We start from the raw sequence: 144,179 nt of genomic DNA on the forward strand, positions 1-144,179 counted from the left end.
TTGCTAAATACTTGTCTTGCAAAACACAATATGCGGTTTATGCATTAGTATGTAGTTGCAATCTTACATACATTGGCAGCACGAAATTGCCTGTCCATAAGAGAATCCTGCAACACACCAGGGCCATTGTAAACAAAGATCCCTGCTATCCGGTGGCGAACCATTTTGAAGATCAGCACCAAAGCAGCCTCAAATATTTCAAATATTATGTGTTAGATACAGTGCCTTTCAACAAAAGAGGTGGTAACAGGGAGAAAAAGTTACGACGTTTAGAGACCAGATATATATTAGAATTGGACACTAAACATCCTAAGGGTCTCAACACCTGTGAGGATTTGCACACATACCTATAATTGATTAGGGCATCTATTGTTTACATCTATGCTATCCATTGCACATACCTGTCCGGTTGATTTTTATCCAATATTTAGGCACGTATTTATTTATTTATCTATGTAACTGCGTATTTGATTGTTGGGCATTGATCGGCACGTTCACTATGTTGGTTCAATGGTTTATGAAATTGTTATATTTGGGTCTACAGATGTCTTACAGATGCCGGAATACAACTGCAACAAGAACTGAATCACCGACATCTGAGATATTAAAATAGTAATATCTCATAACTTGTATATATTCCACTTTTTGATATCATATGAAGTTATAGGATGATTTCAGGTATTTTATTGGAATTTTAGGTAGGAATGATTTTATATACATTTTATATGGTATATATCATTTAGTGGGAACCAATCTATAGATCTTTCCGTTACGATTACTGAGTTGCTCTTTCCTATAATCTCCTTTGACCGTGTGGCAACCAGCACATAAGTTAATTATTAGAATTAGATCTTGTCTATATTTATACTATAGTTTTCTAACCAATAGCTGCCAGCACTGACTATGAATATAATAAATAAGATTCATCTTTGCACTTTTTTTTGCACATTAGATTGTCACATAGGGGTCTCGATTGTTTATAACAATGGGGGCATTTTTTAATTTTTGCACTTAGTCACTTTATTATAGTATCAGCAGGAAATAGTTGGTGGAGCAGGGGTATTGTTTTTCTACATGATGCGTAATAGGAGATACGTATATAACTATCCCCTAACAGGAAGGCTAATGACACTTCAAAACAAAAGAAGTAAACACTGTGTGTATTTTACAGAAACATAGGTGCTGTTTAGGAGGATATCTGTTATTCACTGTCTGCCCCACCATGCAATCATTGATTTTACATGCATTTATGCTGCTATATACAGAGTTTTTAAAGAATTTATGATGCTATCTATAGAATTGTTTAAAAAAAATTCTAAAAGACTTAAATGTATGGTCTTGAAGTTTAAAAGCATTTACCCTGTTATTGAGAGCTATGTATATAGTATGTCCTCTATTTCCATGCTGAGATATGTATCACCTTGCACTTTAAAAAGGAGACACTGCCGCCCATGCGCTGTTGAGTGAACAAGGCCGCGTGTCTCCGGCCGAAACGCGTCATGGCGACAGGACTTTTAATCGACTTGGGTCTGCACTTGCCTTCTTCGCGCAATAGGAGGATTGAGGCAAGCGTGCTGTAATATATATATAAGGAGCCGAAACGTCATGCGGCATACTCTGCTTTGAATAAAAGTTTGAGCACCTAACTGGTCCGTGTCCTGGAAATCTTTGACATTTACCTGACGTTGATGTGGTAATTCGGAATATATATATATATATATATATATATATATATATATATATATATATATATATATATATATATATATATATATAATATATATATATATATATATATATATATATACTAGCAGCCCGCCCCGGCGTTGCCCGGGGGGCAGAAGGGGGCTGGGGGCAGCATTTTATGCTTTTGTTTAGTCCCGGCTGGGCCCCCGCCCACACGCCCGCTCGCCCCGACATTGCTTATACCAGCCCCCACCCGCCCGGCCGCCCTGACATTGCCTATACCGGCCCCCGCCCGACCGCCCACCCCGACATTGCCTATACTACCCCCCGCCCGCCTGCCCGCCCGCCTGCCTCCTGCCCGCCCGCCTGCCTCCCGCCTCTGCCTTACCTCAGCCGCGCTCACCGCCACTCCCGGGCCCCCGCCCGCCCAGACATTGCCCGGACCGCCTCCCGCCTCGCCTTACCTGAGCCGCCGCGCCACTCCTCGTCGCCGCTCGTCACCGCTCCTCCCCGCCTGTCGTCATCACGCAGTTGTAGGTCGCGGTCAGCGCTACGTCGCGGCCGGCTCTAGTTTTGGGGACTACTTTGTTTTTAAAGTTTTAATTTTTTAATTTACGTTTTTTTTATTTTATGCAGCCTATGTCTATCTACAGACCCTGAGGATTACAACAATGTATTGGGTGTGTGGATTGGCGCTGTGGTTCCCGAGTTTACCTTGCCAAAAGGTTTCTGTTCTCTCTTTATAATAGTAGTATAGATATAAAATATACATTCGTTTTCATTTCCGTGTAAACAGCGTTTCTCTCAACACAAGCTGCGATGCTCAAAGTCTCTGTCCTTGCTTGTACTAAATAAAGATAATGACTGGGTTCACTGACAAAACCTCTTGGAAAATGACTTGGCAATTAGGTAATAACTGCTGATGTGCAGCTGGTTCATGATTGCCTGTCGACAGGGCCTTCTTAAAATTGAAAAGAAGACACTGGAGATAAAAAATCTGTGTATTTTCTGAACTCATAAGCTGATGTCTGGAGTGGTTGAATTTGCAAAATGTTTTAAAAGCGTATATTTGAATGGAAAATCATGCGATGCTGGGGAAGCTTACCACTAATATAATTACCCTTATGGCAGGGGCACTGCAGCTGTGGCTGTAATGTATTACCCATATAGAGGCATTCCACATTGTCAAAGCCTTTTCTACATGACTTCTGGCAACCGTGTCTGAACTGAGGTGATCGCTGCTGGTAATCTTGCATATGGTGGCCACTACTGTAATCTTGTCTGATGTGGTCACCATTACAACACCAATGATATTAGTAGCTATGGGTGCTTTTCATCAAGCTTAAGATGCTCTTATTACAGAAAAGGTTGGAGACTTCTGTTTTAGCCTTTAACCTTGAACAATGGAGTTTGAGGAAGAATTCGACATTACTAGACACACTGTAAATACATTGTGGGAGGTGGTAACACACAGCACCTTCCCCCAAATAAGTATTGAAAGCCTTTGATTCTAAGAAATTCGAATGGCAGGAAAGAAAGTATCTTCAGCTAGGAACAGAACCAGTTATGGCCCACATGAGGCATGGAGAACGCTCATTAATCACACCACCGAAGTATCAGTAACCACCCTAACCTAATGGTTCACGTGCCCACTTCCTGGCCTAGTCTTGATGGAAGGATTGCTTCCAAAGTGTAAAGTGTCTAAACGAGGTGTATCATTTTCAACAGGAGAACTAGGAAATAACGTCCGACTTAGCAAAAATTCTGCTATCATTCATTGCACATATTAGGGTGACACTCCAGGTTATATTGGAGCAATATCGAAGTTTGATGTATTAAAATTCAAACCAGGTGTTAGCTAATTCCGGCCGAACTTGTGTTAACAAGCTGCCCAATTGCCGTATCTTCCACATAAAAACTGTGCAGCCCCCATCCAGTCTTTCATGGTCACTGGATGGTTTCATCACTGTTAATCCTTGAAGGGTACCCCCATAAGACACACGTAGAACCATTCATCCCCCTGGCCAGTAGCAAAGTGTATTTTTACAGACTTTCTCAAAAGTGATAATTAGCTTGCTACTGATCAGATGCTGAAAACCGCGTCCACTTATATAGCACAGGTACCATTGATGAAGATTGTAAATGTAAATGTAAATGTAGCCGTACTTGTAAAGCGCACTGATACTCCTGAGTGTCCTGGCGCTGTACTCATACCGCAAGGGAACCCTTCCTGATTTTTCCCAGTGAAATATCCACGCCTAGGCATCCCCAGCGCTGTTGGGGGCTGTTGTGGAAACTAAGCAAGCTATTGCCCAGAGTTGCAGCGTGGGACCCATGATTAGAATAGGCACCGAGGCGAGAAATCAGATCCGAGGAATTATGAGCCCAAGATCCGCCAAGACTAGCCGAGGCGGGAATTGAACCCTGGTCCCGGGCCAGACCTGTGACCAGAGTTCAATGGGGTGAATGTATGACATTGTTCTGCATTCTGTCCATCAACTGTTGTTTTGCATTTTGTCACCCCGAGTGGGATGGGTATGCTCAGACGTGAGTCCCATGCTCTCAACACCACTGGAGTCAAGCTATCCTGGCTGAAGACGGCTGATAGCCAGAAACCGGTCCTAGGATGCTTGATTCCGGTCCAGGAAAGACATGGCTTGGCAGTTCGGGCTGGACTGTTCCCATGAGGCACAGGGTCAAGGCTGATTTGCATATGGCCATGTCTGAACTGGGGTGGTGTGGAGTGCAAAAAAACGATGGATTTAGGCCCAGATCTCTGTACTGGGGTGAATGTATGACATTGTTCTGCATTCTGTCCATCAACTGTTGTTTTGCATTTTGTCACCCCGAGTGGGATGGGTATGCTCAGACGTGAGTCCCATGCTCGCCACACCACTGGAGTCAAGCTTGTCAGGCTCCGTTGCAATACTCCTCGGGGCTGTGCTGAAAGACCTATACCCACACCCTCGCAACAATCCTGCTGCCTGACTTGATAACCACAGACTAGCAGAACGGTCCCGTGAGTGCGGGAAAGGAAGGGGACAGCGGGGAGGGAGATCTGAAACGACAGAAACAATGTGTTTAGGATAACACCCTCTTCCCTATCTTTCACTGGATTCTTGCATACAACAAGATATATACCACAATACGCCTGTATGTCTACACTCCTACCTGAAAAGGAAAATAGGATGTCTTTATAAACAGGAGAGAGAGGCTAGGGTACTATCCAAGACGGCAACCAACTAAAAAAAAGAACAATGAATGATATAAGGTGATGCTATCTTCCTCATAGGGTGCATACACATTAGTACAATCTCTCACCTACCACTTTAGTTCAGTGTTCTGCCTTGAGCTGCACATTTCCCTTTGATTAGATACCCCCCTGTAGTTTCTCTCCTGCATTGAAGAAAAGATAACAAACAAAATGTTGTCGACAGACAAATGATATGAAAAACACTGTAGGTTTCTTCACCCTCATTTCATGTCATCTCATACTTTTATGCTTTAAATGTTCACGTGCAATGAAGAGTCTTTGAAACCCCTTCTTGATCCACAGATGTTTATACACAGATAGCAGTTTGAGCCCAAACTGATTTTCTCAGGAGAGCGCGTTAATAAACACAAAGTATTTCACAAACGCTTGTTCAGCTCCTGAGATAGTCACTCAATCTAATATTTACACAAAGATCTTTTCCCCGCAAGAGAATGCAGCCGCACTTCTCCGCCAACAGGGAAAACAGACGTAGGTTCCTTGAGATACTTAATGGACTCGAAAGAGACGTATACACACAGCCGAGTGTATCACCAGAACGACACCGCTTAACACAGCCTGTCACCAATCCGGGTAACTCCAGGCATATCTCCTCACAGAATGCTGATACTCACGATTGTGCCGCTTCACCGTATTCTACAAACCTCTACGCCAGCTCGGTAAGAATTATCGGCACCAACAGCAGCCGCCTCGTTGTTTTAGTTCCGGGGATTACGTGGCTAGCGTCCTTGCGTTGCGTAAGCGCTTGGCCCTCTGGGAAATGTAGTTCTGGTTTGGTGAAGTGCCGAATATTACGCATTTTGCGGACAGCAGCACGCTCGTAACCACAATCCTGACAGTACATCCCCCCTCACAAGGGACGCCGTCCCTTAGCCGGCCTGTCAGGATGCAGTCTATGGAAGCGGGACACAAGTCGGGGAGCGTGCACCGAACCAGCCGGTTCCCAGGAGTTCTCCTCCGGGCCATAACCCTTCCATGAGAGCAAGTATTGGAGCCTCCCTCTCACCCTCCTGGAGTCCAGTACTCGCAGGACCTCGTATTCTTGATCATTCTGCACTCAAACAGGCAAGGGAGCCCGACAAACAGGGACACGAGAGGGCTTCAGAAGAGACACATGAAACACAGGGTGAATCTTGAAATGAGCAGGCAACCTTAACTTCACAGCCACAGGGTTCACCCGTTTAACCACCCGATAAGGACCAATGAACATGGGATTAAACACACTATGTCTCCTGAATCTGATATGTTTTGTGGACAACCACACTAGGTCCCCCTTTTTATACACAGGACTCGGCCTTCAATGTTTATCCGCCTGCACTTTGCACCTCACCTTGGCCTGAACAAAATTCCTACGCGTCGCCAGAAGTATCTTGCGAATGCGCATCAATCTTGCTTTGACGTCTGGCAGCCGAACAGTATCACTTGGGAGCACCAAGGGATTAACCCTAGGATGATGACCATAGGAACTGAAAAAAGGGGAATGACCCGTAGAGGAGTGTTGAGTGCTATTGTACGCTAGCTCCGCCACCCACAGCCAATCCACTCAGGTATCTGAATCTACCTGAACATAGCAACGGAGATATTGTTTCAGCGATTGATTAAGTCTCTCCGTTTGGCCATCGGACTGAGGGTGAAAACTGGTGGATAGAGACGAGGATATGTGTAATGCCGAACACCAGACTCTCCAGAAACCGGCAGTAAATTGGGCCCCTCTGTCCGATACTATCACCTTAGGGAGTCCATGCAACCTCACCACGTGTATCAATAGAAGGTGTGCTAATCGACCCGCAGTTGGCACCTGCTCGCAAGCAATAAAATGTCCCTTCTTTGTAAGATAATCCACAACGATCAAGATGGCCGTTTTGCCCTGATCCTTGGGTAGTCCAACGATAAAATCCACGGAGAAGCTTTCCCATGGTGTCTCAGGAGTGGGTAAGGGTTGTAAGTACCCCTGGGGTTGTTGTCGGTCCGGTTTCATTCTGGCACACTGTACGCACTGTTTTCCCCAATGACTTAAATCCATGCGAATGGAAGGCCACCAGAATTGCCTTAACGCCTTCTCCAGTGTCTTCACATGTCCCATATGGCCTGCACTAGGCGTCTCGTGACACCATTTAAACACAGTTCTTCGCAATGCTTTGGTAGGTACAAGCACTTGTGTTCCCTTCATGGCTACTCCCTGTTTCATTTTCCACTCTGGATGGTGGCGAAGCCAAGTTCTCCAGACGCAGGACTGTACCCCCGAACGCACTGCTTGCAAAAAGTCTCCTGATTGGGCAACACACACCACCTTAGCGGGATCTATGATGGATCTGTTTGGGGTTATGGCATGCATCACAGGACTTTCTTGTCGGGTCAGAGCATCTGCCTTTTTGTTGTTAATTCCGGGCCTGTACGTGACAACAAGTCTGTACTCCTCAAAAAACAGCATCCAGCGTAACTGTCTGGGGGTGAGATGACGTGCTGCTTTTATGAATTGCAGGTTACGATGGTCGGTATAGACCGTAACCTGATGAACCGCTCCCAACAACCAATGTCTCCACTCCAAAAAGGCGTCTATTATTGCCAGTAACTCTTTCTCTGCGATGGTGTAGTTTACTTCTGCAGGACTGAGTTTCCTCGACATAAAAGCGATAGGGTGTAGAATTCCAGTGGTTTCGTGTCTCTGAGACAGAACAGCCCCTAACGCTACTTCAGACGCATCTGCTTCTACTACAAAAGGCAATTCCGGATTGGCATGAGTCAAAACAGGTGCTCTGGTGAAGGCATCTTTCAATCCATCAAACGCACGTTGAGTATCTGCATCCCAAAGAAACGGTACATTCTTTCTAGTGAGGCGTGTTAAGGGGGTCACCAAGGCAGAAAATCCACTGATAAAGCGTCTATAAAAATTGGCAAACCCCAATAGACACTGAATGTCTTTGACTTTACTTGGACGAGGCCATTCCTTTATGGCTCTAACTTTCCTTTCTGCCATAACCTGACCTGAGGGAGTAAGCATTACCCCCAGAAACTCAACGGTTGTCAAATGAAATTCACATTTTGTGATTTTGCAATAAAGATGATGACACATGAAGGCCTCTAACACCCTGCTCACGTGTATTCGATGTTCATCCGTTGTGTTGGAGTACACCAGGATGTCGTCGATGTAGACGACTACAAAGCGATCCAGAAACTCCCTCAGTACCGCATTCAAAAAGAATTGGAATGCGGCCGGGGCATTACAAAGCCCGAAGGGCATCACTAGGTATTCAAAGAGCCCATACCGCGTCTTAAAGGCCGTCTTCCATTCGTCGCCCCTTCTTATGCGGACCAGATGGTATGCACCTCGCAGGTCGAGCTTCGTGTAGATTGTAGCTGCTCTGACTTGTTCCAGCAAGACCGGGATCAAGGGCAAAGGGTACTGATTCTTTATGGTGATGGAATTTAGAGCACGATAGTCGATGCAGGCCCTCTTCTCTCCGTTCGCCTTAGGGATAAAAAATAAAGGCGACGACGCCGGTGATCTCGAAGGTCGGATGTACCCGATAGCCAGGTATTTGTCCAAATAAGCCCTTAGGTACTCATTCTCAGGTACGGTAAGAGCGTAGAGCCTGCCGTTTGGTACTACTGATCCTGGAACGAGATCGATACGACAATCGAATGTTTTATGAGGCGGAAGTGCCTCGGCTTGATCCTCACTGAACACCTTTGAAAAAGCCGTATAACAGGAAGGTAACGCCACTTCTTTTTCTGCGGCAGTGGCGATGTTATGTAACAACGCCAAGGCCCGAGATGGACACTCCGTATTCACTAAGCAATGTTCTTTGCAATAATCCGAAACGAAACTTATCGTCTTAGAAGTCCAATGAATGTATGGTTCGTGTTTTTGGAGCCAGGGAAGCCCCAAAATGATGCCATATTGTGGAGCTTGTATCACATTAAACGAGATCATCTCCTGGTGGCTACCGTTGTAGATGCAATTGTATTCAGGGGTATGGTATTTGATGGGTCCTGCTATCAGTTCACTACCGTCTCCAGCATATACCAGTTCAGGTTGTTTCTTGGAAATAAGCTGTATGCCCAGTCTTTCAGCTTCTGCATAGTCTATAAAACAACCTGTGGCCCCAGAGTCCACCATAGCTTTGACTTCTTTTTCTCCAGACTCCACGAACAAAGACATGGAAAAAAACACATGATTCCTTTCCTGATCACAACCAGGCGTAATGGAAGGGATGATGGTCAAGCTTGAGGGTTCCCCTTCTTCCACTCTCAAGCACTGGAGTTTTCCGTCTTCTTGTCTGATGCTCCGGCAGCGGCTTGACCTTTCCTATATTTTCCGGTTTTTGGCTTCGTGGGACACTCACGTAGATAGCGCCCTTTTCTCCCACAATATAAACAAAGGCCATTCTTTCTGCGATGTTCCTTTTCGCTAAAGGATAAAGAAGCCCGAACTGCTCCTATCTCCATAGCGTCCTGTGCCGAGGTCGTTTTTTCGCCACCCCCTCCTCCTCGATCACGAACCACCACTATTGGCTCTTTCTTTCTTAGTTCGCCTTTCCGCTCTCTTATCCGATGATCCAGGCGTAGAGCGATTTCTATAAGAGCAGAACAGGTACAGGGTTGCGGGTCGATGTGTGCCAGCACATCCTTCATTTCGTCATTGAGGCCTTGATAGAATAAAGCAGATTGATTGACCTCGGGCCAATCTGTTTCCGCAACCAGGCGACGGAAACTATTCAAATAAGTTACTAGATCTGTGTTACCCTGCTTAAGGACCAACAACTCCCTGTCTGCTGAAAACGTTTCAGCTCTGCGGTCGAATGTTTTTTCGAACTCTACCCTGAATTCGTCCCAATCGTAGAGTAAGGGGTCATCTCTTCTAACCACCGGGACAGCCCACTGCGCTGCTTCCCCCCCAAGGTAGGAAATTAGAAAAGCCACCGGGCCTGATTGGTTGAAAACATTTTAGGTTTACACATGAAGTGTAAGAGCACTTGTGTCATGAAAACCTGGACTTTTTTATTATCCCCATAAAACCATTCAGGGGGAGCTAACGGTATTTGTGTGGGCATTTCTATGACTAAAGAAGGGGTAGGTGCAGCGCCAGCCCCTGCATCAAACGGATTTCCCTGCAACCTATCCATGCGGGCCCGTAATTGCGCATTTTCATTTCTAGAAGCCGCCACTTCTCTACTGGAGGCTGCCAGCTCTGTCTGCACAAAGGCTAGGGCTGCCAGAACGTCATCAAGCGTGGCCATTCTCCTTCAACACAGCCAAGAGGAGGACCGTTTTCTTGGGCCGATAATTCTGTCAGGCTCCGTCGCAATACTCCTCGGGGCTGTGCTGAAAAACCTATACCCACACCCTCGCAACATTCCTGCTGCCTGACTTGATAACCACAGACTAGCAGACCGGTCCCGTGAGCGCGGGAAAGGAAGGGGACAGCGGGGAGGGAGATCTCAAACGACAGAAACAATGTGTTTAGGATAACACCCTCTTCCCTATCTTTCACTGGATTCTTGCATACAACGAGATATATACCACAATACACCTGTATGTCTGCACTCCTACCTGAAAAGGAAAATAGGATGTCTTTATAAACAGGAGAGAGAGGCTAGGGTACTATCCAAGACGGCAACCAACTAAAAAAAAGAACAATGAATGATATAAGGTGATGCTATCTTCCTCATAGGGTGCATACACATTAGTACAATCTCTCACGTACCACTTTAGTTCAGTGTTCTGCCTTGAGCTGCACATTTCCCTTTGATTAGATACCCCCCTGTAGTTTCTCTCCTGCACTGAAGAAAAGATAACAAACAAAATGTTGTCGACAGACAAATGATATGAAAAACACTGTAGGTTTCTTCACCCTCGTTTCATGTCATCTCATACTTTTATGCTTTAAATGTTCACGTGCAATGAAGAGTCTTTGAAATCCCTTCTTGATCCACAGATGTTTATAGACAGATAGCAGTTTGAGCCCATACTGCTTTTCTCAGGAGAGCGCGTTAATAAACATAAAGTATTTCACGAACGCTTGTTCAGCTCCTGAGATAGTCATTCAATCTAATATTTACACAAAGATCTTTTCCCCGCAAGAGAATGCAGCCGCACTTCTCCGCCAACAGGGAAAACAGACGTAGGTTCCTTGAGATACTTAATGTACTCGAAAGAGACGTATACATACAGCCGAGTGTATCACCAGAACGACACCGCTTAACACAGCCTGTCACCAATCCGGGTAACTCCAGGCATATCTCCTCACAGAATGCTGATACTCACGATTGGATTGTGCCGCTTCACCGTATTCTACAAACCTCTACGCCAGCTCGGTAAGAATTATCGGCACCGACAGCAGCCGCCTCGTTGCTTTAGTTCCGGGGATTACGTGGCTAGCGTTGTAGCGTTGCGTAACCGCTTGGCCCTCTGGGAAATGTAGTTCTGGTTTGGTGAAGTGCCGAATGTTACGCATTTCGCGGACAGCGGCATGCTCGTAACCACAATCCTGACAAAGCTATCCTGGCTGAAGACGGCTGATAGCCAGAAACCGGTCCTAGGATGCTTGATTCCGGTCCAGGAAAGACATGGCTTGGCAGTTCGGGCTGGACTGTTCCCATGAGGCACAGGGTCAAGGCTGATTTGCATATGGCCATGTCTGAACTGGGGTGGTGTGGAGTGCAAAAAAACGATGGATTTAGGCCCAGATCTCTGTACTGGGGTGAATGTATGACATTGTTCTGCATTCTGTCCATCAACTGTTGTTTTGCACCTGGGCCAGACCTCTGCATCAGGGTCTGCCGCTCTAACCATTGAGTCACACTTCTCCACATAAGACATGGTCTCTCAGCGCAATTTTATGGACTTAGAAGATGAGCAAAGACAACTGACCTCTGAAATCTCGACAGCTACACTTTTAGCTTCAGCCACACTGCGGCACGGTGTAAAGCAGATGAAGACGTGCCTCTAGTGTCTACTTTGTAATATTAAATAGATTGGCACATTCAGCATTGTGCCTCAGAATTTGCATCACTCGTTATAACAGGATGTGACTGCCCTGGATCATGTCTACTACTTCGCTTAGTGTGAAGGTATTGAACCTCAGTGTGCAGTGGCAAAAAATATAGCAGGGTCTTTACCACTGGTGAACACAGCGGATAGATCCTTCAGGCCCAATTTCAATTCCCAATATTATTGTGCATCACAATTTATGGCAACTTCTCAAATGTATCACTTTTACCACGTTTTATTTTAACAATTACTTCATGTTTGAATGTACAATTTCACTGATATTGAGGATACAGAGAAATGCCAGTAGTCGTTTCCCATGTTCATAAACACATTTTCCTCAGCTCTGAGAGTAAAACGGATTCTAGTGTTTGTTGTACTGCCTTTGCCTCAACTCCAGAGCTCTGATATGCTACAGCTTTTCCTGGTTCAGCTTGCACTCCCAGATGGAAATGTAAGCCTAACGCACAGCACAACCTGGCATGAAAACATCTGAAACAAATTTCACCTGAAGTTTCCACTTAGCATTCTATTCGGTATTCCTTTTGGCCGCCGGATTAAGATGTGCTGTAGGAAATAGCAAAGTTGGTTACTCTATGATCCCAGGTGGGGCCTATGCAGTTTATGTATAAATGGCTGCATCAATACAGACGCTAGGCAAACTGTTAAACATACTGAAGAAAGGACAAGAGATGAGAAGATGATGTTGAGGTAGACGTTCTGCACTTTAATTTATAGTCAATGCGCACTGACTAAATTTACACTATGAAGTACTTAGCACAGACAGCTGCCACGAGGAGTAGGACTTTACAAGACATTTAAAGGTGTTGGTCAAAGAAAGCAATACAGACATGAACTGCTCATCAGAGCACCGCGTTATTGCAATATATTCTGTTGCTCTGCATGCAAGACAACCGCATGTGTGCAAGGCGGACATCTTCTGGGTAATGCTGCCAGACCCCAGCATGTTGCTTAGAGGTTGGAGGGGCTTCCCTCCTTTCGAGAATGACTACCAGCTCCTCGCCAGGCTGGCAGTAATCGATTATAGAGTGTCAGGGATAGGAGGAGTGGCTTTCTGGCCTTTTCTGGTGAAAGATTGGATTTGTCTCCCTCAGTCGGGTCCATTGCTTCATCTGTGTGGGACTTGGAGGGAGAATGAGCATTTGCACAGCTGTTATGCTGTGAGGTCAGCGTGATACCCTTAGAACTGCCATAAAAAATGAAAACTGTGCAGCAGGGTTGGAGTGAGTGTGGCCTATACACATTATGGTGAAACTCCCATGTATGTATGGCATGCAAAATGGAGTCAGAAGAGGTGTCTGATTGGACCCTTTGTGCATTAAGGGTAGCCTACAATTCCACAGCCTTCCTCTTTTGAAATGCACCAGTCTTCTGTAACTGGAGAATGGAAGGAAAACGTGTTGTGTGCAAAAACATTCTTCTTTGACATCCTTACACTTCTCTGCCCCAGGTGATCCGCCCAGGCAAATGCTTGTAGCTGGTACTGGGAGCCTTCAGTGCATTCTTTGGTGGCATTTGTTTTTTCCTCGACAGAGAGCATCCAACTATAACTCCGGATTCTGCAGATCAAAGTTTATGACTTAAATATCCTTATGGGAATCTGTTGAACATCCCTAAATCTAGACACATGCAAAAACAGAACTCTGTGATGAAATCCATATTCTATTGTCAGCCAGGTACAGAAACCCAGTGAATTTGTTCGAGGACACATGTGTTCAGCAATCAAGAACACCCCAGCTCCAGGGTTGGGGGTCTAGATTGCCAAGTCAAGCCCAGAGTAGAAGAATCTACAACATTTCTAAGAACAGTTGTTCACACTGCCCTTGAGGGAGGAACCCTAGGTCTTTAGATTAAAACTTTGGATGAAGGAAAAATGATGCCTTGATACTATTGGATCTATCGGCTGCATTTTACGCAGTCTCCCCCCCATCCTTTTACAGCGGCTTGCGAATGGGTGGGTGGGTCTGGCACTTGAATGGATTTGCTCTTTTCAGGAAACAGATTAATTAGGTGACATCCACACAGCCTGTTCTGCCACCAAGGATTTTAACCTTGGAGTGCCTCAGTGCTCATATAATGAGCCCTACTTTAGTTAATATCTATATGTTCCCTTAGTCCCCCCTTGGTGGAGTCATTTGGTGTGAAGATAGTCTCTTATGCAGATGACACACAGCTGTTCCTATCTTGTGAGACCGGAGCCTCGGCTGGCCAGGAGTCCTTTAAAAGCTGTCTTAGGTGAGTACTCAACTGGATGTGTTCTAGCAACCTCCAATGTAACCATGATAAGACCGATGTTGCTGTTTGTATTTTCCTCTTTTCTGTGGTGGGAGGACTGTTGGCCAGCTTCTTTTCCAAACCTGACATAGTGGCTAGGAATCTCAGAGTCAAGTTGGACCAGTGGCTTCCATTCCAGTCTTAAGTGGCCACTGCAGTTGGCTCATATGGTTGGGATACCCGACACCCCCTCTCAACATAATCCCCAAGAATGGGAAGACGGAAACGGTTCTGAACTTTTGGAAGGCGGGAGGGAGTTACCCTCCTGGCCGTATTTATTAAAAATATGAAACAAAATTAAAAACATTAAAATAACAGTTTCATATCATGTACAATTTCATTTACACATTACGATGTTCTTGGCTAACCTTAACACATCTCTAATACAAAGGTTTTCCTAGCCGATACTAAAACATCCTGTAAATGCATTTCTCAATAATTGAAATTGTACATCCTAACATTACGGGCCAACGGCAAGGTCGTAACCGGTGTCAGATCCCTAATACCAGACCTCCCCCCTCACTTGTGAGGGGCGGGCGCACAGAGGACTGTACCTCTGTGCCAACTTCCAATTTCCCTTGTCTTAACGGGGGCCCGTGTTTACTCGACGCCATCTTAGTGGTCGTCCGAGGACTCGTGTGAGGTGTCTAGAAGGTAGCGTAGACCCCCCTCCCACCCCACACTGCTTCCCACATCTGCCGTCGCAGATGTCCTGGCCCCGGGAAATTCCCAGGAGGGGCCCGTAGCCCCTCCTCCCCAGGGAGGGGCCTTGACCGCCTTTCCTTTCGGCGTCCCCATCCTTAGAAGGGGACCGCCTCCCCGTTTGAGGGGCCAATGGCCGCCTCCCCCCGGGCGCTCCCATCCATAATGGGTGACGCCCCACCTCTAGGGATCTTCCAATTACTGCTCACCGATCATGACCTTACCGCCCGACCAAAAATAAATACGACATTTTTTAAACTAAGAGAGAGATAAACAGACAATTATACTGAGAAATTCAAAGTATAACTCCTACTACGCATTACATATAGCTCTGCTGCAATTACTTTGTCGAAACACATGCTGAAAGATCAACCACTTTATTACATATCGAAATTATCAACTTTTATTCACAACAACCTGTAAAAGAAACAGTATCATGTCACTCGACTTTTTTCAGAACAAATCGCTGTCATCAGGGGCTGGTGGGTGGGTCAAAATTGGCTCTTCGTTCCGTCTCGAGCTCACGTGCAACGGGGAGGTGCAGCTTCAGAGCACAGGAACAAGAGGATGCTTCCTTGGCTTGTTGCTCCTTTTATCCTTCTTCGGGCGGGCGTGGACCCTCCTCCAATCCGCCTCCGGGGCGTGGCCATCGGTGTAGGTGTCTAGGACAGTCCCCTCTTGGGCGGGAAAAAGGCGCGCCCCGGCTACGCCGCTTCGGGCATACCAGCCGAGACTCGCCTCCCGCCCAAAATGGCTTCCCGGGGGGATCGGGGTACTCCACCATACGTTCGGGGGGACCGAGTGGTCGCCCCTTTCCATATGGTTGGGATACCCGACACCCCCTCTCAACATAATCCCCAAGAATGGGAAGACGGAAACGGTTCTGAACTTTTGGAAGGCGGGAGGGAGTTACCCTCCCGGCCGTATTTATTAAAAATATGAAACAAAATTAAAAACATTAAAATAACAGTTTCATATCATGTACAATTTCATTTACACATTACGATGTTCTTGGCTAACCTTAACACATCTCTAATACAAAGGTTTTCCTAGCCGATACTAAAACATCCTGTAAATGCATTTCTCAATAATTGAAATTGTACATCCTAACATTACGGGCCAACGGCAAGGTCGTAACCGGTGTCAGATCCCTAATACCAGACCTCCCCCCTCACTTGTGAGGGGCGGGCGCACAGAGGACTGTACCTCTGTGCCAACTTCCAATTTCCCTTGTCTTAACGGGGGCCCGTGTTAACTCGACGCCATCTTAGTGGTCGTCCGAGGACTCGTGTGAGGTGTCTAGAAGGTAGCGTAGACCCCCCTCCCACCCCACACTGCTTACCACATCTGCCGTCGCAGATGTCCTGGCCCCGGGAAATTCCCAGGAGGGGCCCGTAGCCCCTCCTCCCCAGGGAGGGGCCTTGACCGCCTTCCCTTTCGGCGTCCCCATCCTTAGAAGGGGACCGCCTCCCCGTTTGAGGGGCCAATGGCCGCCTCCCCCCGGGCGCTCCCATCCATAATGGGTGACGCCCCACCTCTAGGGATCTTCCAATTACTGCTCACCGATCATGACCTTACCGCCACAGGCCGGATAGTTGACCGGCTATCCGGACCCCCCACAAAACTCCTACTTAAAGGTCATGGCTGCACAAATCCCTTAACCAAGCTACGAAGTCTCCTATGAGTAAAGCATTCCCCTCCCGGGACAAATGGACCCCATCCTCTAGATACATATGGTCCCCCCTGATACATCCATGAGGAATAGAATGCAATGTACCTGTACGGAACAACCTACCAAGTTTGTTATTCACTTTCTTCACCGAATGATTTAAAGCTGACACAGAAATAGCCCCCCGCCACACCTTCCGCGGAATCATGTGGGACCATGCAATCGTGCACCCCGGAACCCTTCTCGCCAACCAACTTACTGTGGATAGTATTAATTCGAGAAGTACTCGTCGACCAGTGGTCACCAAATCATTGCCCCCAAGATTCACTATGATTACAGATGGCGGTGACCTTGTCCGCCCTAACAAACCCTCAATAAAAGTTTGAAACTGGTCAATACAGAGCCCGCCCCTTCCGCAGAAGGTCACCCTGTACCCGTATTCTCCAGCCATGTGAATCATGTCACCTGCTTTGAATACGTCTGCGGCGCGCCTCACGTATGAGTGGCCGACGACCCACACCACTCTTGCCTCAGCCGGTGATCTTTGACCGCTGGTCCCCAGGTGTCGGGTCAACTGCACAGTTCGCCCCGCAAATCCTGCTCGCGAAACTGAAAACCAAACAGAAAACAAGAAGCGTGAGTGCATGACATTAGCTTCACAACATGTGCAACCGCACATACCTCTTATAACAATTCGAGGACCAACGCCCCAACTGTTTCACTTTATCCACACTCAAACCCCTGGCTGTAGCCTCTGTAGCAGCACCTATCCGGAATGAATGAGTCCCAAAATCGCTCGGGTTCAAGCCCGCTGCCGCGATTGCCATTGTTAACACCCGCTGAAACTGAAACCTGGTCAGTGGGGTGGCGTCGGTATGTCTCAGCAAGCTCCCCCCCCATGCCGCCGCCCTTTGCGCCAAGTACTCCTCTACGCATCTCACTGGGCACATGTGGGACCCTAGCATGTGCTGAACAACCACACTGTCTCCGATCGCTCCCTGATCGGTTTTGGACTTGGCTATAGTGACTACCATCTTGTCACCCTTAATCTGGATGTGTTCGTGACACAGACCTCCCCCCGTATCCTGCTTGTTCCTTGCTACCAGTTCGCTTATCCGCATAGCCCCATGAAATGCTAATGCAAAAGCGGCCCGGAACAGCACTGTCTCTGACTGAGATGAACAAGTCGCAGGGAGTACGGACATTAGCTGGGACAACCTTGCTAGCCCTATCGGGCGCCTCTCGTCCTCTCTACGACCCTCCAGGCGTTGCCACCCGCGCAGCGCCTTTTTTACCAGAAAGTACGCTGTGGGGTCCTGAATGCCATGAGCCTGTGCCATGAACGCAATGGCGGCTCGGTGTCTATTGGCTGTTGCCACTGATCGGCCTGCCTGATGCAATGATACTAGAAATTTCAGGACGTACTCTTCCTGCCCCCAATGTTCCCCCCTAGCTGGACCCAAAAATGCCCAATAGGAACGGAACGCCCCTTCATAAGCCTTCCTTGTCCTGGGGGCTAGACTCTCTCCCACGAGGTTTTGTAATCCGGGGCACCGAGAGACCAGAGAACTTCGGGAAATGGTGCCGCCACCAAGTCCGCATAGGGCAGATGGCCCCGGAAGGCCTGCATGTGGGAACGAGAGAGTGCGTCAGCCGCCTGGTTCAGTACCCCAGGCACATGTTTTGCTCTAAAGTGAACGTTCAATTGCATACATAGCAAGACAATTTCTTTCATCAATCTTAAGATCAATTTGCAGCGTGCTGCCTGATTATTGACACATTCTACCACGGTCATGTTATCCGACCAGAACACCACAGCACGATCACGGAACCCCTCTGGCCATGTCTTTAGGGCCACTAGAATAGGGAACAGTTCAAGAAACCCAATGTTACCCGTGAGCCCACTCTCGTGCCACCATGCCGGCCATTTTCGTGCCGACCAATGATTACAAAAAATGGCTCCAAAACCCACCCTCCCTGCCGAGTCGGTCCACAATCCCAGCTCCTCGGAGGAGACCGCTGGTTTGTTCCACAGGACACGACCGTTGAAATCCGCCAGAAATGCCAACCATATGCGCATGTCCTGGCGAACCTCTGCCGAGAGTCTTGTGCGGTGATGCCCTTCCTTAAGGCCCACCATGGCTTGAGCAATAGAGCGAGAAAAGGGGCGAGCCATTGGTATCACTCTAAGGGCAAAATTAAGCTGACCCACAGCCTGCTGCAACTGATGCAATGTTACTTTCGTCTCGCCAATACATGTCTCAAGCGAGGCCTTAAATTTTAACACCTTCTCCTTAGGCAAACGGAAGCACCCCTCTTCAGAATCAAGCTCAATTCCCAGAAACTCGAGTGAAGTAGACGGCCCCACAGTCTTGCCTGGTGCCAATGGCACACCAAATCTTCTCATGAGACCACAAAATTTACTCAAAGCCTGCGCACATTCCGTGTCCCCGGCTGCCCCCAGAAACAGAAAATCATCAAGGTAATGCATAACATGCGTAAAGCCTGTGGCTCTGGTGAACGCCCATTGCAAAAAACTACAGAATTTTTCAAAATACGCACAAGAGATGGAGCAGCCCATGGGCATACATTTATCCATGTAATAGCGTCCCTGAAACACAAAACCTAACAGACGCTGATCCTGCGGGTGTCCGGGAGCAACCGGAACGCTGACTCGATATCGGATTTTGCCATCAGCGCTCCGGGCCCCAGGCGATTCAACACGGCGACAGCCTCATCAAAGGAAGCATACCGCACCGAACAAACTCCCGGGTCAATCGCATCATTCACGGAAAGACCCTTAGGAGCGGACAAATTATGTATTAACCGAAACTCACCTGGGTCCTTCTTGGGGACTACACCCAACGGTGAACAAACAAAATTATGAATAGGCGGGTTCGCATAAGGACCCGCAACCCGACCTCGGGCCACCTCCTTTGCAATCTTTGCCTGTACTACAACCGTATTCTGTAGAACCGACAGTTGGTTTTTACACAGTGCTTCCCCCCGAAAATTCCCCGCCGGGATGCGGAAACCACTTGAGAAACCGTCTCTCAACACCCCAGCGGAGACATGATCAGGGTATTTGTTCAGCCAGGGGATCATTGCCATGATGTCGATAGGAGTAGGTAGCAGCGCCCCTCGGCCGTCATTAGACCTGTTTGGCGCCGCCTCTGCCCCCTGTATCGCCATTCTTGGCTCGGCATGAACTCTCGGGGTGTGAAGACTGTCCGCACCCTGCACACTCATGCCTGAACTTGCACGTCCCCTGTGGTCTAGTGCACTTACCCCTGTTGAAGCTCCAACAGACCCCTTTCTTGCCGGAGTTCCCATTACTCTTTGTGTGCTGATCACTACCGGTGCCCGCTCGAAAGGGCACCGACGGGAAATGGCGGGAAGGCTCTGCCCCATTCCCGCCAAGCGAAGATGGCTTTGCCGGGTTAGACCTAACCTGTTTCTGCCAGGAAATGGAGTCGAAACAATCCCACGTCAGGGATGAGTCATGCTCTTTGGCCTTACGAAATTTGTTATCATAACCCAACCATTGATCACCTTCGTATGATTCATAAAATTCCATTATCCGTGTCTGGTAACAAGCCAGTTCAGCCAACACCTCGGGCCTACGCTCCCCCATGATTGCAGTAAACATCCCAAAAGCCCTGGCCCAATTAGCGATTGTCTCATCAACTCTGAAACCCGCCATCTTTGCTCGCCATACATTTGGATGCAACAATTCCTTCTGATTTCTAACATGTTCTATTTCATAATGATCAGTCAATAGCGAAAATATGTTCACATATTTATCCGCCCATATCATTTCCTTTGTGGCCAACGGGATATGTTGGACCACCTTTTCCCTCCTTGAGGGGAACGACCCCTCCCCAGCCATTGGCAACGGCTTCTTACCCGAATCAGCTGAACTCGCTGCAGCCGCTGTTCCAACGCTCGAGGACGGTTGTTCCGCGGGAACCTGAGAGGGAACAAAAGGACAAGGTGCCTTCGCAGCATCTCGCGATTGCCGCAACTGTTTCATTATTAATTTGGCCTCTTCGGCCGTATCCCCCGGAGCAATGGCACCCTCATTATTCTTGCCACACCATGCCGCCAACTGGGCGGCCAACTCAGGTGGCATATCTCCCTCGTTCACAGGGGTAACTACGACAGGGATCGGATGTCCTGCGTCCGGAATCGGAACTGGGGCCTCTACCGGCCTGACCGGGCTCGCCGGAGGAGACTCGGGAACCGGTGCCTCATCCCCAGCCGCCCTGTTCCTGGCCCTTTTACCTCTCCCGGCAGGGACTATCCCCGGCAATGCTGGTCCGATGACTTTCTTAGGCCGGCCCGTACCGTTCATGGCCGCCATCTGCTTCTTCATGTTCGCCATGTCCTTTACCAGCATACGAAGCATTTGGTCGGTGCTAACCTTCTTTCCGACCCTTTTGCCCGGCATTTTCTCACAATAGTCGACCGAAAGGTCCTGGAACCAAAGCTTGAAGCGCTAAAAGAGAAAACAGAAAATTACAAATTTTCAAAATTGGCTCTTCGTTCCGTCTCGAGCTCACGTGCAACGGGGAGGTGCAGCTTCAGAGCACAGGAACAAGAGGATGCTTCCTTGGCTTGTTGCTCCTTTTATCCTTCTTCGGGCGGGCGTGGACCCTCCTCCAATCCGCCTCCGGGGCGTGGCCATCGGTGTAGGTGTCTAGGACAGTCCCCTCTTGGGCGGGAAAAAGGCACGCCCCGGCTACGCCGCTTCGGGCATACCAGCCGAGACTCGCCTCCCGCCCAAAATGGCTTCCCGGGGGGATCGGGGTACTCCACCATACGTTCGGGGGGACCGAGTGGTCGCCCCTTTCCATGTTGCATGCTGTTGCTGACTCTTAATCACTTGCTTTTCTTCTGGCACTTCACTTCCAGAAAACCGTGGTCTACACTTTGATCACCTCAAGACTAAAGTATGCCAACAGCCTGTACTTGAGTTTACAGAGGCTTTTTATGAAGCAGCTATAGGTGGTACAGAATGCAGCTGCTCGCCTGCTGTTAAAGATTCCTGGATATGCCCCCATTTTTCAACATTTCACAACTCTGCATTGCCTGCCTATCAAGAAAAGGATACTGTTTAAAACGTTAGTACTTGCACACCAAACCTTCCATGACTCTAAACCCCAGTACTTATCCAAACAGACTTAACTATTACTAACCTTCTCGGGCACTTTGTTCTGCAGATGCTTTGCTCACATTTATTCCTATAATCAAACTTACAAAGGGGGCACCTTCTTCTCTGTTTTGGCTGCACAAGCTTAGAAACATCATCTATTCACTCTTTGCAGGACCAACAATGAACAATGGTACATTCTCGGCTAGCCACCAAGGCCCAAATATTTTAAAATGTGCATATGAATATTTCTTCTGCTATATTTATCGGCTACAGTCAATATTAGCTGTCTGTAGGCAGAGCTATTATTTCTAATGTGTAACATATACTTAGAGTGGGCTTTAGGTCAGCCCCTTGCTCATGATTGTATGGCTTTGTTGTCTATCTCAGTTAGGTGCTCTTGATTTGATGAATTTCCTCATTTATGTATTTATTTATTTATTTAGTGTTTTATAGAGCGCGAACCAGACCCGTGAGGGTATCAGAGCGCTTTACAATAATATCGGGTGGGATAACAGGAGAAAAAAAGGAGGGGGAGTAGAGGGGACTCTTTTGTCTTTTGTTTGTGGAGTTTTATACAGCGCGAACTAGACCCGTAGGTATCAGAGTGCAATACATGAGCACCAGTTACGGTATACAAGGACACATTCATTTTTTTAGTGGGCACGGGGAGATTAAGTGATTTCCCCAGAATCACAGAATGCTGAGCTTCCCTGCCGAGACTTAAACCCAGTACCCCAGCTCCGAGGTCGACCGCACTAGCCGTTAGGCTACTCTCTCTCCCCACCCAGGAGTATTTTGGTCTCAGACTTCTAATTGGAGGGCTTGCATCCTTCCACTGCTGACACCAAATAAATATTTTCTTATGCATCTCGCCATGGCATTAAACTTTTAGCACCTGTGGGGGAAACACGTGGCCCTACGAATATTCTCTCGGCTACCCCCACTATCAGCTTGCTCACTTCCAGCCCTCCCTCGCTCCTCTGGTCCTTCTTGCTGTTCATTCATCATGCTAGTGCTCCCGCAGCACTGCACCTTCCTCTTCTTTCCCTCCTTGCCCTGAAAGTGTTCTCTCTCTTGTTATCCCAGCCTTGCTCCCTCCCTCCTGGTCATGCTGGTGCACCCACTGTCCAGCCCCTACTTCTTTCCCAGGTATTTACATTAGATTTACTAGGAAGTTGTGAGCCTGGTATTAGAACTTGGGTCTCCTGTTTTAAGGGCATTGACTTACCCAGTGTACCACTTGTTGCCATGGTGGTCAATCACCGTCTTATTGGTTCTGGTAAGAACCTTTGGGCTGCGATAGCTCTTGCTAAGGCATTAAGGGCCTCTGGACATGTGGCCGTTATTCATCCCCAGAAGAGGAAAACGCAAGTGCTGTGCTTCTCAGAGTTTGTTTTTAGGAATAGTGGCGGGTGTTACTTTACAGAAGCATACCAAAAAATACCACGTCATTCCAGCCTGCAATCACAATTGTCCTAACAGCTCCTAAATAATGACGAAGAGATAAAGATGTCTGAATGCTTTGGTGCAAAGATAGGCAGTGATGGTCCGCAGTACCGAGTAGGCCGACAAGGGCACAGCAGATTACCACAGTAGTACGTTATCTGTTTCGGTGGTAGTTGCCAAGCGGAATTCTGACGTAGTGCCAGGAGGAGCTGAAAGAACTATGTGGTCATTGGAGGGCTTATTAAAGAAACAGACTGCAAATTCTCAAGAACGGCACATGGAAGCAGACTGCTCCCCAAAAAATAACGTAGTAAATACATCTTAAAACAAGCATTTGCAATGCAATAGGTATGATCGAATATTAATGGCAGCCATATTGGAACAATAAAGAGATGCAGCTTATAACAGCAACCATCTTAAAACGATGTTAGTAAACTGTAACTAATCGAGGTTGAGCGAGGAATAAAAGAAGAGCTACAATAATTATGTAACGCCACATATGAAATCAAAATTATGAATTTAGTGTGCCAAAATAAATTATAAGTCAATCTAGCAAGTTCCTTAATGTGACCGTATGTGGACACTTATTAATATCGGCCATGTCAGGGTGGTGTATAACCATGTCTAAATCCATGTATTTGCGGCGGCCATATTGTAGTAAGATATCAATGGATATTAAACAAATGGAATCTATGTAAACACAGGAGAATTGTAGTCAAAGAAGCCAGGAGTAGATATGAATACATAACAATCAGACAGAACCTAGTTGGACACAGGGGATTTTAGTCAAAAAGGCCAGAAATAGATATGAATACATGACATATCAAACAGGACCTTAAGACTTAATTTATATGAGTCTTATAGTGACCAGATAATCCCGGAAGAAGGGGAACTTCATTACTACAGACCCTCTGGAGAATCTCCAGAGGTTGAGTTCTTCATGAGAAATCAACATAGGTGGTGTTAGAAATGTGGTAGATAAAAAATGGACCCTGGTGGCGTGACCATATTATGAAACATTCACTTGTCATTAGGGAAAAACGAAAGTAAAGAAATCTAAGGTATTCCAAAGAAGAAAGGAAGGTTTTAAAACATTTGAGTGTAATTGTAGACATGCGCATATTGCATTAGAATAGTATAACATGCTTTCATGTGTATTTCAGACAAACAACTTCTAAGTTGTGCACAATAAGTCTAGTTATCTTAATTTCATGAACATTTGCCCAGACATTCCACTGCTAAGGTAGATTTAAAAAATCAGCAGCCAGTAAGGCAATTTTAACAACAAGTGTACAAAAAAGGGGCATGTACAGCAATGTGCTAAAGCATGAGAGCAGGCATGTGGATGGAAATTGAACGCTTAATTCCAAAAAATGATGCTTTTCATCATCAAAATTGTGTCCAAATTCCAAGGTTCTCAATCTGCAGATCCACATAGCTTCATTTTTTCGCAGGGTTAATAATCTATTCCCCCCCCCCCCCCTGGGGTTGGCCGGGATATGATCTATACCCATGAACCAGATGGATTCATTGGGTGAGTGTTTTTCTTGCATATGATGCGTCATAGCATATTTGAGTTCCCCATTTTTATGTGCCCTGACATGTTCCTGTACTCTTATTTTGAGAGCCCTTTTTGTGCTGCCCACGTAGATTTGACCACATGGGCATCCCAGTATGTAAACCACATAGGTAGTATTACAATTAATGTAATAATTGATTTTGTACCTATGTGTGGTGTTGAAACAGAACTCCTTTGTTTTATCTTTTCCCAGGTTGCACATATTGCATCTCCTGCAAGTATAAAAACCTGTCAACTTGTTGTTAAGCCAATTCACTCTTTTTTCTCTGGTGATATAGCTGGGGCAGAGAATATTTCTCAAATTGGGTCCACGTTTGTAAGTGACCCTGGGTTTTGTTGGTACAATCCCTTGTAAACTGGGAATAGAGGTGAGTAAGTGCCAATGTTTGCGGAGGGTATTGTAAACTCTGGCACTCTTGTCTGTATAGGATGTTACAAGTGCAATGTCAGGGGACTTAGTATTTCTATTTTTGAGTGGGATTAAGGTGGATTCCCTTGGTACCTCATTGATTCTTTTCAGTGCTTTATTTAGAATCTGGGGAGGATAACCTCTATGTTGAAACCGACTTGTGGTGTCCCTGATATTTTGGGAGAAAGTTTCTGGGGTGCTACAATTGCGTCGCATCCTGATCATCTCCCCGTAGAGAATGTTATTGATAACATGGCGGGGGTGAGCACTAGTGAAATGCAATGTGCTGTTACAGCTAGTGGCCTTCCTATGGGTTTTGCTATTTACTTTGTTATTTTCCACAAAGAAGGTCACATCTAGGAAATTTATTTCCTTGGCATTATATTCCCTTGTGAACTGGACGTTATAAGGGTTGTTGTTCAAAAAATGAAAGTAAGTCATCAGGGCCGGGACAGATCCATTCCATAACATAATAACGTCATCTATGTATCTGCCCCAAAAGATCATGTGTTCTGACCATTCTGTAGCCCGGCGGCCCCAGGCATGCTCCCGCTCAAACCAGCCCATAAAGAGCCCGGTGTAAGCTGGAGCATACCTGGAGCCCATGGCCGTGCCCTGGATCTGTTGGTCATGGAGTCATACAAAAAGAAATTTTTTGAGAGAATGATGTTGGTCATTTCAATGAGAACCTCATTATGACCCAAGAATCCCGCTGCTCTCTGTCCAAGGTAGAATTCTAGTGCTCTAATACCAAATTCCTTCTTAATGCACGTATAGAGACTCGTGACATCCAGTGTCACAAAGATCAAGTTTTCTGCCCATGTCATATCTTCAAATTTAGCCAAAATGTCCTTAGTGTCCTTAATGTAGGACGGGAGATTTTGTACAAACGGTTGTATATATGTATGCACATATTCAGAGAGGCGTTCAGTGGGTGAGTTTACCCCTGAGATAATTGGGCGGCCTGGTGGAAAAGGGCCGCCCTTGTGGATTTTGGGTAGTATATATATACAAGGAAATGTGGGTTCTGAGACCATAAGGTACCTACATTCTTCTTCACTAATTAGTCCCTCTTCTCGCCAGTCTATGAGGCGCATGTTGATATGGGAACTAAGGGCAGCAATGGGGTTATTAGAAATCTTGGTGTAACAAGATGTATTAGAAAGTTGCCGTTCAATTTCCGAGAAGTAATCTACTTTTCTCATTAGGACAACATTGCCCCCTTTGTCTGCTTCCCGAATGACTATAGTACTGTCTGTTTTAAGTTTATTCAAATCTAAGCGCTCTTCACTAGAGAGGTTATGTCGACGTGCGTTTGGACGAATAGGGTGGTCCAACAATTGATATAAGCCTTGTGTAACCTTCTGTTTGAAAATATCTATGTTGGGATGGGTTCCCACTGGGAAAATTTGGATTTAGGTTTTAAGCCACTGTCAGTGATAAGATTTTCAACTATACCCAATTCCGCACACACCATATCACTGTCAATAGATGTTTCAAGTTCAACTGACATCATTGATTGGATAACTTTTATTTCAGTTGCTGTATAAACAGAAGTAGTATCAACATTACAATCAGTATTCATAGTAGATGGATTCCTTACAAAGTGTTTTTTTAGTTTTAAGGTTCGGGTTGAATTTAAACAAGTCAACAAAAATATCAGTGTCCACACCAATATGATTTGGGCAGAAACCCAATCCCTTGTTCAAAACAGATATTTCTACAGCAGATAGAGCCCTATCCGAAAGGTTAACAACAATACTTTTTTCATTTTCCACAATGTTATTTGCAGTCATATCCATTACTTCTTTGTCCTGTTCGACCTCGTCCGCCCCGCCACCGCCTCTGCACCTTGACCTCTGCCTCTGTTGTCGTTCCTGCCACCTCCTACCCCCCCTTCTGGTTTTTGTTCTTTTGGTCCGGCTCCCAGCCTTAGCCTTTCCATTTCCAATAAAAAATGATTGGTGGTAGGTCTCAATTCTCCTTCTGTGGCATCAGATATCACCTCTGTGGAGATTGTGCTAGCAATTGATGACAAGGAAGTTATACTGCTAGCGGAAGTTAACTCTGAAGTTTCTTCCCTGCGTCTTTTGCCCTCCCCTGCTACCTTCACATTATCGTATTTATGGGCAAAGGTGTAAATTCTTCCTTCTTTGTAGTCCTTGTCATCACGTTTAATCTTCTTGATCTTTTTATCCCTGAGATAGAGTTGATGACTTTCCAAAATGTTATCTAAGATCGTATAGTTTTTCTTAACAACTTCCTTGAGTGGTGAGTCTTCTATTTCCTTCTCTAATTCCTCAATCTCTTTTCTAAGTTTTTCCCCTTTCTTCTCTGCATTGATGATTAAGATCTTCATCATATTGTATGAAGCATTTCTAAGATTGCCCTCCCAATCTGTTAGTTGTTCAGGATCTAAGTCCTCGAACGTGGGGAATATAAGGATTCTCAATCCCCGAGGGATTTTCTCATTTTCAATGTACTTTTCTAAGGTGGTGCCGTCCCACCATCTTGACATTTCACTTTTTTTGAGGCGTTCTAGTCTTTGAAACTTTATTTTCCAACCCTCCGTATTGGGGTTGGGAGTAGTACCTGGTTTGGGGTTTGTAGCGAACAGGTCCTGTGCTAATTCTTGGCGCCTATCTTTGAACCCAGGCCTTCTGAAATCTTGTCAAAAATTATCCAAGATTTCAATCGTTTAATAAAGGTCAAGGTATGAGGCAGATCAGTGCAAACGAAGTGAACAAAAGTGCTAAAACATGGCAGATGGCGGAACCTTCATAGAAATGCACCTGATCAGAAATTCCCTCTATTGTAGTTTTCCCCTTCCAATTTGTGACATTCAGAGGGGGATTATGTGCACACCGATAAAACACCCGCCATCACAATGACAGTCCTACACAGAACTTAAACATGCTATGAAAAAAAGCACAGGTGCACCATAAACTGAAAGTGTGCAAAAACAATACAATAATTGTGAAGGCACAAATAGTGACGTCCAGAGGTCTGGTTTGTTTGATTGATTTATTAGTCAACAGTAGAAAAACGAACAGCCGACGCGTTTCGTCCCGGAAAGGACTTCTTCAGGGCTGTATTTACAAAAAGACACATAAACATACGATTAATATCATGGACTATTGTACAACTCAGCCGAGCAAAAATAGTCACAAGTTTAAAAAAGACATTACTGAAAATATACTCCAGAGAACAGTCTTAGTTGCTACATTTTTTACATTTTTAAGTTTATCTGAAAATGGCTATCCCCACAACAGTCAAGATAAAACCAGGTACTAGACAAAATAGTTGAAAAATTAACGCATCAGAACATAACATTGATCATGTACATAAAGAACATTCAAAATATACATCAAAGACAATCTGCTGGTATATACAGAGATTACACAACAAAGAGTCGACAACAATTCATTGCTGAAAGATGGGAAAAAGAATGACAAATGAAATCACACATGGTCGCCACCAAAATATAAGGTATGTATTATAAGACACCATCCAACCAGGAATAAGATGTAAATTTATTTTGCGGTGTTTGTAGTCATATATTGAAGACCTGAAAGTCGGGGTCGGTTTCGTAGTCTCTAATAAAAACTAGAGAAGAAAAAGGAGACGTGACAAGAAGCAAGGAAAGGGAAAAACATCAGAAAAATAAGTACATGATATGAAGCGCAAGATCAGTAGAGAAAAGAAAGGGGATGGTCTTGATGGTCATACGTAAAGGATTGCCTTATCTAAGGTACTATTACAAAAAATGAAAAAATAAGTTGAAACTCACGTATAAATGTAGAAGTAACTGGAGGTCTCTGAATTATTACAATCCTCCAGGATAGACATCCAGCTGGGCTAGGAATTAGACTGTAAGGGAAAAGGCATGCATATAAGAAATATGAACAGGTCTATATTATTGTCACCGGTCTGCAATGAACTGATATGAGATTCCTTGCAAAAAGCTCCACTCTAGAAATACAAATATCTATTTTTACTTCAATTGATTTAAACTACCTGGCCTGTCATAAAGAAGTTATACATATTGTTCATTCACGACTGCTTACCTAAATTAAGGTATCGATCATGCGGTAAAGTCAGTATTGATCCGGATTTAAACAAATGTTTAGCAAGGATGCACCAATCACGAGGTGTGCACCTGAGTCTAAGAGAGAGAAGATGAAGCACCGGTATAAGATAGCAAATTTGGGACTAGCTACAATGTAAAGAGTTAGATTTATATTAAACGCAAAAAATCACCTATAAGTATCCTGCAGGACCTTAAGATATTAATAGGGATGTGTAGCAAGATATCTCATTATTTCTCCACCAAATTTCTACACATAAGAAAACAAGAGAGAAAATCGAAAAATAAGATTATAATAATGGTTCCCGCAAACAGAAAAAGTAGATACATTGATTTAAAATGATTAAGCTAGTAAGGGGTGGGCGATGTTGAAGAAAAAGGGAGAGTGTTTTATCTCATTATTGCTCTACCAAATACCTACACATAAGAAAACAAGAGAGAAAATCGAAGAACAAGATTATAATAATGGTTCCCGCAACCAGAAATGGTAGATACATTTATTTAAAGTGATTAAGCTAGCAAGGGGTGGGCGATGTTGAAGAAAAAGGGAGAGGGTTTTGCTCACTATAGATGTAATAATGTTAAACTTACTGGCACATACCAAAGCAGTATTAGGCTTTGGAGATAGTAACAGAGTTGAAGGGGGAATATAGAGATAGAATTAGAATTAAACAACCAGCCACTTTAGCAGGGTCCATACACACAAGAAACCAAAGTAAACCTGGTTCAGGCTATCAAAGGGACAGGACAAGGTGTTAAAAGCGATCTTACCGTGAGAAACGTTATCACCAAAGTTCCGAGCCCAGACGTCGTATCCCCTCAGTCCGTATAGCGCCTGAGGAGGAATATCCATTACTACACTCATATTTATACCCCATATAATTGTTAAAGTGCGTTCACCTGGATGGTTCCGATTGTAAGCCTAGTCCGGAAAATCAGTGTGTGGCAGCGGCCATCTTAGAAAGATGTCGGTAGACTGTAAATGGATGGGATCGAACAAGAAATGCTTTCAGAATGGCGGTTAAATGCATATCGCCGCATATAGAATCTATACCAGGCGTATAATATGCCTTAATTTACTTAATAAACATATGTAAAGTATAAATGGTATAACAAACGGAAGACTGAATATTGATGGCAGTCATGTTGGAAAAGTAAGGAAGTGAGCAGTGTGACGGCGGCCATCTTAGAATGGTTTCTTGAAATGTAGCCAATACCAATAGAGCGGGGAATATAAAAAGGGATGGCGCTAAAAGTATAACGCTACACATAATGTCATTTCCAGGCTTATAATGTACATAGATATATTTTAAGTCAATATTTCAGATTCATTACAATAATATTCGAAGAGCATGAGGTATGATCGAATATTAATGGCAGCCATATTGGAACAATAAAGAGATGCAGCGTATAACAGCAACCATCTTAAAACGATGTTAGTAAACTGTAACTAATCGAGGAATAAAAGAAGAGCTACAATAATTATGTAACGCCACATATGAAATCAAAATTATGAATTTAGTGTGCCAAAATAAATTATAAGTCAATATATCAAGTTCCTTAATGTGACCGTATGTGGACACTTATTAATATCGGCCATGTCAGGGTGGTGTATAACCATGTCTAAATCCATGTATTTGCGGCGGCCATATTGTAGTAAGATATCAATGGATATTAAACAAATGGAATCTATGTAAACACAGGAGAATTTTAGTCAAAGAAGCCAGGAGTAGATATGAATACATAACAATCAGACAGAACCTAGTTGGACACAGGGGATTTTAGTCAAAAAGGCCAGAAATAGATATGAATACATGATATATCAAACAGGACCTAATTTGTGTGAGACGTAATTTATATGAGTCTTATAGTGACCAGATAATCCCGGAAGAAGGGGAACTTCATTACTACAGACCCTCTGGAGAATCTCCAGAGGTTGAGTTCTTCATGAGAAATCAACATAGGTGGTGTTAGAAATGTGGTAGATAAAAAATGGACCCTAGTGAGTTAACATATTACGAAACATTCACTTGTCATTAGGGAGAAACGAAAGTAAAGTAATCTAAGGTATTCCAAAGAAGAAAGGAAGGTTTTAAAACATTTGAGTGTAATTGTAGACATGCGCATATTGCATTAGATTTGTATAACATGCTTTCATGTGTATTTCAGACATACAACTTCTAAGTTGTGCACAATAAGTCTAGCTATCTTAATGTCATGAACATTTACCCAGACATTCCACTGCTAAGGTAGATTTACAAAATCAGCAGCCAGTAAGGTAGGATAAACTGCAAGGGAGCATACAGTACACCTGTGGGCAATTTTAACAACAAGTGTACAAAAAAGGGGCATGTACAGCAATGTGCTAAAGCATGAGAGCAGGCATGTGGACGGAAATTGAACGCTTTATTCCAAAAAATGATGCATTTCATCATCAAAATTGTGTCCAAATTCCAAGGTTCTCAATCTGCAGATCCACATAGCTTCATTTTTTCGCAGGATTAATAATCTATTCCCCCCCCTGGGGTTGGCCGGGATATGATCTATACCCATAAACCAGATGGTTTCATTGGGTGAGTGTTTTTCTTGCATATGATGCGTCATAGCATATTTGAGGTCCCCATTTTTATGTGCCCTGACATGTTCCTGTACTCTTATTTTGAGAGCCCTTTTTGTGCTGCCCACGTAGATTTGACCACATGGGCATCCCAGTATGTAAACCACATAGGTAGTATTACAATTAATGTAATGATTGATTTTGCACCTATGTGTGGTGTTGAAACAGAACTCCTTTGTTTTATCTTTTCCCAGGTTGCACATATTGCATCCCCTGCAGGTAAAAACCTGTCAACTTGTTAAGCCAATTCATTCTTTTTTCTCTGGTGATATAGCTGGGGCAGAGAATATTTCTCAAATTGGGTCCACGTTTGTAAGTGACCCTGGGTTTTGTTGGTACAATCCCTTGTAAACTGGGAATAGAGGTGAGTAAGTGCCAATGTTTGAGGAGGGTATTGTAAACTCTGGCACTCTCGTCTGTATAGGATGTTACAAGTGCAATGTCAAGGGACTTAGTATTTCTACTTTTGAGTGGGATTAAGGGGGATTCCCTTGGTACCTCATTGATTCTTGAGTGCTTTATTTAGTATCTGGGGAGGATAACCTCTATGTTGAAACCGACTTGTGGTGTCCCTGATGTTTTGGGAGAAAGTTTCTGGGGTGCTACAATTGCGTCGCATCCTGATCATCTCCCCGTAGGGAATGTTATTGATAACATGGCGGGGATGTGCACTAGTGAAATGCAATGTGCTGTTACAGCTAGTGGCCTTCCTATGGGTTTTGCTATTTACTTTGTTATTTTCCACAAAGAAGGTCACATCTAGGAAATGTATATCCTTGGCATTATATTCCATTGTGAACTGGACGTTATAAGGGTTGTTGTTCCAAAAATTAAAGTAAGTCATCAGGGCCAGGACAGATCCATTCCATAACATAATAACGTCATCTATGTATCTGCCCCAAAAGATCACGTGTTCTGACCATTCTGTAGCCCGGCGGCCCCAGGCATGCTCCCGCTCAAACCAGCCCATAAAGAGCCGGGCGTAAGCTGGAGCAAACCTGGAGCCCATGGCCGTGCCCTGGATCTGTTGGTACCGCATGGAGTCATACAAAAAGAAATTTTTTGAGAGAATGAAGTTGGTCATTTCAATGAGAACCTCATTATGACCCAAGAATCCCGCTGCTCTCTGTCCATGGCATTTAACCGCCATTCTGAAAGCATTTCTTGTTCGATCCCATCCATTTACAGTCTACCGACATCTTTCTAAGATGGCCGCTGCCACACACTGCTTTTCCGGACTAGGCTTACGATCGTAACCATCCAGGTGAACGCACTTTAACAATTATATGGGGTATAAATATGAGTGTAGTAATGGATATTCCTCATCAGGCGCTATACGGACTGAGGGGATACGACGTCTGGGCTCGGAACTTTGGTGATAACGTTTCTCACTGTAAGATCGCTTTTAACACCTTGTCCTGTCCCTTTGATAGCCTGAACCAGGTTTACTTTGGTTTCTTGTGTGTATGGACCCTGCTAAAGTGGCTGGTTGTTTAATTCTAATTCTATCTCTATATTCCCCCTTCAACTCTGTTACTATCTCCAAAGCCTAATACTGCTTTGGTATGTGCCAGTAAGTTTAACATTATTACATCTATAGTGAGCAAAACACTCTCCCTTTTTCTTCAACATCGCCCACCCCTTGCTAGCTTAATCACTTTAAATAAATGTATCTACCTTCTCTGGTTGCGGGAACCATTATTATAATCTTGTTCTTCGATTTTCTCTCTTGTTTTCTTATGTGTAGGTATTTGGTAGAGCAATAATGAGATAAAACACTCTCCCTTTTTCTTCAACATCGCCCACCCCTTACTAGCTTAATCATTTTAAATCAATGTATCTACTTTTTCTGTTTGCGGGAACCATTATTATAATCTTATTTTTCTATTTTCTCTCTTGTTTACTTATGTGTAGAAATTTGGTGGAGAAATAATGAGATATCTTGCTACACATCCCTATTAATATCTTAAGGTCCTGCAGGATACTTATAGGTGATTTTTTGCGTTTAATATAAATCTAACTCTTTACATTGTAGCTAGTCCCAAATTTGCTATCTTATACCGGTGCTTCATCTTCTCTCTCTTAGACTCAGGTGCACACCTCGTGATTGGTGCATCCTTGCTAAACATTTGTTTAAATCCGGATCAATCCGGATTAGCGCCAAGAAACCTCTGGTGTTAGTGCGCTTAAGAAGTTTCACCTAACATAACATAACAATACTGACTTTACCGCATGATCGATACCTTAATTTAGGTAAGCAGTCGTGAATGAACAATATGTATAACTTCTTTATGACAGGCCAGGTAGTTTAAATCAATTGAAGTAAAAATAGATATTTGTATTTCTAGAGTGGAGCTTTTTGCAAGGAATCTCATATCAGTTCATTGCAGACCGGTGACAATAATATAGACCAGTTCATATTTCTTATATGCATGCCTTTTCCCTTACAGTCTAATTCCTAGCCCAGCTGGATGTCTATCCTGGAGGATTGTAATAATTCAGAGACCTCCAGTTACTTTTACATTTATACGTGAGTTTCAACTTATTTTTTCATTTTTTGTAATAGTACGTTAGATAAGGCAATCCTTTACGTATGACCATCAAGACCATCCCCTTTCTTTTCTCTACTGATCTTGCGCTTCATATCATGTACTTATTTTTCTGATGTTTTACCCTTTCCTTGCTTCTTGTCACGTCTCCTTTTTCTTCTCTAGTTTTTATTAGAGACTGCGAAACCGACCCCGACTTTCTCGTCTTCAATATATGACTACAAACACCGCAAAATAAATTCACATCTTATTCCTGGTAGGTGGTGTCTTATAATACATACCTTATATTTTGGTGGCGACCATGTGTGACTTCATTTGTCATTCTTTTTCCCATCTTTCAGCAATGAATTGTTGTCGACTCTTTGTTGTTTAATCTCTGTATATACCAGCAGATTGTCTTTGATGTATATTTTGAATGTTCTTTATCTACATGACCAATGATATGTTCTGATGCGTTAATTTTTCAACTATTTTGTCTAGTACCTGGTTTTATCTTGACTGTTGTGGGGATAGCCATGTTCAGATAAACTTAAAAATGTAAAAAATGTAGCAACTAAGACTGTTCTCTGGAGTATATTTTCAGTAATGCCTTTTTTAAACTTGTGACTATTTTTGCTCGACTGAGTTGTACAATAGTCCATGATTTTAATCGTATGTTTATGTGTCTTTTTGTAAATACAGCCCTGAAGAAGTCCTTTCCGGGACGAAACGCGTCGGCTGTTCGTTTTTCTACTGTTGACTAATAAATCAATCAAACAAACCAGACCTCTGGACGTCACTATTTGTACCTTCACAATTATTGTATTGTTTTTGCACACTTTCAGTTTATGGTGCACCTGTGCTTTTTTACATTACACATTGTACTTATAGAAGCAAGGCTGGCAGTAAAAGAGGCGCAGTTACTGCCAGCCTTGCTTCACGCAAGCAAGGACTATAAACACCACTTGTACGTTTTCAAAACACATAAATAAAAAGCATTTTCATTTACAATGCCAATCGCTTAAACTCTCGCAAATGCGAGTTATTACTTGCATGTGGATGAGATGATGGTTTTTAACGGCCTTTTTAAGTTGGGTTTGTTGAACATAATGTTTTGAGACTTTATTATCCATGATGTTTTGAGCTCGTATATAGTAAAAATCACCTCTTTAATCTGAGGTTCTATAAGCTATTTGGAATATGATTTAGTAAAACTAATGTGAACTGCCATGAAGTATTTCACCAAATTCGTTCCTCTGCCCATCCAAACAATGAGTGTGCAGCTTTTTTCAGCAGTGAAATTTTGCCATCCTGAACTTCCGCTTTCAGGAAATTTGCAGTTTCCCATTTTACATTCCCTGAAACAATATTTTTTCCTCTGAGCAAGTTAATTTTCACTGCAGTGAAATTCCGCCAAGCTTTAAAACGTATGAATATCTTTTTCAGACGAGATTAGCTTTGGTTAAGGCTTTCTATGCAAAATGATAGTTTGCAGAATGTTTTTTGGCAAGTTCGCTCTTTGCACATGTTTTGTGCGCAAAATGCATTGCACAGCAGATGAATGCTGTGTTAATGTTAATGTTATGGGGAATTTGTATAGAGGACGGCTACTCCGAGGAGTGTCCCAGTGCTGGAGAGAACAAAAGGCCCCATGTGAGAAGAGAAATGAAAGAGGGCTGCTTTAAAAATCTGCATTTAGGGAGCGGCAGTTGCAATACGGTTTCGACTAATACAATTCAAAATTCTCCATAGGGCCTACTACACCCGCGAGCGTCTGTGGAAAGCAGGCCTGATTGCGTCCCCGGAGTGTCTGCGCTGTGGGGTGGAGGTGGGCACGCTGCTCCACACGGTATGGTCGTGCCCCAGGCTGGACAGGTGTGTGGGGCTGCCTGTCTGAGGTGCTGGGCTGGACCCTTCCTCGTACCCATCACCTGGGTCTGCTGCACATCCTGGAGGGGGTTGGTGGGAACATATACAAACGACACTTGCTCCTCCTGGGGCTGGTGGTAGCCAAAAGAGACCTGGCCCGAGCGTGGAAAGATGTGAGCCCCCCCCCCTGAGTGCATGGAGGGCTGGACTGGACTTCTGCATGGGTCTGGAGCGACCGATATTTGAAGCACGAGGATGCCCCCGCAAGCACTTTAAGGTATGGAAGAGGTGGGCAGACTATAGGGGTTTGACGCTGGACCCCCCCGGCGGAAACAGAAGAGGATCTTTAGCCCCACAATGTCCGGCGAGCCCGCACTTTGCACCTAGAATTGCCACATCAGGTACATACATTGGCACAGTTCGTACACACATGCATGGGGTTAGGGTGGGTTACAGGGAGGGTTCTGGGACTTGGGTGAGTTGGGGTTAAAGAGGTAGGGGCGGGTGTGAATGTTTCCTTGTATTATTGCTTTGTTTTGGCTCCTCGATTGGACTCTTGGTCCTATATTGCAATTTTATCAAAATGTCTGGTGGTATCATCCTGACTGTGGGGTGCCACACTGTTTACTATGCCCGACTCTATCAATAAAATTGTTGCGAAAAAAAAAATCTGCATTTATTGATCGAACAGCCAGGTCTTTAATTGGCGCCTAAAACTAAAAAGCTCCTGTTCCTGTCTAAGAGCAATGGGAAGGGAATTCCATATCCTGCCGACTATCACCTGAAAGAATCTGCCACATTTTCTGGTCTATACGATCTGTAGATTTGCCCTATATGGATCAGTTGTACAACTCAAAATTAACTTTGTCCATGGTAGCGATCATGCCACTCTTCAAGCAAAAACAGAGTGGATAATACAATCTTCCTGGACAAATCGAATTATGTACAACCAAAGCACAGTTCTGGCAAACCCAAGCCAAAGACGTTTCATTGGAATTCCGCTGCACTCAACAAGATAAACAACACAATAGAAACAACGCAACTTCTGCAAGTAACCTTTTCTACACATCCAATAACAAATTTTGAAATGGTCATCAAAAAGCTAACACAAAAAATGCAGGAAAAATCGATGCAACCAATAACAACAAAGGCCAAAGTTAGCAACCAATACAAAACTTCTGAATAAACTGATAAGAGAACAGTTCTTAGAATATTCTCCATCTAAACAGCTAGAAATTAACAAAATAAAAAATCAACGCAGGCGAGAAAAGGAAAAAAAACAAGAAAAAAACACAAGACCAAAACTGGGTAGACCTACAGATAGCAGCAAAGCAAAATAACCAACGAGCCTACTGGAACATCATCGCCAAAGAAACGGGCACGAAAAAAGCCCTACAAGCTATCCCAGTCCCCCCAAAAGAATGGGATCTTTACCTTGCCAACTTATACAAACTAAATACCAATTCAGAAACGATCCATAATCTCACTATGATTGCAGAAATAAAACCTCTAAATAGTGGAGTATCTAGCCCTCTCTCAATTGAGCTACACATAAGAAAGGCGAGATCAATATGAGACTCAGGACCAGATCAAATACCGATCAAGGTCCTCCAGTGCAACCCTAAAGAATGGAGCAAGATGTTATCTCCCCTTTTCAATTATATATTTACTACTGGAGAAATCCCCAAATCATGGAAGGGGAGTATAGTAATACCTATACATAAAAAGGGTACAAGGCTACATCCTGGTAACTATAGGCAAATAGCCCTCTTGGATGCAACAGGAAAAATCTTTACTGCAACAGTTTTAGATCACCTTAAAGACTGGGCCTTCTCATCCGGACAAATTCCACTATACCAGGCTGGATTTAGACCTAAGCATTCGGTCACGGATAACATCACGGTGTTACAAACCATTTTAGACTAATACGTGACTGCTAAATCTCAGGTCGTATAAGCTGCTTTTATTGACTTTTCCACCGCATTTGATAGAGTGGATAGAGGAACACTCTGGAGAAAACTCGGCAAAATGGGCATCCCGGACAAACTATTACACATACTCATATCATTGCACACAAAAACCTGGTGCCAGGTTCAAATGGGAAGGGAAAAGGGTCTCACTGGTTCTATCCCGACTCCAAATGGCCTAAGGCAAGGATGCCTTCTTGCTCCCTACTGTTTTCCCTGTATCTTATTGATTTGCCTCAACGTTTTCAGCAGATATGTAACTTTCCACCAAAAATTGCCTTGCACAAAATACATACGATGTTATATGCAGACGATATAATTTTATTAGATTTAACCCCATTTGGACTACAAAGGAGCCTCCAGACACTTCACAAATACTCGGAGGAAAATTATTTAATCCTGAACATCGTGAAAACAAAAATAGTCCTGTTCTCAGGAAGTAAACAGAGCATCAAATTCCATTGGTCCCTAGGAGAAAAAAGAGTGGAAGTCGTAAATGAATATACTTATTTAGGCCGGATCTTTACTAAAACTTTACAGAACAGGTCCCACACCCTGAATTTGACCCGGAAATCGGATACGTACGTGGGAGCACTTTTAAGACTGTACGCCGCTTCTGGACAAAGACACTTCTTCTCCATGCTTAAGGTATACAGCGTAAAGATTCCACCAGTACTATCATACGCTCTGGAATATATACCTATAAGCCAATGAAGTTTTTTAGATCTTAAAGAAGGTAAGATCCTACGGAAACTCACGAAGCTGTCCCAGGCGGTACCAGTACAAGCCCTTCGCCTAGAGTATTCGTATTCACTAACTAGTGCCTATGCCAGAGGAATTGCTAACATCATCAGGTGGGCATACAACCTCCTACATGCAGATGAACGAACGCTCCGATCCTTGCTTAAAATAGAAAACATTTGAACGATAATCTTCGAAGCAAGTATTTACAAGAAACATCTTAACTGCTTTTAAACTTTCAGAGACTAATACTAATTTGCTACTATCCTGGACACCTGCCCATCTGAAACTCTTCTTAAAACATTTTACTCCAAAACTCAGCTTTGACGTTCGACATTGTTTTAAATTGCCTCTTTAAAAAAATGGAGCTGAATCTATTGTTTTCAAGAAACCTCAACAGTATATTAAATTTAATCTTAACCATGGGGCTAGGAGATCGATTGTGCTGCTCAGATTAGAAATACTTCCTGTAAAAACAGTAACACATAGATGGCACTTAAAAGAAAGCACTATTTGTAATCTGTGTAACGGTGGAAAGCAGGACTCAGAGCATCTATTGTTCACCTGCCCAAATGCAACAGTTGTTAAGGCAAGAAAAAGGTTTCTACAACCAGTCTACGCAAAATGTAGAATCAGCACAGCTCATGAAATGTTCATCCTATGTAAAGCTCCGCCAAATGAATTTGTATGTTATAATCTTTTTAAATTTTTAAAACCATTTTTAACTTTATAATAGAATGAAAACTTTTTAACAAAGCGGTCTAAAATTGAATATGGTGTATTAAATATTTGTGGTCCTCAGTGGAGAACCAAATCAAATAAAATAAATAAATTTGAAAGGTACCACCAGCAGATGCTGTGTTGATGAGCTTAGCGTCCTAGCTGGCATGTAGGGTATGATCCTCTTCCGAATGTACTGGGCCCCACTATTATGGAGGGCCTGAAAGGCCAGTACAAGAGACTTAAAGTGAATCCTGTTTTTCACTGAAAGCCAGTGGAGAGTTCTAAGATGGCTCGTCATGTGCGTCCTAGGCCCTACCATCATAATAGCTCTGGCAGCCGTGTGTTGGACCACTTGCAGGTGGCTTAGTAGGTATTTTGGGATTCCTAAATAGAGACCATTTGCGTAGTCCAGCCTAGATAAAATAAGGGCTTAGACCACAATTTGTCTGTGAGACTGATGACATGCTGTCCAGTATGAGGCACAGCTTATCCAGTACCGTGTTGTTAATGAAAATAAGGAAAAATGGAATACAGTATTTTAAAAAATGCATTTTTCAGATGAAAGTGATGAAGTAAAAAACTTTGTGGTGTCTAGACATAGGTAATTTTTCAAAAGACCTTTGCAAAGGTTATAAAAATAAAACGTTACACCGTAAGATCAGACTAGCCAATAATTACAGTCTAGCAGGCAATTAATTCTGACACCCTCAATTATGACAATTACTCCCAAATTCATACTTTAAAACAGAAAAAAAGACTTTGATCGTATAAACACCAGATGACCTGGACAAATCAAACCTAACTGGTGCTTACCCTGCGCATCAACCACCTTGTAGATGTGCACTGATGCACTTACACTGTCTGCCTCAAAGCACCTAAGAAGCTGGTCCACATGTTTAGCACTATTCAAAGCAAGTTAAATGAATAAACCTTTGGTACAGTCTTGTAGTAGCTTCTCAAAATCAGGATGGGATCGACTGTCTGAGAACAGACCGGGGAATTTTGAGCTGTGGGTAGGAAAGAGTAGTGATGAAGCCACTGAAATGACATGATCCGAATGCATTTTCATTCAAGTGTGGATCATGTGACGGCCATCTAGTCAATCTAGTCTAGCATCTGTGATTGTGTAGATGTCAACAAAAAGACTTTTACCTAGACTAATAATGGTGTACGAGGGGTGAAATACAACGCCAGAAATCTACCAAATGATGACCAGTCACCTTTCAGTTACTAAGTGCTGTTTTCTGAAGAGAGACTTCTGCCCAGATGTTGTTAATCTACTCGTGATTTTTCTGCAGTTGGAAAAAGGCACCTTACATATTCAAATATAGGTCAAATGAGGTGCAACACATCGATTGCTTTCTTGTCAATAACATTTTCTTTCACTATTCAAGCAAAATCATGTTTACAGCAAATACAATTCTTGGACTATCTGCTGTGTTTAGAAAAATGTATCATATTTCAGAAGAATTGTACTCATTAGGCCTGACGAATGTTAAAGAGTCTTCCACTGAGCTATGCACAGAATTAAGAGACTTACTGGCAGATGCATCAAAGAAAATACCGGGAGCAAACTGCCAGATTCTCAGAATCTGGCCGTTTGCTCCCGGTATTTTTCCATTTGGGATGCATCAACCCAAATGCAGAAATCGCAATTTAAGGAATCTCAAAATAGCGATTCCTTAAATTGCTCTTGCATTTAAGGAATCCCAAAATGAGATTCCTTAAATGCAATGCATGAAACCCAAAAAAATAGCGATTTCGCTAATAGGGGGAGCAAATTACCATGAAGTTGAACTTCGTGGTAATTTGCAAAAACTTTGAAAAATGCACTTTTGTGCATTTTTCAAAGTTACATGTTGCGCACACACATGCCCTTAGGGCATGTGTGTGTGTAACATTTGTGCACAGGTCCATTTCAGGGGTGCAACAGGGTGTCCTTTGGACACCCTGGCACCCTTGAAATAGCGGAACATTAGCGATTCGGTAATAGCTAATCGCTAATAAGGAATGGCTTTCCCATTCATTCCTATGGGCCTTTAGTACCATAGGAATGAATGGGAAAGCCATTCCTTATTAGCGATTAGCTATTACCGAATCGCTAATAAGGAATCTGTAGGAATCGCTAATAACATTGCGATTCCTACATGCATCCCGTTTTGCGAGTCTTTAATAGCGATTCCTTAAAATTCGTTATTAAGGACTCGCAAAACATAACTTTGATGCATCTGCCAGATTGTCAGTACTGTTTTGCTTGACTGTTTTTTTACTTAAAGTCCGTAGCAGAACCAGTGTACGGGCTTACAGCTTCAGGGGTTCTTGAAGTCCCTGCATTGTAAACATAACGGGACTGCACAGAGTAAAAGAAGCGCACCTTTTATTGAAAGAAGTATATTACACGAAGTGATTATAGGTAGGATTCTTTCTTGCTGAGTGCATCAATATATTTAATTTAGATACGATTTTTTCTTGGTGGTAGAAAGGACAGAGTTAACAAAGTGATGCTTCTGTTCTTCCATTCAAGACAAAATCAATAATTGTTGGTAATTTCGATTTTGACAACGTTGAATAGCATCTGCAGAATGTTTGTAGTTTGTTTTCTTAAACATGCATATTTTCTGTAATGTTAGATCGTCTTTTTTCTGTGTATGTTAACATGTGAGATGATAATGCTAGAGAGCATGCTGCATACGTTTCTTGTTGCATCAAAACTTAATCAACCCAGCAACATGGTGTATTTTCCAGAGTCCGTGGCCCTTTTATTTAATTCTCAGAGAGATCGGAGCTGGGAATTGGAAATATGTGCTAGGGTTCACGCATTTCAGAAAGATGTAAGGGCGGGCTACATGTGCAATGGGGGATGAAATGGTACATGAGAGAGTGGCTAGTGTTGCGCACAACGGGTATGGACTCTACTGCACTGAAGGTGCCTTTCAGGGATGCTTTATGCTCCTGACTTGAGATGGGTAGAACGCCGCTCCTTGGGGCGTCATGGATGTGTGGGGCTGTTGTCTTGCCTACGTAGATAGTGATCCCATGTTCTGCAGGAGGACCAGAGTTGTGCTGTTATTGTGCTTTTACTATGCTTAAGCATTAGCTAAGAGCAGATGGCTGGATGGATGGAATGATGGATGGATGGATGGATTGTGACGAGTCAGTACTGTCTGTCCAGGAATTGCTCAGGGTTGTTGCTGACGCTATGTTGCCGTAAGCATGTAGCTCTACATACATATTGGCCAAGGACAAAGATATGAGACTAGTCTTGCATGTTGGCACCCACCAACTTTGGAGCAGTGAGCATAGTTCCACATTGCTGAAGGGCCTAAAGAGTGCCATCTTCAAGAGATGAGATGCTGCATTACTTGTAGCATGCCTATCAAGCCACGTAGGAGCAGCAGAGGAGAAACATAAGAACAAGCATTATACAGGCAGCCGTGGTCTACCTTCCCAAGAGTGGCCAACGAGTGACCATTAAATGTGCTCTGAGGAGTGCACTCACGAGTGGGGGATGAGGACGCCATAGGAAGAGGCATAATACAGTTAAGGGTTGGCACTTTCAGTCCTCTACGAAGTGCGTCAGCAAGTGATGTGGGACTGAGAGAGGAGTTTACACTTGTTGACTGACTTACGTGCAGGGTGGATGAAAGCTGGCCCTCTCCTTTGCACGGTCAGAAGGTGATGCCAGAGCCCTTGGGAAGAAGAAGTGAGACTCCATCAGTGTGGGCCCAGCTGTGATGTGTCGGTGACTGTAAAACCCTAGATATTTGTGAGACTCGATGTCTGGCACGTAGACATGGAATAGGAGAGGAATGAAGGGTTGTCACGAGTGGGACTCCAGTCAGGAGTGAGCCCACTGAGGCATGGGGGTGAGCGGGTATCTTGCATTGGGCGAGAATGATTGAGAGGGAGCTGGTGAACGTCCATTGAAGTGTGAGGGGCCAGCGATGAAGGGAGCAAGAGAGCAGGTGAGTCTGCAGTGTAAGCAGGCCGGGGGCGTTAATGTTTGTAGTGAGATCATTGGTTTGAGAAGAAGTGAGACTTTTGCAGCGTGAGACGTTGATGAGATGAGGACATGAGCTCTCACATTGATGTGAGAGGCTCATGGGAAGTGTGGCAGGCCTGAGTGGTGCCGGAGAGTCATGCACGTCCAAGGGAGTGAGGCCCTTCTGTATGTGTAAGAGGTTGGGAAGCAGTGTCTGAGGTCACTTCGGTGTGAACTCCACCAGTTCCATGATAGGGGGAGGCTTCTTGTCAGAGGTAAGGATTTCAGAGAGTGAGGCGCTCCTTGTCAGTATGCGTGAGGGATATACTGACGTCTCCTTGTGGCGTGTTTCTCAAGCCCCGGGATAGAGGATTCTGCTGCCCACTGCTGAGTATTTCTCAGAGTGAGTGAGTTCCTCCTGGCAGTGTGGAGCAAAGACTGAGGTCTCCTTGCAGCCGAACTCAGCAGTCCCAGAATGAGGAAAGGTTCCTGTCCCATGATGAGGTTTTCAGAGTATGAGTGAGTTTCCTGGCAGTATAAGTGAGGGATGTGGAGCAGACAAAGACTGAGGTCTCCTTGTGGCGGATCTCAGCAGCCCCAGCCCAATGATGAGAAGTTCAGAGAGTGAGCTCTCGGCAGTACAAGTCCGGTATGGAAAGCAGGGACTGACTGAGGGCGCCCCAGCGTGAGGAGCGGTTCTCATATGTGAGCAAGTCCTCAGTCTAACCCAGGGATGGCCACACTGCTGCGGATCTCCGCTCCCCCAAACTGAGCTCTGACAGCTCCTTCCTTATCGGCGCTCCTCATCTGCCCCTGATATCACACAAGCCCGGAGGATGGAATTACAGCCCGGGGGGAGCTCGGCCTCGCCTGCCGCGTCTTAATTAACAGGAGCCCGCTGAGGCCGTCCAGCGAGCGCTTCATTGCGGATCGCCAGGTGGGAGAGCGCCTGAACAAGGGCTGAGCATCAACCCTTCTCCGGGGGGAATAGAAACCAAACGCGAGAATAGAAACCAGTGATACGCGCGCACCACTGAGGAGCAGGGGGGACGAGGGAGCCTGTCGTCTGTGCCGCGTGCTGATGCGCGTCCTAGACACAGACTGGAATGGGCGGAGCAAAGGCCCACCTTTGCCCAATTAGGTGCCTTATTTTAGTTTTTTTTTTAAACTAAAGCCAATGGCTGTGGCGAAAGCCTGATCACAAGCACAAGTGTATGGTCAGCTTTCAAAACCCCCTTAAAACGCTAGGCGAGAGACCTAAAAATGAGAAGATGTGCTGTGCCTGAGGCCTGGGGCACTCAGGCAATGACTTGAGGAACTTTGAGTCCAGCAACTACAAATTTTCTTAAGGAAACCTTTCACACTGGTGTGCTCCCCTACCATTTCAAGATGAGTTAGCTGGGTGTTACAAGAAATGGGGCTTGACACCTCCATTTTTGGAGCTCATTTGGCAAGGGGCGCCGTGGTGTGCCCAAAGCTTGTACTTTGGGTGACCGCCTGGAAGACATTATGAGAGTGACAGATTGGTCTTCAGAGTCCACTTTAAGAGCCTCTAACTCAAACTAGTGACACCATTAAGGGCATTATCAGGCTTGAAAATGCAAATTATTCAAATTATAAAATGTTCGACCTATTGTAAAGGAAAGTTTTTTGTTTCTATACAGTCAATGGAGGCCAGGATTGTCCATCCATACAGCAATGGAGAAATGACTGCTGCCATCTGATGGTTAGAGTACGAAGACTTGTATGGTTCACGTATTCTAGTGTGATGCAATGTATTAAGGAATGTCTGATGTCATGTAAAGTAATTACCCAACATCGTGATTTTAGGATAAGAGTTCCTTATTTGCACAATGACATATTATATATCCTATATACATATATATAATTATTTCCTTGGCTGTAGGAACCAATCAGAGTAAAGAAGAGGGTAAATCTCGAATTGAATGGCTACTTCATTTGCAGAAAGAGAAAGTACTGCCTCTTCTAGAAGATAATGTACATGGACTAGGTCTACTATGTCTGTTGAATGAAATAAAAGGAGGATAAGGCATAATCCTCGCCTCAGTGGCCTTAATAGAATTGAACTTTCTTATACGATAGCTAGGAAATGTTTTATTCTAGGATAGGGAGTCACATTTATAGTCAAATGAGACTGGGATATAAAAACATTGCAACAGGAAGACATTGATAGGCACTGCTACAGGGATACTTAGGCACTGGACAATGAATGTATTCACTGACAAATAGACAGGAGATAACATTACTCTAATCAAGCTTTGGCTTACAGTAAACTACAAAACAATACAGATTTATGCTGGTTTAGCAATTCACTACACAGTAAGGCCACACCATGGAAAAGGTACACTATCAAGTAACTTACAACGCACAATGGGAGAAAAGGACAGTGAAAACACAAATGCTGAAAGACACCACACTGTAGTCCATCAGTCATCTTAGACCTGCACCTGTTTCTCCCAATCACAGCTCTAAGAAGCCATAGCAATTCAGAAATCTGCTCTAACCGGCCTACACGAAACTACTCCATGTCTGTAGCTGACCTGAGTCAGAATATGAATTCCCAATCTTATAGGGTTGGCACAGTATCATTAGTAAAATCCTCAGTTCTTTAGTGCATGAATCACTGTGTAAACGTCTTCAGTATTTGGTATGGGGCATTAGTAGAGCTAAATGAATGAATGAATGAATGAACAGAGCTCGTAAAGCGCACAGCTACTCCAATCAAAAGTGTCCCGGCGCTAGAGGTTCACGCATCACTGCACAAGAGGCCGACTTAGCTCTTAAAGAGCCAAGTTTTCAGCTGCTTCTTAAAGGATGTCAGATCAGTATTTGCTCTCAGTGCTGCCGGTAGTTGGTTCCATGCTTGTGCACCCAGATAAACAAAAGATTTGCCACCCCTGTGTGCCAGACGTATCTTAGGGATGCAGGCGAAGTCGGAGGAGGATGATCTAAGCAGTCTGATGGGTGCATAGTGACAAGCACGCTTTCTGAGATATACGTCACCCTTGCCATGGAGGGCTCTGAAGAATATTACCATGGCCTTGAATTTTATCCAATCCTTCAGTGTAGGGCCATACTAGACTTGGGTTTCAGCCTACAGATCGCCCTGGTAGCTGAGTTTTGCACCACCTGGATGCCCTGGAGGAAGTAACCCGGTAGGCCTAAGTGAAGGACATTGGCATAGTCTAATCTAGACATAACCAAAGCCTGAACCACTATCTTTCTGGAGTCAGGCGGAAGGAGCGGGAGGAATTTTTTAAGCATGCAGAGTATGCCAAAACAAGTTCCAACCAGGGCCTGAACTTGGGATCTCATAGAGAGGGCGTTATCAACGTAGATCCCCAGGTTTTTAACTGTGGTTTGGGCAAGGCTTGGGGGGGGGGGGGGGGGGGGTGATTTCTCCGGCCACCATAGACTTCAACACAAAAGGCAGGCTAAAGAATCAATCTCAGATTTGTCAGGGTTGCATTTAAGCTGGTTTACCTTCAACCATTTAAAACCTTTGTGATACAAGAGCTATTCACGTCCCCGTCAAAGTCTGCACCTTTGTCGCAAGAAGAGATCAGCTGATTATAGTCAGCATACGAAATTATCTTGGAGCTGTTTGCCTCTACCAGGGGAGCTAGGGGGAAATATATAGATTAAAAAGAGTCGGGCTCAGGATAGAGCCCTGTGGAACTCCAACCTCCATGTTGGGCATGGGGGCTGCAAAAGGGCGGTCCATATTTCCTGATTGCTATCTATCAGGAAGGATGTTATCCAGGCTAGTGCCATACCCCTATGCCAATGTTCCTCAGTCTATCGAAAAGCATCACATGTGGCACTGTGTCAAACGCAGCCGACAGGTCAAGTAGTATAAGATTCGCTATGCCCCCTGATCCAGCTTTTCTATAAGGTGCTCCATCACCTCGAACAGAGACCAATTAGGGTACATGTAAGTTTGATGTAACAATGCCTTGACCAGGAATTTGGCTAACACAAGGAAAGAAATATGACAACAGAAGAAAAAAATGGCACATAATTTGGGAACATGATTAATCAATCAAGTTTATTGTATGAATCACACAGATTACAATAAAATCATAATTTCATCGTCAGCATAAAAACGGTGTATAAAAGATGGTTATAATATGTTAAGTGAGGGGCATGGCCAAGACGGCAGCGAGGTAGGAAGCCCCTCCTAGAGCTTCTTCTCGCCGTCTGCCGGAATCAGCTTCCTCAAGCGTCTAGGGGAGTCCTGATAGCCGTTCACCATCCTGGGGAACTCCCCTGTGCCTTCTGCGCCACGATACCCGTGGCGGGTGGCCGCGGACTCCAGGCAACAGAGGCCGAGGAGAAGTGCGGCCTGGCCTGCGTGGATCACGTTGCGGCTGCGGCCTTGATTAAGGGGCGGCCTCTACAAGGGACTGTCGAGGCCGGCTCCCTCCGGCACCACGCGACACGGAGGACACACGGGTTGTGCACATTTGCCCCTGGGGCTGCTCGCCGCCTGCCCCGGGACCCTCGAAGAACGGCTGCCTGAGGTGCTGCAGCTTCATTGGCGTGGGGGACCTGAGGCCAACTGGGAGCCCGTGGAGCCAGACAGCTGAATGACCGATGGATTCTTACACTTCCGGAACTGGCTCCCTGATAAGTGGCGGACGGCGGGGGGAGCAGGATCCCTTCCCTTGGTCACACCACGAGCCCCGCTATGACGACCTCCTGGACAGCCCGGGACAGCGGACATTACTTCTGGAAATTATCCTTTTTCCTTGTTCCCCTTCCCCGTGTTGCAGTTGAGACTTTTACTGGGACTGTGTTTCTTTGGGGGTTTATTTTGGTTATGGGTTCCCTCGTCCACCTCTTTCTGTTTGCACTCCTTCAGCTTCTGCGGCATTTGATTATCTTACCGACACTCACTCATCCCCATAGGCCACAACGTATATCGCACTTCAGCCCACTCACCGTCCCCTGATGCCATGCAACTCACTTAAAATCCCTACGCTTAACGTGAGGGGCTTGAACAACCCAATTAAGCGCAGAGCAATCCACAACTATCTTGAGCAATCCAAGGCAGACATATGCCTCTTACAAGAGAAACACCTTCTCCCTAAAGATCACTACAGGTTGAAATCCCAGGGTCCTCCAGAGGGAGGCTGAGATTAAGGATCGTCTGCTCGCATATCAATTCTCCTTGGGTCAGGTAACGTTCGTAGTGGGATCCATATACGCGCCTAACGATGGGCAGATCAAATTCCTCCTCCAAGCCCTTCGAGAAGCCGCCGCAACTGCGGACCGCCACTTATTATTAGGTGGAGACCTCAACATTGTTTTTGACAATGACCTGGACCGCTCCTGCCAAAGAACACACCAAGCAGGGGTACTTACATCCACGGGACTGGCCCATCCCCAAGGATTTAGGACTACTCCATCTCTGGCGCCAACTTCACCCACGCACCCGTAGTTACACCTTCTATTCTGGGGCACACAAAACGTATGCACGGCTAGATTACTTTCTCTGTACTTAGGGCCCATGCACTAAGCGCCGACATTCTGACAGCTTCCCTCTCGGACCACTCCCCTGTCCTGGCCTCTTTTCTCCTGCCGGCTTCGGAGCGACCCCTTATACACTGGCGCTTGCGTGACACACTGCTACACCGCACAACTGTAATCGAACAAGTCCAGAAAGCTATCACAGATTTTGTCGCCCTTTACGCTAACCCAGATACTTCTTTGGCGACACAATGGGGGGCCTTGAAAGGGGTCACACGGGGGTATTCACAGGCATATCTGCAGCCCATAACAAAGAGAGGAGCTGGAAGCGGGCAGAACTCACTCACAGAGTTTCAGAGTTAGAATAGATGCACCAACGCACTTGTGCTTCCGTTGCCTGGCGTCAACTATGCGTAGAATGTAAGCACCTTGCAGCCTTGCACCAAGATAGGGACAAGTACGCAGCCCTCAGGCTTCGCCATTCCTACTATAGGGGGAGACAGATGCGGCCGTTTATTGGCCAATAAATTGCGGGAGGCTAGGCTGACGGCTTTGTTTAATACTTTTGAACAAGCAAGAGCCATACCCGGGGAAATGCTAGAAGCAGCAATAGTTGTTATCCCAAAGCCGGGGAAAGACAAGACGGTCTGTAGTGCGTATAGGCCTATTTCTCTTTTAAACATAGACATCAAGATATACACCAGCATCATAGCGGCTCGTTTAGCTCCATACATGGCACAGCTGGTTGAGCCGGACCAGGCGGGCTTTATTCTGCAGAGGCAGACCAGCGACAACACTAAAGGCATTCTGCTTTTGATTGAGTTGGCGTCCCGCTCCCAGGAAGAATACATGCCCCTGGACATCGATGCGGAGAAGGCCTTCGATAGGATGCACTTGCCTTACCTAGAGATGGTCCCGCTGGCTGCTGGCTTTGGTGAGAAGCTGCGGACCCGGATTTTAAATTGCTATATTGATCCCCCATGGCGACGGTCCGTGTTAACAGTCACACATCCTCCCGGTTCCCTATTGGGAGGGGCACTAGGCAGGGGTGCCATTTGTCACCCCTCCTGTTTGCACTTTATACGGAACCCTTGGCGCTTAGACTCCGACAGCATCCTCTCATAACTGGGATTAAATTTGGGGAGATGCCAAACTGTAAGCCTCTATGCAGACGATATCCTCCTCTCTCTCTCTCTCTCTCCAATCCAATCACGGCTATGCTTGCCCTGTTATTTGAACTGTACGGTTTTGCTTAAGGGTCGGGCTTTAAGATCAATATGGACAAATCTATAGCCCCCAATATCTCCCTCTCCCCGCACACTGTTAAACACCTGCAAAACGAACACCCGGGGTTATGGGCATCGACCGCGGTTCCCTACCTGGGAATCCAACAGGCTCCCACTATACTGGCTACCTCTGATATTAACTACTCCAACCTTCGCACCCATATTCGTAAGGTACTCAATAGGTGGAAACATTGCACGATATCCTGGCTAGGACGGATCTTAGCTGTCAAGATGACCATCCTCCCCCAAATCCTGTACCTTTTTCAGACCCTTCCCCTTCGGCCCCCACGGGGTTGGATCCAACAGACACAGGCGGATCTGTCGCGCTTTATTTGGCACGGGCGTAAGCTGAGATTTCGACATCAAGTTGCGGCTCTTCTGCCGGAAAAGGGGGGGTGGTAGTCCCTGACATCCATCTCTATTTTCACGCTGCCCAACTCACTGGCAGAGTGGCACCGCCTGGAATCCGGAAAACACTGGATGTTCCAGGAACAGGCGGTAGCGGGCAGGCCATTACAAGGGGTGCCCTTTCTTTATAAAGACCATAGACCTCCAAACCTATATGTCTCATACATCTCGAGTACTATAATGGAGTCCTGGGACCATCCGAATGTCTCCAAACAGCTGACCACCTTCCCGTCACCCCTCACACCGCTATTTGATAACCCCAAGTTTCATCCTGGCACGGTTGCTTCTGCTTTTAAGACGTGACGCTCTTCTCCCTGTAGGTCGCTGGGCCACCTCTTCGACATGGACGGTATAATCCCATTCTCGCAGCTCAGAGAGGACTACGGCCTCCCGGAATTGGAGCGTTTGCCATATTTACAAGTCCGGCACTGGGTACTGGGCACTGCATCCAACTGTTAGACCGCAAGCACAGCCTCTCCTCACACCGTACGAAAAGTGGCTAGTAACGCGCACCTCCGACAAGAAAATTATCTCTGACATCTACAAAATGCTGCTGACCACTACTACACAAACACACACATACAATGCAGGCCGCTCCAGATGGGAACGGGACCTGGGGAGAACGCTAAGCCATAAAGAATGGGAGGGCATTTACCATAGGGCAAGACACTCAGCAAACCATATGGGCCTCACAGAGTCCTTGACCAAGGTTGCCACTTATTGGTACTACACACCTGAGCGTGAACACCACTTTGACCTGCGCCGGAGTGACGGGTGTTGGAGGGAATGTGGGGAGGTGGATACCCTAGAACACATCCTCTGGAGCTGTCCTGTTATACAACCGTACTGGACCCAAGTCGTCGACGACATAGACTTACACCTTGAGGCACAGCTCCCACGCTTCTCCTCATACATTCTCTTGGACCTGCCCAATTCACTGACATATCCACTTAAATCGCGGAAGGGCAGATTGATCGCTATTGCTCTAGGAGTGGAGACACAAAACATCCTGATCCTCTGGCGCTCTACCCGGCTCCCGACATACACCGGTTGGCTCCAGCGATTATGGTCAGTGCTGGGCAATGGAGAAACTTACTCTAACGTTGGCAGACAGAGGGTCTGAATTCCCTGAGTTGTGGCGACCTTTCCTCACTCTGCTAGTGTCAGAGTTCCGGGAGCTAACATGCCCTCGGTATCTACGACTCCTTCGCCTTCTAGATACACAAATTCCAGACGCCGCTCCTAAATGGACACGTAAACTTAGACGATAAGCACTAGCCTACATCCCCCTTTTTTTCCTTTTATTGTTCAAGGTGGACGAGGGAGGGAGGGGGACTGGACCGGGAAGGGGTGGGGGGTCTTCGTAAATGTTCTCGTTCTTTATTAAGTTTGAGGGCCCGCTCCATGCTTATTACCTTTGGTAACAATACTTATTGTGACCCTGTGGTCTCACATGCACGGATTTAACGGAGCCAAGAGCCTTATTTTTTCTGTCTGTTTTAAAAGATTTAAACCTAAAATATGGTAAGTGCAAGACCCTAACATTTTATAGACTTGGTCTAAAAAACTTGCTAATCTTGTGATAGAGGTATTATCTTTAATAATAAAACAGTATCTGACAGCCTCTGGGGTAGATCTTATTTTAGGCATCATTAAAAATCGGTCACCAATAAAATTGTCTTAAGTTCAAAACTCTCTGGCAAAAGTATAATATATGTATAAGGCTTTCCGCTTTGTATCCACAAAGTCGACAGGAATACGTGCATGCATAGATGGGAGAAAATTGCACATGATACTAAAACGGAATTAACGTAACCTTTAAAGTCATTTAAACAGCTGTTCTACGTACTATATCTAATTATGAAAATAGTATCAACTAAATTGAAGTGACAAAACATATGGTGTAATGTCACTATCCTATAGTGCAGTGTTCTCAGGACATGTCTCCAACGAGGTTTAATGGTTAGTAGCTGGCACGCTTTTCCCTCCTATTCATATGTGAGATAATGCCCATGGGTCTTTAATACCTTACCTTAAGCAGGTCCACAGCCGTGCCAGAGAAGTCACAGAAGTAAATCAAGAGCCCAGGGTCACTGCGGAGAGCAGAAACACAAACCAAACTAACATTTTTGGGATTATTAATATCACAAGGCACGGAACATCATATAACCATGCACATAACCTAACATAACCAGCCATATGCCAAATAACAAAGCAAATCTCACACCATAAGAGGCGAATGGCAAGTAATTAACACCAGATTGTAAGGGGGACAGGAGAAGGCCCGGAGCTAGACTACCACGTGGAGTTAATAACAGCCTGGAAATAACAAACAATGCAAAATATAATCAAATGTTTTGTAATCTAGCCTTGATGGATTCTAGAAGGAACATGCTAAACTGTGGAGAAGTCAATTCGTTCGGAGTCGGACCCTGGAACGTTGGTGAGGTGGTGCAGACATTTCTGAAGATCTGGGACTCAGGGAAGGAATACAGGGAAAACCGAGGCCAGGACACACGAGTGACATTATAAATATGCTGAGGCATACGGTGGCTTCGTACTATATCCTCGCTGGAATACATTTCAAGATAGGTAAGAAGAAATACTTTAATTCTCCCACTAATCCCACAAGGAGACAATGATTGTTTAATGACGTCCTGTTTTCAAACTGTTAAGATTCCAATATGTAGTTTCAATGATCACCGTTTTGTTTTTCCTTGACATGCCGAGAACGGTTCCTGTATAACCTGCAATGCAGTCATCATGTGCGCCATCTGCACACTAGAATCAACGTACTTTGCTTTTAGGACCTGCTCACTGTCTCCTGGACTTACTTCTGTGCTGTGCTTCTTGCTGCTGAGAGCATTTGATATTACCCCAGCCAAAAAAAATTAATTGCATGTGAAAATGTAACAACTGAAATACATTGCGTTAAATATCTATGTAGGATAACTGGAGTATATCCATTTTAGTAATTAGTTAGCTATTAGTTGGGATGATTTGTATATTCTAATGGGAAACAACCTTTACAACGCAACTTTTACAACGCACTACCATTACAGCGAAACTTTTACAACGCAACATCCATTACAATGCATGCATTTACAACACAACCATTACAACGCATGACACTGCAACGCACACCACTACAACGCATGTCATTACAACGCAGTCATTACTACGCATACCATTACAACGCATAGCATTACAACACATAGTACCCTTACACTATCCAACACTTACCCTACTGTTGCACCCCCTGGAGTTAGAATAGTAATTTTTACCCTTACACTATCCAACACTTACCCTACTTTTGCACCCCCTGGAGTTAGAATAGTAATTTGTACCCCTACACTATCCAACAGTTACCCTACTGTTGCACCCCCTGGAGTTAGAAGAGTAAGTTTTACCCCTACACTATCCAACACTTACCTTACATGCAATGTAATGTTATGCATTGTAATGGTATGTGTTGTAAAGGTAGTATGCGATGTAATGGAATGCGTTGTAAAGGTAGTTTTTAAACATTCGTTGTAAATGCATGCGTTGTAATGGAATGCTTCGTAATGGATGTTGCGTTGAAAAAAATTCATTGTAAAGGTATGCGTTGTACAAGTATGCCTTGTAACGTCATACATCCTATTCTAATTGGTACTATGTCCGAATTTGGTACTGACAAGTATACTCTGTACATGTCATTAGTGGTAGGATTCCAATTATCCACTATGGACAGAAAGATATTCTGTTTGCTTCTGCAAATCCTAAACCTTGACTCTAGAGAAAGGCCCAGTAAATTCTAGCCTAAACAGCAAGTGTGTGTATTCATAAAAGTCGATAAGCGCTATAGCCTGTTGGGCCACCGAAACAAATCAGTCTTGCTCGGCAACGGCGGTCTTAGCCCAGACCAGGAGGGCAGGGTGATGTAGAGGGAAGAAGAGTATGCAGGAGATCCTGGCAGCGGTTTCAAATTTCTTTCCACAGCTCCTGAGAGCCTCAGACATGAATAGAGACCATATAGCTAGTTTGTCAGTATTTTTTCCTCTTTTTTTATAAATACAGACAAAGAAAAATAAGTTTTCTGTCTGTATTTATATGTAAAAATCAGTTTAAACGGAAAACCGGGAGCCTTAATCATGATCCAGTGAATAAGGTAGCCATTGAGCAACAACCTTCAAAACTTATGACCCTATTAAGAGTCTGGCGGCCTGCGAACTTCCAGACTCGTGGTGGCGCTGCCGCAACGACCGCCTAATTATGACTCGGGCAGTCGGGCAGCCTTAGGGCCTCCAGCTCTGCCAGGGAACCACCGCTCCCTGATGTAGGAGCGGCGGTCAGAGGCCGCAATATGCTTGGCGGGACCGCCACGGTCCCGCCCAGCATATTACGAGTTTCCTCAACAAACCAGGTTTTCATGGTGGTTCCACCACCATGAAAACCTGGCGGAGAGGAAACAAAGGGGGGCCTAAAGAGCCTCACTGTGACTCAAACATATGTGGATAAACACAGGGCAATACATGTGCCCCCCTGTGAGTATGCTGATAGGTTCCTACACAGCATGGACTTTCAAGTCCATGCCGTGCAGGAACCTTGTGAGAAGTTCCTATTGCAGTGCCTTTTTCAAAGACAGCGCCGCCTTTGAAAGGGCACCGCAAGAGGAACCGCCACGCTGCCCGCCCGATCGCTGCAAAGGAGAAATCTGGCGAGCGAGGGGGCAGCGATCATCGGCAGAACAGTGGTTTGCATCGCCGCGCCACCCCTCTGATGAAAGGTCGTAATGAGGCCCTCAGTGTCATACTGGTTCCTACAGATGGTGTAAGTGCACAGGTCTTAAGGACTTGGACATTAGAATTGTAGTGTAGTTTATGGGCCTCTTTCTGCGCGCATGTTAAGTTAGCATGGCTTATTAGAAGTTTAAATGCCATTTTTCCTTTTTGCTGCTTTTTGCACAAGATACTGCTTCGCTGTTTTTGCTGAGTTAGCTTTCACGAAGGTCTATACATGAGAAAAGGGTTGATTTTCGACATCTCTAGACATACATCGTGTCCCCAGTCTGTACAGTGAGTGCTGAGCCGCCAAGGTTATCATAACGTGCGAGCAAGTTTATCGGCCTGTCCGTGTAACACATTCTAGACACAACAATTTGGCAGCTGCAAGCCGAGTAGGATTCCGGCGCCTTTATCATAGCACACTTGCCAGAATTGAACACACTTGGAAGATTCCAGGCATGCAGAGAGACTAACTGATCCTGATGTAATTTACACTTACTAAGCGGACAGGTAAATGAGGTCCCCCTAAGAAAGCTCAGGAGACCTTCTATAGTTTTATAATACATAGTTCTCAGATAGGGAGGGTGCTTCAAATAGGCGCTTTTATCACCTGTTTGCACTATCATTGTAATAGGATTCCCCCTTTTGTATTTTATGGAATTGTAACCATGCTGACCGTATAATTCTTAATCATATGTATGCTTATGTTGATTAAAATACTGCGCTTGAGATCACGTGGTTAAAATAAACATTTTACCCTTACCGTGTCTCTATTTTACTCCTGTTGTGGACTGGTATGAACGTGAGAGAGCGCAATTTGAATGAAACATATGTCCGTACCATATTTACAAGACTGTAGCATATTTAGGACTTGTAACGTGAAATTAGAAGCTTGTAGCATGAAGTTAGCACATGTAACTTAAGTAATAAGAAATGTATTCGTATGTATTTACTCTAGAATGTGCATTAGAATTAGAAAGGCCCGTATACATAGGTTGGGCTAATATAGAAATGTGAAAATGCTTAAGAACAGTAGAACGTGCTAAACAGAGTTCATATATGTATGTAATTATTAAATGGAGAAAGCGGAGCAATGTAAAGTGAAGAAATGTGCAGACTATATAGCACTGTGTAGGAACGAGAGTATAACATTGTATATTATGTAACAAGGATTCGATTATAATGAATAAGTTACTAATTCGATTATATATATGTGTGTTAAAAGTCATATCGTGTAGAAGAGTTTGTAGGAATTTAGAATAGTGTGATCATATGTGATTTTAACCTAACGGACCAAGGGTTCGCAAGAGTGTAGTCCACTGCATATAATTTAGTGGCCTCTCAGGAAGAGGGGGATAGCTTTGATCTGTACGTGCGAGCCAAGAGTCAAAGGTCTTGTTAAATTAAAGTGACAATGCTGGACGAAGTTTATGGCTTAAGTGAGATAAGGGACGCTTGGAATTTGGGGTCTTGTTTAGAAGTGACTGTTCACAGGACCAAAAGAGGTTATAATCACATCTGTAATGAATAGAGCTCTGTTGAGGTGATAGACTTTGCTCTGAACGTGTCAACTGGAATGTCATGAGGTTACCAGCACGATGACGAAGATGGCGCCTAAGAAGCAAGGTCAACTTAACAGACGACACGAAGAGATGAAGCTATGGAAAAACCCAGAAGCGGGACTACGTGAAATGTGTACGTGGTGGGCGTCTCAAGTGGGCGTTCCATCCATACTGTGATTTTGTATTTAGGGACAGCACCCCGGGGAGAAGACAGAACGCAACAGAAGAAAGAGGCAGAGCAGAAGGAGAGCAGTAGGCCGAGGACCCTTAGAGAGCGGATGGGTAGGCAGAAAGGGTACTGCTTCTTGACATAGGTTTCCATCAGAGATTGAGAGAGTTTGAACTTCTTTGGAAGTCAAACTGCTGACACCTTTTTAGGTAAAGGACTTGCTAGTAGGGATGTCATCTAGCATAGAGTAGGGACAGATTTAACTTGTTTATTCTTTTATGTAAATGACGCATCATATTCATTTTGTGTCTATGCTATTCAATTTGCTAATTCTAGAATTAGTTTTAATCGTTTTCTTTTGTAGACTAAGATTCTTTAGAGAATTTATGTTCCTTTTAGTTCCTGTATACTTGTTGAATCTTATCTTGAGAGGATTGTATTTACAATTGACTTTAGTTTTATACTAAACTTTTTAAACTTTACCAGTCGTAAGTGGTTTTTCAGAGTTGCGTCAGTCTATGGGGTTGATTTAACTTATGTGGGTTTGCCTTTTACTCAATGACAGTCAATAATCGATCCAACATTGGATGAATGAGATAGGTATCTAGGTAATCAGAAAAGATATCAAAATCTCATTTCCCGCAGTTGGTAGCAGAGAAAGATGGTTGGCTTCTTGAGGAAGGCAACCTAGGTCAGGTCTAGATTACCCCAAGGTCCCTAGTCATCGACGACCAGAAGAAGAATCCCTGCCGAAGAAGGTGCTGACGGTGCGAGAGAGAAAAGCAGCAGAGTCGGTCGAGAGTGAGTATAAGGGTCATGCGTTGCCAGATTGCGGTGTTTTGTGTTGTACCTGTGTTGTAATGTCAAGCGGAGTTGAATGCCTGCAGTGTGATTGTGGGAAGGTTGTGAGCGAGCGCAACCGGATAAAATCTTAAGTCCAGAGAAGGGCTTAAGTGGTTCGGGTGTATCGAACACCCAGAGTAATTGTCTACCATTGTAAAAGGGGGTCATGAGGTACCATTGATCCCCCGCAGGACCGTGATAGGGGGAATGTCTGCGTGAGTGTATGAGTAACGGACGCTGGTCGGACGTTTACTGTGTGTAAGTAACCTATCAGATAAGGCGAGCGTCTGAACGTGAGAGGAAAGACGTCTCGTCAGTTGAGGTGACAATTACAGTTAGACTGTGGACGTACAGTCAAGAAAAGTGATCGCTTGGTCGGAAGTAGTCATTTTTCGGCGTATGAATGAAAACGCATGCAAGACCGTGAGACGAGCTGAGAAAGGAGGGGAACTGCTGCAGAGGGGACGAGTGACGTCAGCGTAGAGCCGCGCTGGGATTGGCCGGTTGGTGTAGAGTCGCGCTGGGATAGGCTGGTCAGCGAGAGCCGCGCAGGGATTGGCTGTTTGTTAGCGGGAAGTAAATAAGGAAGAGAAATAAGGAAAATCGTAGATTTTTGAAAATGAAGTGTTTTAAGCGTTTAAGGGCGATCTTTAAAAGAGATAGAGGAAGCTCGTATGCAGGGGAAGAAGCCCCACCAGAAGGCACACCAGCTTATTATATGGCTGTGAATGTAGGGTTACACTCCATACTATGGATCTCCGAGTGGAGTAAGCTAACAGAAGGAAATGAGGAACTGACGTTCCCGAGATACGGGACGTTTAGGTTAGAAGCATTGAATCAACTGAAAGCGGTAATGCTAGCAACGAGACCTCTACCGAGGCCAACACAGTTCGAAGCCCTCAGTGCATGGTTCAGGGCAGCACACGACAAGAGCTTGATTAGACGCCAAGAAAGAGTGAGACGATCGGTAAAAGCAGTGCAGGATGCTAAATGGGATGATGAAGCTAAAAAGTGGAGGGTGCAAAAAATAGAAGCAGACAAATTGTACCCAATGCTAGAGGCTACGGGAGAAAAAAAGCCTCTAGAAGAAGATGAGGACAGCGAGTCGGATGATGGTCTGATAGAGAGGCTGTTAATGGACAGACCACCTCCGTACAATAGAGAAGCCGAAAGTCCCGAACTACAGCAAGGGGACGGGGCTAGGTGGGGGGAATATAAACCGCTCCCAGTAACAGAGTGGGATCCCAAGAAAGGTGAGGAAGTACCTCAATCTAGTCCCGTACAGAGAGTAGTAGGAAGATTCGTGGTCCAGAAGGTGCCAGAAACGGAGTGCGCAAGGTCGTATCAACTGCCGGATGCTCTACAAGTACCTGTTACCATAGGTCCTATAGTGTCAATCTACAACCCGGAGGGAGCCCAGCAGGAGGAACAGGCACGGTGGGACAGGGAAAGGGCAGAGATGGAAAGTAGGAATAATACGATCAATTCCCAAAGGCAGTTGCTAGGACCAAGGAATCGGAGTACCCCATTGGGTCCAGTAACGGATCCCTGGATAGAACAGGGGGGTCAGAGAGGACAGATGGATCTGAGGGGACCGAAACCGAAATCCTTTAAGGAGTTAAGAGAGTACTTGAAAGAATGGGATGCTGCCGTAGAAACTCAGAATAAAAGAATAGAAACAGAAACAGAATGGAGAGATCAAGATAACAGGATCCTCTCTCACTGCGGAGCTGACGAAAGCAGCCCGGAGTGGGAGGGAAGGAGTCAAGGAAGCAAAGGAGATACTTGCCATACCACCGGTGGCAATAGACAATTGTGTGAAGACAAGAGTTTACTGTGTGTAAGTAACCTATCAGATAAGGCGAGCGTCTGAACGTGAGAGGAAAGACGTCTCGTCAGTTGAGGTGACAATTACAGTTAGACTGTGGACGTACAGTCAAGAAAAGTGATCGCTTGGTCGGAAGTAGTAATTTTTCGGCGTATGAATGAAAACGCATGCAAGACCGTGAGACGAGCTGAGAAAGGAGGGGAACTGCTGCAGAGGGGACGAGTGACGTCAGCGTAGAGCCGCGCTGGGATTGGCCGGTTGGTGTAGAGTCGCGCTGGGATAGGCTGGTCAGCGAGAGCCGCGCAGGGATTGGCTGTTTGTTAGCGGGAAGTAAATAAGGAAGAGAAATAAGGAAAATCGTAGATTTTTGAAAATGAAGTGTTTTAAGCGTTTAAGGGCGATCTTTAAAAGAGATAGAGGAAGCTCGTATGCAGGGGAAGAAGCCCCACCAGAAGGCACACCAGCTTATTATATGGCTGTGAATGTAGGGTTACACTCCATACTATGGATCTCCGAGTGGAGTAAGCTAACAGAAGGAAATGAGGAACTGACGTTCCCGAGATACGGGACGTTTAGGTTAGAAGCATTGAATCAACTGAAAGCGGTAATGCTAGCAACGAGACCTCTACCGAGGCCAACACAGTTCGAAGCCCTCAGTGCATGGTTCAGGGCAGCACACGACAAGAGCTTGATTAGACGCCAAGAAAGAGTGAGACGATCGGTAAAAGCAGTGCAGGATGCTAAATGGGATGATGAAGCTAAAAAGTGGAGGGTGCAAAAAATAGAAGCAGACAAATTGTACCCAATGCTAGAGGCTACGGGAGAAAAAAAGCCTCTAGAAGAAGATGAGGACAGCGAGTCGGATGATGGTCTGATAGAGAGGCTGTTAATGGACAGACCACCTCCGTACAATAGAGAAGCCGAAAGTCCCGAACTACAGCAAGGGGACGGGGCTAGGTGGGGGGAATATAAACCGCTCCCAGTAACAGAGTGGGATCCCAAGAAAGGTGAGGAAGTACCTCAATCTAGTCCCGTACAGAGAGTAGTAGGAAGATTCGTGGTCCAGAAGGTGCCAGAAACGGAGTGCGCAAGGTCGTATCAACTGCCGGATGCTCTACAAGTACCTGTTACCATAGGTCCTATAGTGTCAATCTACAACCCGGAGGGAGCCCAGCAGGAGGAACAGGCACGGTGGGACAGGGAAAGGGCAGAGATGGAAAGTAGGAATAATACGATCAATTCCCAAAGGCAGTTGCTAGGACCAAGGAATCGGAGTACCCCATTGGGTCCAGTAACGGATCCCTGGATAGAACAGGGGGGTCAGAGAGGACAGATGGATCTGAGGGGACCGAAACCGAAATCCTTTAAGGAGTTAAGAGAGTACTTGAAAGAATGGGATGCTGCCGTAGAAACTCAGAATAAAAGAATAGAAACAGAAACAGAATGGAGAGATCAAGATAACAGGATCCTCTCTCACTGCGGAGCTGACGAAAGCAGCCCGGAGTGGGAGGGAAGGAGTCAAGGAAGCAAAGGAGATACTTGCCATACCACCGGTGGCAATAGACAATTGTGTGAAGACAAGAGTTTACTGTGTGTAAGTAACCTATCAGATAAGGCGAGCGTCTGAACGTGAGAGGAAAGACGTCTCGTCAGTTGAGGTGACAATTACAGTTAGACTGTGGACGTACAGTCAAGAAAAGTGATCGCTTGGTCGGAAGTAGTCATTTTTCGGCGTATGAATGAAAACGCATGCAAGACCGTGAGACGAGCTGAGAAAGGAGGGGAACTGCTGCAGAGGGGACGAGTGACGTCAGCGTAGAGCCGCGCTGGGATTGGCCGGTTGGTGTAGAGTCGCGCTGGGATAGGCTGGTCAGCGAGAGCCGCGCAGGGATTGGCTGTTTGTTAGCGGGAAGTAAATAAGGAAGAGAAATAAGGAAAATCGTAGATTTTTGAAAATGAAGTGTTTTAAGCGTTTAAGGGCGATCTTTAAAAGAGATAGAGGAAGCTCGTATGCAGGGGAAAGAAGCCCCACCAGAAGGCACACCAGCTTATTATATGGCTGTGAATGTAGGGTTACACTCCATACTATGGATCTCCGAGTGGAGTAAGCTAACAGAAGGAAATGAGGAACTGACGTTCCCGAGATACGGGACGTTTAGGTTAGAAGCATTGAATCAACTGAAAGCGGTAATGCTAGCAACGAGACCTCTACCGAGGCCAACACAGTTCGAAGCCCTCAGTGCATGGTTCAGGGCAGCACACGACAAGAGCTTGAATAGATGCCAAGAAAGAGTGAGACGATCGGTAAAAGCAGTGCAGGATGCTAAATGGGATGATGAAGCTAAAAAGTGGAGGGTGCAAAAAATAGAAGCAGACAAATTGTACCCAATGCTAGAGGCTACGGGAGAAAAAAAGCCTCTAGAAGAAGATGAGGACAGCGAGTCGGATGATGGTCTGATAGAGAGGCTGTTAATGGACAGACCACCTCCGTACAATAGAGAAGCCGAAAGTCCCGAACTACAGCAAGGGGACGGGGCTAGGTGGGGGGAATATAAACCGCTCCCAGTAACAGAGTGGGATCCCAAGAAAGGTGAGGAAGTACCTCAATCTAGTCCCGTACAGAGAGTTGTAGGAAGATTCGTGGTCCAGAAGGTGCCAGAAACGGAGTGCGCAAGGTCGTATCAACTGCCGGATGCTCTACAAGTACCTGTTACCATAGGTCCTATAGTGTCAATCTACAACCCGGAGGGAGCCCAGCAGGAGGAACAGGCACGGTGGGACAGGGAAAGGGCAGAGATGGAAAGTAGGAATAATACGATCAATTCCCAAAGGCAGTTGCTAGGACCAAGGAATCGGAGTACCCCATTGGGTCCAGTAACGGATCCCTGGATAGAACAGGGGGGTCAGAGAGGACAGATGGATCTGAGGGGACCGAAACCGAAATCCTTTAAGGAGTTAAGAGAGTACTTGAAAGAATGGGATGCTGCCGTAGAAACTCAGAATAAAAGAATAGAAACAGAAACAGAATGGAGAGATCAAGATAACAGGATCCTCTCTCACTGCGGAGCTGACGAAAGCAGCCCGGAGTGGGAGGGAAGGAGTCAAGGAAGCAAAGGAGATACTTGCCATACCACCGGTGGCAATAGACAATTGTGTGAAGACAAGAGTTTACTGTGTGTAAGTAACCTATCAGATAAGGCGAGCGTCTGAACGTGAGAGGAAAGACGTCTCGTCAGTTGAGGTGACAATTACAGTTAGACTGTGGACGTACAGTCAAGAAAAGTGATCGCTTGGTCGGAAGTAGTCATTTTTCGGCGTATGAATGAAAACGCATGCAAGACCGTGAGACGAGCTGAGAAAGGAGGGGAACTGCTGCAGAGGGGACGAGTGACGTCAGCGTAGAGCCGCGCTGGGATTGGCCGGTTGGTGTAGAGTCGCGCTGGGATAGGCTGGTCAGCGAGAGCCGCGCAGGGATTGGCTGTTTGTTAGCGGGAAGTAAATAAGGAAGAGAAATAAGGAAAATCGTAGATTTTTGAAAATGAAGTGTTTTAAGCGTTTAAGGGCGATCTTTAAAAGAGATAGAGGAAGCTCGTATGCAGGGGAAGAAGCCCCACCAGAAGGCACACCAGCTTATTATATGGCTGTGAATGTAGGGTTACACTCCATACTATGGATCTCCGAGTGGAGTAAGCTAACAGAAGGAAATGAGGAACTGACGTTCCCGAGATACGGGACGTTTAGGTTAGAAGCATTGAATCAACTGAAAGCGGTAATGCTAGCAACGAGACCTCTACCGAGGCCAACACAGTTCGAAGCCCTCAGTGCATGGTTCAGGGCAGCACACGACAAGAGCTTGATTAGACGCCAAGAAAGAGTGAGACGATCGGTAAAAGCAGTGCAGGATGCTAAATGGGATGATGAAGCTAAAAAGTGGAGGGTGCAAAAAATAGAAGCAGACAAATTGTACCCAATGCTAGAGGCTACGGGAGAAAAAAAGCCTCTAGAAGAAGATGAGGACAGCGAGTCGGATGATGGTCTGATAGAGAGGCTGTTAATGGACAGACCACCTCCGTACAATAGAGAAGCCGAAAGTCCCGAACTACAGCAAGGGGACGGGGCTAGGTGGGGGGAATATAAACCGCTCCCAGTAACAGAGTGGGATCCCAAGAAAGGTGAGGAAGTACCTCAATCTAGTCCCGTACAGAGAGTAGTAGGAAGATTCGTGGTCCAGAAGGTGCCAGAAACGGAGTGCGCAAGGTCGTATCAACTGCCGGATGCTCTACAAGTACCTGTTACCATAGGTCCTATAGTGTCAATCTACAACCCGGAGGGAGCCCAGCAGGAGGAACAGGCACGGTGGGACAGGGAAAGGGCAGAGATGGAAAGTAGGAATAATACGATCAATTCCCAAAGGCAGTTGCTAGGACCAAGGAATCGGAGTACCCCATTGGGTCCAGTAACGGATCCCTGGATAGAACAGGGGGGTCAGAGAGGACAGATGGATCTGAGGGGACCGAAACCGAAATCCTTTAAGGAGTTAAGAGAGTACTTGAAAGAATGGGATGCTGCCGTAGAAACTCAGAATAAAAGAATAGAAACAGAAACAGAATGGAGAGATCAAGATAACAGGATCCTCTCTCACTGCGGAGCTGACGAAAGCAGCCCGGAGTGGGAGGGAAGGAGTCAAGGAAGCAAAGGAGATACTTGCCATACCACCGGTGGCAATAGACAATTGTGTGAAGACAAGAGTTTACTGTGTGTAAGTAACCTATCAGATAAGGCGAGCGTCTGAACGTGAGAGGAAAGACGTCTCGTCAGTTGAGGTGACAATTACAGTTAGACTGTGGACGTACAGTCAAGAAAAGTGATCGCTTGGTCGGAAGTAGTCATTTTTCGGCGTATGAATGAAAACGCATGCAAGACCGTGAGACGAGCTGAGAAAGGAGGGGAACTGCTGCAGAGGGGACGAGTGACGTCAGCGTAGAGCCGCGCTGGGATTGGCCGGTTGGTGTAGAGTCGCGCTGGGATAGGCTGGTCAGCGAGAGCCGCGCAGGGATTGGCTGTTTGTTAGTGGGAAGTAAATAAGGAAGAGAAATAAGGAAAATCGTAGATTTTTGAAAATGAAGTGTTTTAAGCGTTTAAGGGCGATCTTTAAAAGAGATAGAGGAAGCTCGTATGCAGGGGAAAGAAGCCCCACCAGAAGGCACACCAGCTTATTATATGGCTGTGAATGTAGGGTTACACTCCATACTATGGATCTCCGAGTGGAGTAAGCTAACAGAAGGAAATGAGGAACTGACGTTCCCGAGATACGGGACGTTTAGGTTAGAAGCATTGAATCAACTGAAAGCGGTAATGCTAGCAACGAGACCTCTACCGAGGCCAACACAGTTCGAAGCCCTCAGTGCATGGTTCAGGGCAGCACACGACAAGAGCTTGAATAGATGCCAAGAAAGAGTGAGACGATCGGTAAAAGCAGTGCAGGATGCTAAATGGGATGATGAAGCTAAAAAGTGGAGGGTGCAAAAAATAGAAGCAGACAAATTGTACCCAATGCTAGAGGCTACGGGAGAAAAAAAGCCTCTAGAAGAAGATGAGGACAGCGAGTCGGATGATGGTCTGATAGAGAGGCTGTTAATGGACAGACCACCTCCGTACAATAGAGAAGCCGAAAGTCCCGAACTACAGCAAGGGGACGGGGCTAGGTGGGGGGAATATAAACCGCTCCCAGTAACAGAGTGGGATCCCAAGAAAGGTGAGGAAGTACCTCAATCTAGTCCCGTACAGAGAGTTGTAGGAAGATTCGTGGTCCAGAAGGTGCCAGAAACGGAGTGCGCAAGGTCGTATCAACTGCCGGATGCTCTACAAGTACCTGTTACCATAGGTCCTATAGTGTCAATCTACAACCCGGAGGGAGCCCAGCAGGAGGAACAGGCACGGTGGGACAGGGAAAGGGCAGAGATGGAAAGTAGGAATAATACGATCAATTCCCAAAGGCAGTTGCTAGGACCAAGGAATCGGAGTACCCCATTGGGTCCAGTAACGGATCCCTGGATAGAACAGGGGGGTCAGAGAGGACAGATGGATCTGAGGGGACCGAAACCGAAATCCTTTAAGGAGTTAAGAGAGTACTTGAAAGAATGGGATGCTGCCGTAGAAACTCAGAATAAAAGAATAGAAACAGAAACAGAATGGAGAGATCAAGATAACAGGATCCTCTCTCACTGCGGAGCTGACGAAAGCAGCCCGGAGTGGGAGGGAAGGAGTCAAGGAAGCAAAGGAGATACTTGCCATACCACCGGTGGCAATAGACAATTGTGTGAAGACAAGAGTACAGGATGTGGGGGGATGCCTCGCCCCATCCTTAATGAGGGAGAACGAAAGACACAGGAGTACCGAAATAGTTTCAGGTGCACTCACCATGCCCCGGACGAAAATGTGCGACATTGGAGTCACGAGGGTATGGAGAGTCGCGAAGGGTCTCGCCATCCATCCGGTGATCACGGACGGGATCGCGGGAACATGGAGGGCCGTGAAGGACCTTTCCGTTTATTGAGTGACACCAGACAGCAAGGGAATAGCAGTGATTTAGAACAGAACGGAGGATCCTATCTCGCATCTAGAGAGGCCGAGCTAAAAGGACAGAATGCAATAATGGGGAATAGAACATTGTTCCACCATACCCCTAGGGAAGATGGAAAAGCTTGGGACCTAGAGAGGTGGGAACAAAGAGAAGCAAGGAGGACTCCTCATAACTCACCTGTGCCCAGACGTAGGACTCGTAGTGGGGGTGAGAGGGATGTAAACGAACCACCTAGGAGTGAGGTACTGAGAGCTGAGATAAAAGCAAAACGGCTCGATGTAACCAGTTTGAAGTCAGATTTGGATGAAATAATAGACGGCACATTGCCAATGGAAAGGATCGATCTGTATGAACAGGATGAAATACTGTTTATATCTAAGGATGTTACTCGGAAAGCGAGGTCAGTTCATGAAAAATTATCTGAGTTGGCAGACAGGTATATGATAGACTTATCACGAACTAAAGCTTTACAGGGTAACCATAGGCTAAACTGCACGGATGAGGATCTAGATGAGCGTAGGACGATTGGGCTGAAAGTACACATAAAGGAACTGATCTTGAGTATCAGATTGTGGAGGAATTTGGATAAATGGGAGGAAGGATGGTCCAAGAGGGGATCTGTCAGAAGGAGTACACTTGCGGGGTCCCCGGAGGGAGGGCTAATGCGAATGGAAGCTTTCCCTTTGCGAGAGATCGCGAACGGAAACTACGTGCATGTGCCCTGGAGTAGGGGGGATCTAGCGGCATTTACCAATTCTTTCCCAAAGTTAAGGGAGAACCCCGTCGAGTGGTACAAACAGGTAGAGAGGTTCGTGAAGATCTCTAAGGTGCTGTGGGTCGACTTGAACACCATGTTTGACATTGTAGTACCTGGAGATTTGTGGACGGCATGCAAACTTAGTGTCGAATGGCCCATTTGTGAACCCGAGAGGGATACCCGGACGAATGGTCCATCAGAGAGAGTCATGGAAAAGTACGAGAGGGTAATTGCGTGGTTAAAAGAGAAGGTGCCGTTGCAGGACATAGACTGGGTTAAGATAGATCGAACAACTCAGGAACCTAAAGAGACCGTTCACGAGTTCTATGAGAGATTGCTGAAAGCATTCAAACAGTACAGTGGATTGGACGTGATGGATCCTAAAGACATAGGACAGTTCGTGTCGAAGTTCGTCCTGGGATTGAGATCAGACATAAGCTTAATGATTCAACAGCATTTGATTTGTTGGCAAAACAAACCTTTAGATGAGATTCTGAGGTATGCGAGGTACTGTAGCGATGAAATAGATTCGAAAGCAAAGAAACTTAAGGAGAAGCTGATGTTGGTGCAGATGCAGTCAGCTGGAAAGGGTGGACAGCGGCAACAGGGAACAGGAACCCTAGGGAAGAAACAGAATAATCAAAGCAGAGATGAGGAAGAAAAACCGAGACCTAGGGTAGATATCGCGACACTGAAAAAGACAACGAGGTGCCATCAGTGTAACGAGGTGGGACATTGGAGACGCGAGTGTCCCTATAATGTCGAGACGGGGGAAATAGAACAGGAGGAGGATGAGGTTCAGAACAACCTGGTAAAGGGAACAGCGGTCCCGAAGGGAAAGTTTATCAAAGGGGGGACTCAGACTCCTCGAGCTCAGTTCCCTCAACCGCCTCGGATTGCAAATGGAGGAAAAACCTATAGACAACTGGCACTGTTCGTAGGAGGAGAAGAATGCTACTACGTTGATCCCCTTACGGGACAACGAGTGAATAGGGAAAAAGACTGTACTCTAGGAGCAGCCCTGGAGGTAGACCAGAGAGGACCATACGTAGAGGCTGAGGTGGCTGGATGTCCCACGACCTTTTTGGTGGATACGGGGGCCACTCGATCCACTTTGAGATCGGCGGTAGTCCCAGGTCTGCCAATGTCGGGAGAGACGATTCAGGTGGTAGGAGTCGCAAATAGGAGAATGACGAATCCTCTGACAGAACCAGTGTCAGTGAAGATAGGAAATTACAGTGATGAACATCAGTTTGTGATTTTTGATTCTAGCCCTGTGTGTCTGCTAGGAAGAGATCTGTTGTGTAAATTAAATTGCACCATATATTGCACACCTGAAGGAGTAGAAGTGCAGACTAACGATGATGATGCCGATTTTAAGGTTGTAAATTCGCAGGAATGCGTGGAACTATATCCTACCCTAACGGTGGAGGAGCTTCCACAGGACTTGAAGGAGACAGTGTCAGCTGAGGTGTGGGATTTTACTGGAGAGGAAATAGGACTGATCAAAGGGGTAGAACCAGTAAAGATCATGGTAAAACCCAATGCCGAGTATCCAAGAACACCACAATATAAGTTGACACCGGAGACAATTGCAGGAATAAAGCCTGTGATCGAATTCATGATTAGACAGGGAATACTGAAGGAGATCGTGGGAAGTCCATGTAACTCCCCGATTATGGGTTTGCAGAAGCCTAGTGGTAAATACAGAATAGTGCAGGATCTTCGAACGATTAATAATATCGTTGTTTCATGTTGTCCAGTGGTACCGAATCCATCAGTGATATTTTTTCAAATACCGTTCCAAGCTGAATGGTTCACCGTGATAGACTTGTGTCAGGCTTTCTTTTCAATCCCCTTAGATGAGGACAGCCAGTATCTGTTCGCTTTTAAGCTGGAAAATCGCGTTTTAACATGGTGTCGTATTCCCCAGGGGTATACAGAAAGCCCATCGATTTTTAACCAGCTGCTGAAGAAAAATCTTGAAAGTCTAGTACTGCCCATGAATTCGGTTCTGGTCCAGTACATAGACGACCTACTTGTGGCGTCAGAAACTGAGGAAGCTTGCAAAGTAGACACCATCACCCTACTAAATCACTTGGCCGAGAACGGACACAAGGTGTCTCCAAGTAAATTGCAGTATTGTCTGACCGAAGTGCAATACTTGGGCCATAGGATTGAAAAGGGAAAACGGAAGGTGTCTCCAGACAGAATAGAGGCGATCATGAAAATGAACGCGCCTAAAACACAAAGAGAAGTCAGGATGTTTCTAGGCATGGTTGGTTATTGTCGGCAGTGGATAGCCAACTTTTCACTGAAGGCAAAACCTTTACAAAAACTGACGCACAAGGGGGTGAGTGATCCGGTACCATGGGACAAGGATTGTTTGATGGCATTTTTGCAGCTGAGGGAGGACTTGTGTCGTGCCCCGGCTTTGGGAATGCCTGATTACGAAAAACCATTCTTGCTTTACTGCTGTGAAAGGGAAGGTTGTGCTTTAGCAGTTTTGGCCCAGATACACGGAAATGCCCGTAGACCAGTTGCATACTTTTCGGCTACCTTAGATCCAGTAGCCGCAGCGTTGCCCGGATGTCTCAAATCCGTTGCTGCAACGGGTGTCAGCATTGAAAGGTGTGAAAATGTGGTGATGGGACATCAGTTAGTGGTGTACGTACCGCATTCTGTGGAATTGTTAATGACCAGGACCAAGACTCAGCATTTGACGAATAGCAGGCTCACACGCTATGAGCAAGTCATATTGGCTGCTGAGAATGTAGTCATATTGGCTGCTGAGAATGTGACCCTAAAAAGATGCTCTGTCTTGAATCCTGCTACTTTGATGCCACTTCCTAATGATATTGATGATGAAATCTGTACAGATCATGACTGCCTTGATGTGACTGAACTATGCACCAAACCAAGACCAGATATCGTAGATGAGCCATTGACTGACCCTGATGAAATATTCTTTGTTGATGGTTCATGCGTAAGAGACGATATCGGTCAGCTGAGAGCAGCATATGCAGTTTGTACCATCACCGGAGTGGTGGAAGCCGCCTGCCTGGAAGGAGTACATTCCGCTCAGGTAGCTGAAATCATTGCTTTGACCCGTGCCTGTTTGGCAGGCAACAAAATTCGAGTCACCATATACACCGATAGCCAGTATGGTTTCGGGGTAGTTCACGACTACGGGCAGTTGTGGTCTCAAAGAGGTTACATGACCTCCTCGGGTTCTCCTATTAGGAATGGAGAATTCGTGAGATTATTGTTAGAAGCATTACAAGGTCCAGTAGCTATAGCGGTTGTCAAATGTGCCGCGCACACAAAGAATACAGATTTTGTGTCGCAAGGTAATCAATACGCAGATGAGGTCGCACGTTACTGTGCGGAACAGGGGTATTCTCACACCAAGGTAGAAGTGGGGGGAATACAAGAAAGAACTGATTTGACTATGCTGTTAGACACTGTAGACACGTGGGATGAACTGAAGTGTGTCCAGGAAAATGCACAAGATTTTGAGAAAAAGGCAAGGGAAACAGCTGGTTGTACCAAAAGTGAGATTAATTTTTGGATTTCTGCAGATGGGAGAGCAGTTTTACCAAACGACCTTGTTAGTCCAATGGCAAGGAGATTGCATGGACCAGCACACATAGGTAGAGATGCCATGGTGAGAGTATTCAGACAAACGTGGTACAATCCGAAGTTTAGAGTAGCGGCAGAAGCAGTATGTCAGCGTTGTGCTATCTGTCAGCAACTAAACGTAGGGAAAAGAACACCAGTCACATTGAGTCACATAGGGAGGTCTGGGGGGCCTTTCAATAGAATGCAGCTGGATTTTATTGAAATGCCCAAGTGCAATCGACTCAGATACGTCTTAGTGATTGTCTGTATATTTTCCAGATGGGTTGAAGCTTACCCTACACGTAGGTGCGATACACTTACAGTAGCAAAATTTTTGCTTAGAGAGTTGATACCGAGGTTTGGGGTGCCAGCCTCTTTGGAATCGGACAGAGGAACTCATTTCAACAGCGAAATAGTGAAGATGCTATGTTCAGCCTTAAGTATCGACCAGAAGCTCCACTGTAGTTATCGACCAGAAGCTTCGGGGATTGTAGAACAAATCAACAGCACAATAAAATCCAGACTCGCCAAAGTTTGTTCATCGACATCCCTGAGTTGGCCTGATGCACTTCCATTGGTCCTTATGAGCATACGTAGCACACCAGATAGAAGGACCGGTCTCTCTCCACATGAGGTGCTAATGGGGAGAGCTATGAGACTGCCATTGGTTCCGACTGCAGCATTGTTGAACATCACAGACGATTTGATCTTGGACTACTGCAAGGGACTATCTGATGCCATTCATTCTGTGTCCCTCCAGGTCCAGGCTGCAGAGGTTCCATCAGCACAAGATTTGTGCCATGACCTGTGTCCGGGGGACTGGGTCCTGGTGAAGAAGCATGTCAGGAAGAACTGTCTAGATGTGCGCTGGCGTGGACCATTCCAAGTCATACTAGTTACGAACACTGCAGTAAAGTGTGGAGGCTTGCCCAACTGGATACACGCCTCACACACCCGAAGAGTTCCAGCACCTCTGGAAGAAACAGCTCCTCTCTCGGATGAAAATCCAGCAGAAAGCGGAGAAGCCACAGAGAGGGAAAGTCAAGCTGTAGAGGTGATCGAAGAGGCTGAGCCTGTGTCGGAACAGGCTGATGACGGTCAGGACACCAGTGAGACCGAAGTTGCCTCAGAAGAAGAAAACAGCTGGGAGTTCGAGTCAGACACCGAACAAGCTGTAAGTGATCAAGAGACGAGTCCAAGAACAAGGAGCAGGAGGACAAGAAATGGAGAAGCTAGTTGGCCGGAAAGAAGGAGAAGGTCAACCTTGAGAGCAAATTCAGAGAGAACCCTTGTCCCGATCTCTGAAGATTCAGATCTAGACGAAGAAACTACGGATTCAGGCTCTGAGAGTCCGAGAAGATCAAGAAGGGTACGTGTGCCCTGCCGAAGATACGCCACCCCAGAATGGACTTATCTAGCAGATGTCCTGGAGACAGAGATCTGGGAGAGTGAGAGACGTACAGGTGACCAATCTCGATCAAATTGTGACAGTGGAGATATGGATGTTGACTCCTGGAATCGAGTCTGAGGAGTTACTGATCTTTACAAGAATTGTTGTAGATGCATAAAGACTTTTATAATTAAGATATAAAGAAGAAGATAACCTAGCGCCGAGTGGAAAGAAGAATCAAATTAGGGATTACATTTAGAGGACGGAGAAGGGTTAGGGTTGTCTGTTGCTAAAGATAAAGGACATTGTTGTGAAAGAGAGACTTTTATTGATTAAGAGCGCTTCACAGACTGAGAAAGCAAATAAAGCAAACAAGGATCTGAAAAAGAAAACTTTTCCTCGAAAAGAAAGAGCTACATTGTTTGATAACATGGAGAATGGCAACCGAAACCGAAAAGCCAAATGCATAATAGGTACACTAATAGCAGTAGTAATTTTTCTCATTATTACAGTAGTTACCATATCATACATAGTAGGACATACAAGCGTAAAGGAGACAACAGATGTAAAGCCTGTAACGACTTTGAAACCTGCTCTTGTTGGGAAGAAGGAGGAGAGCAATGTAATTCGTGAAAAGGCGTTACTGGCAGATGAAGCTCGTAGGTTACACGTAGATGAGTCTCAGGGAAATTTTAGATCAAATGCATATGCCAAGTTATTATACGAGTATATTGATGCCATGGAGGCCAAAGATTGTTATGTTTGCATGCAATTGCCGGCTTCCGTAGATGAAGGCATCAGATATCATCACCTCCCACTGACATATGGGATAACATGTAGTTTATTGCTCAGTATATTTTATGGTAGAGAAGGGTTTGAGTACTACTTTTCAAATTATGATTCGGTACAGCCTGAAGTCCCGAATTATAAACAAATGAATAAGTGGGACTATCACAAAAAGGAAGATAGATTAGCAAAATTCTTTCTTCCTTGGGATACATTAGATACTTCATATGCACGCAGAAATAATCTGACTTGCAAGGTGTCAGAGGTTGAGAAGAAGTTTATTGGACAGGTAGATGACCGGTACAGGAGGCAGAAGATTCTAAAAATGTCAGGACAGTGGAAAACTGATTGGACCGAAGAGGAAAAAGCACACAAAAGGAAGGGTAGCAATGGTCCAATAGCTTTGGATAGAACGCAGAAAGGAAAGTTATGTTTAACTCGAAGCAAGACATATTATGAGAGTGTATTTGTAGGTGAAGTTAATTGCGAACATGCTTTTCGGTTAGAGTATTATACGAAAGATTTCATGAAAGGGATGCAAGCGATTCCTAATGTATATTTTGTATGTGGAAGAAATGCCTATGTAAAATTACCTGACAATTGGTATGGTTCATGTTATTTGGCAATTGTCTTCCCCAAAATATATCATGCAAAGGATTTAGAGATCATAGAAGGAAAGGCTTCGACAAGAGCGAAAAGGGAAGTAGGAGATGCTGAAGTAGTTGGAGACATATTTGGAGCAATGTTTCCTCTTTTAGGTTTAATACTTAATGATGTTAAGATCAGGAGACTAGCTACAGTTGTGGATAGATTGTCTGCTAGTACTGCAAGGTCATTGATGCTAGTAGAAGGAGAGATGCAGTCGATTAGGGCAATGGTTCTTCAAAACCGTCTTGCTTTAGATGTTCTGTTAGCAAAAGAGGGCGGAGTCTGCAAGGCTTTGAAGGTCCAGGAATGTTGTACTTATATTCCAGACAATTCAAAACCACTTGAGAAGGTTATACGGAACATTACAGAGATACATCAAGAAATCGAGGATTTAACAAAAGTAAATGTTTGGGAGAAAGTAGGTCATGGAATGGGAAAGGTTGGAAGTTGGTTTGCCAATCTTGGTAAAAGTGTTGTTTGGTACATCTTGAAACCTGTCTTAATAATATTGATTTGCATAATCACATTGTTGGGTTTAGTGAGACTGTACAAATGGTATAGGTCAAACCGGTTACAAAGGTCCATGAGAGAGCAAGAAAGAAGATTAGCTGCTTTACAAGATCAACAGTATAAAAGTTTAAGAGCTCTTGAGACGATAAAAAGAGGGAACCTTGTAACTAGTTCTGTGTAAAGTGACATTCAAATTGAGGTGTTAGTGATGACCCCTAGAGGTCATCAAAGGGGGGAACTGAGAGAGCGCAATTTGAATGAAACATATGTCCGTACCATATTTACAAGACTGTAGCATATTTAGGACTTGTAACGTGAAATTAGAAGCTTGTAGCATGAAGTTAGCACATGTAACTTAAGTAATAAGAAATGTATTCGTATGTATTTACTCTAGAATGTGCATTAGAATTAGAAAGGCCCGTATACATAGGTTGGGCTAATATAGAAATGTGAAAATGCTTAAGAACAGTAGAACGTGCTAAACAGAGTTCATATATGTATGTAATTATTAAATGGAGAAAGCGGAGCAATGTAAAGTGAAGAAATGTGCAGACTATATAGCACTGTGTAGTAACGAGAGTATAACATTGTATTTTATGTAACAAGGATTCGATTATAATGAATAAGTTACTAATTCGATTATATATATGTGTGTTAAAAGTCATATCGTGTAGAAGAGTTTGTAGGAATTTAGAATAGTGTGATCATATGTGATTTTAACCTAACGGACCAAGGGTTCGCAAGAGTGTAGTCCACTGCATATAATTTAGTGGCCTCTCAGGAAGAGGGGGATAGCTTTGATCTGTACGTGCGAGCCAAGAGTCAAAGGTCTTGTTAAATTAAAGTGACAATGCTGGACGAAGTTTATGGCTTAAGTGAGATAAGGGACGCTTGGAATTTGGGGTCTTGTTTAGAAGTGACTGTTCACAGGACCAAAAGAGGTTATAATCACATCTGTAATGAATAGAGCTCTGTTGAGGTGATAGACTTTGCTCTGAAAGTGTCAACTGGAATGTCATGAGGTTACCAGCACGATGACGAAGATGGCGCCTAAGAAGCAAGGTCAACTTAACAGACGACGCGAAGAGATGAAGCTATGGAAAAACCCAGAAGCGGGACTACGTGAAATGTGTACGTGGTGGGCGTCTCAAGTGGGCGTTCCATCCATACTGTGATTTTGTATTTAGGGACAGCACCCCGGGGAGAAGACAGAACGCAACAGAAGAAAGAGGCAGAGCAGAAGGAGAGCAGTAGGCCGAGGACCCTTAGAGAGCGGATGGGTAGGCAGAAAGGGTACTGCTTCTCGACATAGGTTTCCATCAGAGATTGAGAGAGTTTGAACTTCTTTGGAAGTCAAACTGCTGACACCTTTTTAGGTAAAGGACTTGCTAGTAGGGATGTCATCTAGCATAGAGTAGGGACAGATTTAACTTGTTTATTCTTTTATGTAAATGACGCATCATATTCATTTTGTGTCTATGCTATTCAATTTGCTAATTCTAGAATTGGTTTTAATCGTTTTCTTTTGTAGACTAAGATTCTTTAGAGAATTTATGTTCCTTTTAGTTCCTGTATACTTGTTGAATCTTATCTTGAGAGGATTGTATTTACAATTGACTTTAGTTTTATATTAAACTTTTTAAACTTTACCAGTCGTAAGTGGTTTTTCAGAGTTGCGTCAGTCTATGGGGTTGATTTAACTTATGTGGGTTTGCCTTTTACTCAATGACAGTCAATAATCGATCCAAAATTGGATGAATGAGATAGGTATCTAGGTAATCAGAAAAGATATCAAAATCTCATTCCCCGCAAACGTATAACAAAAGAGTGTTCTCACTTCCCACCATTCCTGAGATGGTCCGAAGTCGCATGTTCTAGGTTGTCTAATCATTGGTTTCTTTGCTATAGGACGAAGAGCTAATGTGACACTGATTACTAGTCTGGTAGGGGATTTTGGGTACTAAGGTGAGTTTTGGCACACCCTAATTCACTGAGGTCCTAACTCTCTGTGCACAGTTCTGTGTTTGCGCAGAATCCCTGCTTCACTATGTTCCTCACTTGGGTGCACATATGCCGTTAACTAAATTCTGTTCCAAAAAGTCTGGAAAGGCCTCAGTCCTCTAAAACTGATCTCCAAATTTAATCTGGTGCAAGTGAAATATGCATTCAGTCCTGTACCCTAATGAAGTAGCCTGGCACAAAGCACTAACATCTCAGCTCATTTCACGGGGAAGTAACAATTCCTGAGCTATGTGGAGGCACTAGATATAGTGCTGGTATAGAGGACACTGGTAGAGCAAATAGCGGAATTCCATCATCCACACTCATTTAGGGTACGCACACATTTATGCCGGCACATTTTGCTTCACTCTCGGTCCAATCAATAGAAAAAGGTTACTATGCTCTCTCACTACCTTATCATCCTACCGTCCACCTACTGGACTGGGCAGGAGGGGTGAACAAGGGAGGGGGTTAAATACCATATTTGTTATTTGCGTATCTACTAACTCTTATTACTTACAAACTGTAAAAAAAAAAATATAGACAAAAACATCAATTTAATTATGCAAAGAAAAGGAAAATGTGTGAAAGAAAAGAACATAGTAAAACTTGTATTCATGGGACTACCTAGAACGTTGGGTATTTCAGTAAATAAAGCCCAACACATCCTATGAGTGGAAGGTGGAGAAGATTAAAAAATTGTTTAAAAATAAATAAAGGACATTCTTTGCATTTTCTAAAAAGGGGTAAGAATTCTATTCATTATAATGTTTCACAACTGCAAGCCTCTGCTACTTGATCCTCAAAAGCACAACCCGAATAGATTTGAAGGAATTATATGGGGTTAGTTATGTAACAAACAACCAACAATTTAGGTGTTAGAAAGGTTCCAGCGTGTAGAATGTTAGTCTTGGAGAAAAAGTTAACATTTGCTGAATGCACTCAGATGTGGTCCAGAAAACGAACAATACTCAATATTGCTGCACGGGAGATGCACATAAAATAAGTGGAGTGACAGAGAAGGTGTTAGTGGAGCAGACATTGAGAGAATGACGTTTTGATATCAGAAGCAGGACTATTGTTCAGTGATGTGAACTCCACCTTACGTTCTACAGAACAACCAATCAGTAATGTATTCATTGTGAGAACTGTTTAGATGAGATCTCAGAGGAGTTCATATGGTTTGATAGAGAACCAGGACCACAAAGAATACTTCATCCTCCACGGACGGTAGTGATTGGTGTGAGTTGATTGTTATTTGTACCCCAAGTTATCTAAGAAAAAGAAGGAAACAAAACTCTGAATTTAACCAAAAAAGTGACAATCTTTTCAGGATTCATGAAAGGGGATTTAATAAGCTGGATTATTATTTGTTGTCAGTGACTGCCCATCTCAAAGAATAATTACAACCCATGTCAAGGTAACAGAAAAGAAGAGGTGAACCCTCAAAGTTATTAAATTAACCTGAGTGCAACACCTTGATAGCTATGGCATGATAGACTGCTTAACTTAGGGCAAAGTATTTATGCAATAACAAAAAATTAATAAAGTAAAAATAATTTTAAAAAACAATTAGAAAATAGAGTAACATTTAATAAGCGAAATGACACCAAAATGACAAACATCCAATAAGGGGAACCAAAGACATGAATTTTTAAATCTTTAACTCAGAATAGCACCAAGATACCCTAAATGCAAATAGCCGCAGTAGACCGTTACCAGGACACAATACTTAATGCAATGGAAGGCGAGTTGGATTCACCAACCAGGCTCGCCCTGGCCAAAGATGCTACCTCTTGAGTTAGCCCTTTAAGTCCCAATCCACCACAGGAGTACACTTTTAAAGCACCCTGGGAGCACAGGGGTGGCACTAACCGACTCACAGGACATCAGACAAAGACAACAACAGGATCCAGTCAAGGCCCAGTTGCAAGAAATATTTCTGCCAGTTTGTTGTAATCCTGTAGCTTGAACACACCGGGCTGCTATCTGTGCTTATTTTTACTTTTTATATTTGTTTTTATTTCTGCTGTGTTTTATATGTACTTTTATGGATGTTTTACAATCCGAATAAAGATCTTTTGACTTGACTTGAACACAAGGTCATCCTTATGACGCTTTGTGACCACTTCTTTGCCCTGGATACAAAAGGAAGCAAGTCCAATAATTTAGGGCTACTCTCAGGTCATAAGCAGTAGGTCTAGACATCAGTTCTTCTTCAGGTCCAGGAGAGTTCCGAAGTGGGTCCCTGGATATGACATATTTATCCCTGGCACGAGCAAGAGGGGTGAATGACTGCAGGCTGTGCCCTACCCACTTTGGACATTTTCAAGATGTGGAAATCATTCGACCACACTAAACCTGGACTCTGAGGGCCGTGTGTGTGTGCGGTGAGTATATTATGGTCATCCTAATTTTCAACGACATCTAACACAAAAATCCAGTTTGAGGCAGCAGGGGTACCCAGAATAACGAGCTAGGTTTCTTCAGCAACCAAGCAGTGGATACAAAATAATTGTCTGGGATTCTGTTCCCTTTCTTTTAGGTGCGCCCCAAATGTTAGAAGTAAATCCCAGAGACAGACTTCTGGTAGGACAAAAGCAAGATTCTTCAGAAGATTTGTCTTGGCATCCAGTTACCTTCCTTTCAAGTGCTACATATGGCTCAGCAGACCTGTCAAGCAGGATTTGACACAGTGATGTCAAAAGGAGGCCCACAGCCCCAACCCTGCATATTCTGTCAAGTTCAAAAGGAATTATCTCTATCCATTCAGGTCAGCTATTGTTTGCTTCTATAAGGCATTTTAACACCTATGCAATGGCTAATCACAGGCTCAGAGCTGGTAGAAAATTATGCAAAGTAGACTTCTAACAATTCAGGCAGGAAAAAGCTAACTTTCTTAGTGTTACTTTCCCTTAGTATTTATTAAAAATCCAACTTTACTAATGAAGTGGATTTTATTTCTTTTTCTGGCTACTATCATTCCCGTAAAAGAGATTTTAATCTATACTCTGGTTTTCTATATAGGACACCTAGCCCTGCCAATTTGAAAAATAGCTTTTAGGTGCTGGTCATTGTAAGGACATGTTAAAATTACATTTCTACATTTCCTACTTTTATATACTATACACCGTGCCTTGTGGACTATAAGACGACTATAAGACCTACATAGGGGTGACGTATTATTACTTAAAAAGGGAGATTGAGGTATGTGAAAGGGATTTATTATGACAGGTCTTGTTGCAATTGTTACACTGCTACAGTCAGGCTATAATGGTAGGCCTGAATACATGTGTGCAGGGCCACTGTAGTGAATGGCACAACATGTGGTGCAGTGGCACTTAACTTCCAGGTCCTGGGTACACTTTGTACCAAATACTGGCGACGTTTAGGCAAGTTAAATATACCTATTAGGAGTATGCCAATCATGTTAAAAGGGGGAGCACAGACACTTTACTAATGGCTAGCAGAGGGAAAGTTCAAAGTTCTAAAGCCAATAAAAATATAAGGTCCAGCAAAAAGCGAACAATGCAGGGTGACCATGTAGAAAATGTGGATTTCCTACAGGGGATCTTTGAAAGGACTAAGACTGATCAAGCTTCCAGAATAGTATACATATAAAAAAACACCGCCTCCTCCTTTAGAAGTAGACAAAGGGACACAGCGGGGCTTCATGAAACCATTTATTCAGAATTCTGGCATGACCCGTTTCGGCGATAGCCTTTCTCAAATGCCTCGGGTGCTTGGGGTTTCTTTTTTTCAGTCTTTTGTATTTGGCCCCTCCTTCTAAAGTAGCGGGTGCACACCTGAGCCACATTTCATTAGAGAACACTCAAGCAGTTCAGTGTTTAAAGACTACAAGTCTCATCATTCAGTTTGCTCGTGGCACTGATGAATGTCTCTGTCAGCCGGATTTTTGAATTACTTGAAGTAAGAGGCTGATTTTTAACATGGTTAGGTTGAAACTGTAGCACTGTGCTAGGAAACAAACAGTCTCTGAGCCCTCACTCCCAGCCACATTTTCCCACTGGTAACATACTTGGGAGACGCCGGTTCAGTAACTATGTCCCTCCATGCGGTCATAGACTGTCAGATGACAGCAGTGCCTCTGCTTCCTTGGGTCAGGCGGCAGTTCCAGGTTAAAGCCACTGAATCCAGAACTCTTGTTGGAAGGACCTCCCTGTGTGTCACTGGCTGCACGCTAAATATAAAAAAAAACACCTCCTCCTTTAAAAGTAGACAAAGGGACATGGCGGGCTTCATTAAACCATTTATTCAGAATTCTGGCATGAAGCGTTTCGGCGATAGCACATATATGTTTAAAAATTCCAGATTTTGCGATGAACCAAACCGGTCGGGCACAGACTCCGTAGTTACGTGTTGGTTTATTTTCTATTCAACAGTCCATATGACGCGTTTCGGACGCAATCCTGCGGCCTTGATCACATATCATATATATATATATATATATATATATATATATATATATATATATATATATATATATATATATATATATATATATATAGATATAAAACACACAAACACACTTGCATACATATATCTTTAAAAGTGCGGAGATGTGGCTTGGGCAGCCAACATGGCGGACGCAGCTTGAACGAGCTGCGTGCGTCCACCTCTATAATTCTTCAAAATCCTCCAATTATTGACTCAGTACACTCATCCGACGATTGGGGAACTACCTCTGCATGATGTGTGTCCAGAGCGAGGCAGAAATTTTGTCGCCAGTGGTTGGTTGTGCGCGGCCGCGGGAGCTGCCTTGGAGGCGGCATGGATTGGGCCTGGTGCCGTGGACTACTGCTTGCCCTCCAGGGAGACGAAGCAGGAACCTAGACGGGGCCTGCCTTGAGGTGAAGAGCCGGGACACATGTGGGTGCCGAGGCGAGTGCTGTGGCGGTGTCCGCTTCCCGCCCTGCTGGAGTAGGCTACTGCGAGACATCTCTACCTGCGGTCGCGGTCCTAGTTGAGTGGGAGCCTCGCAGGCCAGCTCGGTTGTAGCTGGGGCCACGGGGTTGGCTCGGGCTGGGGCTCGGCCGCTGGGAGACGGCAGCCTGAGTCTCCGGTGCTGGGGTAGGGAGGTGGTGCACCGCGTGGCAGGGCCTCCCCGTGGCCTTTCTGAGCTCTTCCCGGGGTGTAGGGCTTGGGGAGCCGGTGCTGGGCTGGCGATGTTCCTGCTGTTAGTGGGCGGCGCGGCGCGTGTCTGGAGTCTGGAGGCACTGCGCCTCATCCTGACTTTGTGTTTTCTTACACTTGATTGTCGCTGCCTTTAGAGTTCCTGCTTTGTATTGATGCTGGCTCTGTGTTATGCTGCGGCACAGTATATCTTCTTTCGTTCTTGCAAGTATATTTTTGGCAGGCTTATTGACACTGCTCCTCTGTAGGGCCTTTACCTTCTACGAGGGCCTCTAAAGAGCTGGAGTTTTGCTTTGACTCCACATACGCCAACGGTAGACCGCTTCTTGGGGTGCACATGGCATGCACAAACAGTTAGCTGGACCACGGCAAACTCTCAGGGAGAGCAGTCTTGTATTCTTGGGGGCACGTTTCCATCCTTTTCGCCAGTTGTAGCGTCCTCCACAGCCCAAGAGCACATAATAAAACTCGCCACACACGGAGTTCTGGATTGCACGTCTTTTTTCTTCAGCATGAAACTATTAACTGAACGTACGGCATCATAAGCTGTATTAACCACACCCAGTCACACCCAACTGATTAAGTAATACTTGCATGGAGTCTGTTTTGGGCTTGTATATATAAACACAAGACACAACACTATTGTTGTAATCAACTGTGTTTCAAATCGTTGCCTCAGTCTTATACATTTAAATTCCTCCACCAGACCACACTAGTGAAATTCTTCAATATTAAGCTCAGAAATGACTATGTGTGCCAGATCCTGCGCTTCAGATGGAACTTATTCAAAATTATATTAGATAGAGTTCCTGTCCGACATGACCACTGACACTGTCCCAGATTATAGTATTGTTGAACCGCACCAAGGTTGTGCTTCAGAGAATTTGGCGGTTTGTGTCCGAGGCCCTGCTGCTGGCCAAGAGCCAGACGGCCTATGAGTGGGGGAGGCATAAAGCTCCCACGGTACAAGCCTAATTTACCGATTTGATATACCACTATGAACAGCGTGAATTATACTACTCCACAATTCGGCCAACTAACCAGCCTGAAAATATGTGGGCCCTCTACAGGCGTCATAATGCATGATGCCCCTGCTCAATAGAGGGATTTGGGCTTCCAGTGATAAAATATGGAACGTGTATAAAAGTGTACCAACCTTGATATGTCACTGAGCAGAAATACGGGATGCGATGTATATGGCCTTCCTACCTACTGACTGTGATAACTGTGTGGCGAATTCATTGCATCTTGTGATTTCAGTCTGCATGTACTCTGTGTGTTTTTTGATTCACAAGAATGCACACTGCACAACTATGTATTTTTAAGTTACTCAATCTCATCAAATACCGAGGAGCACGTCTGAAAAAAATCGTCAAAGCAGGAGGGCACATTTGCTCAAACATCTTAAACCCGTAGCATCGATTGATTCATGTCAAGCAGCTGAAATGCACTTTCCACCTGTCAGCAAGCAGAGAGAAAACAGACATGACCAGACATTCGTGCTGCAGCACCTGGCAAGTAAATGTGCGGGTTGCAGCTGTAAAGAACGCATCGGACACCAGTCAAATAGCTGAAAGAAAATGTTTGCAGTCTTGGCGCAACATAAATACTCCCTTTGTAAATTAAGAACGGTTTGTAAAGTAGAAGCCATGAAGCGTGTATCTACTAGCACGGGGGCCATGTTGGAGTGTAGTCAGTTAAAGGCATTTGAATGACAAAAACACTGATATGTGTACGTTTGCAGGCGCCCCGCCCTACCTCCCAGTACTACTCATCTCACCAAACGTTGCGCTAGAATACCCGGCTCTGATCGGTTAAATGACGACTTCTTCTAAGAAGTGATGCCAAACTAACTCCAGAAAAAAAAAACAGTGCGCAGCCAAGACGGTTCCTAGAAACCGGAACCGGAAATATGCAGCGCACCGCAATCTTCTTTTATGCTTCCTGGTGTATTAGAAGAGAAAAGTGGGAGATTAAAAAAAAATAAAGGGGATGATTCATTTCAGGTACTTGAATTGGTCCTTTTGGCATTTTCCCGTAGCCAAACGTTCTCGGTTACTTTATCGCCCTACGTTTTTCCTTCACGGTGTCTCCCTATCAGTTTTTTTTTACTGGATATTATCAATGTCCATGTTTTTCCTATTCCGTCTTTTATACTAGTTGATACTAGAGAGTACGCTTACCTGTGGCAGTGGCACTTTTTTGTGAAGCTGAAGGTAAAAAAATAGAAATTTAGGCAAGTTTCGGAAAAAAAGTGCCCTTGAGGATAACATTCAGCTGGAAGGAACGTTGTGCAGTAGTATGAGCCGTGAAATACACAAACTCCTACGAGAGTATGTTTAAATCAGGTACCCGTCGCATATTTTTAAAGAATCTGTTCATTTCCTGCAGTCATGCCCATAATCCTCTCACAACAGTAACCTCAGAGTGTCGTGGTCAAATGAAGATGCTCGCACGAATTCATGACAAAAATCGTGTCCATTTATTGGAGCATCCAAATGCCTCAGCAGTAGGATCAAAAATTTGCTAGCATTCGCGACAAGAATTTTCAATTCTATTAAGGACACGGAGGCGAGGATTATGCTTCTCAAACTTTACTGCATCAACACAGCAGCCAATGAAAATATATTATTTTCTCAAGTAAACAATAAAATTACTACATTTCCCATGAACACCATGGTTATAGGCACGCCCCCACAGTCCATAAGAACCCCCTGCGTGCACATCACTTCCTCTTTCTTTGAGGCGATAAGTCCATAACGTGAACCAAACAAAACAGTCCATAACATGAACCAAACAAATCCTCCAACGTGGAAGAAGAACTTCAGGTTGTCATCTCGACGTCAGTCGTCTGTCAGTCCGACTTTTTCTCAGCTCCTGAAATAAAGGAAATAACACCACCGTAATCACTGAAATAATTGGGTGGGTAAGCGTTTGATATACAATACATTACGCCGGGTGGGATAATCCTCGCCTCCGTGTCCTTAATAGAATTGAAAATTCTTGTCGCGAATGCTAGCAAATTTTTGATTCTATTACAGGACCGGAGGCTTCAGATTATGCTTGGTTTAACGCTGAGTAAACACAACAGAAGTAATATCACCCACCGGCTTATAATAAAAGGTTTTAAATGTCGATTCAGACGACCAATCTGCACAACGCATGATATCCTGAATACTGGAACCTAAACCATATGATTTGGACGCCATAGCGCCTCTCACAGAATGAGCACCAAAAAGTTGCGTATCTACACCAGCTTCTTTCATCACATCACGAAGCCATCTTGCTATAGTGGCTGCTACCACCGGTTTAAAGGGTTTTTTAACACCAATCAATAACTGATTACAACCCTGCGGCCGCAAGGCCTTAGTACATTCCTCGTAACATTTTAAGCATTGAACCACACATAATTTTTCATTCGCAGGAAAAGCATTGTATGAAATATGTCTCGATAAAGTTTTTGTGCGACCTGTAATATGAAAAGAAACCCCTTCCGGGGAAAACACTCTACCTGTAACGTCGAGCGCTCTCACATCAGAAGTCCGCCTGCAAGATGATATGCACAGCAACATAGCTAGCTTTGCCGACAATTGTTTCCTAGAAAGAAGATTATTGACCGGCCATTTGTTGAATAAATCCAGAACCAATGACACATCCCATAACCCAGTATACTTGGGTTTGGGCGGGTTGGCTACCCTGACTCCCTTTAGGAGTTTGCATACCAGTGGATGCATACCCACCGGTTTGCCATCAATCTGTCTATGGCCCGCTGAAATCGCGGAACGGAAGTTGTTCACCGACCTGTACGCCAGGCCGACTCCCGCCTTTTCGGTTAGAAAATTCAAAACGTGGGACAACTCTGCCCCCACGGGATCCAGGTGTCGTCCCATGCACCAATCCACCCAGCCTTTCCAGGCCGAGGAATAACGCTTCCTGGTGGAAGGCGCCCATGCCTGCTTGATGAGCTCGGCAGCCTGTCCCGAAATACCTGGCAAGTGCCACTGTTGCCGGAAAGCCTCCATGCCATCAGCGACATCCTGTTGAGGGCCCTGCAATAACCAACTCGAGTCCGGGAGCATCCTCGGACTATCGCAGCTCCACTGAAGGAGCTTGGGAAACCACGCTTGTGACGACCACCACGGCGTCACCATGACAATTTCCGCCCTCTGTTTGATCACCTGCGTCATCACCCTGGGGATCAATAAGAACGGGGGAAAGGCATATTGGGTTCCCCGAGACCAGTCCTGAAGAAAGGCATCCGTCGCCGCTGCCAATGGGTCCGGTCTCCAGCTGAAGAACCGGGGAATCTGAAAGGTCAGTCTGGAGGCAAACAGGTCCGTGTGAAACGGTCCCCATATCTCCTGCAGCCAATGGAAGACACGAGGGAACAGCTTCCAATCGCTGTAATCCCGCAAGTGCCTGGAATTCCAGTCTGCTACCTGGTTCGCCTGGCCCGGAATATACTCCGCTATCACCGATATTTGATTCTGCAGACAATAGTGCCAAAAATCCTTGGCTATCTGAACAAGCATGGATGACCTTGTGCCGCCCAACTTGTTGATATACCTCACCGCCGACACATTGTCCAGGCGGAGGAGGATGCAACAGGATGTCTGCTTCGGGGATAACGTGTGGATCGCGAACGACCCCGCCAGTAGTTCTAAACAGTTGATGTGCATCTCGAGCTCTTGAGCCGACCATCTGCCGCCTGTAGAAACCTCTCCACAGCGCGCGCCCCAGCCCCACCGGCCTGCGTCGGACTCGATTACTACCTCCGGTTGGGATCCAAAGATCGCCCTGCCGTTCCATGCGTCTACGTGACTGAGCCACCACTGTAGTTCCGTCCGAACCTCCTCCGACAGAGGAACCGAATCGGTATAAGAAAGGCCTCTTTGTAGATGTTGGATCTTGAGGCGTTGTAGCGCCCTGTAGTGCAACGGTCCCGGAAATATGGCCTGGATGGACGATGCCAGTATACCCACAACTCTGGCCAGCGTCCTGAGGGTCACCACTTGTCTGTCTAGCAACTTCCTTATTTCCTGTTTCAAGTCCCGCAGCTTGGTCTGGGGCAGACGTAGTTGCGAGGTCTGGGAATCGATCATGAATCCCAAGAAGTCTATCATTTGTGTCGGAGACATCACAGATTTCTCCAGATTGATCACAAACCCTAAACTTTGCAGCAAGGCTGTAGTCATGTTCAGATGTCGTGAGAGACTGATCTGATCTTGTGCCATGATCAAGATGTCGTCGAGATATATAATTAGTCTTATGCCTCGTTCCCTGAGGTACGCTACTACCGGCTTCATCACCTTTGTAAAGCACCATGGAGCCGAGGAAAGACCGAAGGGAAGAGCCGAGTACTCGTAACACTGGTTCTCCCACATGAATTGTAGAAACCTGCGATGAGGTGGAAAAATCGGTATAGATAGATATGCATCCTTGAGGTCCAGGCGTACGAACCAATCCCCTTCTTGGAGCAAGTCTGCCAGGAGGTGAATACCCTCCATCTTGAAATGGTTGTACGTCAAGTATTGGTTGAACTCCCTCAGATTTAGCACCAACCTGTTGCCGCCCCCTTTTTTCTGGACAAGGAAGACGTTGCTGAGGAAAGTACGGGGACCCTGTCTGCAACGAGAGATCGCCCCTTTCTTCAGTAATTCTTCCACCTGCTCGCTTATAAAACTGCGCTCTTGTAGGGAAAAATGGAGAGGTGGAGGGGGAAACGCCTGCGCTGGGCTGGAGTAGAACTCTAGGCGAAACCCCTGAACCGTCTGTAGCACCCACGCATCCTGCGTCAAAGTCCTCCACTGCGCCATGCAATGCTGCGTGCGCCCCCCCAATGGAAGAAGGGAAACATCTGAGGCACTCACCGGTATTCTGGTGTGATTTGAAGTTGGCTCTATTGTTTCCCGACTGGAAACGTCCGCGGTTGAACTTCCTTTTGGACGGATAGAAGGTGCCGCCACGGGTGGAGTCCCACTCTCCACGTCCGCGGCCAAAGTCACCGCGTTGGGATCCTTGCTGGTATCCTCGGCCTGACGAGCGACCCCCGCCTCGTCAGGCCCTGGTGAAAACCCCCTGTGTAAGGGCTCTCTTTATCCCACTTTGGGCCTTGTCCAGGGCAGTAAAAGTACCAACGTACTTTGTGACGTCTTTGACAAACCTGTCACCAAAAAGGAAACCTCCGGCCAGAGGTCCCGGCTCCGCATCTGCCAGCTCCGTCAAATTGCTGTCCATCCGGAGCAATAGTGATTTGCGCCTCTCCGAGGAGATCGCGCAGTTGGCGTTGCCAATCAGGCAAATGGCGCGCTGAGCCCAGCCCGCCAGGATATCCGGGTTCACTGTCCCTTGACCCTCCTTAGCCTTCAGGGCCATCTCCAAGATTTTTGCCAGGGGCCCCACGACGTCCAACATCTTGTCTTGGCAGCCCCGCCAAGCCCTGTCTAGTCCCCTTTTGGGGTCCTTGGAGAATTTCCTCAAGAAAGTAAGCATACTTGCGTCGATCTCGGGAGTGTCTGCCACGCCATCTGGAAGTTCAGGGCGTGGACATTCCGACCGCAAGCGGGTCCGAACTTCTCTACTGAAGCCCTTCCGGAGATTTTCGTGCAAGTACTCACAGACCGCCGGCGGCGGGATCCAATCCGAAGATCGGGGATGGACTATCTCCGTAGGGTCAAAATTGAATGTCTTGATCCTGTCCTCAGCCGGCTTAGGATCCACTCTGGCTTTCTTCGGGAGAGGAGGGAGTTCCTCCGACGTATCAGTATCGGTCCCCGTGTCCGTGTTAGTAGTGGAAGTGTCAGTGTCCACAGGGATAGGACGTTTAGCCTTGGCCTTGCCACCCATATACTGCAAACTATATGTCTCTTTTGGCGGCAGAGAGGCCAATGATTGAGCGTGCGGCCATTGAATGGTGTCAGCTGAGTCCGCCGCTGAAGAAGTGGCTGCCTGCTTCTTCTTTTTATCCCCATAACCGTGTCGTTTCGCAAAACCCTTCAGTTGCTTTCTAATGGGTCGTAGTGCCTCCGCAAGTGCCTGCTGCACAGTCTGTGGGACTTTCGTCTCCATTGCCTTATTTACAGAAGCCTGGACCGAGGCATCCAAAGCTTCGAAAATATTGTCCTCAAGGACAGCCTCCTGCTGCCCATCCATAATTTCCTCCCCATCATTGAATTCCTCATCAGGATATCGAACCCAACCTTCCATTATGAAGGCACACCCACTGCAGAGCAGTCTAGAAATACAATACTGGGTGAAATGGGGGGTAATGGGGGGTAATGGGGGGGGTCAGCCCAAGCACACTTAGATGTAACAGGTAACGTTTCCCAAACCCCCTCAGCAATGCTGTAATCAGAGGATCAAAGATCCTGGCCCTTCAAGTCCCTGGAGCGTGTGCGCACTCTGGGCCAATCGTTTATGCAGCCAGCCGATCAATAAAGCAGGCGCTCACACAGGGGACCTGCCGGAATGCTGAACGCGCGAAAAACGCGTTCAGCGTAAGCCGAGGAGTCGGAGCGAGGCGCGCCGCCCAAACGCTACCAAAATCCTACTAAAAACAAGCCCAAGATGGCAGCGTTTGGGGCGCGCGCGTCGCCCGAGAGCCACCCGGCGTGTGCGTCAGGGCTGACAAGGGAAGCCTCTGCGCGCCTCACAGGCTGCCGGTACCGGGCTCAAATGAATACGCGGCGGGCCCCCCGCCGGTCAAAGACCGTAACAACCAGCGCGCTTGCAGCGCGAGCTCAAGCGGGCGAACCCGATTGGAGGGACGTGGTTCACAACATCAAAGAGCTAAGTGCTGAAGCGCTCGCAGGCCTCGCCGCTAGCGCGCAAACAATACTTAAATAACAAGCTGAAACCATCAAATAATGTACACAATAAACGGAGCGAAAAGCCCCAGCAATCCAATGCCTTAAACAGGACAGTAATCAAGAACAATACCCCCACAGGGAAGAACCCAAGCACAAACAGAGTGAGGGGACCCAGGGGAAGGTGCACTTAACTCTGGCTTGAGCAGCAAAGAAAGAGGAAGTGATGTGCACGCAGGGGGTTCTTATGGACTGTGGGGGCGTGCCTATAACCATGGTGTTCATGGGAAATGTAGTAATTTTATTGTTTACTTGAGAAAATAATATATTTTCATTGGCTGCTGTGTTGATGCAGTAAAGTTTGAGAAGCATAATCTGAAGCCTCCGGTCCTGTAATAGAATTACTACTGTACCACATACTCGTAGCCAAGGAGACCAACAGGTAAGGACACTAGTGATGTGATGGGTTAGAATGTAGAACCATTACGGAGTCCACATTCTACCACATTAACTTAACACATACCTCCCTTCCTTACAAAGGAAAGAAAATAAAAGTAAATAAATAAAATAAACATAAACAAAACTTCAAATCAGAAGATGACAAAATCATCGAATTTCTTTGGCAAAGTAGTGTTTATTTTCCCCTTAATTATTTTCGATTCAACAACATCTGGAGATGTTTGTTGTAAATTCATACTTAGCTCTATATGGCTTCTTAGTGTCTTTAGTTGGTCTGGTCAGCTGTGGGGTATTACTGCTCTATTGTCTTATCTTCTATCTAACTTAATAAATATATCTTGGTAACTTGAAGACGTGTCCTGCTACCTGCTTAATTCTATTTACAACAATGTTCTTACACTCTCTTGTTGGTTATTGCTGTTTAATACCATAGATTCACTAGTAAAATCAGGTTGAATGGTCAAATCCAGTTGAACATTAACATCAGTTATCTCTATTTACCTTAGCCAATCTGGAAATGCTCCACCATGTGTTGTTGCTTAATAAAGCTGATGTTTTTCCCAACTTCACAACCGTGCAAGTTTTGGAAAATTTTGAATATTCTTTCTGTACATATCCTGGCAACTTGATTTTAACTTTGACCCAGTGTAGGAAGTCCTAATTGAGGCAATTAAACACGGAGGAGGGTATAATGTGAGACGAGGTTTATTCAAGCATCTGCTCTCCAAGAAGTCCAGTCAGTTAATGCCGACCCCCCCTCACAACAGTACTAGAACATAGTTCCACCATATTTTAAAACATAACATTCTCCCCAACATTCCCATTGAACACGAGCTAGTCACGAGCTGTGACACAACCACCACGCTCGTGACAGCTCGCATCACATAAGCAGTTCCCAACACACCTTCCTCCCTTGAAACAAAATTATAAAACAAAAACAAACAAAAAAAAAACACAGAAAAGCACAGTCAAAAATAACAACATCATAAACTTAACTCATTACAAAATCCTTATACCTAGCAGGAATACGGTGAGAACGCGCAATTCTGGTGTTACCAGATTTGCATACGTACAGTTCCCTTGTTCACTTTGTTGCCCAACATCCAAAAACACATTGCTCTCATAGTCATTTTGAACCGGGCTAACCCCAGTAAACACCGAAATTCTGTTTAAGTTCCAAACTGAACCACCATCAACCCTGAGTGCATTCCTAAAGACTTCAATTACTTTTTGAGGACTTGACCACACAGGAAAAACTTTACTTACACCTTCCTTCTTCTTAACACGAACTAAATCACCCACCTTTATCAAGTGACTAGATGTAGAACCCATTTTCTTTTCCATAGAATGTTTCATTTTATTTTTATATAGTTCAACTCTGCGTTGAACCGCCTCAAAATCCACTTTAAAAAAATAATCAGATCCACTTATATTTTTCTTTAACCACCAAGGTGCCAACCTGGTACTAGGTTTACGTCCTCTTAAAAGTTCAAATGGGCTGACCAAAGTTACAGAATTAGGTGAAGTTGTGTAAGCCAAAAGCATGGATTGTAACGCATTTTTCCAATTCAAATCACCCTTAATGGAAAGGTGAATAGCCTCTTTGATCACACGGTTGAACCGTTCATCCTGGCCATTGGCCTCAGGATGGAAAACAGCAATCCTTCTATGAACAATACCACATTTAACCATAAAATCTTCAATTTCCTTGCTAACAAACTGGGAGCCATTAGCAGTTACAACCTCTTGTGGAATCCCCTCTCTGCAAAAAATCTCATCCAAGAACTCTATTACTTGGTGAGAAGTAACATCCTTAACCATCTTGACCTCCGGCCATTTAGAATAGTAATCAATAAGAACAATTCCAAAAGCTTCTTGTTTAGGCAAACAACTAAATGGACCAATGATGTCTAAACCAAGTTTACGCCAAGGACCAAGAGGTAAATCAACAGGATGAGGTTCAGGACGCAGAGCCACAGCTGTTTTGTCGCTATTCGAGCAATGAACACATGAACGCATAAAATGATCCACACAAGAATCAATGCCTGGCCACCAAAAGGACTCCTTTAAATGTCTTCTGGTGAAAGATATTCCTAGATGCCCCTCATGTGCAATCCCAAGAACAACATTCCTAAGAGAAAAATGTGAAACAATTCTGTCTCCTCTTAAAACCAAACCATTCTCCACAGCAAGCTCTTCCTGAACCTTAAAGAAACCCATCATATCCCCAGATAATTTCCTCTGTTCGGGCCAACCTTGTACCAGATATTTCTTGACATTGCACAATTCTAAATCTTTACACATCTCCACTAACTAAACATCTTTCTGCAAACATGACCGTTCACCACACACAAAATCAACATCACACATAGTGAAAGCAACCTCACACCCATCCTCTAGGGCCACATCAAGAGTTTCAATGGGAGAAACTAATCTTGACATGCAATCTGCATGTACATTCGCCTTACCCTGAACGTATTCAATCTGACACTGAAAAGATTGTAATCTGGAAGTTAACCTTGTGAGACACGCCGACATGGTCCTGCCACCACCGGGAGCCATGAGAAAAACCAGAGGCTTATGGTCAATTTTTATGGTAAATCTCGTGCCCCACAAAAAAGGTCTAAAGTGTTCAGCTCCCCAAATACATGGCAACAATTCCCTTTCTATAACGGAATAATTTTTCTCAGCGTCTCTCAAAGCTCTTGAGGCATATGCAACTACCCATTCCTTCTTATTGTCTCTCTGCAAAAGAACTCCACCCAATCCAGAACTACTCGCATCCACCATGACAATGCATTTCACACCACACACAAAAGGTTTAAGGCACGGCGCATTCACAATAAACGTTTTCAATTTCCTAAAAGCTTGAGTCATATCATCAGTCCAGACAAATTTGGCATTCCTTTTTAACAAACATCTAAAAGGATCAACCTTTGAAGAAAAATTAGGTATGAATTTCGCATAAAACTCAATGAGTCCCAAAAATGCCACCAGTTGTACTTTGGAAGAAGGTAAAGGAGCGTTTACAATACTTTCGACATGATTCCTTTTCGGTTTAATCCCCATTCCACTAATGGTATGTCCTAGATACTCAACCTCTTTTTGCCTAAACTTGCATTTGTCAAGACGGAGAGTAAGCCCCTTCTTTGACAAAGCGGCAATCACACATTTCAGATTGTTATCATGCTCATCATTTTTGCCGTATACGAGAATGTCATCCTGAAACGCTACAGCGCCATTTAACCCCTCCAAAGTGTCTCTCATGAGTCTCTGAAACACTGAAGCAGCGTTCGCCAAACCACATGGCATACGACGAAATCTGTAAAGACCCTCAGGAGTAATAAACGCGGTGATGTTTTTAGATTCCTCAGAAAGGACCACCTGATGATAAGCGCTGGACAAGAAAAAACTTGTGCACCTGCTAAAGTGAAAACCATTTTGTGAAGATTTGGTAAGGGATGGGAATCCACCCAAATGGCACTATTAACACTATGAAGGTCCACACACAGCCTAAGCTCACCAGAAGACTTAATGGAAATCACAATGGGAAGAACCCAAGGGGACGATTCAATCGGTTCTATAATATTCTTCTGACATAAGTCCTTAAGCATATCCTTTAATTTGCTCCTGTAAGTTAGGGGAACATTCCTTACTCTATGTCGAACAGGAATAACATTATCATGCAACTTGATGACATGTTTAAAACCTTGATATCGTCCCAGAGTACCACTAAAAACACTTGGAAATGACTTCCTCAAACCATCTACTAACTGGGAAGTATCTCCATGAACAGCGGACATACTATGTGGTTCCACAACAAAAACAGGAGCGTGGGCTCTGGAATCAATTTTCATTTCCAACTGGTGTTGGTGCGGCCACCCTAGAAGTGACAGCCCTGATCTTGCTACATACATTTTTCCAAAGGTATGACTGCCAGAAAATTGTAAGTTAGCGTTAAAAAATCCAAGTAGATCAATTTTGTGGCCTGTATAACCACCAGGGGATACATCAGGTAAGGACAGAGTTTTGTTAGGCCACTTCTCATGAAAGACATCCAATGAAATGATGGTATACCATGCACATGAGTCTACGAAAAATTCCAAATCAATATTGTCAACAGTTATCACACAAGGCGGAACCTTTGCACAATCCCCATCCTCACATACATTGATAACAGTATTGACTTGGAACTCGTTCTCATCATCTAAGGTATAACTATCGCAGCAATCATGTATACAATTCACTTTTCTGGGTAATGATCTACAAAATCTTGTAAAATGGCCTTTCTTGTTGCATTTTGAACACGTTTTTCCTAAAGCTGGACAATTTCTACAATCTGCTAAATGCCCATCGCTTCCACATCTAAAACAAAGTAATTTTGAATTCTTTTCATACTTCTGATTCCTGAACTTATTGTCCACTTTAGATGAAAAATCACTTTTGGTGAATAATTTTTCTTTGACCTATCAGAATCATTAGATACACTGAAAACATCGGCTTTATCATTTCCTCTGTTTTCCTTCACAAATTTCTCGGAATGTTCTATAGACTTTGCAATATCTATGGCATTGTTCAAGAACATATCAGATATAGTCCAAAGTCGTTCCTGCACTTTTTTGTAATTTGTTCTCATCAAAATTTGGTCCCTTAAAACTTGCTCATAAGAAATATGTTCAAAATCGCACGTGACAGCTAATGATCTTAAAGCTGAAACAAAATCTTCCACAGGTTCATCTGCACGTTGTTTCCGCGAATAAAAAATAAACCTCTCCATAACAATATTCTTCTTTTTACCGTATCGCAGACTTAATTGCGAAGAAGCATACTCCTATACATTAAGATTTCTTGGATTGACAAGAGCTGGTAAAGTTTTAAATTCTTTCAAGGCAATTCCACCTAAACATTGTTTTAAAAGCGACAATTTCCTTTCAGGCTCACATTCTCCCTCCTCCAACACCTCCACATAAGCCAGAAAAACAGGTTCCCATATTTCCCAAGCCATGGGAGGTTCACCTGGGGACGACAGAAAAGATGGAGGAGGGACAATGCCAGACATTGTAAATCCAGTAAGGGAAAATAAAAAAAAATAAGATAATAAATGGAGAATAAATAAAAGGAAAACAGGAAAACAAGGAAACAATATTCTGCAATAAATGCAGTAAATGCAATATAAGGAACTATGAGACACACGGTGTGCGTGTCACCGATGCCATAATTACCCCAAAATCCATAATATGAGACACACGGTGTGCGTGTCACCGATGTATGTATATAGGCTAAAGTTTCCATGTTGGATCCAATATGCGAAGAAAGCGTCTTCAAAAGGCGTGTTTTTGATCGAGAACGTTGCTAGGGAGCAGCAGAAAATGGCGGCCACGTTGCGTGATGACAAATGAAACGTAGCGCGTAGCGTGATGACAAAGCATGTCGTCAATACGTGCCCTTACACGAACGCCGACTCATCCAGGATTCCAGGATGGAACGAAGTCAAACAGCAACGCAATGGAACTCCTGACCCATCGAAAGATGCCGTCGAACAGTAAGATTATAATCAGTAAGATTACCCTTTCAAATTTTTTTCTTTTTAAATTAACGTTTTTGTAGAAAAGCAAAATAACGTAGAATAATCCTTCACAAAGATGAAACAAGATCTCCTCAATCCTTGTGAATACTTCACTGCCTCATCCAAGAAATTTGTCGAAAAGCCAATAAATTCCTCCTCTTCAAACAAATAATAGCGGTAAACGAATCCTGCCCGTCGCCAGTGTAGGAAGTCCCAATTGAGGCAATTAAATACGGAGGAGGGTATAATGTGAGACGAGGTTTATTCAAGCATCTGCTCTCCAAGAAGTCCTGTCAGTTAATGCCGACCCCCCTCACAACAGTACTACAACATAGTTCCACCATATTTTAAAACATAACATTCTCCCCAACATTCCCATTGAACACGAGCTAGTCACGAGCTGTGACACAACCACCACGCTCGTGACAGCTCGCATCACATAAGCAGTTCCCAACACCCAGACACACAAGTTTTAGATGTTTCGGATTCACCATTTTATATAGCGCGGCAAGACTCTTACGAGTAACATAGCGCTTCACAGGTTATACGTGGAAAGAACGAAATAACACAACACGTTCTCAGAGAAAACAGTAATACAAAGCAAATAGTAACATAGATTGAGCTGACCGAAGGTCAAACTATGGAGCATAGAAAACAGGATACGAATACAATACAGAAAAACAGTTATAGAATTCACGTGAATTTAGCCATGAGGATCGCTTTCACTTCTATTTTGAATGCGGCAGAGGAAGGATTAATGCTTGTTTCAATAGGCAAAGCATTCCTGATCCTAGGAGCCATACTAGAGAAGGATCGGTAATAGGTTTTTTTCTTGGCAAATCATTGGGGTTTTAGCAGAAGAGTCTTGGCACTCCTTGAGGCTCTGCTGCCCGCAGAGAGCACTAGTTTCTGAGCTAGATAGAGTGGGGCGTTGTGGTAGAGGGCTTTGTACGTCATACAAGCTATTTTGAGATGGATCCTGGCTTCAAATGGTAGCCAGTTGAGGGCTCTCAAGTCTGGGGATATGTGAAAGTTTCTCTTGGAGCCCGTGATGAGTCTTGCAGCTTAGTTGATTGTGGCTCTTAGCGGTGCTGTCGATGTCCTTGGGAGACCGCATAAGGTTACCCGCCCGTATTCCACGCAAGGGATTACAAAGGCTTGAACTGCTTGTTTGAAATCGTGTGCGGGCAGAAAGGGTTTCAGTTTTCGAAGGGTCTTCAGGTGGAAGTTAGCTCCTTTGGTAGAGGCGCTGATATGTTTCTGCATGGTTAGTTTACTGTCAAGCGTTACCGCTAGCGACTTTGCTGAGTCCACAACGAGAGGTTGACCATTGAGGGCTGTTAAGTGTTTCATCCACTCCTGGATAGTGGGAGTTTTAGGATCTATTTGTTGTCTAGGCTTTCTTTCTTTTAGAACCGTATATGGGGAACATTTTGTGCAATGTGGTTTGCAATGATAGGACTTCACAAAATCTGAAACATGTTTTTTAACATCAATATGTGGTCTAATTCTAACTGAATACCTTCCACTAACTTTGAACTTCTGCGACGGGTTTGAGAGGGAGCAGGACAATGGTGCTCAAGCAGATAATGAGTGAATTGGTAGAGATTGAGGTTTGACAAATTTGTTAACGGTGCTACCAGTGCAGAGGAGGACCCAGAACCTCTGAATGAGTTAAGGGCAAAAACCTTTAACACAGCAATATGTACAACAAACACTGGGCACACGTTTTCGAATAAACAGTTAGATACTATTAAAGTACTCGTAAGAAAGGTGACACCGGTAGTTCAAAGTTAGTTGATATTGTGGATGGTATTCTTCAGAAGTACAAAACAACGCCAGCCGACACGTGTTTCGTCATCAGGATAAAGCCTGTGACTCTTCAGGGCTGTAAATTACATAATGAAAATAAGAAAACGAAATATGTACATATCTGTAAAGACACAATAATTAACCTCTACATGGGCTCACTGGAAGCAACTTGCATCTGGGGCACACAGGGAGCTCGCTGGATAGACTCTATTGTTTACTGGGGTCGCTATATAGACAACTGTCTACTCCTCTGGTCCAGCACACAGGCAGAATTAGAAGCTTTCTGCAGTTACCTTAACACCAACGATATGGACATGAAGTTCACATGTAATTACAGCACGCAATTGATCAGTTTCTTAGAACTGGAACTTTATGTCAAAGACAATTCTCTTCAAAGCGGACTGTACCGCAAGGAGACATCCTGTAATGCCATACTCCGAGCAGACAGCTCTCACCCCAAACTCCAGATTGAAGCCATCCTGTATGGTGAACTAGCAGAGCACGAAGAAACTGCAGTGATACCACTGAATTCGTCAAGTGTATCTCTGAAATGAAATAGATATTCCACAAATGAGGCTATAACTCTAGGGTTATCAACAAAGCAGCAAACAGAATCAGTAAGGTGATCGAGAGAGCACCCTGCAACCCAAATCTAGAACAGAACCTAGTGCCACGCAAACAAGACTAATAATTGACCATACAGACCTGAGCACAGTTGTCAGAAAAAGTATCAATAAGCATTTGAGCATTTTACTGGCAGACAAAATCCTCAAAACAACGTAGAATAATCCTTCACAAAGATGAAACAAGATCTCCACAATCCTTGTGAATACTTCACTGCCTCATCCAAGAAATTTGTCGAAAAGCCAATAAAATCCTCCTCTTCAAACAAATAATAGCGGTAAACGAATCCTGCCCGTCGCCAGTGTAGGAAGTCCCAATTGAGGCAATTAAATACGGAGGAGGGTATAATGTGAGACGAGGTTTATTCAAGCATCTGCTCTCCAAGAAGTCCTGTCAGTTAATGCCGACCCCCCTCACAACAGTACTACAACATAGTTCCACCATATTTTAAAACATAACATTCTCCCCAACATTCCCATTGAACATGAGCTAGTCACGAGCTGTGACACAACCACCACGCTCGTGACAGCTCGCATCACATAAGCAGTTCCCAACACCCAGACACACAAGTTTTAGATGTTTCGGATTCACCGTTTTATATAGCGCGGCAAGGCTCTTACGAGTAACATAGCGCTTCACAGGTTATACGTGGAAAGAACGAAATAACACAACACGTTTTAAGAGAAAACAGTAATACAAAGCAAATAGTAACATAGATTGAGCTGACCGAAGGTCAAACTATGGAGCATAGAAAACCGGATACGAATACAATACAGAAAAACAGTTATAGAATTCACGTGAATTTAGCCATGAGGATCGCTTTCACTTCTATTTTGAATGCGGCAGAGGAAGGGTTAATTCTTGTTTCAATAGGCAAAGCATTCCTGATCCTAGGAGCCATACTAGAGAAGGATCGGTAATAGGTTTTTTTCTTGGCAAATCATTGGGGTTTTAGCAGAAGAGTCTTGGCACTCCTTGAGGCTCTGCTGCCCGCAGAGAGCACTAGTTTCTGAGCTAGATAGAGTGGGGCATTGTGGTAGAGGGCCTTGTACGTCATACAAGCTATTTTGAGATGGATCCTGGCTTCAAATGGTAGCCAGTTGAGGGCTCTCAGTCTGGGGATATGTGGAAGTTTCTCTTGGAGCCCGTGATGAGTCTTGCAGCTGATATGATTGTGGCTCTTAGCGGTGCTGTCGATGTCCTTGGGAAACCGCATAAGGTTACCGCCCCGTATTCCACGCAAGGGATTACAAAGGCTTGAACTGCTTGTTTGAAATCGTGTGCGGGCAGAAAGGGTTTCAGTTTTCGAAGGGTCTTCAGGTGGAAGTTAGCTCCTTTGGTTGAGGCGCTGATATGTTTCTGCATGGTTAGTTTACTGTCAAGCGTTACCCCTAGCGACTTTGCTGAGTCCACAACGAGAGGTCGACCATTGAGGGCTGTTAAGTGTTTCATCCACTCCAGGATAGTGGGAATTTTAGGATCTATTTGTTGTCTAGGCTTTCTTCCTTTTCGAACCGTATATGGGGAACATTTTGTGCAATGTGGTTTGCAATGATAGGACTTCACAAAATCTGAAACATGTTTTTTAACATCAATATGTGGTCTAATTCTAACTGAATACCTTCCACTAACTTTGAACTTCTGCGACGGGTTTGAGAGGGAGCAGGACAATGGCGCTCAAGCAGATAATGAGTGAATTGGTAGAGATTGAGGTTTGACAAATTTGTTAACGGCGCTACCAGTGCAGAGGAGGACCCAGAACCTCTGAATGAGTTAAGGGCAAAAACCTTTAACACAGCAATATGTACAACAAACACTGGGCACACGTTTTCGAATAAACAGTTAGATACTATTAAAGTACTCGTAAGAAAGGTGACTCCGGTAGTTCAAAGTTAGTTGTTTATGTGGATGGTATTCTTCAGAAGTACAAAACAACGCCAGCCGACACGTGTTTCGTCATCAGGATAAAGCCTGTGACTCTTCAGGGCTGTAAATTACATAATGAAAATAAGAAAACGAAATATGTACATATCTGTAAAGACACAATAATTAACCTCTACATGGGCTCACTGGAAGCAACTTGCATCTGGGGCACACAGGGAGCTCGCTGGATAGACTCTATTGTTTACTGGGGTCGCTATATAGACGACTATATACTCCTCTGGTCCGGCACACAGGCAGAATTAGAAGCTTTCTGCAGTTACCTTAACACCAATGATATGGACATGAAGTTCACATGTAATTACAGCACGCAATTGATCAGTTTCTTAGAACTGGAACTTTATGTCAAAGACAATTCTCTTCAAAGCGGACTGTACCGCAAGGAGACATCCTGTAATGCCCTACTCCGAGCAGACAGCTCTCACCCCAAACTCCAGATTGAAGCCATCCTGTATGGTGAACTAGCAGAGCACGAAGAAACTGCAGTGATACCACTGAATTTGTCAAGTGTATCTCTGAAATGAAAGAGAGATTCCACAAATGAGGCTATAACTCTAGGGTTATCAACAAAGCAGCAAACAGAATCAGTAAGGTGATCGCGAGAGCACCCTGCAACCCAAATCTAGAACAGAACCTAGTGCCACGCAAACAAGACTAATAATTGACCATACAGACCTGAGCACAGTTGTCAGAAAAAGTATCAATAAGCATTTGAACATTTTACTGGCAGACAAAATCCTCAACACCAACGTCAGCCCCAGGCCGCTCATCACTTACAGACGTGGAAGAACTCTAAGCTCCAGATTGAGTACCACTGTACCACACTCTACCAACACCACTTCCTGGCTCACCCCACACACCAAGGGCTTCCACAAATGTGGATGCTGTGGTGTTTGCAAATGGGCACGGAACGGCGTCAGAACCTTTACTAGTCACCACAAACGCAACTACGAGATCCAAGTTAACATAAACGGCAACACAAAACTTGTAGTGTATGTGCTTGAATGCACTTGCCACAGCCAATATGTGGGCAGTACCATCAGGGCCCGCAAGGATCGTATTAGCAAACACGCACGAGCCATGCACCATCAAGACCCCCGCTATCCTATGGCTCTACATATGGCAACATGTCCTACTCAGGGTACCCACAAAAGATTTTCCCTTTTCAGAATTGACATTGCCAAACCCAATTTGAGGGGGGGACAACCATGAGCTTAGACTCAGACGTCTCGAGGCGACCTGGGTCATGCTCTTACATACTGTTAAGTATGGCCAGGACATCGACCACGAACTTCAATACTTCCTGGGCATTTGAGCCGTTCGGGTCACGCTAGACACAACGCACCAGGCTAAGCACTACTTCCGGAGTGCATGTTTTCGCTTTCTTGTTCCCCATTTCATGATACAAACATTTGCCTGCATGCCTCCATTCCAATTTTAATCTTACTACTAGGCTGGGCGTAGTTTGCGAAGTAGCGCTTCGCGAAGCTACGCAAAGTGCACTTTGCACTACGCGAGCTACGTGTAGCACTACTCAAACTGCGTAGTAGCCTGTTCGCACTGTGCAAGATGCCGTTTTCAATGATTGCACAGTGCAGACAAGCATCCGGCACTGTCCAATCATTGAAAACGGCATCTTGCACAGTGCGAGCTGTAGTTTTCTGCCGCTCAAGACGATTTTTACTCCAGCGGCAGCTTTCTCAACGTGGGCTGGTAGTTTCTCATCGCGAGCGGTCTCGAGCATACGCGACCACTCACAATGAGAACCTGACCTCCCCGCGTTGAGAATCTCGTCAGGAGGTTTATTTTCCACGCTAGCGATCAGCAACTTGATGTTGCAGATCGCGAACGAGGAAAATGTCTTGCCGCAATGTCATTTTGCTTGCTTGCTGTCGCCAACTTGACGTTGAGGACCGAGAGCTAGCAAAAAATGACCGTTGCACTATGCTACGCGTGTTTGCACTGTGCTACGTGCAGTTCGCGTAGTGCGAAGTAGCGCAAACTTGGCAAACTACGCAAGCGTAGCATAGTGCTTCGCCCAGGCCTACTTACTACCAACAAAAACATCGATTGTCACCTCATTGTCAACCACATGATCGTTTTGTTAAACTGCTGAGATGGGCATCATTATTTGCATGGTACTAGCTTCACAATACTCTTGTACCCCATCACCTACCTTTTAAAATGATTACTTCTGGTCATTCGACCTGCCCCCTCTGTTTCACCATGTCACGCATTGTTTTAATATGTAATTTACTCTTCAGTTCGAAAGCAAAATTATATTTAATACCATGGTTTTTTACTGTCTGATTTTCGATGTGTTATGAATATTTTGTACTATAACCAATATAGTGTTTGAATCAGCTTGATCATCACGCTTAGAAGACTGTGCTAATGTACAAATATGATCCTGTGTTTCTATTTCTGATCACTCATATTGCTCCCCCCTGACGCAGTGTCCCTTAGATTCACCCTGCCCCGATATTGACAACTTGTATCTCTACATACTCATTTCGTGCACCATGAACAGTCACTGCTCTAGTCTTTTGGTTACGCCCCCTCCTCAGCATCTGACTCACTTCCTTTTAATCAGACTTCCGCCCCATACTCGGCCTCCCAATCTCCGAGGCGAGAAGAGCACGTTCAGAACCCGGCACCCAAAGGTGTTTGTTCTCTTCATACTCCTTCTATGGGTCACAGTCCGTGGCCCCTCCACATGCTGACCCTCGATACCTTTCTCCATAGGTTTTGACAAACACAGACTTACCCGCTTGTGTTCCATCGTTATCCTACACCTGCCCCACCCGTGGCTTTCCTTTACCCCGTAGCCGAGTCAGAATTGTCACCGGTACACCGGTGAGTGTCACGAGTCTTTCTGAATTGGTTTCGCCCACTTCTGCCTGTGTGCCTGTCCACTTTTTCTACTCAAACACTTATTTCGGCCACCCTTTCCTCTTTCTCCCCTTTTCTGAACCTTGCCACTACCACGCCATTTCAGGTATTTAATCTGTGACTATGCTATTATGTTCGTATATGCACCACATTGGACTGCATGCTTTGAATCACTTCATTTCCCTATACACTCTTGCCCACCGTCTTGTCTCCGCACCGCACAGGATCATGTTTTAGTTAGTCGGTCATAAACCGCTCACAATGTTGTTTAAACCGTATGCACGATATTATTCCACCTTGCTCTCATTTAACAGTATATTCACGTTACTATTCTATTTAGTTGGTCATGTTTAAGTCATGTTCGCTCGACTGTGATGAAACTCTTCCTGTAACTGCTGAATTAACACTAACGGCATCGGGAGTAACATGCCCGATCGCAAGATGAACTCTTGTTTTTCACCCATAATAACAATAGGATTCCCTTGAGCATATACTGTTCTAGATAGATTTAACATTATTGTTTTTCTTTGGTTTGGTTTGGTTTGGCAAATTAGCAACAGCCATAATGGATGTGAACAACTAAGTGCTCGATTACTGTACTCATTATTATAGATATTCTTTGTTCCTTAGAAACAGACTTTTTTTGCATGATATTGCGTACATGTTTCAGTATTAAATTTTTTCCCCCCAAACTCATTTTATTCCATTTCCAATTTGTCTGCTATCATGTCGGCTCGTATTTGTTTCTTTCGTCCTTTTTCACTTGAAGCAGATCTATGGTTAGATCTCGGTTTGCAACCACATTAATGCATTATCACTATTTCATTTTTCCAGACCACTGAGGTTTCCACAGTCGAATAGGGTAAAACCAAGGGTGTTATGTGTGTTCAATATACAATAGAAGGGGGTTCCCCAGGGCAATACGGGATGTAGGCGGGAAGGGATCAAAAAGTACAGTTAGAAAAGAACACCCTGCCAAGGTAGATAATGAGAGGTCCTCCACAGGATCCAATTCTGATAAGAAGGGATCAATATTAACTAAATATCTGAGCCCAAGACAACAAATAGATAACATTCAATTCATATTTTTATAGAAAATATATATTTTTATTAGTTTTTATGCAATCAGTCATTTTTAGAAAACATTCAGAGCTGGCACATTCAGAATGAATAAAAACGATCAATAAAGTTCATCATTTCATATAGGGAAAGACGTTTCTCCAAAAAATTAGGTGTTCCACTCACTCCAGGGCATTTCAGGGGGCTCAACAGACACTCACATCTTCTGGGGGTCATTCACACTCATACATATTCAACCACTTCAGATGGATAGATCTCGCTTGACCTGGGACAAAAAAGCTGGACTTATGGTTGCATGGACGGGGGTGCAACTAAGAGAGGGCAAATTAGATGGGATAATGTTGCTGTTCTTGATGGTAGCGCCAACGCGCGTTTCGGTGTGAGGCACCTTCGTCAGGGCTGGCAGAGATGGTGGGGGAGGGGAACACACAGGCTTTCACTGGCATAGGACCAATAATCCGGTATTCAGTTTCATTTCAAAAGGTCTTTATATCTTCGTGTATCCAATGTTCGGCAGGATTAAAGGTCACACTGATAATATCAAAGGCGTGGGCGCCACGTCTAACAATCAGAAGTCGGCTGGGAGCGGAGTTTCATAACTTGCCCATTCCTAGTGCATTATTATGCAGCGTGTGGAGATTCCTGATGATTATCTAGTAACAATGGCCGCGTCTGGGATTAAGAAGTGGTATGGAACGGGAGGCTTTCACCATCTTCTGTTCTTTTTCCACGAGCCCGGCCAGGGTCAAGTAGATCTCTCGATGGGTGAAAAGTCAGCGCGCTTCCAGACTGCGGGGGCGACGTGAGAGGAATTCGAGACGACTAGCCCCCGCAGTATAATAATGCACTAGGAATGCGCAAGTTATGAAACTCCGCTCCCAGCCAACTTCTGATTGTTAGACGTGGCGCCCACGCCTTTGATATTATCATTGTGACCTTTAATCCTACCGAACATTGGATACACGAAGATATAAAGACCTTTTGAAATGAAACTGAATACCGGATTACTGGTGCTATGCCAGTGAAAGCCTGTGTGTTCCCCTCCCCCACCATCTCTGCCAGCCCTGACGAAGGTGCCTCACACCGAAACGCGCGTTGGCGCTACCATCAAGAACGGCAACATTATCCCATCTAATTTGCCCTCTCTTAGTTGCACCCCGTCCATGCAACCATAAGTCCAGCTTTTATGTTGCAGGTCAAGCGAGATCTATCCATCTGAAGTGGTTGAATATGTATGAGTGTGAATGACCCCGAGAAGATGTGAGTGTCTGTTGAGCCCCCTGAAATGCCCTGGAGTGAGTGGAACACCTAATTTTTTGGAGAAACGTCTTTCCCTATATGAAATGATGAACTTTATTGACCGTTTTTATTAATTCTGAATCTGCCAGCTCTGAATGTTTTCTAAAAATGACTGATTGCATAAAAACTAATAAAAATATATATTTTCTATAAAAATATGAATTGAATGTTATCTATTTGTTGTCATGGGCTCTGATATTTAGTTAATATTGCTCCCTTCTTATCAGAATTGGATCCTGTGGAGGACCTCTCATTATCTACCTTGGCAGGGTGTTCTTTTCTAACTGTACTATGTTATGTGTGTTCACCCTGTTTGTCTTCCATGACACCACATTCACATAGTAATTATTGTGTCTTTACAGATATGTACATATTTAGTTTTCTTATTTTCATTATGTAATTTACAGCCCTGTAGAGTCACAGGCTTTGTCCTGATGACGAAACACGTGTTGGCTGGCGTTGTTTTGTACTTCTGAAGAATACCATCCACCTAAACAACTAACTTTGAACTACCGGTGTCACCTCTCTTACGAGCACTTTAATAGTATCTAACTGTTTATTCGAAAACATGTGCCCAGTATTTGTTGTACCTTCCACTAACGTCTTCTTAAATCTTTCCACCAACCGTTCATGTTTGGGGAATATAAAGCAGTCTTAATATGTCTAAAGCCAACACTTTTGAAATAATCTGTAATTTTACTAGATGCAAATTGTGTTCCATTATCAGAGACCATAGCATCCTGTAAACCTTTTCTCTTTAAAACGTCCTTAACCACTTCAGCGCTAATGACAAGGGTAACTCGTCATGGACTTTCCATTGATTTCAATGGAAATTAAATAAGAAGCTCAATAAAGCCTTAGCAGCCAAGAGGTTAAGAAAAGTAATGACTGACTCAGAATTAGGTTGAGAAATCCATTTAAATTCCACCCACTTTAAGAAATAATCAGTTAAGAGTAAGATATCAACTTTTCCTGAGCAAGTTCCTGCATTAGGACCCAACAAATCAATGGCTAATTTAGACCAAGAAACTTCCAGAATGGTAACTTATAACTGAGTGGGTTGTTGTGTTTTCAACACTTTGTCAGAATTCAAACATAAAAGGTAATTTTCAGCAAACGTGATGATGTCGCTGTCCATGTGGGACCACCAAAACAGTTCTCTAACTTTCTTAATAAGGCTTGTTTATCCCAAGTGTCCCAATTGGGCAATGTAAATTAGTTTTTTCCTAATGGAACAACACATTCTCCTACGACAATTACATCATTTTCCAACAAAGTTTGTCCCTGACTTTCCAAAATACTTGAAGTTCTTTGGATAAATGATTTTCTAAAGGCCACCCATTTACAACAAAATCTTTAATTTCTTTCTGCACATCGCCAGTAGAATTGATCATCAACCATTCCTTTTTTGACATAACTTGACCTACAGACAACACCATATCCTCAGCTGTGGCAGCAACACATTGTAGCTGCTCCTCTGAAGAAACCTGAATTTCACCTACCAACCTAGATAAACAATCAGCTCTCATGTTTTGGATACCTGGTAAATACATAACTGTAAAATTGTATTCATACAACTTGGATAGTAACCTCTCCAATCTCGAAGATGTTTTGCTCATTCCATGGTTTTATAGTAATGAAATTAAAGGTTTGTGGTCCTTCTTCAGTGGAAAGACTTTCCCACCAAGTACAACTTAAAATGTTCTACTGACCAGGTACATCCTAAAGCCACTAGGTCAACGGTTGAATATCTAGATTCAGCAATAGTCAATGGTCTGGATGCAAAAGCAATAGTACTTTTAATCCCATCCTTAATCTGAGACAACACAGCACCCAAACCAGTGGCACTAGCATCCACTGTGACCACATTCACAGCATTATGTGAAAAAGGAAACAAAGGTTTGGAAAGAATGATCCCCTCCTTCAAATTGTTGAACGTTGTAATGTGTTTCTCAACCCAGTCAAATTGTGTACTCTTCTTAAGTAATAATCACAAAGGATGTACAGTATCCAAAAATATTTTAACTAACCTCGCATAAAAATCACAAAAACCCAAATATGACTTGAGTTGATCTTTATCATATTAAAAATTAATTGCAACAAATGTTTCTTTAGATATATGTCCCTTGTTGTGATTGTGTGCCCCAAATATTCTACCTGATGTTCAAACAATTTGCTCTGATCCAAACGAATAGTCATTCCCTTCTCTTCTAATGTGTCAAAAACTTTATTTAAGATGCTAAAGTGTAGGTCTGTAGGTCTGCATTTCCAGAATATACAAAATATCCTGAAGCACTACCCACCCCATTGATATCCCTGAAAAGACAAAACATCAACTTCTGGAGTCCAAACGGCATTCTGATATACCTGAATGCCCTCTACTGATGTGATGAATGTGATAATATGTCTGGAATCCTCCGTCAATTTTCAACCTTATGGTAAGCCGCCTTGAGATCAATAGTTTTGAAATACTTTGCTCCTTCTAACTTGGACAATAATTCATGTACCTTAGGCAAAGGATTATATTCAACCAAGATTTGCCTGTTGACTGATCTCAAGTCAGCACACATTCTGAGCTTGCCATTTAAAACCCGAAAACAATGAGAGATACCCATTCTGATGAATTTACCGACTCAATTATCCCCTCTTCACCCACATTCTTTAACATATGAGAAACGTCATTGCGAACTGACAATGGTGCAAGTCTTTATTAACGTGTGGAAGGGACAGTGTTTTTTAAAAGTTGAATCTACTGAGAAAGACCTTTTACTTTACTAATTGTTTCTTAAATAAACCTCTGTGTTTATCTACAATGCTTTCCAAATTCTTTACCCTCACCATATCTTCTGCTAAACATACTTGCACTTCAGCATTGGGATTGAGAGTAAATATAAAACTTCCCTTGATGTCTTCAATCTAAGACTTGCAATCCATCCACTGCAGCATACACTTTGCCAATTATAGTTTTATACTTAAAACATATTTCAGTCTCAAAATAGCCCATCACGTTGATTTCTTTCCCACGAAAATCAAAAACACTCACATCAGTCGGTTCTACGGTTTTGTTTGCCAATTCTTTTGAAAGAATACATCTTAAATAATAAATGTGCCAATAATGTTCTGCCTTCAATTGTAATTTCACACATGGGTGGCATATATGGCTCTGAGTCCACATCAGTACATTTGACCTCACTGCTAGAAACAATTTCATGAATCTTAACTTCAACAGATCTAATATCAACAACATTACAAAATGTTTTGAAGACGTTCTCTTGAACTACTCGATCCCTGTCAACTTGTTCTCTGATACACAGAACAACATTCTCAGTCGGAGTTTCCTCCTCCATAAATTTGTCATGTACACTTTAAACTCTTTGGGGAGCACTCTGACAGACTGTACCAAAATGTTCAAGTTTCCCACACTTAACAACACTCTCTTCCTTTAGCTGGACAAGTATTAAACTGTGCAGCTTGTGTTTTAAACCCACAATGACTGCATTGTATTCTACTATTAAAACCAACCATTTGTGTGTACGGTTTACTAATATTGTTTTTAAACCCCACTGTTAGATCTGGGGGTCTCTAATTGGCAGAGGTAAGTACCTTAGACCAAGTAGGGACCCTTGCTTCTAGTCAGGGTGAAGGAATACACACAGTAGATAACCCCTGCTCCCCCTCTAGGTAGCTTGGTGCAAGCAGGAAGGCTTATCCCCAAGGCAATGTATATAATAAATGCACTTAACACAACAGTAATCCCCAATCCACCACAAACTGAGACCACACAGGTAAGTATATATAAAAAATATAACTTTATCTCATTGCAGCAGTAATAATCAACAATACACGATGATCACTTCTTCAGGAATATGTTGCACTTAATCTTATGGTTGTAGTTGTTAGGAAGTTCTTATTAAAAACAAAATAGTCTCAAGTCTCTTTAAAATCGGTATTAAAAATATTACTATTGATTTATCTCCACTTGGCTCTAAAAACGAGTTAACCAAACTATGCCAATGATTATTTATCAGCAATAATCAGCCCGCAAAGCAATGGGCCCTCAAGCGCTGCAAGCGCGCCTCACCGATATGCTGGGGACTCCTTTTATCGATCGTGTACCTCCAAAGGTTTCAGGTGCACCGCGCCGAGCAGAGCACACTCGCTCCCAGCCCCGGCCGGTCTCAGCAACCCTCCGCCCGCTCTCAGTTCCTCGGGGAGCGGCGGGGAGCTAGCTCGGTGCTCCGAGCAGAGACAGGCAGGCCGGGGGCTGGGGGCACTTCGGGAACTCCCACGGCGAGGTCGGGTCACTCTTCCCCGGCTCCGGCGGTGAACGCACGGCACCTCCAGAGGTCCCGATGACGGGGACCAATCCTGTCGCGGCGTTCGGGGCGAGCCTCTTTACACACCCAGGAGGCAGCCAATGGCAGTGCGGCTCCCAGGACAGGCCTGCGATGACGCTCCGTCTGCCAGCCAACCACAACACGGCAACAGCTATGACGCTGCAGCGCACGGGCTAATCCCGTTGCGGCGTTAGTGAGGGGGGGCTCCGCTCCTTTGACCAATGGGAGCGCGGCGGCTTTGATCTTCGGCCCCGTAGCTCCAGTCGGGACGGCGATCTTCAGAGGATATTTCTGGCCCCCGGGCCGCGGCGGCAAACAAGCGGCAAGGCTTTTCACGTGACCAGAGGCGAGCAGAATGCTTGTCGGGGCACCACTCCAGCTGGGGAGTAGTTCACGAAGGAAAACACAGTCAGCCTCCGATCCATTGTCAAAACGTGCCGATGAGCACGGCGATCTTCCTCCACGGCCACAATTGCAAGCCCCGCTCTCAGCAATAACTAGAGCACGATCTTTCTGGCGTAGTTCCGTTACAGGGGAACCTTTTGACCCTGGGTTCCCAGACAGCAGGCCAGCTCTTCTCAGGCCCCTGGAGATTCAGTAAGCAGACACAGCACACAGCAAAGTCTTTGTAGGTCAAGCAGGCAGGGTCACAGCCCACAGCAAAGTCCCTTTCTTCTCCTCAGCTTTCAGTTGAAACAGCAGAACAGGTCAGCCCTTAAAGCACACAGCAAGGCAATCTTCCTTCAGTTCTCCAGCAGTCCTTCTTCCAGCAGAGGTTTCTCTTGATTGTAGAATCTGACTTTCTGTTGTCAGGGGTCCTTCGCTTATACCCCAAAAAGTCTTTGAAAACCTTTGAAGTCTTTGTGCAAGTGGGCCCTGAGCCCGGCCCAAACCAGTTCTGTGTGTTGCTGGGGCTCTGGGGGTTTCCTGGCTTCCTTCTTTCTTTCAGTATCAGGGACAGAGGTGACAGTCGCCCAGCGGGAGGTGGAGCCAGCATTGTGGTCAGGCAGGCACAGCCCTAGTCACTCCCAGGTGCTATCTCCTCCCACTTCCTTGGCAGCAGATGCAGCCTTTCATCCACGGGCAGGCTCAGATAACCCCCTGGGGGCTCTGCAGCCCCTGTCACCCTCAACCCAGACAGTCAATCCACAAACAGTCCCAGGCACACAGAAAGGTTAGACAAGAGAACAGCCACTTTCTAAAAGTACTATTCTCAAACACAGAATTTAAAAACAACCTTTCCTGAAAGATGTGTTATTAAATTCTGAGTTCAGGGATATCAATCACTTATGTCCCATCTTGTTCCTATGCGAAGATAGGCTGGTATCCATTGGGACCAGCCTCCCCCATGTTAATCTATGGAGCAAGATAACCTTGCAGCAGTGAGCACACAAAATGGCTGCTGCTCACTACCAGAGCATGTTACCTGCACTAGTACATGCTCTACCATACCCATACACTGCACCCTGCCCAGGGGGGTACCTTGAGCCTTCCATAGGGGTGACTGATGTGCACAGACAGGGAAGGGTTAGGCCCAGCCAGTGGGGACACTGGCCAGGCGGACATGGTAGTCCACTGACTTCACACAGGCCCTGCGCTGGCAGGCCTGAGACACCATTTTAGGGCTACTTATGTGGGTGGCGCAATCTGCGCTGCAGGCCCACTAGTAGCATCTGTCATCACCAGCCCTGGCACACACAGTGCACTTTACTAGGGACTTCATGGTGATACAAATATGCCAATCAGGTATACCCAATCAATATGACAATTTCCATAGGGAGCACTTACACTCTGGCACTGATCAGCAGTGGCAGAGTGTCCAAAGCATCTAAACCAGCAAAAACGAAATCCAGCACAGCATCAAAAATACAGGAGGCAGAGGCAAAAAGATGGGGGAAAACTACGCCAAGGGTGGCAGGTCTAACACGTGTCCCCTCCAGCTGAAAGTGGGGAGAATTACCCAACCTCTTGGGAGTCCTCATCACTAAGGCGGAAGAATCTGGACAGACCATCAGCATTGGCGTGTTCTGTACCAGGGCGGTGCTCCACCGTGAAGTCTATCCCCTGTAGGGAAATGGACCACCTCAACAGTTTTGGATTCTCACCCCTCATCTGCATTAACCATCTGAGGGGCCTGTTGTCGGTCTGAACACGGAAGTGAGTCCCAAACAGGTAGGGCCTCAGCTTCTTCAGGGCCCAGACCACAGCGAAAGCTTCCCTTTCAATCGCACTCCATCTCTGTTCCCTGGGGAGTAGCCTCCTACTAATGAAAGCCACTGGTTGGTCTCCACCCTCATCGTTGACCTGTGAGAGTGCTGCTCCCACGCCTTGCTCTGAAGCGTCAGTTTGCACAATGAACTCACTTGAAAAGTCAGGTGCCTTAAGCACCGGTGCTGTGCACATGGCAGTTTTGAGGGCATCAAAAGCAGTTTGACAGGCCTCAGTCCAATTCACTTTCCTGGGCTGATTTCTAGATGTCAGCTCTGTCAAAGGGGCTACAATGGCGCCATAACCTTTGACAAACCGTCTGTAATACCCGGTGAGACCTAAAAAGGCTCTCACATCAGTCTGGGTCTTGGGGGGTTCCCAAGCCAGAATGGTATCAATCTTCGCCTGTAAGAGCGCCACCTGGTGTCCCAAGTACACCACTGATCCCTGCCCTATCTGGCACTTACTGGCCTTGATAGTGAGGCCTGCCTTCTGCAGAGCCTTCAACACTGCGCAGAGGTGTTGCAAGTATTCCTCCCAAGTGTAGCTGAACACAGCAATGTCATCCAGGTATGCTGCGCTGAATTCCTGCAGCCCTGCTAATACCTGGTTGACCAGTCTCTGGAATGTGGCAGGGGCATTTTTCAACCCAAAGGGCATGACACGAAACTGGAAGTGCCCTTCTGGCGTTGAAAATACTGATCTTTCCTTGGCCCCCTCAGTTAAGGCAATCTGCCAGTACCCTGAAGTCAAATCAAAGGTGCTCAGGTACTGGGCAGCTCCCAACCGATCCACAAGCTCATCAGCTCTGGGGATGGGGTGCGCGTCAGTCTTGGTGACCGCATTGATCCCACGTTAGTCCACGCAGAAACGGAGTTCTGGGGGGCCACCAGGTGTAGCAGCTTTCTTAGGCACTAAGACCACTGGGCTAGCCCAGGGGCTGTTGGAGGGCTCAATTACCCCTAGCGCTAGCATCTTGGAAACTTCTTCTTTGATGCTAGCTCTGACCTTGTCAGCCACCCTGTAAAACTTCTGTTTCACAGGCAGACTATCTCCAGTGTCCACATCGTGGACGCACCAGTTGGTGACACCTGGGGTCAGGGAGAACAGGGGGGCGAACTGACCCAAGACCTGGCAACAGTCCTTCTGCTGCTCTGGGGTCAGGGTGGGTGAGAGTATCACACCATCCACTGACCCATCTTGCTCCTTGGCTGCCAGGAGGTCAGGGAGAGGATCACTATCCTCCTCCCCTCCAGCATCTGTAGCCATGAGCATAGTCACCTCTGACCTCTCAAAGTGGGGTTTGAGGCGGTTCACATGCAGGACTCTCAGGGGCTGCCGAGGAGTCTTCAGGTTAACCAAGTAGGTAACCTCGCTCTTGCGCTCCACCACCTCATATGGCCCGGGCCACTTGTCACGGAGCGCACAAGGCTCCACCGGCGCCATCACCCACACTTTCTGACCAGGGTGGAACTCCACGAGAGAGGTGTTCTGATCATACCATCTCTTCATTTCCTCCTGGCTAGCCTCCAGGTTCTCTTGGGCGAGCTTCCTGAAGCGCTTGGTCTGGTTGCGGATGGCCTGCACATAGCTGAACACATCCTGAGGGGTTTTCCCATGGGATTTCTCCCACCCCTCCTTCACCAGAGTGAGAGGCCCTCTGACAGGGTGGCCATACAGCAACTCAAAGGGACTGAACCCTAAGGATTTCTGAGGCACCTCCCTGTATGCGAACAACAGGCATGGTAACAAGATGTCCCACTTCCGCCTCATGGGCTCCTCTAGCATCTAAACCAGCAAAAACTAAATCCAGCACAGCATCAAAAATACAGGAGGCAGAGGCAAAAAGATGGGGGGAAAACCACGCCATGGGTGTCAGGTCTAACACCCACCAGTTTACTTGTAATTTGTATTGATAAAGCTGCTACCTCTAAAGAAGTACTATCTACATTAATAGTCTTAAAATAACTGATGGAGTGTTCCACTCTATGAGCAATCTCAATTGCTTCCTGCAACGTTGGATTGTGCTGATGCCGAAGTTATTATTGTATTTTCTTATTGGAGTACCATATAATTAACTGATCTCCTATATATGTGTCATCCTGTGCTCCAAATGTGCAATCTGCTGCAAGTATGCAAAGAGCAGAAACATACAAATCCACTGATTCATCCTGTAACTGATGTTGAGTGTAAAAGGGATACCTCTCCATAACAATATGGAGATCTTCCCAAACTTTTTCTTGAGTTGATCTAAAACGTCTGCATCACCTGCTTCCGCCCCTTGCGGTTGTGTCTGTGCGAGTAAATGTTAAAAAACATCTTCCGCATCTGTACCCATTAAATTTAACAAAAGAACTTTCTTCCTTGCTGCTGCAAAAGTCTAACAAATAATGGCCAATAAATAATCATTAACATGCCTTAACTATTTTTCCCATTTCATGGAAGGTTGGTTTCGACTGTTAAAAAATGGAGCTAGTGGGTTTCCATACGTGACAGACATATCTGAAATGCAGTAACAGATTAACTTCTGTATATGTTTTTATAAATAGAATTGGACAATATATGCACAAAACCGGTAAGCATAGCAGAATTGTTAGTAAAATGAACACTTAATAAATAAAGAAATAAATACGATCTTTAAAATGCAGGTCTGTAGTTTGAAATGCAGTCTGTGCATCATCGATGAGTGAAGCAAGTCTTTAGAACATAGAAAAAAGGTGTGTGTATCACTGTGGTGAACGCTCACTACAAACTAACATACAGTGTTGACTTCCAGCAGTTATTCTTAAGGTGCGTGTGTTTATCACCATTGTGAACACACAACAGTTCCGTTGCGCACATCACCAATGTCCGCACAGCAGTTTAAAAATGCTTGAGACATGTTTTCCTTTCCAAAACCGGTGTTCGTCGTGAAGATATACACTGACCAATGGCAGCGCACGCACAGTGGCACCCAAGATGGTGCCTGTTGGAAAGTGGATTATTAGTAGTGGTAAATATGCATCTACCACTGTCAATAATGCTACTAGCACAATATAGGGCTCAGTAAAGGTCTCAGAAAATTAATCCTATGCCCAACCCCTGTTAGCGTGTCTGTGCGCAGGCATGCTTAACTTTAAAGACAGGTATGTAAAGTATTAAAAAACACCAATTAAGTAAATAATTAAGACATAACACACAATACAAATCGAACACCAAAATATAAAAATAGGGAGTATTTTTATCTTTAAAATGACACTAAAATGAAAAGAATCCAATGCAGGGAACCAGAGATATGAATTTGTAAAGATTTAGCACTATATAGCTCATAGAAACCTACAGCGCCTATTGGGAAATCTGGTTGCGCTAGACCGGGACAAAGTCAAAGTTTCAGGCCGACCACAATGGACTTCTGTGCGGCTACCCCTCACGGTAGGCCTTGGCAAAGGTTTTACCTTCTGACTTAGAAACGTTTATAAATCTTTTCCTCCCAGGGTCCCTTGAAGCTCTCAGCCAGTCCTGATTTGGTGAGAGTTCACCAGCTTGCCTTGCAACAAGCTCCTAGTCAAACTTTTGGAAATCAGACCGTCAGAGCTTTCCAGCAGGATGAACCAGAGATCCAGGCCAGTTCCTAGGTTGAAGGTGGGCAGCTTGACTCTTGCAGTTGGCCCCAGCCATCTTTTCTATCTTCGGACTTAAAAAGCTTTACATAGCTTTTTCTCCCGGGATCCCTCGATACTCTTCACCAGCCTGGATTCGGTGAGGGTTCGCTGGCTTGGGTTTCAAACATGCTCCCGGTCAAACTCTGGAAGTTGGACCTCCATTTCCTTTCAGCAGGATAAACCTGTAGGGCAGGCCTGCTCACAGTTGAGGATCACCGGCTTTGCTGGCCATGTTGAGTCGATCCACTTAAGGAGCTTTTTTCCAAAGTTGCTTTAAACTTCTGGAATTTCTTCCTAAAGTTTCTTTGAGGGTCCCAAATTGTCCAAAACTTACTCCAAGGGTCTGGAAACTCCAAGATGGTCCTTGAAAGTGTGGGACTTCGATTCCCAAAGGCCACTTGAACAAAACCCCTACAAATCCTTTGGTAGTACTACAGGCTGGGGATTCTTAGTGGTGATGGTCCAGGTGAGCTCTACTCACCTGTAGCTTGCAGGTAGTTCACTCTTTAGTCCTTTTGAAGCAGGGTTGAGCCACACGTCTGTAGTTCCAGATTGTGCCGCAGGCGCAGTCAGTCAGAGTGCAGAGCCTGGTTGGCGCAAATCAAACACCCAGCAGGGACCCTTCTTATGTGGTTTCAAGCAGCAGATGTGAGAGGAACAGCCTCTCTCAGATACTTATTCATGGTTTTCAAGGTTCACACAGGAGGGTACTCCTGTCCAATGAGGTGTAGGACAGCACCCCAGAGCAAGACCATTTTGTTGTGCCCTGTACATAAAGACACTGGTAGCCATGTAGTATATTTCAAGTCTTCTTTATTGGTTCCATGTCAGGGTAGCATCAATCATAGTCCAGCCAGCTCTGGTCTGGTACTAGCCATGTACCAGCCCCACCAGGAGCAGCCTGCCTAGTTGCTCAGCCCATCTCTAACTGTCACCACTCCTCCACTCAGGTACCCAGGCATTCCATTCATCACAGTCACACCAACATTCTGTAACCATCTTTCACTCTGGCTGAGCAGCTAGGAGGACCTAGGCATGTAAATGTATTACTGAGGATATAACACATTTCCTCCAAAGTGTGGCATAGTGGTCTCCCAGAAAACACTGTTTCTCCAAAATTCGATATGGCTGAAGGCTCAGCAGAGAGACAAGAGCTGGCTAAACCGACCTCCGGGATGGCTAATCGCCATATTCTCCCTCCCCCTGGCATCTGCACATTCCTTCCTTAAGCCTGCAATCTGGCTGGGTTCAAAGAGTAGGGGTTTAAATGAAACTAGCTGCTCTTGCCTGTCTCCTCCTTAATGTGAAGATCATTGTTTATGACCCCTCCCCCTTGCTATGGCATTCCTATGTAGTAGAACCCTCTCCTCCCAGGGGCTACCTATCACCTCATCAAAAGCAGCATGGCTAATCCACTTAATTCTGACCAGTCAGAACAGATCCCTTGGAAGGCTGAATTTTGGCTTACGGACAAGAAAGTCTTATAACATCTTGTTTGCACATTTTAGAATAAATTCAACAATAGCATATTGTTGGATATATCAATATCATAACTGAGTCCTTGAATGATATTTGGGGAGTTTTCCTTGTGGGAATGATTAATTAATAATTTCTTGCCATGGTAACCTATGTGGCTGGGGATCTGCAATGGGGAAATGAGCTGGGCAATTTCTCTAACGCCAGGGCTTATAAAACATCTTTTATAAAGACCCTGTCTATATCTACAGGACCCCCACCCTTAGAATACCTAGAGGAGACTTTAGGGGTTCTGAATATGTCAAAATATTGCTGATCCTCACTCTACAGAGCTATCAACACAAAAGTCATTTTGGGAAGCACTTTACTACAATTAGAGTGGTGAAAAGTGCAATTTCACTAAACCCAAAGCATATAAGACCTATCTTATAAGGGTATCGGTACCTGAGCCCCCACCACCGGGACACCTAGGGGTGTCCCCGGGGGTACCTAATATGCCAATATATTGTAGTTTATTAATTTTGTAAGTTCCCCAAATACCAAAGGCGAGAATGGAATGAATTACATGTTAAAAGCAGCCTGCAACACAGGGTTGCTTTTAAACTGACCTCAGGCCTCAGCAGTGCACGCATCCAAGTGCAAAGAGGGCTGCTAGCCTCTTAAACTGCCATGCCGTATTATCTACTAGGAACTTAAAGGTAGTTTTGATCCCCCTGCCCTACTATGTGCTAGGCCTTGTATAGGAGGTCATGCTAATTATAGGCGTACCCTGACTCCTAAGATACCCTAGTGTATGTAGGTTTGTTGCATTGTATTCTAAGTGTGTTTTCAGTATAGCACTGGGCCTGGTTAGGCAGAGCCAGGGACAGTCAGAACCAGTTACCACCAGTACCAGAAGAAAAATGGAGGTGCCCAGGGCACAGGATGACTTTGCAACATAGCCCCCCAAATGAAAGGGAATGGGTTACTAACCTACACCCTGGTAGTCCTCATCAGTTAAGTGGAATAACCTGGAAAGTCCATCAGCATTTGCATGGGCAACGCCAGGTCTGTGTTTCACTGTAAAGTTCATTCCCTGTTGGGAAATGGACCACCTTACCAGTTTAGGATTATCCCCTCTCCTCTGCATGAGCCATCTGAGAGGCCTGTGGTCAGTTTGAACATGAAAGTGAGTCCCAAACAAATATGGTCTCAACTTTCTCAGGGACCATACCACAGCAAAAGCCTGTCTCTCTCAATCCACCTTTTAGGGCCTCATCTTAGTAGTCAGTTCTGTTAGGGGCCCCACAATGGTCCCATAATTTTAAACAAACCTTCTATAATACCGAGTCAGTCCAAGGAATGCCCTGACCTGAGTCTGGGTAACAGGAGCTGTGTAGTTCAAAATAGTTTGAATCTTGGCCCGGATAGGCTGTACATGGCCTCCACCTACCAGGTGGCTCAGGTACACCACAGAACTCTGCCCTATTTGGCACTTACTTGCCTTAATAGTCAGGGGTCTGCCTACTGCAATGCCTTGTTGTAGATGATTCTAGGACTCTAGTTAATATTCCCGATTCCATGCCCTTATGTCAGTGGTTCCCAAACTTTTTTGACCCGTGGCCCCCTTGACCTAATTGGCAGCATGTAATCCTAAGACCTTATGTATCACAACTGGTTATTATGTAAAGCGCTCTGACACCTCACGGTAATGCTGCTTCCTTGCGAATAAAAACAATTGAGTACCCTTCCCTCAAAAAGTATTTGCCACAAAGAAATATTTGTAAGCTATATTTTCAAATATCCGTTTCTTTGAACACTTGCTATCACACTTATTCGAGGCTGTCCACCTCTATTCGATACATCCAAACCGGAAGTGTACTGGCCCCACTGTAAAAATCCAACTATACAACAGTAATTATTAACACAACCTTTGCTGTTTTGACAGCTTTCTCCCACTCTATTTCTGCCGTGCTGTCAGCCGCAAGAAGGTGTTCGAAGCTATTTCTGCCTTCAATGTAATTCAGATTTATGACACAAGACGCACCCGGCTGGAACTCCGAAGGAAAACATATACAGACGCCGCCACACTCCACGAAAGGGAAAGTAAAATGGAAAGCACCAGAGCGTTGTGTAACTTGTATTTACCATCAACAAAAAAACACAATGCACAGGGTAAGACGTTCATTCAGGAACAAAGACCAGTGCTTAAACTCTGAAACAAACCATACAGCAATGTCCACAGCACTCTCCGTAACCGCACCAAGCTCTTAATTGAGCCATTTAAATGCAGAGGGCGAGGGCTGAGATCACGTTCAGCACAAAGGAGCCACATCCTGGGTGGCGCCGCGGCACCCCTGGCTTCTCATCACGGCGCACCGGGACGCTGCGGCGCACACTTTGGGAACCACCGCCTTATGTGGTTATATCAAATCATACCCTTATACAGGCATAAGAATCATACCCATATTAAGACATAGCAAATACAGTCCAAATACGGCAAGGCTACTCCCATAGACTCCTGAAAAGCACAACGTGTTCTTAAACAAACCAAGCCTCCAGCAGCATGGGAATTCCCCCTGCTTCTGTATTGATTTGTCCTAGAACTCCTGGAGTCCTGAAAGAACAGCGAGTTCTTAGTGACGTCTTATGTCCAACCTTACGTCAAACTCGGCACCTTCCAGGTATAAATATACCAGCATCTGCCTTAAGCAACACACGGTGGTTTGGAGCAGATCGGCCATCTACTTGCCCGACGCCCAGCTGATGCGAATGCCGAAGGAAGCCGACCCTCCCATTGAAGCACTGAGAGAGAAGCTGTCTTTTCTCCTGCAGAGAAATCCAGCTCCAGTGTTTTCCGGTCACCCTTGCGGATTGCTGGGAGATCGAGTCCTGAGAAAGAGATACAAGACCTCCTTCATTCTATAACCAAGGTACGGAGCTGATTAGACCCACAGAGAATTCTTGATTCAGATTCTTGCCAAAAACTATAACTCATATACTCCTTCCCTGTACTAGGCTTAGGTTAGGTATACCGGGGTAGGCGTATCTTAGAAACACCAGTTGAGTACGTTTAGTCATTATTTTATCGTTGTATGTATTTTATCCATTTTAAGTATCTTATGGCTTAGAAACCATATAAATGCTTTTACAGTATTATTGGAAAGGGGAGACCTCTCGGTCACCCCGAACATATGGCTGGGTGCCCCGATCCCCCGGGAAACCTTTGCGGGCAGGGGGCGTGTCCCGGCCGGTATGCCCATAGTGGCCTGGTTGGAGCACGCCCCCGCCGCCTAAAAGGGTTGTTTTAACACTCGCCCGGAAGTCCGTGCACTTCTGGGCGGGATGGGGATGCTGCCCCGCCTTCCCGCTGCGAGATAAAAGGCGCGGGAATCCAGGCAGGCGTCCTTTTGTTCCTGCGCTCTGAAGGCTGCACCACTCGTCGCTCGTGAGCCCTCAAGGGAACAAGCTGCAGTTTTTGAACGTGTAATCGTTGTTTTTTCTGTTTCAGTCGTCAAGGCGTAGCTGGAGTTCGAGTCGCTACTGGAAAACAGGCAGAGACAAAACAGAACGCAGATATGCCTGGTAAGAAGAGTGGAAAGAGCTCCGAGATGGAACGAAGGCTGCGCACACTAGTGAACCAAGTGTCGGTGATGGACAGAAAATTCGGTAAAGTAGACCAGCTGGGTCGCGGCCTAGCGGCCCTCCGGAAACAAGTGGAGGCCCAAGCGGGGCCGTCAGGGCGACATAAGAGGATCGTGGGGCCTGCTTTGCCAAACATTTTCCCAGGGGGGGATAAGGGGAAAAAGAAGAAGGGGAAAGCGGGTCCTAGCGAGGCCCCAGTCCCGATGGAGGTCCCGCTGGAGGTCCCGCCGGTCCCAGTAGCACCAACGTCCAGCCCGGTACCCACACCGGATGGGGGATTGCCAATCCCTGTGGTTATCACACCGCTGGATAACGACCAAATGCCTCCCGAATTAGCGCTTCAGTTGGCAGCTGTGTTACCCTGGTTGAAGAAGGCAACGGGGGATCCGCGGCTGTGGAAGACCCAGCTGAAGAAGCTAGGCAGATTGTCGAGCAGCTCAGGCAGACAAGGGGCGCTGTGGCAGCAAAACGTGCCTTCTATTTCTCCACAGGTGGCGAACCCGGCCGAAAACCGGAATAAGTCGACGGACACGACCGGAGGTACAACAGAGACCGGTAAGAGATCACTCCCAATAATGGGGGAGGGCGCTGTACCCTCAAGGCGGGAATACTTGGCGCAACATGTTCCTATGGCAACTAAAGAAATGGTGTGGGCAAACAAGTATATCAATATGTTTTCATTGTTGACAATCGTGAGTTAGAATATGCCAAGACTCAGAAGGATTTATGGCACCCCAGTGTATGGAGGGCAAAAATGGCAGAATTCAGGGTAGAAGAGTCTATGATGAACTGGATCAGGGCTTTTTCTATTTTTGTAGCAATTATGGGTGAGCGAACACCAGAACTGTTGGGAGACCTTGCTTGCTACCAGAGCAGGATAACGGGCTTCCATGAGAAGTATGGAGGAGAAGAATGGAAAGGGTATGACGTGGAATTTAGAAAAGCGAAAGAGTTTAATGAAACATTGACTTGGGATTGTTTGGATACTGTATCTTGGCATGCGCAGTTCTTGCCGGGCTCAGGGGGTGGATCAGGGTCGAGTGCAAACGGCTCCAGGGCATTTCAGCAGAAGCATCCACAGCCCTTTCGACCAACCTACGGGGGAGATACTCAGTCTCGATCAGGCGGGAATGGGAATAAGCGAGGAACATGTTGGGGTTTCAACAAGGGAACGTGTAGCAGGCCGCAGGGAACATGCAGGTTCAAGCATGCCTGCACAGGTTGTGGTGACACCTCTCACCCCGAGACTAGCTGCCGATCCAGAGGCAATAGTACAGGAGGGAAAGGGGGTACCATACAGGATTGACACGGTGCCTCGGAGGTCCAAACAATCGCCTGTGGATATTCTGGCTTTGACTCCCTGGCTTAACAAATACCCTGATCATGTGTCCGTGAGATGGCTTCTCGTATGGTTTCAGGATCCCGGCGGGTGATTTTCGGGGGGCCCCCTCATGCAGAAACCAACTGTCCGTTAAGCACAACCCGGCGGTGGCCGCCACAAAAATCGCAAAAGAGGTTCACTTGGGTCGGGTGGCAGGACCGTTCGGTGAACCACCAACGGCCAATTTTGTGTGTTCCCCATTAGGGGTAGTTCCCAAGAAGGAGCCGGGAGAATTCAGGCCCATTCATAATTTATCTGCACCTAGGGGAGCTTCCGTTAATGAGGCGATCGATGCAGACATTTGCAGTGTGAGGTATACATCATTCAATGACGCAGTGGTAATGTTGAATTGCCTAGGCCCCGGTGCATTGTTAGCGAAATCAGACATTGAATCCGCATTTAGGTTGCTTCCCCAGGATCAGCACCTGTTGGGTTTTGCATTTCAGGGGAAGTACTACATGGATATGTGCATGCCGATGGGTTGTTCAATTTCGTGTGCCTATTTTGAAATGTTCAGCTCATTTCTGGAGTGGGTATTCTCGAAGGCCTCAAGGCACCAACATGTGATGCATTATCTCGAGGATTTCCTGTTTCTCAGCCCAGCGGGCTCTCGGGACTGTGCACGGGCATTGCGGGATTTCTGCGTGCTCATTCGGGGTTTCTGGGTACCATTGGCGCCAGGTAAGACGGACTACCTCCCTGGAGTTTCTGGGTATCGAACTAGACTCCGTGGAAGGCTGCTTCTGTTTGCCGGCGGAGAAGATCGCCAAATTCAGGGCCTCCTTGTTGCAATGTCTCCGGAACGACAAAGTGACACTGCACCAACTACAGCAAACAGTGGGTCAGCTTAACTTTGCATTAAGGGTTATACCGATGGCTCGCCCCTTCTCCAGATCGATTGCCCAGGCCATGGTTGGCCTAAAGGAAGGGCACCATCGTACGAGGCTGTCGGCAGAGGTTCGCCAGGACATGCTCATTTGGCTGGCATTCCTGGCGGATTTCAACGGCCGAGTAGTCTGGAGCAAAGCCCCGGCCTCGTCGGCAGAATTAGGTTTATGGACCGACTCTGCGGGCAGTGTGGGTTTTGGCGCGATTCTTGGTAACCGATGGTCGGCCCAGACATGGCCAGCATGGTGGGAAACAAGTGGTTTGACAAGCAACATTGGTTTTCTAGAGCTATTCCCCATCTGGGTAGCGTTGTCGGCCTGGCCAGAAGAGTTCCGAAACCGCTCGGTGATATTTTGGTCTGATAACATGACTGTAGTCGAGTGCATTAACCAGCAGGCAGCACGCTGCAAGTGGATATTGCGATTGTTGAAAGAAATTGTGTTGAAATGCTTGAGACTAAATGTACAATTCAGGGCAAAACATGTGCTGGGAGTACTGAATAATGCAGCTGATGCGCTCTCTCGTTTCAAAATGCAGGCTTTCAGGGATTGTTTACCCTCAGCGGAGCTAGTGGCAGCGCCATTTCCGAAGCACTATGGCAAATCGGCGCCCCGGACTACAAAACCTTGTGGCAACCAGTTTAGTGCCCAGGACAAGAAAAGCTTATGAAGGGGCGTTCCGCTCGTACTGCGCCTTTTTGTGCCCTGCATGGGAGCATAGATGGGGTCAGGAGGGGTACTTTACCCAATTTTTAGTGGCACTTCATGAGGAGGGCCGGTCGGTGGCAACCGCCAGTCGGTATAAGGCCGCCATATCATTTATGGCTCAGCTCCAGGGGATTAGGGACCCCACGGATTCCTTTATAGTCAGAAAGGCGCAGCGCGGCTGGCGGCGCCTAGAGGGTCTCAGAAAGGATACCAGGCACCCGATAGGTTTTGACAGATTGACCTCCTTGTTGGCTAAACTAGAGGAGACATGCTCCTCACCTAGTGAGGTCGTCCTATTCCGGGCAGCATTTGCGTTGGCGTTCTATGGGGCCCTGCGGGTAAGCGAACTAGTGGCTGCCAACAAAAGGGATATCGATGGGGGTCTGCGCAGGGACCACACGCAAGTGAGGGGGGATTCCCTGCTGATCACGATAGCCAGGTCAAAGATAGACCAGGAGGCCCAGGGGAATAGCATTGTGTTGCAGCGCGCTCTGGATAGTCCCTGTTGTCCAGTAAGGCATGTTGAGGCTTACCTAAAACAAAGGTTGACGACATGGGGGGGTGCCTTGCTGCGACATGCTGACGGCACCCCTTTAACAAAGTTTCAGTTCCAGAGCGTACTGGCGATCACGATTGCAGCTGCGGGCTTCATCCCGAGTGATTTTGGGACTCATTCATTCAGGATAGGCGCCGCTACAGAAGCAACGGCTGTGGGTCTGCGGGCAGACAATGTTAAACAATTAGGCCGCTGGTCGTCGAGTTGTTTCAAACGATACGTGCGGCTGCACATGTTGTAAGTTACTGAAGAAGTGCACTCACGCTTGTTGTCTTTTGTTTGGATTACAGTTTCACGAGCCTGTGACGCAGGGCGGAAATTGGGACCGGCCCAGTATCAGCTAACCACCACTTCAGGTACAAGGAATGGAAAACAAGTGGTCTGGGTCGTGGGCCACTCATACGTGAGGCGTGCCGTGGACATATTCAAGACAGGTGATGCGATCCACACATCTGAGGAATATGGTTTCAGGGTGTCCTTCCATGGGAAGGGCGGCCTATGTATTGACCGACTGCAAAGTTTTGTGGAAGAATTGTTAGGGCGGCACAGGTCACCGCCATCAGTAGTCATAGTGCACGTTGGGGGCAATGACTTGGTAAGGTTGGGCAGACTAGCTTTAATCGAGCACATACTTTTAGCAGTTAGTTGGTTAGCAAAGACGCTCCCGGGGTGCACAATAGCGTGGTCACACATGATTCCGAGGAGGATATGGAGGGGTGGATTCTCCACGACAGCGTTGAACCATTCGGTAAAGAGGGTCAACAATAAAATGGAGAAATTGTTTCGCTCTGCACATCTTCAAAGCATACCTCATGGGTGCATCTGGGGGGACCACTGTTATTCGAACGATGGGGTACACCTGTCCAGGGTGGGGAATGACTTATTGATAGGGGACATGATAGCTTGGCTAGTGGGATTGAGGAGACATGACTTATAGGAGGTGTGGGGGGGCCAGATAGTCGGTCAACTATCTGGCCTGTGGCGGTAAGTTCATGATCGGTGAGCAGTGATTTCAAGGTCCCTAGTGGGGTGCCACCCATTATGGATGGGAGCGCCCGGGGGGGAGGCGGCTATTGGCCCCTCCCACGGGGGGCGGCACCCATTACGGATGGGTCGCCCAGGGGGAGACGGCCATAGGCCCCTCCCAGGGGGAGACGGCTATATGCCCCTCCCACGAATTTCCCGGGGGCCGGATATCCGCTCCGGCGGAAGAGAGTGCGGGGAAAGGGGGGGGGGGGGAGAGTCACGCTGTCCTTACGGATACCCCGCTCGGGAACTCTGACGACCTTAAGATGGCGCCGAGTGAAAGGGGGCCCCCATGACAAGTGAAGTTACAGTTGGCTACGAGGGTAAAGTCCTCTGCGCATGCGCCACTCACACGTGAGGGCGGAAATTTGGTGATGGGGATCTGACACCGGTTAAGACCTTGCCGTTGGCCCCTAACGATAGGATGTACAAAATTTGTATGTAATGCATTATGTCATGATGTTATACTCGGTTAGGAAAATCTTTGTATTAGAGATTTGTTAAGGTTAGCCTGGATACCTGTCTTCATCAAGTGTAATGAAAGTTGAATTTTGTACATGATACATGAAACGTTTTTAATTTAAAGCTTTAAATTTTGTTTCATATTTTAATAAATACGGCCGGGGGGGTTGTGAGGCCCCCCTGCCTTCCAAAAGTTCAAACTGTGTCTGTCTCCTACCATTGGGATTGGTGGTGGAAGAGGTGGCGGGCATCCCTGATCATATGGAAAGGGGAGACCTCTCGGTCACCCCGAACATATGGCTGGGTGCCCCGATCCCCCGGGAAACCTTTGCGGGCGGGGGGGCGTGTTCCGGCCGGTATGCCCATAGTGGCGTGGTTGGAGCACGTCCCCGCCGCCTAAAAGGGTTGTCCTAACACTCGGCCGGAAGTCCGTGCACTTCTGGGCTGGATGGGGATGCTGCCCCGCCTTCCCGCTGCAAGATAAAAGGCGCGGGAATCCAGGCAGGCGTCCTCTTGTTCCTGCGCTCTGAAGGCTGCACCACTCGTCGCTCGTGAGCCCTCAAGGGAACAAGCTGCAGTTTTTGACCCACCCACCAGCCCCTGTTGCAGAAGTTTGGGAGTAAACAAAGTTCTAATTTGCAATTTGATTGTAATTGATAAGCGTCTTGTTGGAATCGTTCAATTGATGCCAAGAATGTGCATGCAACTGAATACTTGCCTATAGGCCTTTTTTCCTTTGTAGAAATGTAATGAACTGTATGCAATAAAAGCGTTCTCTGTTATAGGACCTTTTTTCCTTTGTAGCAATGTTATAGTTCATTGGATATATTTAGCTGTAATTTGAGATTAAGCATAGGATGTTTCCCCCTAGTAGGTAACTAACTGTCGTATTTATTTAGTCTTCAGTCGGGCGGTAAGGTCATGATCGGTGAGCAGTGATTTCAAGGTCCCTAGTGGGGGTGCCACCCATTATGGATGGGAGCGCCTGGGGGGAGGCGGCCATAGGCCCCTCCCACGGGAAGGGGGTGGGCGGCGGCCATAGGCCCCTCCCACGGGGGGGGGGGGCGGCATCCATTACGGATGGGTCACCCAGGGGGAGACGGCCATAGGCCCCTCCCAGGGGGAGATGGCTATATGCCCCTCCCACGAATTTCCCAGGGGCCGGATATCCGCTCCGGCGGAAGAGAGTGCGGGGAAAGGGGGGGAGTCCACACTGTCCTTCTTACGGATACCCCGCACGGGAACTCGGACGACCTTAAGATGGCGCCGAGTGAAAGGGGGCCCCATGACAACGGAAGTTACAGTTGGCTACGAGGGTAAAGTCCTCTGCGCATGCGCCACTCACACGTGAGGGCGGAAATTTGGTGATAGGGATCTGACACCGGTTAAGACCTTGCCGTTGGCCCCTAACGATAGGATGTACAAAATTCGTATGTAATGCATTATGTCATGATGTTGGACTCGGTTAGGAAAATCTTTGTATTAGAGATTTGTTAAGGTTAGCCTGGATACCGGTCTTCATCAAGTGTAATGAAAGTTGAATTTTGTACATGATACATGAAACGTTTTTAATTTAACGTTTTAAATTTTGTTTCATATTTTATTAAATACGGCCGGGGGGGTCGTGAGGCCCCCCTGCCTTCCAAAAGTTCAAACTGTGTCTGTCTCCTACCATTGGGATTGGTGGTGGAAGGGGTGGCGGGCATCCCTGACCATACTCATAATACTCATTTTACTGTACGCACTTTACTTTATGACTAGTATTGCAATCGTGGCAATTCACTTCTCTTGCATGAGAAAGTAGACTGCTCAATAAATAACCACTTTTATTGAAAACGCCCGTCTATTTATTTCTCTGCACTTCTGGTGAAACTAAGCATGCACGATTGACTGAGTGAAATAGCTATCTATTGTTTCCGCGACTCTGGAGATATACTCCTTATTCTGGGGGAGCAAAGTTGTCATGTTTATGCGGTTGTCAGAAACTAATCCCTTCTTGTCTATTCAGGAAAGTTAACACCTTCTTGTTTACTCGAGAAAGTTTCTAGTGACCTCTGAGCTAGCTGGCGCACATAATTAAGTCTAACATATTCAATAGAGACCTAGTCGACCGTAGTCCTATGTCTACACTGTCGTTTATGTTATTCCAATGCGCAGAGCCTATTGGGAATATAGGAACTACACTACATGGCGCCCAACGTTTGGTAAGGCGAAAAATGTAACGCTAGATACTAGAGTAACTCAGTCGTGCTTTTCACACAGACCCCTTTTTTCCTGCAAAAACTCTGATAGACGTCTGGAGTGGGTAAAAAGATTAATATCCGCCAGAACTTAGTAGGAAGAGATTCCTGTGTATTAGTTTTTGGTTTAATCAACGTTGAAGGATACAGTGTTCCAAAATATTGTGCACCTAATCTTTGTTTCCTTGAAACTTGCTCTGCAAACTTTCTGTCAGCAAAATGACAGAGAGTGACGACGAAAGGGAGAGAGCTAGACTAGCAGCTCAACTTTTGACGGAAGACACAAGTCTCCAAGAAAATGACCCGGATGCGAAGCTCATCCCGGTAAATGTAAGGAAAAGTGTAACTATAAAACTTATAGAAAATGGTGTATCATCGAGAGGTGGTACAGTCATATTTGTGGTAGAGGCACATGAATGTCGGCAGACAGAGGTATTCTATTCTTGGATTAATTTTCCAGCAGCAAATGCTGTAACACATGAGTTCCACTACTACAAAGCAGGGGAACCTCCAGCGGAATACGTTCCTTTTGAGGACGTTGAAATTCCACTAACTTACCAAGAGTATGAGCTCTGGTTTAATGGCGCCCTAAAACATCAAAATCACATTACCAGGCTCGGTCCACTAGGTAGACCAGGAGCCACATGTCCGGTTCTAGCCAGCTATACACCACATCCTGACATTGACAAAATGTCAGACAGAGAACTTTTAGTTCAACTAAAATAATTAATTGAAATACATAGACAATTGGTACAATATGTCATGCGGACTTTAACAGTCCAACCTGCTGTAAAAATTCCACAGCACACCCCTCACCAGGGGAACACTAATAAAATTACACCACAGACCATACAATCAGTCATTGGTAAATTACCCGCAAAACGGGAACAAATTCCGTTCTGGTTAGCTCAAAAAATGACTCAAATAGAGGCAGTATTTCCTGATACTACCCCTCACGAAAAACACAGAATTCTAACAATCTGCCTACCAATGGTGATTGCACCACATTTGGAGGACTGTGACACTTGGGGAACAGTCTTTGCTTCAATCTACACAAAAACACATGGTGTTCCGTCTATGGCGGTTATACCAGATGTACTAAGACAGATTCAAAATGAATACGGTCCAGAGCCTGCTTTAAATCTAGGTATGAAATTACTGAAAGACTTTAAGCAAGTCTCGGCTATACTACTAGCCAACATAAAAGGAGAAGCAGCATCCGTGGCAATCCGCCAAAAATTACTGGAGTCCCGTGGAGACACTGGAGTCCTGTGCTCTCCAGTGGCATGGAGAGCACAGGACTCACGTCTGAGCAAAACCGTCCCACTCGGGGTGACAAATGCAAAAACAGTTGATGGGCAGAATGCAGAACAATATCATACATTCACCTAAGTACAGAGATCTGGGCCTAAATCCATCATTTATTTGCTCACCATGCCATTCAAGTTTGAAACCAGCCATATGCAAATCAGTCTTGACCCTGTGCCCCATGGGAACATCATCTTATGTGTTTTGCTGTTCGCCCTATGTGGGAAGAGTATGCCCAGACGTGGGTCCCGTGCTCACTACGCCACTGGAGTCAAGCTATCCTGGCTGATGACGGCTGATAGCCAGAAACCGGTCCTAGGATGCTTGATTCCGGTCCAGGGAAGACATGGCTTGGCAGTTCGGGCTAGACTGTTCCCATGAGGCACAGGGTCAAGACTGATTTGTATATGGCCATGTCTGAACTGGGTTGGCGTGGTGAGCAAAATAACGATGGATTAAACCCAGATCTGTGACTGTGGGTGAATGTTTTGCCATTGTGCAACTTTCCGTCCATCATCTTGTATGTTTTGCATGGTTAAAGTCTGGCAATCTCACCAGAGTGAGTGTTCGCTGCCGTTCCCTCCCCCGAGCGGGTGTTCCCCTCTTGACAAGTTGTATAGATGATGGGATAAATGTGCGGGTGGGGGTTGGAGATGGTCTCGACCTAATTGGGAGGTTGGAATGGGTGGGGGGAGGTGGGAGGGACATTGGGGAAATGTATTGTTTTTTATTTGTGTGATTGTTGCCTTTTTGTCGTTTGGAATGAGAGCTGATTTGTATAATATGTTAGATGCATGTGTTGCAGTCCGCCCTCCTATCTTGGATCACGCCAAACGCTTGGTTGTCATTGAGTACCCAACTGCATTATGGGTGAGAGATATAGGTTTTTCACATGAAATGTGAGGAGTCTCAATTCCCCAAACAAAAAACGCCAGGTGTTGGCTTATCTGACTCGACATGACGTTCATATCGCTCTGTTACAGGAAAGGCATCTGGGTAGACATGCGGGGCGCGGCATTGCTGGCAGGTGGGCGGGGTATGAGCTTGTGTCTTCCTATTCATCGTATGCCAGGGGGTCGCTGATTCTGATTAAACAAGGTATAACATTCACACTGGCCAGGACATATGTGCATGGAGAGGGACAATGTGCAATGGTACAAGGGAAGCTGGGTGGCTCCTTGGTGTCCATAGTCAGTATGTACGGGCCTATTGCAGATGACCCAGAGTGTTTCTTGCAAATGTATGGAAAACTGAGGGAATGGCCGGAAGCTAATATTTTGTCATTAAGTCATCTGCGGCGTACCACAAGGATCTTCACTCAGCCCCACCCTCTTCAACGTATACATGAGCCCCCTCGCGGTCATCATACGCCAACACAACCTCAACATCATCTCCTACGCCGATGACACTCAACTGATCCTATCTCTCACCAGAGACCCTAACACTGCCAAAACCAACCTGCATGAAGGAATGAAAGAAGTAGCCGAATGGATGAAGCACAGCCGTCTGAAACTGAACTCAGACAAAACAGAAGTCCTCATCCTAGGCACCTCCCCCTCCGCCTGGCATGACTCTTGGTGGCCAGAGGCCCTTGGAAAAGCACCCATCCCGACGGACCACGCACGGAACCTGGGAGTCATCCTGGATTCCTCACTCTCGATGAACAGACAAGTCAACGCCGTTTCTTCATCTTGCTTCAACATTCTTCGCATGCTCAAAAAAACATTTCGTTGGATCCCCACCGAAACTAGAAAAACAGTCACCCACGCACTGGTCACGAGCCGCCTGGACTACGGAAACACCCTATACGCCGGTACCACCGCAAAACTCCAGAAAAAACTCCAACGCATCCAGAACGCTTCAGCCAGGCTCATATTAGACATCCCGCGTAAAGAACACATCTCTGGTCACCTGAAAAACCTCCACTGGCTCCCCGTCAATAAGAGGATTACTTTCCGTCTCCTAACCCACGCACACAAAGCACTTTACAAACTTGGACCCGAATGCCTCAACACCCGACTGTCCTTCTACACCCCCTCCCGCCAGCTACGATCCTCCAACCAAGCCCTTGCCACTGTACCTCGCATCAACAAAACCACCATGGGAGGTAGATCCTTCTCCTACCTGGCAGCTAAAACCTGGAACTCACTTCCCACTCACCTTCGCCTTACTCAGAACCACCTAGCATTCAGAAAGCAACTTAAAACGTGGATATTCGACAAGTAATTCCCCACCCTTCTTCAAGCGCCTTGAGACCCTCTGGGTATGTAGCGCGCTATATAAATCTCTTGACTTGACTTGACTTGACATACTTGAACCCTGATTTGGAGAAGTCTAATCCACTAACGCACCGAATCCCCAGAGTTGCCCAGTGTGTATGGAGTGCTATATTGGAATTTGGATTAAGTGACGTGTGGATGGTGTGCAATGACCTAGTGAAAGAGGGTACACATGCAACACCATTACACAACAGTTGGTCGCGGTTAGACTACTGGCTGCTAGGTGGAGATGCGCTTGACTGGGTACTGGAGATCACAAATCTGCTGCGCGCCTTATCAGATCACATTCCGGTTCAATTAGACATTAGAATTCCGACGACCACACTTCGCCCCTTCACGTGGCGTCTGTGGTTGAAAGAGCTGCTTGATCTGGTGTATGAGGCTGCAGTGCAGGACGCTATACAGCAATACTTCCTACTTAATAAGGGAACTGTGGATAGTGCCTCCACTCTGTGGGAGGCTTTTAAAGTAACAATTCGGTGAGTGTGCAATGGTACCGCAGCAGGCATATTTAAAGACATCAGAAAGCAGTTTTCCAAAGTTGAGGCTGAGCTTCAGACACTAGAACGAAACTACACAACGGCCTCTTCAGCCGACACTGTGGCCCGGATACACGAGCTGGTCTTTGAATATGACACCCTAGCTGAATCAGAAATATGTTACATTTCGCATAGGCACAGAGCACGCAGGTATGGAGACGGGGAGGCCAGGGCGTACGTTGGCAAATATGATTAGGGCCCGTATGGACCAACCCAATATCGGCACGATCACAGATTCCCACGGGGAGGAACATTATCACCCGGTTTCTATTACCGAACATTTCCGTGACTTCTACGCGGATTTATACACGTCTAGGGGTGAGGCGACAGCGGCTAAATGGACAGCTACTTGGAGGATGCGGCGTGCGCCTGGTTGTCTGATGCCCACAAGGAATATCTGAGTTTGCCGATTGATGTGGAAGATATCCAAGCTACTATTATGGCACTACCCAATGGGAAGGCGCCGGGGCCTGATGGCCTTATGGTCGAATTTTATAAGACATATGCGGATCTGATTAATCCGTATCTGTTGGAAGTGTATGCGGAGGCGCATGAATCGGGAACACTACAGCCGTCGCTTCTGCAAGCGCTGAATATAACGCTTCTCAAGAAAGACAAAGCCCCAGCTAAATGCGATTCTTATAGAGCCCTCTCACTGATCAATATAGACTCCAAGATACTGGCCAAAATTCTGGCCGTTAAGCTACAACCCCTGATGCCTTGACCAGTTGGGTTTTATACCTGACCGATCAAAATCGCACAATCTACGGACTATTTTTTCCATGTTTCATATATTGGAGCCACGCATGTCTGCCGAGGAGGTCCTGCTGGATGCAGTCAAGGCTTTTGATTTAGTGGAGTGGAAATATATGTTTTTTATTCTTCAGCGTATGGGATTTCCGCCTATATTTATACAATGGATATGTGGAGAGGTGTGGCTCACTGGTTAGAGGCGGCAGACCCGAGTGACGAGAACGGCCCGGGACCAGGGTTCGATTCCCGACGCGGCAGGGTCTTGGACCAGGATCAGCGGACTGATAATTCTCGCATCGGTGCCTACTCCGACCAGGGATCACACTCGGCAACTCTGGGCATTAGCTTGCCTCATCTCCACAACGGCCCCACACAAACGCCGGGGATGCCTGGTTTCACCTTGGAGACACCCAGGAGGGACTATCTCACAGGGAAAGCCAGGACGGGTTCCCCAGCGGTCTATAGCGCTACGAGGCCTCCGGGTAGCAGTGCGCTTTACAAGACACAACAATTTACAATTTACAATGGATCAGGGTGCTGTATGCGGATCCGTCCGCTAGGGTGCGTGTTGGCGGTTTGACATCAGACCCATTTGATATTAAGTGGGGCAAGTGTCAACGCTGCCCTCTATCTCCGCTACTCTTTGCGATTGTACTGGACCTGCTGTTGTGCGTTATTAGGTAGAGACATAGGGAAACAGCGCTAAACTTTAATTATCGCCCAGTTGCCATTTCGCGTTATGCGGACGACATGGTGCTCTTGGAGCGTGAGCCCTCGCAGTATCTGGCTCAGCTTTTGTGAGAGTATGTAAGATTCGGCCGCCTGTCGGGACTAGTTGTAAATTGGGAAAAATCCGTGGTTATACCTTTAACGGAATCCACGACTCAACCAGATATGGAATATCTGGTTGATATTGTCCGAAGACCCAGTTAAATATCTTGGAGTCTGGATCCACTGAGAACCGGATAGAGTTATACGCGAGAATTATGGGCGGGCCTAAACCAAGCTGGACCAGCAGGTGGATCTATATGTAGGAATACTGCTCTCTTTAGCGGATCGTAATGCGTTACTCAAGATGGTAGTCTTGCTGCAGTTTTTGTACCTATTCACGAACATCTAGATGTTGTTGTCAAATGGGTTTTTTGGCACCCTCCATTGGACTCTACTACGGTTGGTCTGGGGAGGCAAACATGCCCGGGTGAAATGGTCTGTCCTCACTAGCGATTATGATAAAGGCGGGTGCAGGGCACCCAACTTCTATGTCTGTTATCATAGTACGCTGGCCCAGTATGTGTATTGTTGGGTGACACCACATGCGTTTTCTCCGCATGTCCCGGTGGATGAGGGGGACACCAGCCCAGTTCCGTTAAGCAGCATGATCACGCACCGGACACAGGGCATTCCGAGAACAGAAATCAATGCGGTGGACACAACATAAATTACCTATATATGCACCAGCCATGCATATAGAACACCACGTGGCACTGTCAGTGACCCAGGAGGCGCCGTTGATGCGACTGCTTAATGAGGCGCGTTTCCAGCTTTTGCAGGATCTCTACCCGGAGGGGACGTTTCTCATGCCGGACACTTTACAATACATCAGTAATCCCACGTTGTTGTTTCGATTTGCGCTTCACAGATTCAGACACGCCATTAGGGCTCATTACGACACCTACCCTCTTGAGCATCTTACACTGATGTCCCTACAGTTTGTGCTCACTACCCCCACTAATAAAAAATTGGTCTCCAGGTTATACAGGTTAATAAAGGAGGAGAGTATGGGTCAGCCTGACAGAAGCTGGGAGAGATGGAATGCCTGTTTGCCTGCTCTGATATTGGAGAAAGATTGAAGTATATATGTGAATTAACGGGTACACTTGTCATGAATGGGAACTTGCGGATCATACATTTTAAATACCTACATAAAGGACATGGCGGGTGTAGAACTATAGTGTACACCGCTGGTCTGCCTGTTGTCTTACATTCTGCAGGTAAAGGGAGTGTGTGGTAGATTTGTACGCTTGCTGCTGCTCATGGCTAAGCGAAGAGTGACAATTACGTGGGGCGGGAGACGCAGCCCAAAAGTAGAACACTGGATCAAGAACCTGGTCTACTGCAAAGGTAACATGGAGACTTACGCAGAAGAGTTGCCCACAGTTTCTAGACCAAAGGACATATGGGAGCCCCTGAAACAATTCCTTCAGAAGAGGGCGGCGGAAGCAGAGCAGGGTGACATAAGTTAGATGATGAGAGGTGATGTGGCGAGCGCCACATGGTTGCGGTCTGAGTGACTGGAGGGGGGATGCTCTAACATTTCAATGCCACAATAGGCTACTATATATTTCTGTTCCTTGTCCAGCTGGACAGGGATTTTATTTATCAAGTAAATTATTAGAGATTTAAGGTACATTTAGCAACAAAGCATTTCATTACAGTAAGGCACAGTCCTGTACCGTACAAAAGAATAGGAAAGAAGGTAGTGGAGGAAAAGTGTTTCAGGCAAACGAAGTGAGCAATCAGGGCACTGTTTTAAATCAAAATTGCCAGTGTTTCCTGGAGTAACACATACATACAGTAATGTCCATTGGTTAGACGTATGTCTACTCAAAGGAGTCGACGTTTCGATCCTGTGCTCAGGTTAAATAGGGATCATCATCAGGACTTTTTACAAATTATTTTGCCTGATCTGAGAATTATGTACGCCTGTTAGGAGGGAAACGGGAAAAGAAAGATAAATAACAGAGTTTGAGTCAATTATATGAAGATATTGAGGGACATCAGCTTAGCATTGTATACACAATCTTCGGAATCGCAGTGGTGGGGTGTTGCCTGCTGGCGTGGACACAAAATAAAACATTTTAATAGCAATTGGTGTTCAGTGCACTTGATGATGGTGATGTGACTAGCTGGCTCCGCTGTGAAAGTGACGAGGAGACCAGTGTGCACGTGTACTGGGAATGATTCAAGGAGAGTTAAAACGTGCAGCCATCCTTTCGAAGTAAGGGCTTTGGGGTGAGCAAGAGGGCATAGGGTTAAGCGTTATGGATTGGGAGTTGCCAATTACAATTTAAAATTGGTTGGTGGCTTACCTCCACTGAGGGTGATAAGACGTAACTAGAGGAAGTATGGTTTCCTTTTGGGGCTGACTTCAGGGCGCGAATGCTGTGGTGAAAATGAAGGTTGTAATTCTGGTCCCGGGAAGCTAACAGCCCGGTAGTTTGAGGGAAAAACGGAAAATACCGTTGGCTTAGCCAGGTGGGGGCCTTTCGGCGATACAAGCTCGGGTGTCAGGACATCTGTTGGAGTGTCCGTTATGGATAGTAGATCAAGTCTAGGCGCGCAGGATTTGAGTGCTGTGGGGAGGAAGTAAGGCTTAATCATAGTGCGGGTGCGCTTATCTGTTAGGAGTTGCTAAGGCGTCGAGAATTACCATGGGCTCGTTGGATTTGCTGTCAGGGGAACAACGTGGGCTCGATGGCCGTCGTTGGAGAGCGGTCGGTTCAATCATGGATCCGCTAAAAGGAGTAGAGCGGTAGTTAGAATGGGACATACTGGAGCTTCCGTCCGGAAGGCCAGTGAGGTTAGAACTTACCGGAGGTTTGGGCGATGTCTGGATGCGGGCGGGCGGCTTTGCCTGTCCGGTTGCGAGCAACGGTACTTGGTGGCAGACATCTTAATAGAGAGCCTAGGAGTCACGTGACAAGGGCCTCGGTTGGGCCCAGTGTGACTTAAGTATAACGTGGCGGCCATCTTGGAACAGTGCGCGATAGGTCTTAACGTGCAGACAAGGTTGGGGACACATACGTGATTGTAAAATTGCGGCGCAAGTGTTAGTGATATTGGAAATTAAAATCATAATCAAGATTACTGCAATCGGGGTGCAATTGCGTTCAGGATTTTAATAACTCGAAGTGATAGGGTGTGGTTCTCTGTTGGTGTGGGCAACCTAGCTAAGATGACTTGTGAGGGGGTGCTCAGGACGTCGCAGGTGAGAAGGTGAATGGTGTAAGGATTACATTCAAGACATTACAGATGTTAAAAATCTGAGTCCAAATGCTCGTTGTACTGTTCAGGGGTGCATTGGTTTAGTTTAAACATTGTCTTTCAGGGTTATCCTGCTACAGAAGTGTCGTCCAGTCCTAACTTCTGTTCAGTCCTGTGTGGATGGTATTAGATTGAATAATCGATTCAAGAGTTGGTCCAGGTTGCCACCTCTTTGTGGTAGTTTGACCGCTTTTAGGATTGTCCATTTGATGTCATCAGCGGTATGGTTCAGTTCAGAGAAATATTCAACAAAGGGAGCATGTGGCGTTCCACTTTTAATGCGACTCCTGTGTTGGCATATGCGGGTCTTTGCTTTTTGGGTGGTTTGGCCCACATACATTTTAGGGCAAGGGCAAAGTATTGCGTAAATGACATTACTGCTGTTACAGTTAGTAAAACTTTTAATTTCAACAGTCACACCATTGTGAGAAAAATTGCAAGCCTCAATCATGAAATCACATACATTACAGCAGACACACTTTACGTGCCCCAAGATTGGTGGTAGTCCCCAGTTGGATTCGATGGTTACCTTTGGAGTGGGGGCGGGTAGGGCTGCTCTGACCAAGTGATCTTTTAGGTTCTTGCTTTTCTTGAAAGCAAAAAGCGGTCTTTCTAAGTTTATTGGACCTGCGTTTATCGTTGGCCAATGTTTGAGGATGGATTTTCGAATTTTATTCGAAACAGGAGAAAAGGTGGTGACACAGGCTATTCTCTCTGTTTTCACACGTGTCTTTAGTGATAGGAGGACCTCGCATGGGCAGTACCAGGCCCTTTTGGATGCATTTTTTACTAGTCTTCTGGGGTAGCCTTGTGTTTGTAGTTTGTTTGCCAGGGTGTTGGCTTCCCTGAAATAATCTGTCTTGGATGAGCAATTGCGCCTTATCCTCAGGAATTGAGAGTATGGCAGCGAGTCTTTCAGGGCCCTGGGGTGATTGCTGTCATAGCTTAGAAGAGTGTTTCGTTCTGTGGGCTTCCTATATAGGCGTGTAAGCAGTTCACCTTCATTGTGGAAGATCGTCAAGTCCAGGAAGGCTATTTGTATTTTATCATAGGCAAGGGTGAAATTGAGGTCTGCACAGTTGTTATTTAGCCAGTGGAGGAACAATTGCAATGTGGTAATATCGAGGTTCCAGATCAGGAAAATGTCGTCTATATAGCGCCGCCAGAGAGCTATCCCTGAAAAGAATGGATTGCCACCCATCAGGATAGTGCAAGTTTCGAGTGCATCCATGAACAGGATAGCCAGGTTAGGAGCAAAAATTGTCCCCATGGAAGTGCCCTTTATTTGTTGATAATATACATTATCGAAAATGAAGAAGTTTCTGGAGAGACATAATTCGAGCAACTGGAGAAGGAACAGGGTTGTGACCCTATGGGGGCGGGGTCGCGAGTCAAGAGTTTTCTGAATGACCAGAAGAGCCGCTGTCTGGGGGATGTTTGTGTAGAGCGACTCTACGTCCATGGTGCAGAGTGTGTTAACTACAGGGTCATAGGGATAGTGTTCTACCAAGTTAATCATCGCCATGCTATCCCTAACATAGCAGGCTGTTGATGGTACGAAGTCTTTTATGAAGAAATCCACATAGGCTCCAAATGGTTCCAAGATTGAGCCACAGGCAGAGACTATAGGTCTTCCCGGGGGTTTATCCGTATTCTTGTGGACTTTCAGGAGAGTGTATTTAACTGGTAGGCGAGGGATTTTCACATTGAGGAAACAATGTTCCTTCTTGCTCAGGTAGCCGTCAGCACGAGCATCCGTTGTTAATTTAAGTATGATATCTTGGATATCTTTAGTCGGATTGCCGGGTAATCTTTGGTAATGGTCCGTATTGCCGAGTTGGCGTTAAATTTCATTTTTATAGGAATCAATGTCCTGAAGGGCAATTCCACCTCCCTTGTCTGCACTCTTTATTACAAGTGAGGGGTTGGTTTTTAACGTGCTGATGGCGTCTTTCTCATCACGTGAGATGTTGCAAGGAATGTATAGTCTCATCTTCTCTAAGTCGCTCAGATCTTTTTGGACTAATTTTTCAAATGTTATGATTTCAGATGGAATCATGCTGGCAGTCAGGAGAAATGTGGAAGGAGGGCGAAATGGTGTGTTAGAATTAATTGGGGTAGATGGATGCAGTTGGAAGAATGCCTTGAGGCGAATTAGCCTGAAGAATCTTAGTAGTTCAGTCTGCAGTTCCATGTAGTTTGGACGGAGAGTAGGTACAAATGATAAGCCTTTCTTAAGGAGACTTCTGGGTCCTGCAGTATGTGCTTGGATAAGTTAAAAATGGGTATTGTTTCAGATGGGGTGTTTTGGGCGGGAAATAAGGAATCATTACCTGCAGTATAGCCTACCACTGGTAAAAGTTGTTCCTGGTTTTGCGCTCGCCTGGGGCGTTGAACCATCGTTGAGGTTTCTTTACCCGTCCCCTTTGAGGAGTGCCGGGTTGGCCTCTGGATAAAAAAATGTAACTGGGCCCCTCCTCCACGTCTTGGATTACTTCCTCCTTCTCCTGGGTCTGCACTATCAGAGGAATCCTCTGAGGTGTCAGAGAAACCTACTATATTTTGTTGTTTGTTATATCTACCCCAGGGTCTGCTGTTACGGTTGAAGTGTGGCCTATTGGTATAGAAGTCTTTGTGTAGGTAGGGGTAGGTATTCTCTACGTTATAGATCTTAATATCTTTCTTGACTTTGTTTGATTTCTTTTTTTGTTCAATTCGGTGAAAATCTGCCACTGTTTTTTCTATTTGGTCTAGTAACTTCTTGCACTCTGCCGTGGGATCTGAGTCATTAATCTGCTTCAATAGGTCATTCATTTCTGTTTCTAGGGATTTTAGTGTTTCTGTGGCTATGTCTATGCCTAGTACAAGCCAATGCCGAGAGCATGTAGTTCCAATATAACTAAAATTCGAGACGTATTTTGGGTTGTTCGTGAAAATACCAGGGATAATACGGACTTGGAGGCCTACCGGTATAACCTCAGCTTTTAAGTAGTCTGTTAGCATTAGCACCATAAGCTGTAGGCGAACTTGTTTCTTTTTAAGTTTTTCAAGTTGCTCGGGTAGAGAGGAGTTAATCACTGTTGGGACATCTGGGGTATCAGATAATAAAGAGGGCCCAGAGCATAATGTAATCTGCGGGTATACAGTGGAGCATGAGCTGACATCTCTTGAGGGGTGAAGGATAATAGGTTCGAAATGGAGAGTGTAAATGCAAGTACTCGGGCACTAGGATAGCCGACCTCGTGGAACGAGGGTAGGAGGTTACAGAAAACCCCTGCAATCCAGTGATTGCACTCAGTTTTTTGAAATAACAAGGGGGCCCAGTGGGTAGCTAGGGGCCATGGGTATCAACTATGTTTAAGAAGAACAAAGGTCCTCAGCATAAAGGAAATCTTCCAATAATTTTATATAGACCACAATAGGCTACTATATATTTCTGTCCCTTGTCCAGCCGGACAGGGATTTTATTTATCAAGTAAATTGTTAGAGATTTAAGATGCATTTAGCAACAAAGCATTTCATTACAGTAAGGCACAGTCTTGTACCGTACAAAAGAATAGGAAAGAAGGTAGTGGAGGAAAAGGGTTTCAGGCAAACAAAGTGAGCAATCAGGGCACTGTTTTAAATCAAAATTGCCAGTGTTTCCTGGAGTAACACATACATACAGTAATGTACATTGGTTAGACGTATGTCTACTCAAAGCAGTCGACGTTTCGATCCCGTGCTCAGGTTAAATAGGGATCATCATCAGGACTTTTTACAAATTATTTTGCCTGATCTGAGAATTATGTACGCCTCGCCTGTTAGGAGGGAAACAGGGGAAAATAAAGAGAAATAACAGAAACAGAGTTTGAGTCAATTAAATGAAGATATTGAGGGACATCAGCTTAGCATTGTATACACAATCTTCGGAATCGCAGTGGTGGGGTGTTGCCTGCTGGCGTGGACACAAATTAAAACATTTTAATAGCAATTGGTGTTGAGTGCACTTGACGATGGTGATGCGACTAGCTGGCTCCGCTGTGAATAATCACGAGGAGACCAGTGTGCACGTGTACTGGGAATGATTCAAGGAGAGTTAAAACGTGCAGCCATCCTTTCGAAGTAAGGGCTTTGGGGTGCGCAAGAGGGCATAGGGTTAAGCGTTATGGATTGGGAGTTGCCAATTACAATTTAAAATTGGTCGGTGGCTTACCTCCACTGAGGGTGATAAGACGTAACTAGAGGAAGTATGGTTTCCTTTTGGGGCGGACTTCTGGGCGCGGATGCTGTGGAGAAAATGAAGGTTGTAATTCTGATCCCGGGAAGCTAACATCCCGGTGGTTTAAGGGAAAAACGGAACATACCGTTGGCTTAGCCAGGTGGGGGCCTTTCGGCGATACAAGCTCGGGTGTCAGGACATCTGTTGGAGTGTCCGTTATGGATAGTAGATCAAGTCTAGGCGCGCAGGATTTTCGAGTGCTGTGGGGAGGAAGTAAGGTTTAATCATAGTGCGGGTGCGCTTATCTGCTAGGAGTTGCTAAGGCGTCGAGAATTACCATGGGCTCGTTGGATTTGCTGTCAGGGGAACAACGTGGGCTCGATGGCAGTCGTTGGAGAGCGGTCCGTTCAATCACGGATCCGCTAAAAGGAGTAGAGTGGTAGTTAGAATGGGACATACTGGAGCTTCCGTCCGGAAGGCCAGCGAGGTTAGGACTTACCGGAGGTTTGGGCGATGTCTGGATGCGGGTGGGCGGCTTTGTCTGTCCGGTTGTGAGCAACGGTACTTGGTGGCAGACATCTTAATGGAGAGCCTAGGAGTCACGTGACAAGGGCCTCGGTTGGGCCCAGTGTGACTTCGGTATAACGTGGCGGCCATGTTGGAACGGTGCGCGATATGTCTTGCCGTGCAGACAAGGTTGGGGACACATACGTGATTGTAAAATTGCGGCGCAAGTGTTAGTGATATTGGAAATTAAAATCATAATCAAGATTACTGCAATCGGGGTGCAATTGCGTTCAGGATTTTAATAATTCGAAGTGGTAGGGTGTGGTTCTCTGTTGGTGTGGGCAACCTAGCTAAGATGACTTGTGAGGGGGTGCTCAGGACGTCGCAGGTGACAAGGTGAATGGTGTAAGGATTACATTCAAGACATTACAGATGTTAAAAATCTGAGTCCAAATGCTCGTTGTACTGTTCAGGGGCGCATTTGTTTCGTTTAAACATTGTCTTTCAGGGTTATCCTGCTACAGAAGTGTCGTCCAGTCCTAACTTCTGTTCAGTCCTGTGTGGATGGTATTAAATTGAATAATAGTCTTTAATTCCTCTCGATTCAAGAGTTGGTCCAGGTTGCCACCTCTTTGTGGTAGTTTGACCGCTTTTAGGATTGTCCATTTGATGTCATCAGCGGTATGGTTCAGTTCAGAGAAATGTTCAACAAGGGGAGCATTTAGCGTTCCACTTCTAATGCGACTCCTGTGTTGGCATATGCGGGTCTTTGCTTTTTGGATGGTTTGGCCCACATACATTTTAGGTATAGGGCAAAGTATTGCGTACATGACATTACTGCTGTTACAGTTGGTAAAACTTTTCATTTCAACAGTCACACCATTGTGAGAAAAATTGCGAGCCTCAATCGTGAAATCACATACATTACAGCAGCCAAACTTAATGTGCCCCAAGATTGGTGGTAGTCCCCAGTTGGATTAGATGGTTACCTTTGGAGTGGGGGCGGGTAGGGCTGCTCTGACCAAGTGATCTTTTAGGTTCTTCCTTTTCTTGAAAGCAAAAAGCGGTCTTTCTAAGTTTATTGGACCTGCGTTTATCGTTGGCCAGTGTTTGAGGATGGATTTTCGAATTTTATTCGAAACAGGAGAAAAGGTGGTGACACAGGCTATTCTCTCTGTTTTCTCATAGGTCTTTGGTGATAGGGGACCTCGCGTGGGCAGTACCAGGCCCTTTTGGATGCATTTTTACTAGTCTTCGGGGGTAGCCCCGTGTTTGTAGTTTGTTGGCCAGGGTGTTGGCTTCCCTGAAATAATCTGTCTTGGATGAGCAATTGCGCCTTATCCTCAGGAATTGAGAGTATGGCAGTGAGTCTTTCAGGGCCCTGGGGGGATTTCTGTCATAGCTTAGAAGAGTGTTTAGTTCTGTGGGCTTCCTATATAGGTGTGTAAGCAGTTCACCTTCATTGTGGAAGATCGTCAAGTCCAGGAAGGCTATTTGTATTTTATCATAGGCAAGGGTGAAATTGAGGTCTGCACAGTTGTTATTTAGCCTGTGGAGGAACAATTGCAATGTGGCAATATCGAGGTTCCAGATCAGGAAAATGTCGTCTATATAGCGACGCCAGAGAGCTATCCCTGAAAAGTATGGATTGCCATCCATCAGGATAGTGCCAGTTTCGAGTGCATCCATGAACAGGATAGCCAGGTTGGGAGCAAAAATTGCCCCCATGGAAGTGCCCTTTATTTGTTGATAATATACATTATCGAAAATGAAGAAGTTTCTGGAGAGACATAATTCGAGCAACTGGAGAATGAACAGGGTTGGGACCCTATGGGGGCGAGGACTAAGTCAAAAGTTTTCTGAATAACCAGAAGAGCCGCCATCTGGGGGATGTTTGTGTAGAGCGACTCTACGTCCATGGTGCAGAGTGTTTTAACTGCAGGGTCATAGGGATAGTGTTCTACCAAGTTAATCATCGCTATGCTATCCCTAACATAGCAGGCTGTTGATGGTACGAAGTCTTTTATGAAGAAATCCACATAGGCTCCAAGTGGTTCCAAGATAGAGCCACAGGCAGAGACTATAGGTCTTCCCGGGGGTTTATCCATATTCTTCTGGACTTTCGGGAGAGTGTATATAACTGGTAGGTGAGGGCTTTTCACGTTGAGGAAACAATGTTCCTTCTTGCTCAGGTAGCCGTCAGCACGAGCGTCCGTTGTTAATTTAAGTATGATATCTTGGATATTTTTAGTCGGATTGCCGGGTAATCTTTGGTAATGATCCGTATTGCCGAGTTGGCATTGAATTTCATTTTTATAGGAATCAATGTCCTGAAGGACAATCCCACCTCCCTTGTCTGCACTCTTTATTACAAGTGAGGGGTTGGTTTTTAACGTGCTGATGGCGTCTTTCTCATCACGTGAGATGTTGTAAGGAATGTATAGTCTCTTCTTCTCTAAGTCGCTCAGATCTTTTTGGACTAATTTTTCAAATGTTATGATTTCAGATGGAATCATGCTGGCAGTGGGGAGAAATGTGGAAGGAGGGCGAAATGGTGTTAGAATTAATTCGGGTAGATGGATGCAGTTGGAAGAAGGCCTTGAGGCAAATTAGCCTGAAGAATCTTAGTAGTTCAGTCTGCAGTTCCATGTAGTTTGGACGGAGAGTAGGTACAAATGATAAGCCTTTCTTAAGGAGTTCGACTTCTGGGTCCTGCAGTATGTGCTTGGATAAGTTGAAAATGGGTATTGTTTCAGATGGGGTGTTTTGGGCGGGAAATAAGGAATCATTACCTGCAGTATTGCCTACCACTGGTAAAAGTTGTTCCTGGTTTTGCGCTCGCCTGGGGCGTTGAACCATCGTTGAAGTTTCTTTACCCGTCCCCTTTGAGGAGTGCCGGGTTGGCCTCTGGATAAAAAAATGTAACTGGGCCCCTCCTCCACGTCTTGGATTACTTCCTCCTTCTCCTGGGTCTGAACTATCAGAGGAATCCTCTGAGGTGTC

The sequence above is a fragment of the Lissotriton vulgaris genome, chromosome 5, assembly GCF_964263255.1.
Source record: "Lissotriton vulgaris chromosome 5, aLisVul1.2, whole genome shotgun sequence".
Taxonomy (NCBI): Eukaryota; Metazoa; Chordata; class Amphibia; order Caudata; family Salamandridae; genus Lissotriton; species Lissotriton vulgaris.